Genomic DNA, 121896 nt, shown 5'->3' with positions numbered 1-121896 from the left:
CCGGCTGTCACCACCCCCAGCTCCTTCAAGGTCAATCCAGTCACTTCAAGGATGCCATCCATCCATCTTGCCCTTGGTTGGCCCCTCTTCCTTTTTCCTTCCATTTTCCCCAGCATCGTTGTCTTCTATCCATACTACAGCCCGGAAAACTTACAGCAACCCAATGAAAGCCTTCGACAACACATCACCATTATAATGCACACAATCTCTTTATTTTACAATATTATTGCTATTATTCTCATCCTCTCCTTTCTCATGCTTATACATTATAGCCCGCTACCCTCGTCTCTTTGCAAAAGGCGCGCGCCCCTTCCCACCCATGCCCGGGAACTGGGGCGCGCATGCGCACTTGAGCAGCTGCGGCCTCGCCTATACCTTTTGGCGCTACCCACTCTGTTTAGAAAGGGAGGGGCGGGGCCTAATCCCCGCAGCCACGTGACTCCAGGCGCCTGTCCAATATGGCGGCGCCCAGGGCTGCTGTTGACATGCTGCTGAAGGGTAAGTGCGAAGGGAGAGGGGGAGCCTGAAGAGTGTTTCTGCCAGAGACGCCTAGGGAACGGGCCACAGAGGAAGAGCGACTGCGCATGCGCTCCGCTTTGCCTTCCATTCTGAATTGTTCTCTACAGGTTGAGTAGAACTTACTCTTCTCCACTGAGATGTTTTGGGTGGCGGATTTTGGAGTCAGATTTTGGAATGCCTGTCATCTGCATTTATTTACACCATGGGAAATCTTGGAGAATGGAAACCACAAAACACAAAACGAGTTTCATTTGTTTCATTTCCTATCCCTTATGTGCATAGCCCAAAGGGAATCATATGCACAATATTTGAAAGCACTCTGTGCATGAAATGAAGTTTGTGTGTACTGAATTGCCAGAAAGCAGAAGTGTCACAGTTTCAGTCATCCATGTGAAAAAGTTTGATTGTATGGATAAGAATTTTGGGCCTATACTATATATTATTTTTAATAATGTGCACAAAGCTGGGGGATTTTTTGGTTGTGTCAGGAGCGACTTGAGAAACTGCAAGTGCCTTCTGGTGTGAGAGAATTGGCTGTCTGCAAGGATATTGCCCAGGGGACATCCAGATGTTTTGATGTTTTTATTATCCTTGTGGGAGGCTTCTCTCATGTCCCTGCATGAGGAGCTGGAGCTGATAGAGGGAGCTCATCTGCCTCTCCCTGGATTCGAACCTGCGACCTGTCGGTCTTCAGTCCTGCCGGCACAGGGGTTTAACCCACTGAACCACCAGGGGCTCCAAAGCTGGGGGTGGTGACAGCCGACAGGGAGCTCTGACATGGGCTGGTCCATGATGTCACGAAGAGTCGGAAACGGCTGAACAAATGAACAACAACAACAATGTGCAAAAAAAAAAAAAGATTTGTATTTTTTGTTCATTTATTTACCCTATTTATACCTCACCTTTATCAACCCTGAAGAGGATTCAAGGCAGCTTACATATGGCAATTATTCAGTTCCTTAAAACACATAAAACATCAATTCAGTTCAAAATTAATACATGTTAAACATTTAAAACATTACATTCAATGTATTGCCGAAGGCCTTCATGGCTGGAATCACTGGCTTGTTGTATGTTTTTCAGGCTATATGGCCATGTTCTAGAAGCATTCTCTCCTGACGTTTCGCCTGCATCTATGGCAAGCATCCTCTCTCTGAGGAGAGAATGCATCTAGAACATGGCCATATAGCCCAAAAAACCTACAACAACCCATTACATTCAATATTAAAATAATGCCATCCAGAAATCGTAGTCCAGGGCTGTACTGTCGTTATTGTACATATTCCAAGTCCATTATTGCACTGCACTATTCTCTGAAAGCTTGATCGCAGAGGCAGGTTTTTACTTTCCTTCTGAAGGCTAGGAGGGAGGGGGCTGATCTAATGTCACTAGGGAGGGAGTTCCACAGTTGAGGGGCCACCACTGAGAAGGCCCTGTCTCTTGTCACCACCAGTCGTGCTTCCGAAGCAGGCGGGACCAAGAGCAGGGCCTCCTCAACCGTTCTTAATCTCCAAAGTGGCTCATAGAGGAAGATACGTTTGGACAGGTAAGCTTGTATACTACCAGAAAGCAAGTATGTCACTGTCTCATCCACCTGTGTGGCCAATTTGGGAGTATTTTGAAAATTTGGAAAATGATGATAATTTATATATATAATTCATTATTTAAAATTGACTGAGTAGGTCTGCTCAATAAGGGATGCCCAACCTGTATGAGTAAAGCAAACACTGTGTGTTTCCCTTTCCCCTTTGGAAAGACACATCAGACACATTATATTAATGGATTCAAAGATAATTGGTTTCTTTATTAACAATCATGCTTTGTTGGTGAGGATGTATTTCTTCAAGTTATTTATGAGTTCTGTCGACCCTTTTGGCAAAGCTGTCATAGGGTTTTATTGGCAAGATTTATTCTTAGGTAGAGAGAGTGTGACTTCCCTAAGGTCAGCTGCTGGGTTTCTGTGGTTTATCAGGGATTCAAAGCCAGAATTGGATTTTCCAGAATCCAAACCCCCTACATCACACTGGATCATTGTTCTCACTGATTAAAAAAAAAATCCTTACTTGGTTCCCGGTTCTTTGAATGGCATGGAAGAGTAGACAAACTTTCCCAGAGCATGGCAACCAAAGATGAAGAAACAATAAGCAGTTCTCCAGAGCACCAAGGACCCAATTTCAACTCTAGCCATGTGAGAAAAATAAGGTTTAACATGTGGTTTAACCACATTTTTGGCACTCCCGTAAATTAACTGAATATATGGGACTGTCTTCTGAAACAGAGCATTGTTTTTTCTTTCCTTTTACCATTTCATGGAGTTTTATGCAACATTTCATTTTCCAGATGGGAAGTTGGCGAGAACTTTAGCCCAACTAGGAAAGGAATTAAGTTGGGAAATAAAAACAACAACAACTTTATTCTTATACCCCGCCACCATCTCCCCAAAGGGACTCCGGGCAGCTTACATATGGGACAAAACGACTACAAGACATAAAAGCAAAAACAATCCATAAAACAAAAGACATTAAAATAGCATCATAAAATACAACAACTGGGTACAAACACACTAAACATAAAAGTAAAAAACAGATTGCATTGAAGCTGACCAGGGCTTGGACTAGTTACTTTTTTAAAGGACATCTCCCAGTATCTCCTTCCCTACATTATGGGGGAATAAAGAGCTGGAGGAATACAGTGGACCCTTGATATCCACTGGGGTTGGATTCCAGGACCCATCCAGATACCAAAAGTTTTGGGTGCTCAATTCCTACTATATACAATCTCATATACAAAGGTGTCCCTTATCTCAAATGGTAAAATCAAAGTTTGGTTTGAGAAATTTTTAAAAAATACATTTTCAAAACATGTTTAGTTGGATACAGAATCAGCAATTACTTAGGGTTCGACCCTTTGCCAAAACCCAGCTCTGCCTTTCCATGCTGCTTCTGAGTTCTGCTGCCTAAAATCATGGCAAGCACCAGGATTGTTACCCAAGTATATGTAGATCTCTGTCATTTGACTGTTGTCCTGGTGGCAACTGTACTAATATAGATACAGCCAGGCATGTAGCCAGGGGGGGGGCTCGGGGGGCTTCAGCCCCCCCCGAAATTCTCATAGTGGTTCGCGAAAAGGCCTTACTGGTGCATTATTTAAACTGTTATGTTTATTAATATCATGATTTGATCACCATTCTCAATATATCCCATATGTATGGGGGTATTGGGGTAATGATACAAAAGGTTTGCTAGGCTAGACCCTCTTTCACTCAGACTCAGCCCCCCCCGAAACTCAGCCCCCCCCCCCCGAAACCCCCCCTGAAAATTTTTTAGCCCCCCCCAAAACGAAATCCTGGCTACGGGCCTGGATACAGCCATTAATTGGTTGAGATCTCATGGTTCTTTGTGTGTTCAGGCTTCTAATGTGCACAAATAACTTTATGTTCAATTGGTTGTAATATTATTGCTTGAATTGAAATAGCCTTTCCCAGTTTTAACTTATGTAATCAAGATAGCATTTATTCATTGTACATACAGGGTGGGCCAAAAGTCATCAAAGGGTTTCAATATTTAATAACTCCTTTATTTTTGTTTTTAATTTATAATGCCATAGCATCATATGCAATATACATAGAAAAATACATTATATTACATATAAAATATTCTAATTCCCCCCCCCCCCCCCCAAGTTATTAAAACACCAGACGCCTTTGTAACGTTTGGCCCATCCTGTATTACGTTAATTTGCACTTGGGGTGGGGGGTGGGTGGGTTAAACCTTTGTGCTGGCAGGACTGCTGACTGAAAGGTTAGCAGTTCAAATCTGGGGAGCAGGGTGAGCTCCTGTCTATCAGCTCCAGCTTCCCATGCAGAGACATGAGAGAAGCCTCTCACGGGATGGTAACACATCTGGGCATCCCTTGGGCAATGTCCTTGCAGATGGCCAATTCTCTCACACAAGAAGCAACTTGCAGTTTCTCAAATCACAAATAGGATACTGCCTCTTAAAATAAGCAAATAAAGTTTTGAAGAACATAGTATTTGGAAGTTCAAATTTTGTTGCTGTAAATAGAGAAGATATTTTGTGGAACTTGGACAAAATATGAATCTACTTCATTAAGAGGCTGGGAATGAGGAACTTGAACCAATGTGGGTATTATAGTGGTAGCATATGAAACAGGGAAAAAGAAAGGATGGCAGGAAATGTACTCATGAGATCATCTGTAGAAATAAAATTAGTACTTACTTCCTTACTGTCATCCTTAGGAAGTGCTGAGCAAACTGTGAGATATTATTATTATTATTATTATTATTATTATTATTCTTTTGAAATTAATGACAGGACCACATACTATTGAAATATCTCCATTTTATTTTTAGGTCCATTTTATACAGTATATGTTTACAAAGAAATGTGTCGCTTAAAGGGAGTTCATTCCCAGGGAAGTATCCATCAGGTTGTAATTTTCATTGCAACTAACTTACCCTATTGATGGCAGCTTTAAGAACTTTGTCTGCATTGAGTCCCAGGTTTCAGAGCTATTTTTGAAACAAGAAAAGTGTTTGCTGTACAGACATGTTTTTAATTTGAGCATTACTTTAAAGCAATATAGCTTTTGTCTGCCTGAGCTCTGGTAGAGTAGTTCTATGTAGATACAATTGATTATACTATTGTAGTAAATTGTAAATGTTCTAATTATTCATTGAAACCCTTTACAAGTATTAACAATAATTGCATAAGAGTGATACTCCCATTGCTAATAACAAAAATCAGGGTAATGCCCTTTGAAAACCATCTTAAAGGGCCATGAGAGACAGCAGTATCCTTATGCACGCTGATTTACTGATTTTGAAAAGCTGGATTATTATGGAGCAGGCACTCTTCGCGTCTTCTTTTAAGTGGCTCTCAATCTTCAGGAATATTCAGTTCCTGGATGCATGCTTGATTTTATATTTGAAATCTAAAAACAAATAAGAAGGCTATAATTTTTACCTTATTTGTAACTTCTGAAATGCAAAGGATCAGGATGTTGACCTATAAGAAAATAATCATGTTTACAAGTCACTTACCCTATTTCTTTGATTTTAAGACACACTTTTTCTCCAAATAAACATGTCTTAAAATGAGTACATGTGTGTGTGTGTGTGTGTGTGTAGAGAGAGAGAGGGAGGGAGGGAGGAAGAGGAGACAGATTTTTGTTGGTGGTACTGAACTTAGTGTGTGTCTTATAATCAATGGCAGCTTGATGAATTGAAGAAATATGGTATTTGATAGATCATTCCCTGTCTCTTTGCTCATTCTAGTAAAGCATGTTAAAAGTGGCAAAACTTTAATTTTGCTGCTGATAATATTAGGTTAAAGTTTATGTGGTATCAGTTTGCATTTTCCAACTTTATACCTGCACTGATTTATTATTTATCAGTTTATATCACAATATGAGAACAGATAGAGCAGACCTGTGTTACTAGTCTTTTTACTATTTTCTGCTAAGGGAATGGAGGATAGATTGTTCTATGAATCAATACCTGGTGAAAGAACAGAAATCAGGGAACAGGAATGAAGATTAATCTCTTGAAAAAAAGAGATGTAAATAGTAGGAGCTCGTGATGGCACAATGGCTTAAACCCTTGTGCTGGCAGGACTGCTGACTGATAGGTCAGTGGTTCAAATCCAGGGAGGGCGGGTTGAGCTCCCTCTGTCAGCTCCAGCTTACCCAAGATGGTAAAAACATCAAACATCTGGGCATCCCCTAGGCAATGTCCTTGCAGACGGCCAATTCTCTCACACCAGAAGCAACTTGCAGTTCCTCAAGTTGCTCCTGACACACACAAAAAATGTACAGGTACAGTACTGACACATTTTTAATATGTTAATAAAGGAGCAATGAAATAGTAAACCAAAAACAGGAAGGGCATTCCCATTGCCCAGTATCCCAATTATCAATCACTCATAATTCGTTAAAAATACAAATATTCTCAATATCAGAGGTGAAGGAATTGTGACATTTACAGAATTTAACCCTATTTGTGAAAATAAACCTTCAAGTAGGAAGGTGTTCACTGTTCCAGAGCCTTGCCACCAGCTAGTTTCAGTAAATCTTAAGTTTTTAACCAATGAGTTGGTGGTGGACTAGATTCTCCTATTGTTCTTGAAATACGTGTATTAAGCAGATCAATGCAATGAAGAGTCTAAGATAAAGGCTTACATTTTATTTGATCTTGAATTGGCTTGGGAAAGATATGTGAAAGCCTAAATTATATATTAATCCCACCACTAGTCCAAATGATTGTACACAATAAAGCAAATCTTCTCTTTCAGATGATTCAGAGATATGGGCCTCAAAGCCCATAACAAAACAATGTGCTTTTTAAAAAGCATGTGGCATCTTGCATCCCTCCTCCATATGTGGGTACATTGTTCCAAATGGGGTATACTCTTGAGAAAAGTCGTTTATTTCATTGCCTAAATGAGCCTCTAAAGGAGGAGGAGAAGTAGCTATTTATCTTCCTGTTTGGTAACCAGTGGTCACCATCACAAAATTTTGATTAAAATGCTGCTTGCAACAGCAAGAATGAAAATAGTTGCACTTTGGAAGGACGTGCTTTTGGGGAGTGGCATGATCAATTTTAGAAATTGCCTGTCTCTGAGAGGTTGATCAATAATGTGAATGACAGTGAAAGATCAACAATAACAATGCAAATACATTAGTCCAAGATCCTGTGCCCTGAATCTCATAGCTGCACAAACAATTGTGTAGTGGTTGCCAAGGGTCTGAGATCACGCCTCTGAGCACAGTACAAGGTGTTTGTGGTGTTTGTGTAGGTGGTGTTTTTGTGTGTTTTCAGATGTTTGGGGGGGGGGGGTAAAGGTGAGAATTATGGGTTGCAAGTTAACTTCACAGACTGTGTGACCTACAAGCCGTAATTGTGCCATCACTGATGTACATGATATATTATCCCTTGCTGAATCTTCCTTAACTAGAAGGATGTGGTGATTGTCTTCTCAGTTAGCAGGAAGCCATTGAGCAGCAGAATTTGGTGAAGCTATGGTAGTTTTGGACTATCGGTCCCAAAATACCACAGGCAGTGCCTATGCCAACTGAAGATCTTTGGAAGTGTCATTTTAACTCTGGGGAGTAGTTGAGTTCTTTATCGCTTCTTCTTAAACTGTGGATCCAGGCTCTAAATAGGGTCCCTTTAGCTCAGTGTTGGAGTCACAAAAAATTAACAGTAAAAGGTTTCTAGATGGCACCCATTTACACAAATCTGTTAGCAACAATGTTCTGGGTTTACATTGGGTCCTGCAGGGAATGCTTCAGCTGTACTCCACAAAAATGAAAACCAGGCTATTTAGTAAGCCTTGCAAATGCTCATTTCAGTAAGTGTTTTATTTTTATACTTATTTTATATAGCTATATACCTGCGGTCACATAAACATTTATTAGGAGGAAAGAGATCAGGAGTGGAAAAGGTTTAAGAAGCTTTGCTCTATATTGACTTAAACATGAATATCTGAACCGAGGTCCCCCTTTTCTTTACCATAATGTTACACTGATGCTGGGAATAAAAGTAAGCCATGAAAAAGTATAGTTTCTGGACCGAACCTTGCTGTGCTCCAGTTCTAACTCACTGCATGTTAGACTAGCCATAATGCCTCCTAATGCAATCTTCATGGATATGATATTCGTATCCTTGGGCTCTGCCAGGAGAATCTAGGGCTGAGCCTGATCTTTCCTGACAAGCAGGAAAAGAGTCATGTGGTAATCATACAATTTGACACCACAACCCTATGTGTACCAACTCTGGGTAAGACCTGTTGAATTAAATAGGACTTCCAGATAAGTGTGCACATGATTGCAGCCTCAATACATATACAGTTGTGTATGAATAAAACAGTAGTTTCTGATTTTCAGGATTTTAATTCACACCTTTTTTAGCAGCAGAATAAATTTGCCTTCTTAAATTTTTTCCTGCTGCAATATGGAAATGGGATATACACTGTGGACAAGAAGGTTGAGGAAACAGGTACACTGCATGATGCTAACTTGATTGCAATCAGTATTAAGGCCATAATTCTCAACACATTCACTTAAGTAAATGTGTTTAAGATGTGACAAAAGCACAATTCCATGAAAGGAAGACCTGCTGAATTCAGTAATGGGAGCGCAAATTCTTATATACCCAAGGTCCTAGCATGGTGTATGGTTTTCCTGGTTTGATTTTGTCCTATTTATTACATATTTTTGTTTGTATATGTCTTCTTTAACAATTGACGAGCGATTTTAAAATAGTTTAAATAAAGAATGATGGTCTCACTCCTCGTAGGATATACCTTGATGCTATCAGTCTAATTTTATCCCCTAACATCCTGCCAATTGTGGAAGAACTGTGATTCTCCTTTCTTGCAACAGCACAATAGAATCTCTCTATTATAAATACAGTAGTGGTGGCAGGTGACAATGCATCTGATGCACACAAAAAGTCCTGCTGAAATAAATAAGATAGCATTAAAGATGCTACAGGTTGAGCATCCCTAATCAAAAATCTTTTGCCGCCAGCTGTCCTCTTCTGACAGTGTTCCTGCTCATTTGCCCACAAACAGAAGCAGATGCTAGCAGGATCCCCAGAGATGCCCTCTAAAATACATACTGCATTTTTACCCTGAATACAGATATAAAGTCCTTATGTCATTAGTCTCTTAGGTCCACGGTCTCTCTCCGGACTTGCATCTCACCACAAAAGTAGTGAATGAACAAGACACGAGGCTGGAGAGAGATGTGAATATCAGTGAAATTGTAGGAGATATGAATTAATGCAAGGCACTATGCTTGGATTACCAACATTTCACAGCTTTGAAATCCACAAGCATGTGGACAATTTCAATAGAAAGGAGAACATGAACCAAATCTGGCTACCAGTATTAAAAAAAATTCTAAAATCAGGACAGTAAATAAAGAGCAACACTAAAAAAAACCAAAAAACCAGGGAATTTCAGACAGGAAACAACCAGGGCCAGTTAACACCTCCCAACAAAGGATTCCCCCAGGCAGGAAGCTGACAGGCTTTGAAGCTGCATGGCTATTCAATGCTGATCAAGCTGGCCATTTGCAACATTCACACTTGCCTCAAACAGACAACAGTTCTTTCTTCCACCCTGGAGATTATTCCACAAGTATATACACCTCACTTGCCTAGTTTCCAAGAGACCTCTCAACCTCTGAGGATGCCTGTCATATATGTAGGTGAAGTGTCGGGAGGTAATGCTTCTAGAACATAGACATACAGCCCGGAAAACTCACAGCAACCTAGTGATTCCAGCCATGAAAGCACTCGACAACACATTTCACATACAGTCTCCAGTCTCACAGATATAGTACATACTATGCCCATTGTTTGGCATATTGTTTAAATTTTCCTTCAGGTTATGTGTATAAGGTTTAAATGTAACATAAATTACATTTGTGTTTAGATTTGGGTGCCATCTCCAAGATTTCAAATATGTACATATATGTAAATACAGATATTCCAAAATCCAAAGCACTTCTGGTCCCAAGCATTTTGAATAAGGGACACTCAACCTGTTTGAGATTCCCCCCTCCCAGTTTGTGTTTATAAGTCTATTGGACTACAGTGTCCTAAATGTAATTCTGGTGACAAAGCCAGGGAACTGGAGACTGATTTAAATTAGCTCTCTGGTGACCTCCAGTCAATGCCAGGGTATGAAAGGTAATACAGACTTTATTGGTGTGTTTGTCTCACACCACAAGTTGGAAGTTCCTGGAAACCATGTCTTGCCAATAACGAGCAGTATGTTTGTACATGACGCTCAATCACGTCTTCTTGCAGAGGCAGATAATACTTTTTATTCTTGATAGGGATTGCTTGTGACTCCAGAATCCCATCCCATCCATATTGCATCACCTTATTTTGTTTATTTTTGGAATATATCTTTGAACCCAACCCATGCTACCAGGGCTAGGTGTATTGCATGGAGTGTAGGTATGATATTCAACAGTCAGGCTGGTTAGACTATCACGTAAGTATATTTTCTCATAGGAAGAGGCCCTCCTTTTAGTCCTACTACTCCGGGAGGCACATCTGGTAGAAACACAAGGCATGGCCATTTGATTATTTATTTATTTATTTACAGTATTTATACACTGCCTTTCTCACCCCTGGGGGACTCAAAGCGGTTTACACATAAATAATGGGAAGATTGAATGCCTTACATTGGGCACCGATACGATGCCAATACAAACAATTACAATAGTAAAACCACAATTAAACATACATCATAATTAAAACAATAAAACAGTCTCGTCAGTCGAATTGCCGTTCCAGTCAATGTCCCTCTAAAATGCTACATACATCTACTGTCCAAAGGGCTGATCCCAAAACCATGATTTATTTTTTTCTAAAAGCCAGGAAGGAGTGGATCTTACCTCATTTGGGAGTGTGTTCCATAGGCGGGGGGCCACAGCCGAGAAGGCCCTGTCTCTTGTCCCCGCCAACTGCATTTGTGGTGTTGACAGGAGCGAGAGCAGGGCCTCCCCGGATGATCTTAGATTACGAGGTGAGACATTGATAGCTTCTCTTAGCTTCTGGCCCTTTCTATGTTGAACATATAATGCCATTTCAAACTGCATTATATGGCAGTGTAGACAGGGCCGCTGAAATTCCCTTTGTAGGGAAGCTAGAATGGAGTTCTCTTTGCTTCCCTTCTGCCAGCAAGCAAAGACTTGTTCCAACATACTTTCACGAACTATTTTGTGGGGTTATTTTTCTAAAGCGGCTTTAATTGGGTACTGAATTTTTTTAACTATACTATTTAAAAGTTGTTTTTAAAATCATTTAAATTGTTTTTTTAAAAAAAATAGATGAATGATGATGATTTATTTCACAAAATCAAGAAGAAATACTTGTGTTCTTTAGTTTTTCTCTTTTCTGATGCATCCTGCTTTCCCAAAACACGAAGATGCTTATTTTTGTAGAGGACGCGAAGGAAGTTCACCGTTTAAAAGCAAGACCATATCATTGTGTGTTTTGAAATAATTCAACAATTACTTCTTATATGAGGATGTGTAAAGCTGAGTTGGTTTTGCTCTGCCTGGTCTGTATGTTGGAGTTATTGCCTCTTGTAGAAAGAAGCCCTTTGGCTAAAGTGGTGTGCTGCTTTCATTTCTCGGTCTTCAGTTACAAACCCCTGTCAGGCTTTCTGGCCACTCCTGTTACCTGGTGGTGCCAGTATCTCATCAAGGTTAGACGAGCAGACTACCTGGATGTTGGCCCAGCAGAACTGATGTAAATGGTGAACATGATCCCTTGTGTTAAGGAATTCAGCACAATAGCAGTGGGATTCCCAAGGGAGTTGAAAGAAAACTTTGTTCTGCTCTTGTTTTTGCATGCCTCTTTGTGCTTCATACATATAGCCTTACGAGTCTGGGCAATTGAACATCACTGCGATGAAATCTCTTTTCATTTGTCAGTAACTGCAGTAGACTGACTCCCTTTAAGTAACAAAAATACAAACCATTCTAGTTGTATAGACTTAATTGCTGTTTATAGATAATCTGACAACAAAGATGGAAGAAACTGATTTCTATTTCTTTATTTCTTTATTTATTTAATTTACAATATTTTAACCCCTCCCTTCACAACCCCCGAGGGGGGGGGGACTCAGAGCAGCTAACACTGGCAACAATTCGATGCCACAGTATCAATATAACAACAATATAAAAACATAAATATGCAATAGATTAAAACTGTGCTATGTGTTTAATTGTAACCATTTTGAGTGTCTCTTATTCCCTTTAAAATCTTTTTTTGGGGCAATGTCAAAATCTAGCTACTGTCATTGTTGTACATCTTTGAATCAAACTGTATTTATTTTATTTACAGTATTTATATTCCGCCGTTCTCACCCCGCAGGGGACTCTGGGTGGATTACAATGCACATATACATGGCAAACATTCAATGCCAGTTAGACACAACATATATAGACAGATGCAGAGGCAATTTCACATTCCAGCTATGCCCAGGATTTTCCGGCTTCATGAGGGTTTATCCGGATTCTGGCTCAATTCCGACCCCAAGGGGAGCTGCCACTTCACCATCCATTGTGACACCAAGTCCTTTGATGGAGTACTTCCTCATTCTTCTGCATGCTGCTGGAAGGTTTGTATGGCATCACAAATTAGTTAAATTAGCCCCCCTGCCTAAGCGGTACCTAAATTTCCTACTTGACAGAAGCAACTGTCTTTCAGGCTGCATAGGTCGACAGCAAGCTAGACGAATGGCTGGAAGTTCACTCCAACCTGGGCTGACTTTGAACTCATGACCTCTCAGTCAGTAGTGATTTAATGCAGCTAGCTCTCAGCTAACTGTGCCACAGCCCAGTATTGAATTTGCAGCAAAGGTGGCAAGTAAACTTCATCCCTAATGAAAGAGCAACCAAATTGCCATATAGAAATGCTGCTGTTCTCTTAATTACATATTTACTGGGTTTTTTTTATTATTCCACAGTGGCACAGTGGGTTAAACCCTTGTGCCAGCTGGACTGCTGACCTGAAGATTGCTAATTCGAATCCGCAAGACGGGGTGAGTTCCTGTCTGTCAGTTCTTGCTTGCGGGGACATGAGAGAAGCCTCCCAGCAGAATGGTAGCACATCTGGGCATCCCCTGGGCAGTGACTCTGTAGATGGCCAGTTCTCTCACACCAGAAGCTACTTGCAGGATGTTCTCAAGTCACTTCTGACATGATATTTACTGTTGTATTTACTTATTCCTGACCAAAGAAAGGTTCTGCAGTTTGACTTACAATAAAAGATGACTATTTTTTAAAATAAAAAGACAAGAGTAATGAAACAACCACAAATATAACCAGTTCATCAATAAACAGGGAACATAACTGTTCTTGTAACTGTTTTTTTTTTGTCCTGAGCCTCAGCCTGTTGTATACTTGTAGTGAACTATACTTGGAGTGTTTATTTATAAACTAAGGTTTATTGTATATTGTAACTGGCATTATATGTTGATACTGAGCAAAACAAATTAAGGAGCTGGATGAAATGACATTGAGATTTTCTATTTGCCATAGCCCAGAAAGACTGGAAGAGAAACTTATATGCAAAGGAGAACTTTTCAGTCTTTCTTTCCTACTATTTGCTGGTCTTTAAGCTTATTTTAAACAGTACCATCTCTGTATCTGCAAGACTGATACCTACAGTTTCATTTATCCACATTTGACAAAATACGCCCTTCAAGGCATTTTTAATGTCCCCCAGAGTGACTCTGTTATATTCTTGGGCCAGAAGTCCTTCATTTTAATACTATTAGCCATTATTTTGTGTATTCACACAAAGTCTTTGAATGTACCCCTTGCAGATATAGAAATGGGATTCACAAGTGCTTTCTGATACAAAACATGGACCTACCTTTAAAAAAAGAGTGAGCAAGGTGCAGGCATGGGCAAACTTTCTAACTTGGGGCCCGCACGCTAGCACTCCCTGCTGGGAGGACTGGCTGTCCGTGGATGGAAGGAAGGAAGGGAAGGAAGGATGAAAGGGAGGAAGGGAAGGATGGAAGGAGAAAAAGGGAAGGAAGGAAAGGCAAAAGGGAGGGAAGGAAGGGTGGAAGGGAAGGAAGGAACGAAGAAAGGGAGGGAGGGAAGGAGGAAGGAAAAAGAAGGAAGGAAAGATGAAAAGGAGGAAGGGAAGGATGGAAGAAAAGGGAGGGAAGGAGGGAGGAAAGAAGGAAGAAAGGAAAGACAAAAGGGAAGAAAGGAAGGATGAAAGTGAAGGAGGAAGGAAAAAGAGAAGAAAGGGAGGGAGGAGGTGAAGGAAGGAAGGGAAGGACAAAGGAAAGAAAAGGAAGGAAAGACAAAAGTGAAAGAGGGAAGGAAGGACGAAAGTGGAAGGGAAGGAGAAAGAGCGAGGGAAGGAGGAAGGAAAGAGAGAAGGAAGGAAGGTTAGGATGGTGAGAGAGAGGAGGGCCTGAGCAAAGAGCCCAAGGGGCCGCATCTGGCCCCCAGGCCTGGGTTTTTCCTGTACCTGGTGTAGTGGTTTGAGCATTGGCCTAGGACTCTTTAAACTAGAGTTCAAATCCCCACTCAGCTATGGAAACCCACTCAGTATTATCTTGGGTAAGTAATACTCTCTCAGCCTCCCACAAAGGCAATGACAAACCTGCTCTGAACAAGTCTTTCCAAGAAACCCCATGATGTTTGCCTTAGGGTCACCATAAGTAGGAAATGACTGGAACGCACGCCACAGCAACAATCAACAACCAAAGATGTTTGTATACATGTTTACCTTGTAACTAGAGGCTTCTGTATCATAGCCTGAGTTTGGCATGCTTATCACTACTTAAATCAGAAGCTGTAAACAAGACTAACACAGTCATAAGACTGGGCCATAACTTTCTGACTCATGGAATGAGGTTATCCTCACAATGACATATATGTTTTACATTCTGGATCAAAGAAGGAATGGAGTAGGCAAAGAAATAAAAGAAATATGGTAGGACTTTTAGAACTGTTTATTTTCAAATGGACTGTCGTGGATATAAATCTATTCGGATGCAGTGCAGGATGATAATGCTTGTGTGTGTTTTTGTACTCAACTTGGAGCTAATTTTAAAGCGAGAGCCTGCATGGTAGAGTGGTTTGAGTGTTGGATCTGTGTTCAAATTTCCACTTAGCCATGGAAACCCACTGGGCTATATGTTGAACAAGGCACACGCTCTCAACTGCAGAGGAAGGCAAGAGCAAGTGAAGGAGTTCAAGAATTCAGGAACCAGAGAGGTCTGAGGGACATCTGCTATGAAACATATGCAACAGACCAAAATGCTGAGCTTGCAGTTAGGAAAGTAAAGGTAAAGGTAAAAGTTTCCCCTTGACATTAAGTCTAGTCATGTCTGACTCTGAAGGGTGTTGCTTATCTCCGTTCTAAGTCAAAGAGCCTGTGTTGTCCATAGACGCCTCCAAGGTCATGTGGCTCGCAAGACTGCATGAAGCGCCATTACCTTTCCACAGAAAGGAGACCTATTGATCTACTTACATCTGCATGTTTTCGAACTGCTAAGTTGGCAGAAGCTGGAGCTAACAGCAGGAGCTCACTCTGCTCCCCGGATTCAAACAGTAAGTTCAGCAGCTCAGTGGTTTAACCAGCTGCGCCACTGGGGGCTCTAGAAGTTAGGAAGATATTACCTACTTATTTGGCAGGTTAATTAGTTTGCATTTGTAAAGCTCTTTGAGGATGAAAATGCTATACAAATATTAAATAGTATTTTATATCACACTCTCTCAGCCTCACGAGGAAGGCAAAACCAAACCACCTCTGAACAGATCTTGAAGGAAACTATCACAGGGTGATATGATAATAAAAGGGGATACATGCATAGATCTAGTTGGCAAAAGTCATTCAACATCTTCCTGTTGTCAAGGAAAGTCGTCTTAAATCCCTTGATATACATCCTAAACCTGTCTCAGACACGCATTCAGAGACCAAGCCAATGGAAGGAGAAAATTAGTTGTTCCCAGAGCCAGGAAAAATGAAATTTACCAAAGTAATAAACTAGGTTCTAGCCATAAATTGTATTAAGAATCTTTGCTTCGAAGATTATACTGCCTTGAGCCCATTCACTTGAGACTGCATTTAAGAAATACCAAAAGTTAAACAGAAGAAACCTATAGACTGTTGATATATCACCCTTCGTTCCTACCTTCTAAGATTTTCTGCTGCTAATCTCTTATCAGAACAATCACCAACATAGATCACTTTGAATCTAAATTAGATCATTCCTCTGTCTATGTAAGTTTAAATTCTTTCTTGCTGCAATACAGTTGAAAATATTGTTCCCTTTAAAAATCTAAACCACATGACAATACTTGAAGTTGGCTGCTAAGTACAATTTCATAAGAATCTGTCTGGAAAAATCTGTCTCTAAAAATAAAATTGTCTGTATAAATTACACAGATCTGAACATCCTCAAAATAAGTTTATGACAGTAATGATCCCTGATAATTCTGTCCCATGTAAGTTATTAAATGAGACATAGTTTCACTAAATTACTCTGTTCCAGACTCATCAGTCTTTTTCCACATAGCATATAGTAAAGGTAAAGGTTTCTCCTTGACATTAAGTCTAGTCATGTCCAACTCGGGGGATGGTGCTCATCTCAATTTCTAAGCCAAAGATCCGGCATTGTCCATAGACATCTGCAAGGTCATGTGGCCAGAGTTCAGTTACCGTTCCACTGAAGCAGTACCAATTAATCTACAGGGCTGTTATGTCCCCTCTCAGTCTTTTTCTCAAAGCTAAACATGCCCAGCTTCCTCAGTCACTCCTCATAGGACTAAGGGCCCTTCCAGACAGACCCTATATACCAGGATCTGATCCCAGGTTTTCTGCTTTAAACTGGATTATATGAGTGTACACTGTCAGATAATCTGGGATAAACAGAAAACCTGGGATCAGATCCTGGGATATAGGGCTTGTCTGGAAGGGCCCTTAGATTGCAGGCATTTGACCATTTTGGTTGCCTTGTCTCTGGACACATTCCAGCTTGTCAGTGTCCTTCTTGAAGCACATGGATGAACTTGAAGGAGGCATAAGCCTAAGAAATATTAAAAATTAAAAGCTTTAACCAAAATGTTGGTATAGAGGTCATACAAAGTTCAAGGTTTTGGCTTTTTGAAAAGTTGTTATAGTAGTGAGCTTACATAGGAAATTGGTTTGTGGTTAAGCGCAAAGTCTGCAGGTGCAAGAAGGTACTTTCCATCAAAAGGTCAAGGGAGGAGGGCTGGAAAGAGGGTACTTTCCATGACCAACCCCCCCCCCCCCCCCGTTTACCTGAGTATAAATGTTTGCAAAAAGCCAAGGAGGGGCGCGGCAGTCTGTGGGAGCACTTGCAGAAGTGCTGTCTGTTCGCCTCATGCTGATCAGCTTGAATAAATAGTGTCTTACCTGAACCTGTTGGATTCTGTGGAATTCTTCAAAAAGGGACCCCGCACCTTAAACCTGTGTTCCCTTTCAAACCAACATGTGAGTAACTGATGGGATTAGAAATCAGATATAATAAATAGGAAGTATAATGTACTGGGCTTTTTGCAAAAGGCAGAAATATTCTCAATGTACTTACTTGGCAAAATAACAACATACTCTTATTTAAAGGTTTAATAGTCTATAATCCAAAAATATTGCCAAACTTCAACGTTTCAGATATAGCAGAATTATGCCCTATGTTAAGAAAAAAATTCAGAGCTGGAGAAAACTAATCTTATAGTGGGAATGCATTGCTACAGTTAAAATGAAAACTGTGCCCAATCTGAACTTTACATTTTAAGTTCTCCCTATTATCAGAAAATTATCTACTTGTCTTACAAAAAGCATTCTAACAACTGACATCTTTAAAAGTAATGATGACTATGGTATCAATCAACTTAATGTACTGGAGAATAGTGGAGGGGAAGATTATTGTGCTGGAGAGTAACCGATATCATGATTATTTTCAGTGAAGGCAGCTTCTTCCAATTTTGGAAGGGAAAACCTTGGTTGAGAGAGAATTGTTAGGAGATCTCTGTTTTAAGTAGAACTCTTTACCAGAAGCCAAGCAAAGAATAGATGCAGTAGAAAATTCTCCCTTCAAATTGACCCTTATTGTTTGGAGCTTGTGGTATAGACATTGGGCATCCTGCGTTATTCCTTTGACTTACATCATTTTGCAGCATCTATTTTATCAACCAGTAAGGAGTTAAAATTTGCTGCCTGAGAAAATATCAGTGTTTACTGTTTGAGCTGTGTAGGAAACATTGTGAAACAAAAACCTCACAATGTCTGAGGATGCCTGCCATAGAGGCAGGTGAAACGTCAGGAGAGAATGCTTCTAGAACATGGCCATACAGCCCGAAAAACCTACAACAACCCAAATGAAGAAATACTACAAGAAGCTGAGGAGGACCATTGCTTGCTTCTGTGCTGCATTTCTTCTGTGCTACATTTCTAAGATGATGAAGAAGTGTGACCAAGAAACTTTGAATTTTTAGAATTGCGTTAAAGAAAACAGGAAAAACAAATATTTGTGATATTTTGCTAATTATTTCTAACATGGACTGACTATACTCTGCATGTCTGAAGAGTGCATAGGAACAGAGTTTGGGGCACACAAGGTTGAAATCCTTTACGGAGAATGAATCAAGGGAAGTGATTATCAGTCCATTAAAAGGAACGTTTAGTCAACTCAAGAGTTATGACCATGGATGGCCCAAGGGCTTGCAGGAATCAAAGAAAGATTCTCTAGCTGCTGCGAAAGCAGTGGATGAGTGGGGTGAGTGGGCGGGGCTACTGCCAAAATGTATAAGCTTTCTAGAAGATCCCAGGCTCAGGCAATATCATATGTGCAATTTCACAGAGACTACAATGAAGAAATCAAATTTCCACAAATGTGTCATTTTTAAAACTTGTCTAGTTTTGTAAGTGAATTTTTCAGATAACCCCCAGTCCTAAATTCCATTTTACCAATCATCTATTTACAATGTATTGTCAAAGGCTTTCATGGTCGGAATCACTGGGTTTTTGTAGGGTTTTTTTTTTTTTGGGGCTATATGGCTATGTTCTAGAGGCATTCTCTCCTGACGTTTCGCCTTCATCTATGGCAAGCATCCATGGATGCTTGCCATAGATGCAGGCGAAACGTCAGGAGAGAATGCCTCTAGAACATGGCTATATAGCCAAAAAAACCTACAACAACCCATCTCAGAGAAGGCTGAGAGGGGATATGATAGCCATGTATAAATATGTGAGAGGAAGCCACAGGGAGGAGGGAGCAAGCTTGTTTTCTGCTTCCCTGGAGACTAGGACGCGGAACAATGGCTTCAAACTACAAGAGAGGAGATTCCATCTGAACAATAGGAAGAACTTCCTGACTGTGAGAGCCGTTCAGCAGTGGAACTCTCTGCCCCGGAGTGTGGTGGAGGCTCCTTCTTTGGAAGCTTTTAAACAGAGGCTGGATGGCCATCTGTCAGGGGTGATTTGAATGCAATATTCCTGCTTCTTGGCAGGGGGTTGGACTGGATGGCCCATGAGGTCTCTTCCAACTCTTTGATTCTATGATTCTATGATCTATTAACAGTTCCAATCTCTTCTTCCATTTTGCTGATCTTGTCTAGCTGCATAGAAGAAAGTTTTCATGAGATCTTAAGGCAAAGTTTCAGAATTTATGTTAGTAAGAATATCTATCAGGGCAAAGTCTGGGTAGTTAAATGACATTATTTTTCATGTATGAAGCTTAGAGCTGGTGGGCAAGTGTATTTCAACTATATGTTGAAATACACTTGTCCAGGGGAATCACATTTATCATTCCTTCCTTCGAGTGCCTTTTTTTGCCTTGACTCAGATTGTTTAATTGATTATCCTGATTTGGACTGAATTTGACTACTCTCTCTGCCCATTGTTCTGGTAATATTATCTACAACTAGAAAAAAATGTACTTCGTATGGGGGGAAGTTGCCTGAGCAGGATGGGCTATGTATTTGCTGTGCCTGGGCAAATATCATCTGATGCACTCCTGCCCCATCTGCCTCTCATTCACCTCCCAGGCACACAAGAACTGTGGGTCCTTTTGTATGAACAGGCCCTCCTGTCCTGAGAAGAGGGCTGCATCCGAGCCTCCGGTTTTAGGTGGTGATGCTGTCGGAAAATGAAACAATTTACCATTTGCCTCGCATGCTTCCTTGGCTAACCAAATGGCCTGCTCAGGCCCAAGATTAAGAAGCTCAAGGCACGTGATCCACTACTCACTGGGCTGGGAAAGGCCCCTGAGTGGGCCAATTTGACAAGTTGACAGCACTCATTGCCATCTTATATTAATTTAGTCTTATTTAAATTTCTGGGTAAATTTAGATGGCGGCAATGACAAATGTGGCTTTTTGGTTCAGTGTCACTAGTGCTGCAGTGTTGCTGATATTTGCCAGAACATTGCTGCTTCCTCCATTTTCTCACAACCAATATGGAGAATAGTCGAGGAGCCCACGGAGACATCTTACTCAGACTCCTCTGCCCTGTTTTACCTTCCAACCCCACGTAGGTGATGATTCCTGATGAGTACAGTAATGGTCCACCAAGGAGCAGCAATTCTGTGGAACGACAGATGCCTGTTATACAGCAAACACTGAAATCTTTCCTGGTTATGAGCACTGGAAACAGGCCTGAAAGAGTCATGTGCATGCAAACGTGTGCACATACTAGATTAATATACTAGATATTAATGATAGCTAACCATAATCTTCAAATCCAAAAGCAGACTACTTCAGAATATCGGCTGATAAATAAAGCTTCTCAGAGGCATCTGAGCTGGCCAATTTTAAGAAGGGTGATATTTTCTAGGAAACTTTGGTGAGATCCAGCAGAAGCTCTTTTGGATTGCTGCCTGTCTATAGTTACCTTGAGAAGGGAGCAGGTTTGGTGCAAGAAAAATGTTTGCCCTTACTGGTTGTCCCTTTCTCTGCTGTCATCAGGGCATATTTCATCTTTGTCTTTTAGACTGCACCTCTTTGTATATAAGCATGGGAATGTGCTAAATCTTCTCATATGTTTAGTGCCATGGCAGATTGGCAAGGTTTTTTTTCTTCAGCCTATTAGTTGAGATACTGCTTCCTTAAGTTAATCAACAATAACTTTACAACTGTGGTGCTTCTTCTGAACTTTAGAAAAGCTCCTGACCTTGCTTGTAAAGTCCAGATGTGCTTAAACCAAATGTCAAATAGAGGTTGGGATAAGATTGGTTTTGAAGGCATTCTGAATTTTATATGTGGCCAGGAGATAATGGGTTTCTGTTTGGCTGAATGTATATTAGTTGTGAAGAAGGAGCACATCAGAAGGGAAATGGGACTGTGCAATCTGACCCCTTTCACTGATTAAATGCTCAGGACCAGCCCAAGACATTTTGCTGCCTGAGGCAGAACAGGAAATGGCAACATTTCCCGTCACACAGGTCAAGGTCCAACACGTACCCAAAGCCAGTCATGTTATTGTGACACATGAAGCAGAAAAACCCACAAGCTCTCTCCTTGGCCTTGCTACTTAACTACAGCATTAACAAATCAAATAATTACTTTTTTTTTGCTCCCTTTTCATGACACTTGCCTCTTATTCCTGAAGTGGTTCCTCTTACTAATGGAAGGGCCAGCCCTGAAATCATTATAACCATTGGCTGGAGAATGAAACTTTATAAGGCCTTCTAGCATTGAAATCATTGTTTGTTTTTTATTACACAGCTCAACCCAAACATTTTTTTCTTGTTTTTTTGGGCCCCTTCCACTCAGCTAAATAAAATCCCACATCTTCTCTTTTGAACTGTGTGGCGTAATGTAAAATAAACCACATGTAGTTCACGTTTGGTCAGCCCACACACTGCCTTGCCTGAGAAAGGAAAATATGCCACGCATGTAAACAATAAAGAACAAGTAGTTTACTCTTCTTAGTTCAGAACAACATATGTACAATGTGATCAGTTGCATTAACTCACATAATGCCTTTTTATGAGAGATTTGAAATGGTCTTTCTTCTGTTCGTGTGGATAAACTCCTTCAGCAGCCCATGAAGTGAGAGCACACTCCAAACTCTGTGTTTCTCTCTGCTTCTCTTTTCAACCTTTCTCTCTCTGAACTTGCATAGCTCAAGCCTGAACAAAAATGCAGCAGTATCCCAAATTCCCAGGCTTAGCCATCTCCCCAGGCATTGCCCAACCAATCAGCTTCATGCGTCTTATTTTACTGTTGACACAGACACATTAGATGATTCCTTGCATGCACCAAGAAACTGGACTGTATGGCAGTGTGGACTCAGATAACCCAGTTCAAAGCAGATATTGTGGGATTTTCTGCCTTGATATTCTGGGTTATGGGACTGTGTAGAAGGGCCCTTGATCTTTTTCCAGGTTGTTTGGACTGCTGATTCAGAAAATTGCATTGGATAGATTGCATCAGTTCTAGTTTCTTAGATACAGTAAGCACAAGATAGATTGATTCTGCCACCACCATGGTCCACAGATCAGTCTTCATTTGTTCTTGCTATGAAAAAAATTCTAGGCAACAAGAAGGCAGACAACTACACACAATTAGTAGAGGATATTCTCTTTCATTTCAATGGGCTTGGCTGAAAATGAGTATTAAAGTGCACTAAAATATCTTGATGTTTTTTGGACGAGCAGAGTGAAGAGTGGTATATGGCATATGTACTGATTCTCAAAATCTAGAGCTAATAGTATCATTTTTTTAATTAACAGGTCAGATATACTCAGAAACAGGTCTAACATTTGAGGCATCAAAATGTGTTTTGGCCAGTGATTTGTCAATAACATTTCTTAAAAATAGAGATATGGTGTTTCCTGCATATGACAACATTCAGAAGAGTTGTACTTCTTATGGTGTTTTAATGGTGATTATGCTTATGGAAGTTCAGTGGATGTAGCCTGAGTAGTAGAGTATTTGCAATACTTTTCCTATGATGCAATTAAGGTCTGCAAGGGAGAATGCAGACATCATTACATCTACTTTCTCTAGCATAGTTAGGCATGCAGTCTGTCAAATGGTTCATGTTTTTATTTGGTTTGGTTATGTGTCTGTTGAAGTTTTATATATTTTCTGCCAGTTTCTTCCTTTCTTTTAAGACTATGGGATGTTATTTGGGACGAGAGGCTGTTGGATTTGTTGTTGTTTTTGCAGGGGCATGTGTATTTACTTTTTTGTTTTGCAAGAAATCTTACAATAGTTTAGTCATACATGCAAAAGTAATTATGAATGAAAATGATAGTACTATGAATGAAAGGGACAGAAAGCTTTCCTGAGTTTCTGGAATAGCTTGGGTTGGTCATTATTAGAGGAACAGACACAGGAGAGTGGGGACCCTTCCAGGATCTGATTATATGATTGCGCTCTGCCAGATAATCTGGGACAAACAGAAAACCTGGGATATAGGGCTTGTCTGGAAGGACCCAGAGGGCTCTTCCACATAGCCCTATATCCCAGAATATCAAGGGAGAAAAATCCCACATTATCTGAGTGTGGACTCAGATAACCCAGTTCAAAGCAGATTTTGTGGGATTTTTTTTGCCTTGATATTCTGGGATATAGGGCTGTGTAGAAGGGCCCTGAGAGGAGAAAGACATTTACTATGAATTGATGGGAATATATAAATAGGTTGAAATATACATACCGCTGGCCTTTATATCCACAAGTTCCGTATGTATGGATTCAGCCAGCCATTATCTGATGGGGTGGGATCCCAAAAGCAAACCTTGTTTTTTGCCATCGTGTAGGAGTCTTCTGCTGGATCTCTCACCATTGTACTGATCCTCAGATTCTCTCTGGCACTATTTTGGGTTGTTTATCATTTTATGTAAGGCACACCACTGTATATATTGGGACTTGAGTTTCCATGAATATTGGTCTCTACAAGGGTCCAGGAATCAAATCCCAGTGGAAAAAGAGGGCTCGCTATATATCAGAAAAATTCCTTTTGTAAAATATAGGGTCCTCTTAGTCGAGTGCTCTGTTTCTGATCATTTATTCAAAGCAGCTCATTGAGTGGGTTATTTTCATATGTTGTCTCCACCACTATACACAGTTTCTTTTTAGCTGCCACAGCTGGTTACAGTTGTTGTTCTTAATTTAATTTATATATTGAGGTATATGCTACATACAGATCCAAGACACTTGGGTAAGTTTGTGCTAGTATTCAAAAACAGGGCTTGGGCGAGAGAAATTGTGTAGTTAGCTAGCTATGTAATTAATGCTCAAGTATATTTATGTTTATGCTTTGCTTGTGCTTTTCTACATGGTGGGGGGTTGGACTGGATGGCTCCTGTGGTCTCTTCCAACTCTATGAGATTCTATGTATGTATAGGCATTGTTTTACCTTTATTTGTGTTTTTCTGTCAAAAATCAAATTACTAATGTCAAACATAGGGCTTGTGAAAGTTACTTGTTTGGATTATAGCCCTTCAACCCCCCAAACAGAGTTGTATTTCACAAAAGTAACTTTCCCAAGCTCCAGTTAGAAGGAGAGATCCAACTGGGAGAAGAGGCTGGCCAATAAGCAATGGCACAAACTCTGTGTGCTGTATTCTGCTGCAAATTGTAGAAAACAGCAGGTGTAGGTCTACTGAGAGACTCTGTGAGCAACAACTGAAGACTAGAAACACACCCTCATTTGCAAAGCCCTTTCTTGTGGCAGCAGCAGCAGCCTGCCCCAGACTCTTTCCTTTTTGTTTCTGTGTGCCAAAATTAGTTTCACATTGTTGGAACTGAGTAGTAATGGATTCTCCCTTATGCAAGCCCCAGCCTCCTTCCAACAAAGAAGGGAGAGGCGTATTCTGCAAAGGAAAAGAGAACGGAGTAAAAAAGGGGAATGCAGGACCTTCATACCAAATGCATGTTGACGCTCACATACCTTCTCTCCAATTTTCACCCACCTGTTTGAACAGAAAAGGGTCACAGAACAGGGTACTATGAAAAGCATGTGGAAGGGATGATTAATTGCCTACCTGTTGATTACAAAGGCCCAAGTTGTTGAATTTAGGCAAGTAACTTTCCATACTTGTATCAATATGTTGTAGCTTAAATTTCTAATGGCTAAAAAAATAGAATATGGTATGGACACTTCTCCTTTCCAGGGATCCGAGTTCTTCAGCCACTTATGATCTGGTAACTGCATATGTCAACAAACCTGCTACTGGGGTTGGGAAAACAAATCGTATTTTAGTTGAAATAGTGATGGCCACCTTCATGTAGCCCAGAAAGCATTAATTTTTCGGACCTCTTGCTCAGTTGCCTGAACTCTCCATCCTTCCACAGCGTTCCTTTCTCTCCGAAGTGCATTCTTCACTCTAAAGTAAAATAACCTGAGCAACCATGTAGCCTTAGTGCTGCACCACCAATGTTCATCCACAGCTCAGTGTTAAGGGAATGTCTCTCCTGTCTCTCAGCACTGTTTTGTACTCTGAATCAAAGAAGACTGTGGTTGGGATATATTCTCTCTGTGTGTAAATAAGAGTGAAAGTGCAAGCTAAGCTTAGCTCTGGTGTAGAATTTAGAAAAGTTGTTAAATATAGTTAGCATCGCTTCTACTCCAGAGCTTGGGAACTATGTTGTCTTATAACTGTCCTCATTCTGTGCTCTCTCTGGGCCCTTCCAGACAGGCCCTATATCCCAGGGTGTGATCCCAGGTTTTCTGTTTATTCCAGATTATCTGGCAGTGCAGACTTGTATAATCCAGTTTAAAGCAGAAAACCTGGGATCAGCTCCTGGGGTATATATAAGGTCTGTCTCAAAGAGCCCTCTGTGTCTCAGAGAAGAGAGGTATGGAGAGAACAGAGGAAAACTATGACACTTTGGCCTCGGTGATAAGGTGACCTGAATATTTTTTCACAAGAGATTAGACAAGTGTTTTATTGATGCCTGCTATAGTTTTATTTGGTTGCCTTAGCTACTGTTTCTTTACCGTTCATGGGAGCTTCCTATGCTGTGTGCCTCACAAAAAGAATTATGAGTGCTGTCCTATTCTCCTTTTGTACAAACTTTTTATTACAGCTTTTATTCATAGAAGCTGCAGTTCTTTCCAATTGTCATCTTCTCAAAGGCTGAAATTTCTACTCTTGCCTTTTTACCCAACTGAACAACACAGAATGCCAATTATCAGATGTACATGTTGATTTTCTAACATCCTTCCTGGATAGGGCTAGCTTATGGAAAATGCTTCTGGTCATGAGCTGTATTTCTTATGGACCTTGAGCACCACACCAATACTTTTTAGGGGCCAATTTATGAGCAATACCTTGAATTAGCTTGTAGAGAGGATAATTTATCTGTGGTCTGAATTTCCTTGTTCTGAGAGGCATAGGTCCAACCATATCTTTTTCGCTTTAGACCAAGGTAAAGTAAAGGTTTCCCCTTGACATTAAGTCTTGTAGTGTCCGACTCTGGAGGGTGGTGCTCATCTCCATTTCTAAGCTGAAGAGACGGCATTGTCTGTAGACTCCTCCAAAGTCATGTGACCGGCATGGCTACATTGAGTGCCATTACCTTACCGCCGAAGCAGTTCTTATTAATCTACTCATAGTTGCATGTTTTAAACTGCTAGGCTGGCAGAAGCTGGGGCTAACAGTGGGAGCTCACCCCACTCCCCAGGCTTGAATCACCAATCTTTTGGTCAGCACGTTCAGCAGCTCAGTGGTTTAATCTGCTGTGCCATCGAGGGCTCCTGCTTTAGACTAAAGTAGCATTTTAATTTTGATTTTTTTTTTAGCGCGAGCTCAGACAAAATAGCTTTGTACTTCCAACTATGTGCTATTTCTATTTTGTCTTAATCTAGGCAAAGTACTGGTAAGGACAACATGCACTGACTTTGGGTTTTCATTCTATCTCTATAACTTTACATTAAAATAGATCCAGTTAATCATCATAATCATACATGCATATCTAAGAGGACTTCTAAGGGATTGGTCAGTCTCTATGGGTTAAAGTGGGTGATACCCCATCTTAATATTTATGGCAAGTGCATTTCCAGCGAAAAATGTTCCTAATTGTCTTGGAGCCATCTCTCCAATCATGGCTCTCAAACGCTTTCTATCACGGCAGTTTTTCTGTTTTAGTTGTGCAGCGAAATCCCATTTGAACCATTAGCGTCCCTTTAAAGCTAGGGCCTTTTATTTCTGTCTCATTTATACCTAGGTGAACCTACTTCATCACCAGTTAACCTAGCAGGGGTTGTGATCAAATGTGATCATTCCATACCATTGCACCCAGTGAATTCGACCCAATTACTTTTTATGACTCAATGTGGAGTTTCAGAGTTGTGTCCGCATAGGGAGCTAATTCTCCTGTCCCGCATATTTGTAGCAAAAGATGTGTGCCATGCTTCATAGGGCATAGTGTGCACATTTCTCTACCTTGCTGCCCCATTGTACATGTACTTCTGCAAAGAAGGCATGAAGTGATGGTTGCTTAGTGGGAGAGAACATGCTTTGTTTGCAAAAAGTCCTTACATTTGATCCCTGCCATCTCTAAGAGCCGTCGCAAACTAGGTTCCTGCGGGAGAAAACCTTGCTAGCAAGTCCCTGACGTCATGAGCCTGCGCCTCTTTCCCCGCCCCTTTCTCTTTGCCAGCGTGGTTTTTCCTTTGCTAGGGCAGCATTGCCCGCATTTTCTTTCAGTTGAATTCTGCCAACTGAGAAAGTACGCTGGCAATGCTGCCCTAGCAAAGGAAAAACCACTCTCGCACGGAGAAAGGGGTGGAGAAAGGGGCGGGGTGAGAGGCGGAGTCTCGTGACGTCAGGGACATGCTAGCAAGGTTTTCTCCCTCAGGAACCTAGTTTGCGACGGCTCTAAGAATGATCAAATAATAGATCAGTGGTTCTCAACCTTCCTAATGCCGCAATCCCTTAATACAGTTCCTCATGTTGTGGTAACCCCCAACCATAAAATTATTTTTGTTGCTACTTCATAACTGTAATTTTGCTACTGTTGTGAATTGTAATTCAATATATGATATGCTGGATGTATTTTCATTCACTGGACCAAATTTGGCACAAATACCCAACACTCCCAAATTTGAATGCTGGTGGAATTGGGTGGGGGAATTTATTTTGTCATTTGGGAGTCATAATTGCTAGGGTTTATAGTTTGCTTACAATCAAAGAGCATTCTGAACTCCACCAATCGTGGAAATGAACCAAACTTGGCACACAGAATTCCCATGAGTAACAGAAAATGCTGGAATTATTTGGTGGGCATTGGCCTTGAGTTTTGGAGTTGTAGTTAACCTACATCCAGAGATCATTGTGGACTCAAACAATGATGGCTCTGGACCAAACCTGGCACAAATACTCAATATGCCCAAATGTGAATACTGGTAGAGTTTAGAGAAAATAGACCTTGACACTTGGGAGTTGTAGTTGTTGGGATTTATAGTTCACCTACAATCAAAGAGCATTCTGAAAGCCACCCACGATAGAATGGCCAAACTTCCCACACAGAAACTCCATGACTAACAGAAAATACTATGTTTTCTGATGGTCTTTGGTGACCCCTCTGACACCCTCTCATGACCCCCCCAGGGGTCCCGACCCCCAGGTTGAGAAACACTGTAATAGATGATGGGGAAAACTCAAAGAGTTGTTGCTGTTGTACCTTCTAGTGTAGAAGATGCTAGATAAGTTGGACAAGCAGTCTAGGCTGACATAAGGCAGTTTTGCTGGATTGGAAATGTTCTGAAAAGTGTGTTAGCACCATTCCATTTGAACTGGAATATATGGCTGTGTGGACTCAGATAACCCAGTTCAAAGCAGATATTGTGGGGTTTTATTCAGCTGTCTGGAAGGAGCCTCAGTGTAATTTTCAAGACATTTTCTTTCTTATAGCTGCCTGAAAAAGAAAAAGTTTTTGGCCCATTGGAATTGGGTTGGACAACATGCACTGACTACTTATATAACGAAATATAAATGCACACAGAACATTATGTTTTAAATGCAACTATCAGTGAAGTGGATCTTACTAATTAAAATTATAAAATACGTAAAAGGGCATTTTTATTCAATATTGAACTGCCATGTACCTTGTGATATACAGTGGTATATTTAAAATATGATTATGTTTAATTTATAGATAATTTATAGGACAGGTACACACATAGTTAGATCCAATTCCCATTGAACGAAGAAAAACATGTAAGGTTCCGTATACCTCTTTTCAAAGGCATCCCTTACTCCCATGTAAATCAGTATCGGATTCCAGCTTTTTCCTGTTTCCTTCAATCTAGCAGTCCATCTGTCCATACCAACCTGAATCTTTTAAAAAAATATATGTGCTAAAATGAATGTGTTGGTTGATGGATCATTTTGTGTTTTAAGTCAGCAATAGTCATTTGCAAGGCTAAAACATTGATATATTTTTATAGCACATAGTTGTTGTTTTTTTGCTTGAATCAAAAATTTTAAAAGGCAAATGATCAGTGATTGAGATGGGAAAAAATCATTTTGAGCAGTGGTTAGGAAACAAAGGAAGCAATCTGGAGGTTTTAAATAACAACCAAGAATGTTATCAAATAGAGACATAATTTGCAGCATTTTAAAATAAATGCAAACTTTAAAATGCTGAACTTAGACTGCGGGGTTTCTATGGCGACTTACCTTCCAGCAGTTTTGCGAAATGTGTAAATAGGTCCAAGAATGATTTATAATTATTTGAGGGTTTTTTGTTTTGTTTGTTGTGTTGGAAACCTTGTGTTCAGTTTGCATCCAATACAGTTCACTCTGCATGCTTTCGTTATGTATATTTTTTGTGCACATGATTGACAGTGATTGAGCATTTCTTAGGGAGTGCTTGGGGTTTTTTGTATGTATGTTCCATAAATGATGCATAAGTCTTGAAAACATAAACAATTTTATTTGCATCACTGTTTTGATAAAAGGGACTCTCTTATGCTAAAAGGAAGAGTGGGGATGCATGCTTTAAACAAGAAAGCTCTTTCTTCTATGCCGGACTGCTTCAAACAGGATCTGTAATCCGGCCTGCTAAATGTATTCATCAAATCAAATATCTCACACTTGTGGGGATATAGGCTAGATATGTAAGGATGCTACACTTCAGTGGCTGTCTGGCATGAAAACGAGTACTGATGATAAAGCTACCAAACTTAGATGCAATTGGGTGATTCCATTACACAGTATGTGGCTTGTAATACAAAGAAAACATTTTCCATCTCCATATACCTCTTAAAATGCTTCCCTCCCCAACTCCCCTAGTTTACTAGGGGTGGAAACGGAGCCAACGTTGTTTCTCCAGTTTTGGAGAAATTAATATATAATCGTCTAAATATATATTTCCCCTCGCCATAGGCATGCTGAGGAATCTATATCTGTAACTTGGATTGGTAAATTCACAGTGGGATATGAAACCCCCTAACGTATAAAACTGTGTTTTCGGATGCCTGCAACTACTACTTATAAAACAAGATAATGCAAGTAATTAACCAAACCTGATATAATGGAAGAAATAAGCCCCTGCTAGATGTCATTTCCAAATGAACAAAAAATTTAGTAGAAGATTCCTCTTAGACGAAAAGGCTAACATACGCTTACATTTCCTCCTTGTTGAAGCAAGGCTGACTTATAACTCAAGCAGCTTTATCTGTCGCTCTTCAAAGGTATGACTGCATGCACATAGAACTGATGTTAAGGCATGGTATATATTTTGAATAGCAAAATATTTGTAGAATTTTCTCAAGCAAAAAGGCTACTATACGCTTAAATTTCCTCCTTGTTGAAGGAAGGCTGGCTTATAACTCAAGCAGCTTTAACCGTCGCCCCTCAAAGGTATGACTGCATCCACATAGAACTGATGTTAAGGCATGGTATCTATTTTGTTTGGATTCAAGGATGCTAAGAGGATTTTTTATATTGGAATGGAAAGAAATATTCCGAACTCTGTAGCAACTGTCTGCGGTCTGCATATTTGCCTTTTTAAAATGGTTTCCTATCAAAGAAGTCATTTCTTTGTTTATAGTAGCCCTCCAGCTGCTTTACACCATCGCTTCCTCCAGTCCTAGCCAACCTGAGCAATGGCCAACAGTATTTTTTTTTTCATGTCAGGAGTAACTTAAGAAACTGCAATTCGCTTCTGGTGTGAGAGAATTGGCCGTCTGCAAGGACGTTGCCCAGGGGATGCCCAGATGTTTTACCATCCTGTGAGAGGCTTCTCGCATGTTCCCAGATGAGAAGCTGGAGCCGACAGACAGGAGCTCACCCCGCTACCTGGATTTGAACCGCCGACCAGTCCTGCCAGCACAAGGGTTTAATCCATTGCACCACTGGGGCCTCCATGGCCAAGAGTGATGGGAATTAGAAGCAAAACCTCTGGCGGGCTCCAACTTGAGGAAGTTTCATGATAGCATTTTGACTAAGTTAATAGTTATGTATTTAGATTTTAAAAAGGACATTGACAAGATTCTATTTAAATAATTGTGCCAAATGGAGCATAGCTAGGAGTTGTGCTGTTTAAGATATAATTTACTTCAATGCAAATCTGTTAGCATACTTGCATATGTGTTTAAAAACCTAAATGCTAAATCTTTTGAATGCTTTGCTTCCTGTTAAAATCAAGAGGTGTTCCTTGGCTGTCACTTCAAATACATGGAAACTTGTTTAATCCGTACAAATTTGAGCAAATCTGTACGTTCTGTAGACATTTTCAAGCCACATGTTTGCCTCCTTCTAACCAGAACGCAGGCAAGTCAATAAGAACATTTCTTAAAAGTTGAAATTTGCCAGATGTCATAGAATAGTTTGACGCTTGTATTCCCTTGACATTAACCATGTGTGAAACTTGGGGCTTTTTTCTTTTTTTTGCGGAGTAGGTTTTTTGTTTTTGTTTTAATTGCTCTTTCCGGCTTTTAAATTTGCTATATCATTTAGCTGTGCTGCTACCCTACAGCATGTTTAGTTTCTGCTTTCTCTGTAGGTTGTGTTGAACAGAAGAAATGTTTACCAAAAAAGATGTAAATACTGCATTTTTGTTTTCTCGATAATCCTTTTTGCAATGCTGACTAGCTATCTTTCATCTCGTAAATGCCTGTGGTGTTTCTTGAAATGTTAGGAATCCTGGTTTTTAAAAATAGTGCATTACATCTAGTCACACTTTTATTAATCAACAATGAAAGCCTTTTGGAGTATGAATGAATAGGTTCATAATACTTCGCTGTGTTTGTGTTGTGTACATACATCCCAGCTGCTTCAGAACTTTGCCCAGTGAAGCGCTAAATCAACTGATCCTACTGTCTCATTTACAAAAAAAATTGGAGATGCAACTGCTATGGCAGGCATCACTGGAAGTTTCAGGGATTCATTTTTAAGGGTGTAAAATGAGACATCTTCCGCCTTTCTTTCTCTAGGCTTGTTAAAGCTGCACAGTATCAATTGCTATTGAGAAAGGGTGGCTCCAAGCCAACTTCCTGAAAGAGCTCTAGGGACAGGGTCAGGGTTTGTCATGACCCAGGCACTGTTACTTGAATGTTGTTATTATTGGACTAGAGTACCCTCAGGCAATCATCCTTCCTATACATAGTAGCGTTCTGATTCGCCACGGTTTTTCAGCTTACCTTCTTCTAGAAGCATCGTTGTCATCAGTATCATCACCACTACAAGCATCGCCATCTTGTCTTTTTGATTTGCGTTCCACAATGAATGATAAAATGGCATTGTTATCAGATATGTTGTGGTCTTGGTATACAAACTGAATTGGGTTTGAGGAAATTAAAATAATTTGTGTCAGGGGTTGTGGGAAATAATAGCTGAGATGGGTTGTTGTAGTTTTTTTGGGCTATATGGCCATGTTCTAGAGGCATTTTCTCCTGACGTTTCACCTGCATCTATGACAAGCATTCTCAGAGGTAGTGAGGTCTGTTGGAACTAGGAAAATGGGTTTATATATCTGTGAAATAGCTGAGATAATAATAATAATAATAATAATAATAATAATAATAATAATAATCTTTGTTTATACCCCGCCAGGGGACTCGGAGTGGCTTACATGAGGCCAAGCCCATCGATACATTACAGCAACATAAAATATGAACAACAAAATAACATCACAATAAAATAAATAAACCAAACAAGTAAAATAAACAGTACAAAATAACATAATGGAAAATAAAACACGGTGGGTGGGCCAAATGCATGACATAAAATGATAAGACACTGGATGAGATAGCAATGAAAAGGTACATTTGTGGGGGAGAAGCTCATAGGGGACTGAACAGTAGAATTAGACTTTCAATAAGGTGGGAGATGTGATAGAATTGTTGACTAGGTCACCGATATGTTTTATTTGCATGGTACTGATAAACAATGCTAAACTTGCTTCTAGAACATGGCCATACAGCCCAAAAAACCTACAGCAACCCAGTGATTACGGTCATGAAAGCCTTCAATAATACTATTTATTTATTTATTTTATTTAAAACTTTTTTATCCCAATCTTCTCTGCCTCTGCAGAGGGACAATGCTAAACTTAGCAGCAAAACTTGATATTCACAGAGAAGAGTGTCCAGATAGGTTCTGCTCAATATCAGACTCTCTGGGACCCCTAATAACATCCAAACTAAATTATCTTCCTGATACTTCCCTCAATGTGTGTGGTCATGAGAATATGCCCACTTGATGAGATCAATGGTCCATTTAACACCATGGGTGGTCAACTTGCCATGTGACTACCACATGTGGCATGGGAGCAGGGACTTGTTCCACCTTTGACAAGTACCAGAAGGTCAGGAGGTCTGATATATATTACTCTTGTTTTTGTTACAAAACTACAAAAATCACCTGGGTTAGCTAGTGGAACATGATATTCATTCACCTAGGGCACCAAAGGAACATGATGGCAGAGAATTACATCAAGAGAGAATACTCTTCCCATTGTAGCAGGCACCAAATAGGGAAGGTATAACCTATATAATGAGAGGTTTGTAATACTTGTCCTAAGTGCCCTGAATAATGTTTGACTTCTGTGAGGCTCTCATTTCAGTTTTTTAAAATAGCACACGCCCCGCATCTAACATCAACCAACCTGTAGATTTATTATGATGATCATGGTGGATTTTTGATTTGACATTGCCTTATCCTGGTTTTTGTGTTTTTATTGGGTGTGTAGGCTGTCTGGAGGGATTTATTTTGTTTCATTCATATTTCTATGACTGAGTTATATGAGAGAAAACAAAAGAGTGAAAGCTGAGTCAAGTGACTACAGTATGGGGTGAAGATCACTTTTCATCCTATCACATAGCCCCATATAGTGTATTTTGTCCCATAGAGCTCAAACAAAGACATTGAAGGCAATTTTCGGTTTTGTCTCAACTGTTCCACCTTTATGATATACAAATTCCTCATCATGGTTCTGCTTCTGGGTTTGACAGTAGTATGTGCTCTTTGATTTGCATGCGTCCTTGTCTTTGTCCGTGTCTGTGTATATTTCCATAACATGCATTGTGGTGTCATGCTAAGAAACAAAATCACCACTGGAAATTTATTTAGTAAGCACACACTTTACTGACTGAGACAATTTACTATTTCCCCTTCTCTAAGTGAGTGAGGAATTGAGGCTGTAGTCCTACGAGGGCTTAGTAGTAGATAACTTACAGTTTCCCCAATCAATATAGAATTGAACTGCCAAAGCTACTGACTGACTCAACACTCTGTCCATTGACTGATAGCAATCCAGGACTTCAGTGCAGGTCTGAGTGGAACCCACTATCCATTTTGTTTAATAAATGTTCAACATTTGACCACCCTCCTCTACTCTTATGATACAACAAATGTAGTCTCATATAGAATCTGTGACAGATGAACATTTACTGTAATTTTGTTATGTGTCACACAGAGATGTTGGTTTACTAAAGCCCACACCTTTGCAGGTGGCCTACTGTTGGTGGTTCCTTTGGCTCTCCTCAAATTAGTGAAAAGTGAGAACATTGAGATGCACCAATATCCATCAATTGCCTGGCATTTTTCCTCTGGGCAGTTGCTTGGAATGAAAACTGAGCCACACAACAAGTTACTGTCACACAGGCAGCTGTGAATGACAGTGACATGGTGGCCCCACTCAGAGAAAGTGCCGCCACTGGGACTATATCCTCCATCATTACTACCAATACCCCAAACATAGAATTGGCAAAGCAGATACAGTGTTCCCTTGCTACTTCGCGGTTTGCTTTTAGCGGAATTGCTGTTTCATGGGTTTTTGAAAATATTAATAAAATATTAAATATTTACATCCAGTGGAGGCCGGGAAGTACAGTGGCTTAAGGTGTGGTGGGGAAGGCCTTCCTCCCTGGCCTGCTGCTGCCTTTGTGGCTCCGGAGGCTCTGCAGAGGCCAGGGAGACAGGCAGGTGCCCTTGGGATGGGCCAGGAAGTGGGTAAGGAAGCACTGGTAAGAATATATAAAATATATAAAATAATGTATAAATATTAAAATTAATATGGTGTCCCTACTTTGCGGATTTTCACTTATCATGGGTGGTCTTGGAGCGGAACCCCCCGCAATAAGTGAGGGAACACTGTATTGCCAATTTGGGGTTGGACCATTTCCTTTGGAGGTTTCGAGTCACAGAGGAAGCAAACAGAAAGAGGAGGCAGTTCTTGCTTGTTGGCCCAAGCCTTCAGGTCTGTCTAGGTAGGGCTTTCAAAGATAAGTGTATTTGTGAAGGGTTGTGATGGAGACAGAGTGAGAAGGGAAGGAACATGTGAGAATTGTCTTCCTTGAGGCTAAGATTTTCTTCTGAGGGCCCTGTCCCTTGGCCATGATTTCCGGACATGGAGGAGAAAGGTGGAAGCCATCTGGAGAGAAGGAGACTGGCTTGTTTCCTGTAAGTTAAATTGGAAGACCTTGTCTGTGCAAATAGATTTCAGAATAGAGTCTGGCCTTTGACTATATCTGTAATTGCTTGGATCCCACAGTGTTTTATTTGGCTGCCAGAATGGTTAACCCCTGGAAGTAAAAAGGCAGAGGCCGACATAACCAGCATGTGGGTGTAGAGATATGACCATGTAAAATCCCGTGTTGTTTCATAAAGCCTTCTCATCTTAAGGTCCTCTTCTCACCACATTTATGCTGATTTTTAAAGAAAGATGATATTCAAAACATTGCTTAAAGTTATAGTCATTTCCAGGAGAGGTGACATTAGCTAGTGGCTAAGAAGAAGGAAAAGTTGTGTGGTTGCTTTGATGTAACCAACATTTGTCAACAGGGTGGTTTTGCTTTTGTTTAATTTTAAGAGCCCTTGTCTTCCTTTTTTGCCCAATCAGTTTAAGCTTCTGCCCAAGGCACTTCTTGTGTTGTTCTTTTCTTCTGTCAATATACAGGTTACTGTGTGTGAAATGTGAGCCCCTCTTCTTTTGCACAGGTTACACAGACTTGTAAAAAAAACTTCAATCATATAATGGTGAAGTTTTCGAGGACATGTGCATTTTCTTTCTCCCCATGCCCCCCCCCTTTGCCAACATCTGCATATCACATGTTTTGCATTTTCCCTTTATTAAAATCTGTATTTTATGTTAATCTTCTGTTTGCAGAATTTGCTGTCTTGATCTTGATCATTGAAATACCTTTGAAAAATCTGAAATTAAGAATTAACACTTCAACACTCTGATTTGACTTGATACAGTTCATAGTTTGCTTTAACCCTCCCACACAAGTTGGTTAGAAATTTAAAAACTTCAAACTTGTTTTGAGAGAGAAACAATTTAGTAGTTAACATTTCTGTATCTATTTATATATTTGCCTATAAATTCACGTGAGTATGCAAGCTTTCAACTTGCCTGTCAATTCCTAGAGCAGTATTTCTCAACCTGGGGGTCAGGACCCCTGGAGGGGTCAAGAGGGGGTATCAGAGGGGTCACCAAAGACCATAAAAAACACAGTAGTTTCTGTTGTTCATGGAGTTCTGTGAGGAAAGTTTGGCCCAATTCTCTTGTTGGTGGGGTTCAGAATGCTCTTTGATTGTAGGTGAACTATAAATCCCAGCACCTCCCCAATGCCAGAGTCTATTTTCCCCAAACTCCATCTGTGTTCACATTTGGGCATATTGAGTATTCGTGCCAAGTTTGGTCCAGATCCATCATTGTTTGAGTCCACAGTACTCTCTGGATATAGGTGAACTACAACTCAAAAACTCAAGGTCAATGCCCACCAAACCCTTCCAGTATTTCTGTTGGTCATGGAAGTTCTGTGTCACATTTGGTTCAATTCCATCATTGGTGGAGTTCAGAATGGTCTTTGATTGTAGGCTAACTATAAATCCCAGTAACTACAACTCCCCAATGACAAAATCAATCACCTCCCCCCCATCCCAGCAGTATTCAAATTTGAGCGTATGGGGTATTTGTGCCAAATTTGGTCCAGTGAATATACAACCTGCATATCAGATACTTACATTATGATTCATAACAGCAGCAAAATTACAGTTATGAAGTAGCAATGAAAATAATTTTATGGTTGGGGTCACCACCACATTGAGGAACTGTATGGAGGGATCGTGGCATTAGGAAGGTTGAGAAACACTACCATAGAGCAACAAAATCTTAGAGGTTGGAAATATTGTAATAAGCTGAAGAACATTGCTGCCCCTTTCTTTCTGTCCAGTCCTAAATGTGCTAAACAAATACAACTATTAAAATAGGAATTCAAAAACGAGCAATTTTTCTTAATTACTAAACGATTTTGAAATCGGAACAAATACAATTGGACAATATTTGCTGTAAGTCAGCCCAGCAATCTTGGAAATAGCTAATCATTTTATGCTTGATTAAGCAAAATGCCGTTCAGCCAGCAATCAGTTGCTTATATATGATAGCTTAATGGGCCTTTGTACTAGATATTAATTCAATCTTTTATTATAAACAGTTTGGTATTTTGTATATAATTGGTATTTGGAACTTGTATTACAAATGCAATTAGTATTTCACAAATCCCCCCTCCTCTCTCTCTCTCTCTCTTTCTCTCTATAGATATATAAAATACATATTATTTCATTAGTTGCTCCCTTTATTTACACTGTGAATTCTGCTGTGGCAAATTTTCCGCAGCTTCATTTAAAGGTTAACTAAACATGATTTAATAGCTTGACGAAACATGAGAGCACTTGCACTAATGTGTGTTGAAAATAACGTGGACTTGTGTTATGGATGGACTATGTTGCAGCTCTCTGGAACGTAGCGCAATTATTCTTGCTTCTGTTCAATAAGAAACACTTTAAAAGGAATCACTGCCAACCTTTCTCTTGGGGCGGAGGAGGTGTGCGGATCTTGTTGACCGGAAGAAAAGTCACATTTGAATTACTAAAATCAGCTTAATTAAGGGTCATTATGGATGTACACATAAAAATCCTTACTACTCATTGAGTGAAATGGGAGCATTTCATTATATAATGCTGCATGCGTGAGCAGATAACAATTAAAATAGACCTGCAATAAGGAGGCTAATAAATGTGGGGCATGCTGCCTGCTAGAAAATTAAAATAATCTTCCCACCCCGTCATCATTAGTCCAGTCTCAACTCAGCCCCTATGTTAAAGGAAAATCAAGGGCTATTTCCAGCAAAGATAGGGGAGAAGCCTTTACTGAATACTAGTTAATATAGTGAAAGGATATATTGATAAGACCCAGCACTTATAAAAACCATGTACACATTACATTTGGATTCATTATGCTTGAAAATCATTCTATTCAAGCAGCAAACCAGCCATGTGAGGGTGAGTCTTTTTGTTTGCTGGATTTTAATGTTGCTATCTTTTATTACAGAGTATTGTAAATGTCTGATTTAGTCATTGAAATTTGCACCATAGATCTATTATCTCTTAGAAAAAAGTGGTCAACATTAAGAAAGGTGTCTATCTTAGACCATGCTAGATTTCCCCCACCCAGTTAAGCTTATCGTATGGCAGTATTTCTGAACTGTAAGTGTGCCCAGTAGCAGGCAGTCAGTTTGGTTGAGAAATTAGTAAGGAAGTATATATCATACGCTGTTCAATTTCGAAACCGGTATTTCATCCCGTTTAAAAGGTATATTTAGGACACTAAATGGTTTCTTGCGTGGGGAACTGTCAGCAGTAGAATAAACAGAAGTAAACAGAATTTGACACCGACTTAGATGTGTGTAGAAGTGTGGGGGGCATGGCTTGTGTGAACTGACTTTGGGAACGCAGCCAGTGGTTCCTTGTCTCTAGTGATTGATGATGTTAGTGTATTAAATTGGCTGTGAATGTTAGGTTAGAAACAGAGGGTCGATTTGGAGGTTTTTGTTTTCAATGAACATTAAAAATATATGTTAAGAAAACAGGATAATGCAGATTAAGCTTTCAGTTGTACTGAAAATTCAGTCTTGATTTCCTTTGCATGGTTTTTCTTAGTCATGTTTTCTTTGGCCATATTTTATATTTGCATGGGGGAAATTAGTTAAGGTGTTATTTCACATACGTTTAAGTTAGACTGGGCTGCCGGATCCAATCATGATCTCTAGCCCTTGTCGCGAAAGTTTTTGTTTTGTGCCATGCAGCAGTTGCCGCAGCATCCTCGAAGAAACAAATGAACTCGCTTTGCAAGCCATCTCCGCTTTCCATTCAGAGAAGGGGAGGAGGGCAAACCCTTGCTACAACTTCCAACAGTCGCAAGAGGGAGCTGAGGGCTTGATAGGATGGAGCGCTTGCAGAGATTTGAACAGTTCCTTTCGTGGACTAAAGCTCCCAGAATCCCCCTAGTCTTCCTTATGCAGCTTTCCCTTTTTGTGCTTAGAATAGTAATAGTGATACATTGCTGCTTTACAACAGGGAAATGATTCCAACCTTCTGTGTTTCTAAGCTCCCTGTACCATCCTTGAAGTCATCTGCACAGTCCAGCACGTTGTCCTCAGTCTGCAGAAGAGCATGGGGTAGGTTCTTACGAAATGTATTTCTACTTAATTGTGGTATAGTTTGAACCATTAGGTTGTTATCTATAGTATCCCATTAGTTTCTTGCTCAGTTTTCACAGTAAGGTCTTATGATGGAAGGCAAAGCCGTTGAAAATGTAAGAGACGTCTGAATGCTGAGTTTGTGCTCACCACCAAAAGTCATTGCCTTTCATTTCTGCAGGGGTACTTAGTAATTGGACTTACATAAACTCTTTGGCCGTCCTTTCCTATCAGCTGAGCCAGCAGTATGATTTGAGAAAAACAAGATCAGAAGTGGACAAGGTGTCAAACTTTGGACAACCACCACCAAAATCCTTGATGAACTGCAAAGAAGCCTTATTGCTTTTGTGATTAAAGAATTGGTGCAGCCCAATTCACAAGACTCCCACGAGTGTTTACACAAAGATCCAGATCAGTGGTTCTCAACCTGTGGGTCCCCAGTTATTTTGGCCTACAACTCCCAGAAATCCCAGCCAATTTACCAGCTGTTAGGATTTCTGGGAGTTGAAGACCAAAATATATGGGGAACCACAGGTTGAGAACCACTGATCCAGATCCATGGTACTCCGTAGTGTAGCATATATAGAACCATGGCCTTGGATTCAATGGACTTGCGTAAGTTCTTTGAGGGAGCTTTTGTTTCAAAAGATTACCAGGTTGTGGGGTTCTAGCAAGTGTAAGACTGCAACTCTCATTGTTCTATCCAGATATACTGCATGATACTAATAGAAACTGTAACATTTGGAGGGCTACAACAACAACAACAAAACTTTATATACCGCTCTATCTCAGAGAGGTTTCCAATACATAATCAATACATACAAAGAAAACAGCATAAACATAAAATTAATAAGACAATATAAGCATTAAAACCACAATAGCACATGTATTTAAAAGAATCCTGCCTGTTCAAAGCAGTTTAAAAGGTCGGGCTGGGCTAGTGTGATTTTAGAGGACCTGGGAAATTAGGTAGAGTCTATGGCTGTACATTTCCAGGGGCTAATAGGAGAAAGTGACCTGGGTAGAAAAAGATACGGCCAATTTCAACAGTATCTGGGGCAGAGCTAGAAGTAGTCATTCCCAAAGGTTTGTTTAAACCACCAGGTCTTCAGGCTCTTACGAAAGGAGGGGAGGGATGGGGCCTGTCTTATTTCTCCAGAAAGAGCGTTCCAGAGGCGGGGGGCCACCATCGAGAAGGCCCTCTCTCTCGTCCCCACCAACCGTGCTTGTGACCGTGGCAGGAGAAAAAGGAGGGCCTCCCCGGAAGATCTTAAAGTTCGCGCCGGTTCATAGAGGGAGATGCGATCGCAAAGAGAGGCGGGGCCTGAAATTTGAAAGATGGCAAGTTGCTCATTCCTGTTAGATATTAACACCTACTGGCATCCCATCACTTTATCAAAAGACTGTGGGGTCATTTCCCATTCAAGTACAGTAGTTCCCATCCAAACCATTTGGGTGATGTTGGAGGCTATTGGTCTGCACTCCATTCCTCAGTGTTCGCACAGTTCTTGTATGATCCCAGTTTCAACAAACCTTTTATTTAGAACTAACGTTATACAAATGTGAAATGAAACAACCAGGTCAACTAAACCTTGCATTAAGTACACAAAAACATTTTGAATCTTCTAGATATCCCTAACGTTGCTCCATGCAGTCATGCTGGCCACATAATCTAGGAGGTATCTATGGACATCGCTGGCTCTTCGGCCTAGAAATGGAGATGAGCACCACCCTCCAGAGTCGAACACAACTAGACTTAATGTCAGGGGAAACTTTTACCTTTACCTTTAGATATCCGTTGAAAGCTTCTTCCAAACCAAAACTGGGATTATATTTGCTTTTCATCAATCCCCACTTTTTTATAATTTCCATTTTGGTGGCAAAATGTATACTTCTATGCTTTTTGAACATGCAATGGCAACTTGTGAAGCAGGCTAACCTATTCCCCCCCCCCCCCCCATTTTGCTGTTCACGCATGCTCAATGAAGTGATTTTGGAGACAGATGTTACTTTGCCTGTTGTTCATAAGCACACAGCTGTAGTAAGATTTATTTCCAGGTCAAGCCTTATTGCAGTGTTTATTGCCGACACTCTGCTGCAACCCAGCTTTCCTTCACCATTTTCCCAATGCCAGGGCAAGAGGGGAAAGCCTTCCAGTGAGACAGAAGACAAGAAAAAGGAGCTAGCCTTGGCTCCTCTAAAAATACTTGTTAAGAAGAGGTTTCTTTGTCTGAGGTTTTATTAAGTGATGTATGCTGATGTATTTTATTTCATATAGGTTGAGCATTCCTTATCTTGAATTCCGAAATCCAAAATATTCCCAAATCCACTGGGGTGGCTGGAATAGTGACACCTTTGTTTTCTTATGGTTCAATGTGCAGAAAGTTTGTTTCACGCTCATAATTATTTATAATATTACATACAATTACTTTCAGGCTATGTATGTAGAATGTATATGAAACATAAATGAATTCTGTTTTTGGATGTTGAACCCATCTCCAAGATACCTAATTATGTACTACATACACGCAAATAGAGGTATTCACAAATCAAAGAAAAAACATTTTAGATAAGTTAAATTCTGCCGTTCTATGTTGAATCTTGGGTTTGCCCCCATGTAAGCTGACCTGAGTCTCTTCGGGGAGATGGAGGTGGAACACAAAAATAAAGTTGTTGTTGTTGTTGTTGTTTTGTTGTTGTTATACACTATACAGGATAGCTGAATAGGTAAAGGCACAGCATATAAAACATTGTGTCAAACATATAAAACAGTGAATAAATCTCACAAAACAAATGCTGGTTTAAATAAGTAACTCTCTGCCAAAGAAGGTGCCAGCATAGCCTCCTATCCCCTTAACGCTCTTGTTACATCCCGAATAGATTACTGCAATGTGCTTTACGTGGGGTTGCCTTTGAAGACTGTTCAGAAACTTCAATTAGTCCAATGGGCGGTGGCTAGATTACTCACCGGAGCGTCATACAGGGAGCATACCACCCCCCTGCTATGTCAGCTCCACTGGCTGCCGATCCAGTTCCGAGCACAGTTCAAAGTGCTGGTTTTGACCTACAAAACCCTTTACGGCTCCGGCCCAGTGTACCTGTCTGAACGTATCTCCTTCTACGTCCTACCTCGGAGTTTAAGATCTGCTGGGAGGCCCTGCTCTTGGCCCCATCTTTATCACAAGCGAGACTGGTGGACGAGGGACAGGGCCTTCTCGGTGGTGGCCCCTTGCCTGTGGAATGCACTCCCGGGGGAGATTAGGTCATCAACATCCCTCCTTGCTTTCAGAAGGAAGCTAAAAACCTGGATGTGGGACCAGGCCTTCGGGTAAGCTGGCAGATGGACAAAGACAACCAATTATGACCAGAGTAGGAAAGGATAATGACAATGCTAGATGGATTACGGACTATGAATTGGCGAACATTGACCACAAGATGATTTTTTTGCTGCTAGTATACTGTTTGATTGTTTTAATTAGTTATAACTATTGACATTATATGGTAAATTTGTGTATTGTATATTGTATATTGTACTGTATTTTGTGAATTGTTAGGCATCAAATTGTGCCTTTTGTAAGCCGCCCTGAGTCTCCCCTAGGGGGTTGAGAAGGGCGGGGTAGAAGCACTCCAAATAAATAAATAAATTCACTACCACTCTGTTGCTTCTTAGTTGCTGCACAAATGTGTTCAGCTTTAAGATCACTCATAAACTGTAAGTTAAATCGGAAGGCTGAGTAACATACTCTCCCTGCACTGTTCCACTTTTCATAGGGAAACTAATATTGACTCTTTCAAATGGGTGATGTCTACAATTAAAATTTGTCGTGTTGGCTAGCTGTTGGGGTGCACCAAGCATGTATTTCTCAATATATGGCTCGGGAAGCTCTGTCTAGAACCCAACATCCCAACACTTGGAACTTCACACTCGGCATTCTTTTGTGCATGTAGCCCCTGCTTCCCTGTACTCACAAACTCACTTTGGGTTGTGATGGTCATTGAAGGATAAGTAAGACATTGAGAAATAATTTGAAGAGATGATGTAAAACAGGGATAGGGAAGTTTAATCTCACAGTTGGAGATAAGAAGGGATTTAAAGGTATTTACACTTTAAATCCCCTGCATGAAACCCAGCGGGAGGCCTGCTAGCAGGGAAGCCATTTTCCTTGCACTTTCTCCTGAGGAGACATGCATTTGTTGTGTTTATTTATGCTTGATTGGAAGATTCCTCAGTGGTAAGAATTTTGGTCCTGCTCATTTTGTTTTGACACAGCCTACCCTGGCCTTAGCCTTTGCCTGTTGCTGACATGCAGCCTCCCTACCCCCTTTCACCTCCTAATTAATATTTAAGTCACGGGACTGAAAATAGTTACCCATCCTTTGTTAGTGGTGTGGTTAAACTCCCTAAGTTATTGATCATCCTGTTCACCTTTTTTTGGACATATTCAAGTTTGTCAGAGTTGTCTTTGAAATGAGGTGTTCAGAGCTGGACACAGCATTCTAGGTGAGGTCTACCCAAAGCAAATTAGAATGGCACTACTGCTTCCTTTGATATGGACACTATTCCTATTAATGGAGTCTAGAATTACTTTGACTCTTTTGGCCATCTCCGTACACTGTAGACGCCCATTGAGTTTGTGGTCTACCAAGATTCCAATATCACTTTCGCATGCATTGTTTTCAAGTGAGGTGTCAGCCATCCTGCATCCATGCACTTCATTTTTCTTGCCTAGTTGTTGAAAATAATTTTGTTGGTTTTATCCAGTTCTTCAGTATCTCAAGATAATTTTAAAATAGGATGCTTTCTTCTGAGGTATTCATTACCCTCATTTAATTTGATGTCATTTACTAAGTTGATAAGGCTGGTGAGGAATTTGTTAGACCTCATGTTCTTGGCTGAATTTGATTTCCAACAAATATGTGGGTGATTAAAATCCATCATGACTATATGTCATTTTTTAAATATTTTATCATATGTTTGGGCTTCACTAAAATCATCAGTCTGACTTGGGGGGACCTATAGTAAAACTTCAGAATGATGTCACTATCATTTGTCTCTCCTGTAAGCTTTACCAAAATGCTGTCAACATTCCCATGTTTCCAAGCTTTAAGTCATTGATCTCCTCACAGACATGCACATCCTTGGTATAAAATGTTACTCTTCGTTCTTTTTGGAATAGGTTATATAATTTCATTATTATGTTCTAATCATGACTCATCTTATTAGGATTCCATTGTGCCTGTTAAATCATACAAGACCTTCCCTGTTTTCAGGTTCATTTTATTTATTTTCCATGCTCTCTTCATGGGTGTAGAGCAGATCTGCACAAAATGTGGCCCGTGGGCAACTTGAAAAAAGTGTAGAGGGTGTCAAAGAAAAACAAGGCCCAGCCCCATCTTTGGCTTTAGCTCTTGTTTATTCTTTAGTTTCTACAGCCAAAAGTTCACACCACATCAGCCCAACAACCTCCAAAAGACAACCCACGGAGTTTCCTTGTAACTTGCTTCAATTTCCTTATTTCACCCAAAGTCTATTCCTCTCTTTCCTTCGACTACAGTGTCAGGATTGCAAATCTCTGAATCGCAAATTTGAGATCATAGTTTGAAAAGCAAAGAAGGAGATTGGCAAATGAGGGATTGAGCATTGCAGAGAAGGCGGTGGTAGAGGCAGAGCCTTCATTGCAGAGGATGCGGTGGTAGGGGCAGAGGCAACTACTCTTACTGAAGCAGTAACCAATATTGGCTGCTTCTTTCCTCCTCTTTGTTCTCCTTCTCCTTCTTTGAATGAATTGAGAGCTTCCATCCATGTCTTATCTTTCAAGGACCACCTGCTCCACATATTTCCAAAAAAAGCTTTTCCCTTCCTGATAAGTCAAAATGTAGATACATAGACCCCAAGCTGCACCTTTTCTTCCATGAAAGCAACCTGTTTCCACCTGTTACAGGCACAGCTGGTAGCAAGAAAGCAAACATAGCACAAATATTGCATACTTCTACAGCACCTCTGTTACCATAAAGGTTTATTATCCTGTGCTGACAACAGCACAGCTTTTCAGGCCTCTCCCTTAAATCCAAATGATCATGCTTATTTCCTCCCAACTCTCAAAAAACACATTCACCTTCTTTTGTCACCTCAGAGACTTAATAATGACTTTCATTTTGAAAGTAAGATAAACTTGTACTGAAGATTTAAGTTTCTGGGATAGGGGATACATTCTTATCTCTTGACAATGACAGCACTTTGGCGAAAAATAGAAGTTAAGAATATCTGTATCCTGCGTTTGACATACTGAAGTTTGGACAAAGGAAGAAGAAGAAGAGGGAGGAGGAGGAGGAGGAGGAGAATTACAACATCGACAATAAAAATGATAGCAATCTTTAAAGGCAGAAATGGACAGATCTTGAAAATCTGCAATATGTTTATATGGGTGTGTGTAGTGGACTGTGATCCACTGTATATAGCTAATCTCCTTCTGTAAACTGGCGTAGGCTTTGAGATCTGCCAGGGATGTCCTTCTCTCAATCCGTCTCAAGCACAGCTGGTGAGGACAAGAGAGAGGGCCTTCTCAGTGGTGGCCCCCCAGCTCTAGAATACCCTTCCTAGAGATATTAGGTTAGCCCCCACTCTCCAAACCCTTCAGGCTAGTTTAAAAACATGGCTTTGAGACGAGCCTTTGACCTTGTGCAATATGTGGTCAGATTTGAGGATTCAGCTATCGCCTCACTCCAGCACTTTGCTTTGTTAATTGTAGCTAGCCAGCTTTGTTCGCAGATTCTACTGCGTTTTAGGAATTTTATAATTTTATCAGATGGGGTGTTTATTGATTTTGATTTATGCTTTTGTTTATATGCTTACATATTGTTTGTTTTACATGCAGCACTTCAAAGTGCTTCTGTGAGCCGCCCCGAATCCCTTTGGGGCGATGGAGGCAGGGTATAAATACTTTTTTTAGGTTTCAAGGCTCATTAGGAAGCATTGGGGACCTCAATTCCCTGCCAAATTTACAGGTTGGTTGTGGGAAAATTAAATTAAGGAGGCACTAGAGCTCTCTTATAGAGAATTCTAAGTACCTAATAGAACAACAAATCCCAAGATTCCATAAGCTGCTGCTATGGTAGTTAAAGTGGAATCATATGTTATAACTGTGTAGCGATGCATGAAGACAGAAAAAGAGTGTGTTTGGTTTTTAAAAATAAGATAGCTAGATAGTATCAAGAGACTTGAGAAAGACATGCTGCATTGAAAGCAATAAAACAGAGCTTTTGCTCTTGAAAAACATTATAGTGCTAGTTAATTGGTTTTTATTGGTCTCTTTAAGGGCTACATTTTATAAATTATATTTTTTTGTCATTTAGCTAATCAGTCCGTAATCTGAAAAACCAATACAGTAGCACCCTATCACAATTTTGACTCTTATTAGCACAAAATAATAAGAGAAACTGTCTTTGCGAATGTGCTTACTTTTGACTTGTTTGGGGTAGGGGTCATGCTTTTTGCCTCAGAACATAGCAGCTGCTCTGATATCTGGACAATGAAGTAAAGACCATATCTCCAATTACGTAAATAGCATATTGAAAATTTTGGAACTATCTAGCCCGCATGGCCATCATGTTTGTACTTCCCCAGCACTCTCTCATATTTCCCTGGGTTTGAGATCCTCTCGAATGCTTCCGCCTGAGCCTTTTGTCCTGCAATCCTTACACCTTAGACATGTAGTTCTATAGTGTAGAGACTGAGTCAACAATGTGTTTCCTCTCTAACCCTTTCATGTTTCACCAGTGCTTGTTATGCAATGCACTTTACTTTGGACTACCTTTGTACCAAGTTCAGAAACTCCAGCTGGTTCAAAATATGGTAGCCAGACTGGTTACAGGAACATCTAGGAGTGAGTATATTACACCTAACTCCACTACCTGCAAATTAGTTTCTGGGCAAAGTATAAGGTGTTAGCGTTGACCTTTAAAGCCCTACATAGTTTGGGTCCCAGTTACCTACAGGATTGCCTTCTCCTATACAATCTGCCCTGAACACTGAGGTCCTCTGAGGGACATCTGCTCCAGACAACCAGAACCTGACTGGCAAACGTCACCCAGAGGATGTTTTCATCAGCCACCCCATGACTGTGGAACAACCTGCCAGTAGAGCTCTGACAGCGAGATCAGCTGTCAGAATTTAAGATACAAGTAAAGACCCATCCCTTCTGGCACACCTACGCAGACAGTTTTAATGACGAATTTAAAACTTCCATTCTATGTCTAACTTTTGTTTTGTGTATTTTAATATGTATTTTATGGAAATATGTTTTACTATATGTATTGCACAGAGTGTTTTTAAATGATTATGTGTTTTGATTATGTGTTTTGGCAATGTTGTAACCCGCCTTGGGTCGTAAGGAGAGGCGGGTAAGAAATAAATTTGTTATTGTTATTATTTGAAACACAACAAGATGAGTCCACAGCAGACACTCTGCCGGCTGTTGTATTGAATCACATGTCGGACACTTCCCAAGTGTCTGGGACTGTGTGAAGTGTCCGAAGTGTGATCCCATACAACAGCCAGCAGAATAATAATAATAATGTTTCTGTTTTGTTGTTGTTTCTTAATACCAGAAGGAGAAATCAATTACAGACAGTTCCAGAGTTACAGACATCTGACTTATATATGACTTCTAGTCATAGGGGTGAGACAAAGGAAGTGAGAGAAATCTACCCTTAGGAATAGAAATTCACTCCTGGAAGAATTATCACAGGGAAAAGATGTCTCCACTGAAGCTTTATTACCAATCCTTGTTTTCACTGCAAGCCAAAATTTTCGTAATCCAATTGTCACGGGGACAGAAAGTGAGGAGAAATCTTTTGAACAGGGGCACAGACAGCAAAATAAATGTTACAGGGACCTTAACTGTTCCCTATGCTATCCAAGATGTTTTTTAAAAATGGCTGGAATTACACTTAAACATTCCTTTTCTGGCTTACATACAACTTAAGAACAAACTTACAGAACTTATCTTGTCTATAACCTAGGGACTGCCTTTATAGAGGAAACATTGGCAAGGACATCCAGTGCCTATTGAGTGGTGATACTTAGGTGCCTATCATATGAAGCGACTTTGTGCCGCATTTCAAATTGGTTGTTGTCCAGGCATGGGCTGACATGAGTCTCTTCCATGGTTGTCCAGGTTGTAGGTATCTATGAGAGATGATACCTATATATACTACTGTCTCCCTCAAAGACCTGTGATTTATTTGCCCCAAAGTTACATTATCATGTGTTTGTTGGACTGTCTGACACTTCCATCCATTTCGCACATGCTCCCATATAAGATATTTTTACACACATGAAGTCATCCTAAAATCTGTCAAAATAACATAAGAAGCAGGCCTCTTTTCCTTCATTACCAGAGTGTGCCCTCTGTATATTGCAGGCTTGCCTGTGGGGAGCTGGATTTAAGCGCTCGTGGTCCATTCCTAGCCCATTAGTCCATATACTATACTTCTGGGATAATGGGGAGAAGAAAGTTGCTGGTAATATGTTGGGCCTCTGCCTTCCCTTGAGGTGCTATACAAATCTAAGCAATTTTCGCTTACTTTCCACTTGTCAAAATCTAGGAAGGACATTATGAACCCTGCAGAAATTCTTGAAATGGCAGTTCCTATTCAGCCAGGGCTTTTGTTCTGTACTTTTTGGGCTCCTGAAAGGAGTGGTCCCACTGTTCTAATTAAAATAAATGGGTGAAGCCGGGCTTCTGCGTTTCCTACATCCTGTGGAATACAGGGCAGCTTGGGCGGGAGGGAGGGAGGGAGCACAAAAGAAGCCAGATAATGAATAAAAGTGGAGGAGGAAATGTCTCTACCACAGTTACAGAAAGTATATTTTGTAGGAGGAAAACAGCTATAGCCAAAAAGCTGGTGTCCCTGAAGAAAACAAACAAAACTAAGTCACCTCCAGATTTTCAAAAACTGAAAATTTAAAAACATTGGCAATGAATCCTTGAACTGGACAGAAGTAAATAAGATAGGCTCTAGAATGAGCAGGAAGATAACACACAATGGGTCATGTCTTTTTAAATTATTTGTTATCACTAAATTTGTTCCCAAGAGCAGGGTGTTCTTATAAACTGAAAAACAACTGTTTATGAGGTCTTCAGGAAACAAGCCGTTCAATGGGAATTCATTCCAATCCAAGTATCTTGTCCTCATGTGGGGACATGAGAGAAGGCTCCCACAAGGATGGTAAAACATCGAACATCTGGACATCCCTTGGCCAACATCCTTGCACACTGCCAATTCTCTCACATCAGAAGCGACTTGCACTATATCCACCTTCCTCCTTCTTGTTCTGCTTTCTGACTTTTGGAAAGTTGAACCTATTTATTGCTTCCAGTACACACAAATTCTGGTTGTTCTGCCCAGCATTTTCTGTTACCATAATAGTATCATCCATTCACACCTATCTTATTATCCTTTTACTATTATCTCTCCTATTTTCTAATTCTTCTCCCTTCCCCTTTGTAGTGTCTTTACAATAGAAAAGGTGAAAAGCCTCGCTTGGGATCTCATCACACTAGAGCATGGATCCACTTGAAATCCAGTTTCTGCCTCCTGCAGAATTCTGGGGCTTGTAGTTTCAGTAGGGGCCTTTAAACTACTCAGTCAGAGAAGTTCTGGGCCTCACTAAACTACAAACCTCAGAATTTTGCAGGAGCAGAAACTGGATTTAATCTGAATCCATGCTCTAGTGGTTCTTAATCTGTGAGCCACGGACCACCAGTGGGCTGTGAGGATGAAAATCCGGTCCACGGACCTCCTCCTCCTTTATTTTATTTTATTTTATTTCCACTCCTTTCAACTAGAGAAACTAGAGCTGATGTGGTCTATCTAATGCAATTTTCTGAATCAGCACCCCAAACTGAATCTAAAGTTGATCAAAAACTAATTTGTAATCCTTTTGGTACTAATGTTGGAGAGTGATCCATGGTCACAGTGGTCTCTAATAAAGTGGTCCCTGGACAAATTGGTCCCTGATCAAAGTGATCTCTAATCAAGTGGTCCCTTGTCAAAGTGGTCTCTAATCAAGTGGTACCTGGTCAAATTGGTCCCTGATCAAAGTGGTCTCTAATCAAGTGGTCCCTGGTCAAAGTGGTCCCTGGTCAAAGTGGTATCTAATCAAGTGGTCCCTGGTCAGATTGGTCCCTGATCAAAGTGGTCCCTGGGCAAATGGTCCTTGATCAAAGTGGTCTCTAATCAAGCGGTCCCTGGTCAAAGTGGTATCTAATCAAGTGGTCCCTGGTCAGATTGGTCCCTGATCAAAGTGGTCTCTAATCAAGTGGTCCCTGGTCAAAGTGGTCTCTGGTTAAATGGTCCCTGGTCAAAAAAGTTTGGAAACCACAGCTCTAGTGTGATGCTCTAGTACTCCTTGTTTATCCTGCTCATAGGGAAATACACTTCCATACATTTGCTTTGGTTAATTATGGTAAAGTGAAGGAAGGGAGAGGGAGAGGCATATTGTCTTCTTTGTCAGGAGGTGCTTCGTTTCCCTTCTTAGGTAAGATGACATTTCAATTCCAGAAAAGTTTGGTTGGCACCTTTTGTTAATCTTTTATAGCATAATGAAAAAAGCTGAATTCTTTGAACTTCTTAGATATGGCATACTGAACTATGACAAATTACAGTACCTTGGTTTCTTCTGATCCCATATCGTAGGATTGTATAATATTTCTGGTGGTAATTCCTGATCCTCTTTTCTGTGGTTGTGTTTGCTAAAACTGTTTGGATAAATCATCTCTTGAGGTTATTTGAAAATCTCAGTGTAACTTCCAGTGGTACTATTCTATAATTGCACACATGCTGCACCCAAAGATGCAGTAAAGCAGAACTTTCTAGAGGACTTTTTAAACTCATATTTTAAAGATGATTGTAACTCAGTAACATGGTAATGAAAGGTTACTTAACTAGGCCCTTAATGTAGACCTACCCACTCATATGTATCTGTCTCAATCCACAGGTTGTGTGACTGGCCGTCAGCGACTCTTCTTTTCATCAGTTGATCATATCTACTTACACAGCCACTCAAGCATCCATCAAAGAAGATATCTCTTTTTCTATAGACAAAGCAATGCTGCTTATAGCGTAGTCTGGCCAGCTATAGTTTCTCCAGCTCATCCAGTTCCTAAGGTACTGTAATTTCTATTATCTAATCTTTTCTCCAGTCAATATAAAGGTTGACTGCACAGTGATCAAGTGCATTCATCCCCGACAGCTGAGAGTTTGAATCATGGTTTTGTTACAGGACTGGGATTTGATATTGCAACCAGTGCACAAAGTTTTCTACTCCCTGCTATGCTAAAGAGAGCACCAAATCAATTTTTCCAGCCAGTTTAAATCTGATACATCTTCAGCTGCCATGAACAAAATGTGATGTGGGGAGTAGTCTCTATTTTTTTAAAATAAATAAATAGAGTGGTATTGTGCAGTTGGTAATAAATCAAATCAATTGACCACATCTGGGAGGAAGGCCATATTTCTTTCACTGCATGAGGATTGATGCAGTGTGTTATTTGTGTATTGCATTTATCATGCTTAATATGTTAATGGTTTTAAATTGTATTTTATGCCTACCATTTTAATGATTAATGTTATGTTTTAACCGTTTGCATAATTGAGGCATTGAATGTTTGCCTAAATACATGATGTATGCTGCCCTGAGTCCCCTGCGGGGTGAGAAGAGCAGGATATAAATAAAGTAAATAAATAAATAAATGTTCTGTCACGCGCTGGGCCTGTAACAGCTGTAGTTTTCTATAGGACATATACTTTAAGCCCAGCGGGAAGCCAGGGGCACCTCAAATAGAGGTTCTCAGGGATTTTTCTGAAGTGATGGTCTTTTTTATGATACAACAAAGTCTTTATTATGGAAGAAACAACAAATCTTCAATGGTTCAAACAACACTTCAAGGCTTTCTTAGTCTAGTCCTCAATGGGCTGGCACCTGACTTTGATTAACTAAACTTTTTCTGTAGGAAAAAACCTTTTTAACCTCTCCCAGGCTGCTTTCTATATATGCCTCATCGGTGTGGGTGCTATTACCGATTCCAAATGCGTCTGGGTATCGAGTAGACCTACCAGCCGAGGCTTGAAGATATTTCAGCTGGAGTTCCATGGATCTGTATTGCTGTCCTCCTTCCAAGAATTCTTTGAAACTTCAGAGCTGTTTTCCCTCTGATTGTTGTGAGGCTGAGAGGCTGTGAGGCTGTGAGCTCTCAGACAGAGCTTTTGGGACCTTTCCCCTGGAAATTCTGTTTCTGTATCCCCGGATGTTATTGAGAAAGGAAGCTTTTTTACGGGACGAGTTGGTCTACGTCCTATAGCTTAGCTACCTTGTATGAGACTGACCAAAAAATGGCTCCTTTCCCTCCCAAAGACCTGAACAAGGGGCGGAACCAAAGCTTAATTGTGATGGAAAAGAGGCCTGCCCTATGACTGCAAACTGATTAACAGAAAGAAAATAAAGTTGGAGCTCCTGGTACAGCTGTACCAGCACAATAAATATTTTAACATGGCATGCCTAAAACATTCTGAATAATAATAATAATAATAATAATAATAATAATAATAATAGGTGATCGGCACACTGGGTGCAGTGCCTAAAGACCTTGGTCTGCACTTAAACATAATCGGCGCTGACAAAATTACCATCTGCCAGCTGCAAAAGGCCATTTTACTGGGATCTGCACGCATTATTCGCCGATACATCACACAGTCCTAGACACTTGGGAAGTGTCCAACGTGTGATCCAATACAACAGCCAGTGGAGTGTCTGCTGTGGACTCATCTTGTTGTGTTTCTAATAATAATAATAATAATAATAATAATAATAATAATAATAAATTATTTGTTGCCCTCTTCTCCTCATGGCTTGAAATGGGGTACAACACAACCAAAACACATATGCCAAATTATATACAGTAGAGTCTCACTTATCCAACATAAATGGGCCGGCAGAACATTGGATAATTGAAAATGGTGGATAATAAGGAGGGATTAAGGAAAAACCTATTAAACGTCAAATTAAGCACCAAAACATCATGTTTTACAACAAATCAACAAAAAGCAGTTCAATACACAGTAACATTATGTAGTAATTACTGTATTTACAAATTTAGCACCAAAACATCACAATGCATTGAAACAGCTGTGGATCTGAGCGGAAGGCAGACTACATTGGATAATACAGAATATTGGATGAGCGAAGCTTGGATAAGTGAGACTCTGCTGTAGTACAAAGCCTATCTCGGTCTTTCTTAGTTTACTTGCAACTAAAATTAAATGATTTTTATAATCATTTGGTTATTTTACTCTTATATTAAATCAAATAAACTTCCCTGTAAATGGTTAAGACTAGCTAAACTAAATAGCAATCACGTAACCCATTATTTAATTTCAGGGTGAAAAAATAACCTAGAAAGTATCTGTTTTGATGCTGATTTTTTCTGACTACATTGAAAGTATACGTTCAGTTGTTTAGTTACTTTGATTTACCAGATTTTTTAACAACTTTGAGTGGGGGGAAAATGAGGAAAAGGATGACAAGACTAAGGTCATGTTGGGTGGCTGTATGAGCATGATAACTATGTGTGTATAGGAATAGGGGAGAAGGCCATGGGTGTAGTAGCAGCAAAGGAAGGGGGATGAAGCCATTGCCCAGAGCGGAAGGCTGCTGAATCTGAACATCCTCTTTGGTTCTATGTGTGGCTTCTGGCAAGGTTCTTTTGGGCAAAGTGGTTCTGGAAAGGCTCCCGTAGAGAATGCCTGTTCCAGCCTTAGAGGAGCACCTGGCTCTAACAACCCCGTTTCTGGAAACCAGGTTTTTGGAGAAATAGGCTACTTGGAACCAGCAACCATTCCCTTCGAAATGATGAGGGCCACTTCATATTGTGCTATTGGATTCTGGTCTTAATAGAAGCCACTGTAACCTAAATCGTGGTGTTGATAATATTTGTAACACTCTGGCTGGCAAATACATACCTGATCTTCTTTTCAAACCATTCTGTGATGTAGAAGATTCTCATTCTGACCTCCGTATATGTATGTACTTTAAACTAGGCAAATGACGTACTAATGACTTCTATTAATTGGCATGACTGATAATTCTACAGCAGTAGTTTGCTCCCCATTTTAGTGGAGATTCTACGTGCTAAATGTTTCTTACTCAAATAGTTTCTGTTAATCAGGTGCTGTTGGAAGTTGTCCTGAGTTTAGGTGAATGCCAACTTGACATACTTTCTTACTAGCTTTCTTTAGGATGGCTTTGAAATTCAAAGTGTTGGTTTCTAATATATGTAATTTCTTTATGCTTGTGGGTAAACAGTATTTCTCGCTATTTCTTTGTCAGTGTTGATGTGGAGATTGTCTGGTTTGCCTACTCTGGAACTTGCAACATATCATTGTCCTTCTTTAGGGGTCCCTTTCAAATCTATGATACTATATCTGTGTGTGTGTGAATCATATCTATCTATATATCTATGGCTGGATGGCTCTGTGTCAGGAGGCCTTTGATTACGTTTTCTTGCCCTGGTGAAGGGAGTTGGACTGGATGGCCTTATGTATGGGGGTTTTGTGTGGGAACTTTGTCCCAGTTCTGTTGTTCGTGGGGTTCAGCATGCTCTTTGATTGTAGGTCAACTTTAAATCCCAGTAACTACAACTCCCAAATGTCAAGGTTTAGTTCCCCAAATTCCATCTGTGTTCATATTTGGCCATATGGAATATTCGTGCCAAGTTTGGTCCAGATCCATCATTGTTTGAGTCCACAGTGCTCTCTGGATGTAGGTGAACTACAACTCCCAGACTCAAGGTCAATGCCCCCCAAACCCTTCTAGTGTTTTGTGTTGGTCATGGGAGTCCAGTGTGCCATGTTTGGTTCAATTCCATCACTGGTGGAGTTCAGAATGCTCTTTGATTGTAAGTAAACTATAAATCTCAGCAACTACAACTCCCAAATGACAAAATCAATTTTTTTAGTTATAGTCACTCCTTGGGATAGTAGGTGTCTTGTGGCCAAATTTGGCAGCAATTCATCCAGTGGTTTTTGAGTTATGTTAATCCCACAAATGAACATTACATTTTTATTTATATAGATAAAAAACAGCGTCCAACAGGCAACCAGCAGAAGTAGCTTTGTGTCGTGTGATCGCAACCACGGAACTTCATTTTTAAAATACGTAGAAATGAAGAAATTTTTACATGTGATAAGGTCCATAATCTGTTTACCTATGTTGTGCCATGCCTCAAGCCATGAGGAGAGGCAGATAATAAATAAAATGTATTATTATTCTTTATTATAGTGAGGGTCTTCACAAAAGGGGAGGGAACTGAAGTCTTCTGGCACTTGTGTAACTGGAACACTTTTCATAGAAAGTGTGAGGCCTTCCTGAAGCTGATTGTGAGTCACTTGAATTTGTGTGTATATATCTAAACCAGGGGTCCTCAAACTTTTTAAACAGAGGGCTAGGTCACAGTCCTCAAACTGTTGGAGGGCAGGATTATAATTTTAAAAAACCATGAATGAATTTCTATGCACACTGCACATATCTTATTTGTAGTGCAAAAAAACCCCACTTAAAAACAATACAATAATTAAAATGAAGAAGAATTTTAACAAATATAAATGTATTAGTATTTCAATGGGAAGTGTGGGCCAGCGTTTGGCTGATGAGATAGGATTGTTGTTGTTGTTCTTGTTGTTGTATGCTTTCAGACTTAGGTTGACCCTGAACAAGGGCCGGGTAAATGTCCTTGGAGGGCCGTATGTGGCCCTTGGGCCTTAGTTCGAGGACCGCTGATCTAAACAGACAGAAGGTGTGTGTATTAATGGGGAATATGAAAATAACAGCATTGCATAGTGATTTGAGCATTATAATCTGATTCTGGAGACCAGGGTTCAGATTTCCGCTTGGCCATAGGAACCCATTGGCAAGTCATCCTCTTTCAGCTTCAGAAGAAGGCAAAGGCAAGCCTCCTCTGAATACATCTTGCCCAAAAAACCTCGTGATAGGCTCACCATAGGTCAGAAGTGACTTGAAGCTACACTACAACAAGAACTTAAATTTGGAACTACAACCCTTCTTCATTGCAACCAAATTGTTTTCCATTTCCGTGGGATTAAATATGTCTCTTGAGCTATATATATATCCATTGAGACCCCAATTAACCTAACTGGGTTGTGTCCAAAATTTAAATAAAATAGCATAAAAACGAGGAGGCAGAAGAGAAACAAGCAGTGGTTTTGAGGAGACTTTGGGTAGTTGTAAGCCTCAGAGCGGAAAGCGGTGTCGGCAGCAGCGTCTTGGATTTCAGTGCTGTAAGGTTAGCAGACGACCAGAGTTGCTGGCAGCCAGCAATGTGAAGTTCAAAAGGGCAACGGGAGGAACACTGAGGCAGCCTTGAGGGTTTGCCCTGACGGCTTAGGAAGGTCGCTACCACGACTGAAAGGGCAAGCTGCCATGAAGCAGGAGGCTCTATCTGAGAAAATGATCCCATTGTCATGCTCCGTTTTCTGATCTTCACTCTCATTCCTTTTTCTCCAAGCATATAAAGAAGCCAGACTATGTGACGACAGGCATTGTACCAGACTGGGGAGACTACATAGAAATTAAGAACGAGGATCAGATTCAAGGGCTTCGTCAGGCTTGTCATCTGGCCCGTCACATCCTGCTTCTGGCTGCAAAGAGTTTAAAGGTAAACATGACACAGAGGTCTTTGAGACCATGGGCACCTCTTGTCTTTCGGCTGCAGTTTGGATTTTTATTGAGGCCAATGAAAATAGCGTTTCAAGTGTGTGTTTTCCATTGATTTTTGCATCTAGGATGATCAAAGAAGGCGTTCTCATCTTTACATGTTGGGCTACATGCACAGTGATCCTCCTTGACCCTTTCACAGCAAAGAACCCTAAATTCAGGCTTAAAAATAAATCAAACCGACTAAATGTAGATGCCTTAGGTATGAGCCCTCTGTTTCTTCTGGAGCATGGCCATACAGCAAGGAAAACTCACAGCAACCCAGTGATTCCAGCCATGAAAGCCTTCGACAACACAGCCCTCTGTTTGTTTTAATATAGACGTATGTGGAAAGCATTTGGACTATTTTCCTTCCCACAAGCGCTTTGTGGAAAGGCCAGAAAAGTAGACGAAGATTGTTGTCTGTATTGATAAAAAAGAAACTCTGTTTTCTCATTAGCTGACAAAATAGGAAGGAGGAACTTGACTTCACAAACCAATTTATTATTTGTAAATATATATTTTTATATTTAGCTCCAGATCCCATTTCTGGTTTACAATTGTGTACACTTGATCACATATCTGAAGCTTTGCAAGCCAGGAACTGCTGTGTTTTTATGTAGATTAATAGATTTTGGTTATAACTAATATTTTTAATATTTCTATGTTTAATTCTATTCTAATGTTTATATCTGTTAGGTTTTAATTCACACATTGTTATGGTTTTTAATGTTACTCACTTTGAGTCTTCTTTGGCAGAGAGAAAGTGTGGCATAAATACGATTACTACTAGTAATAATAATAATAATTTGTAGCTGCTTACATTGGCCTAATAATATTTAATCAATCAGGATTTGATATCATTCCCAATGTATATTTAAATAGGCCATCTTGCAAATGTTTATCCTAAGGGACATGAGAATCTATTGTTTAATCACAAAGCAAATCTTTGTTCACACTTGCTAATTTTCGACTGCATTTATGTAAATTGGACTAGGGGGCTGTTCACTCTTTTTCTAGTGATTTTATTGCTCTGCCTTGCCTCCCCCCCCCCCTCCCCCCAAATAGGCATATTATAAGCTTCAAAACCATTCATAATGCATGTCACAGAATAATGTCAGGAACACTAGCTCTTCTGCATTGTCTCTTCAGAATATTTTGTATTGCTTATTGCCTTGTTTATAAGGGAAAACAGCCATAAAGATTTTTTTACATGATTTTGGATAATGGGGGATTTTAAAAAATCTCTAAAAATAGCAAAGAGAATTTCGGTCACATGGAGTCTTTCTATATATTACCGAAAAGTGGTGCTAATGTTTGGGCTTGAATGCCATTGTTAGTTCCAACAAGGGTAGATCCATTAAATCAATGGGATTTTTATAAGTTTACTTATCATTGAGCAATTCATCACTTGATCTACTCTAGCTGAATCTATTGGCAAATTATGTGCTTCCCTGGGAATAAGTCCTATTGAACTCAGTGAGGCATAATTCTGAAGAGACAAACAGAATATTGCACACTGCAAGTTTCACTTTGGACAATTGGTCCCTAGGAAGCAACACCGGGATTTTTCTTGCTCCACATATTTGTTCCAATAGGTTGGATCTAAAGGGTATTCTGTATATACCATTTATTTATTTATTGTGTCAGAAGCAAATAGAGAATACAGTTATAATGTATAAAAAACCAAAAACAAAGTTCGAAACTTGGCATTACACTAAATTTCCTTTAACCAGAAGCTGGCCACATGGAGTGCCTCTGGTGTCACTGTAAGGAGGTCCTCCATTGTGCTGGTGGCAGGGGTCAGACTGCATTGTAGTAAGTGGTCTGTGGTTTGTTCTTCTCCACACTCGCATTTCATGGACTTCACTTTGTAGCCCGTTTCTTAAGATTAGCTCTGCATCTCCTGGTGCCAGAGCTCAGTCTGTTCAGCACCTTCCAAGTCGCCCAGATTTCTATGTGCGCAGGAGGAGGTTTCTCATCCAGTCTCAGCCACTGATTGAGGTTCCGGGTTTTAGCCTGCCACTTTTGGACTTTTGCTTGCTGAGGTGTTCCAGTGAGTATCTCTGTAGATCAGTGGTTCTCAACCTATGGGTCCCCAGATGTTTTGGCCTTCAACTTCCAGAAATCCTAACAGCTGGTAAACTGGCTAGGATTTCTGGGAGTTGTAAGCCAAAACACCTGGGGACCCACAGGTTGAGAACCACTGCTGTAGATCTTAGAAAGCCATTTCTTGATTTAGGGCATTGCCGTGCTGACATGTATATATCATTATATACACTTACCTGGGAATATATCCCATTGAATTCAAAAGGAGTTGCTTCCCAGTGGAATGGCAAAAGTTTGGGCTGTTACTCCAGATATTAGGCAGAACATCCTGACTTTTCTTGAAAGTAAGATCCACTAAAAAAAATTTGACAATTGCTTCTTTGTAAACATTGGGCTGAGGATGCTCTTTCAAGATAACAGACTGAATCAGATAGTGCAAGGTGATCCCAGTTTGTAAGTATTTGAGTGACCAAAACTTTATCTAATCCAGTCCCCAACACTATAATTCATATTTCAAAATCAGCAGGCCTCTTGTAATAGATTTGATTTTCTAGCTTCCCTTTGGATGGTACTTAAAGTAATGAGGCCACATGGAAGAAGATGCCATCCCTGAGCCTGATCAATCAGTTTCCGAGGTCCCTTGATGCCAATAAAAATGGCCTAGAAGGCTGTATTTGGGCAGACTTCGCGGAATTGTCCTTTGTGCAGAAAGTGTTACCAACAGATTCGGGGGAGGCCTGCTGATAATGTTGCATCAAGAGAAAAGGGATGGCGAATAAAAGTGGCAAGATGACAGGAGCAGAGAACAAAGAATAGTGGGGAAATAGTGAAGAGCAAGAGCATGCAGAGATGTAAATGCAAGCTAAAGAAGTTTCCAATGAAGATGAAAGGGAAATTAGAGCAGTACGGAGAACAAAAAATGAGGGGTGGGGAGAGGGGGGGAATCATATGGTTGAAAAGACAAGCACTTGAATATGTGGAGCAGCTGGATTAAGGACTGCAACAAAAAATAATAATAATAAGTAAGCCCAAAATGAAGACTATTTAAACAATAGAACAACACATAGTGAAAAAATAAAACAAGGATTTAGTAACATCACAGGAAAGGTAAGGATCAATTTTGTTCAAAGGTGAAAACAGCACAACAGGCTGAAATAGGTAGAAAAATAAGACAAGAATTGAAAACAGCATACTGTTTTCTGGCCTCAGTAAGTTAAGAAATATTAGCTAAAGATGAAAATATTAGCTAGGAATGAAAGAAAACTGAACAGAAAGCAGAGGCGATGTAGGAGGCAAAAACAGTTAAGGAAAGTTTGGACTTCAGGTGTTGTGATAATAAACAGAGCATATAACATGCGTCATAACTGAGAAAGACCGAGCGGGAGGTGGCTGATGTGTACATTATAACCCAAGTCAAATGGGAAGAAAAAACAGTCGGGCCAAAAGAAGAAAATGTGAGGATGAACCATGGAGACTGATAGAAGGAGGAGGCAATACAAATTAGAAGAGAAAAGGGAAAAGAGGTGTTTGAAGTCAAACCAAGGGGAGGAAACACCTGAAGAAGGAAAGAGGGCATTAGGGATAAAGGTAGAAGAAAGGGAAGTGGGAAGATAGCAAAGGGGGAAATAGAATAGAAGAAAGAGCTATGTCCTTAATTTTGAGAATATGCGGGAAACTCAAAAAGAGACCCAAAAAATGAGTTCAAGAGTTTTGTCGCTGTCTGGGATAGAAAACACCAAGCAAAATCAACAATTTCAGCAGATAGAATTCTACATTTAGGAATTGACCAAAAAAATCATATTATGAAAAATTTGCCAATAGTAAAAAATGAAAAAAAGAAGATGCTGGTCATATCTTTCTGCAAGAGACAGGACGTTTCGGGATACACAATCCCTAGCTCTCCTGTTTTGGGCTATGTTGTTATTGTGGACCTTGAAGTCATTTCCTACTTGGGACAACCCTAAGGTGAACCTATCATGGTGTTTTCTTAACAAGAGTTTTCCGGAGAAGCTTTGTCTTTGGCTTCCTATGAGGCTGAGAGAGTATGACTTGCCCAGTGTGTTTCCATGGCTGAGTGGGGATTCGAACCCTGGTCTCCAGAGACATCATCCAATACTCAAAACTCTACACCATGCAGAACTATACTTCCCATCATTTATAGTCATTGCCTGTGGTGACTGAGGCAGATGACTCGAGCTAATTTGACATAAGCACTGAGAAGTGTGAAAAGGAGAGCCTAACCTTTCCCCTCAAATTTCATTTTCTCAGTAATGAATTGCTCATCATTTCAAAGGTGCTTCTTGCCAGAATAGAAAATGTGTGCTGCCAAATACCGCATTTAGTTGAGTTTAATGCGCCATCAAATGTAATGCGCACCTCAATTTTCAAAACCCTGAAAACAAAAAAAGGATTTGCTGATTAATGTAATGCACAGTAGCGAAAGGTGCACTCTTTCTAATATGGCCATTTCTCTTGCTGCCTGCTTAGAATTCTTTCTTTAAAAACAAAAGTGTTAGAGCACCAAAGCTTCCAACAACAGAAGTAAAACCTTGGGGTGCATCTATGTCAGTGGTTCCCAAACTTTTTTGACCAGGGACCACTTTGACCAGGTTGAAAAAAATTACAAAAAGTGGAGCACGAAACCCAAGAAACTGTCACTAACAACAACAACAACAACAACTACAATTTTGGGGGACTAAACAGGGTCTTGCTAAGATTACTGTATTTCACAAATCCAATGTGCACCCTCATTTTGTCCAAAAAAGGTGAGCATTCGATTTGAGTAAATACGGTAATGAGAGGGGATTGGAGTAGGTTGGCGTCATCAGAAAAATGCATTGAAAGAGTTAAAAATGTTATAGTTGCAAACCAGCTTTAAAGAGATCATAATGCATTCACACATACCAGTCACAACGGCTAATTTAACATACGGGACATACATTTATGACTTGACCTGACCTGACCTGGCTGATTTCTATTTCGATCTTAAAATGTCACACTGCCACCCAGAAATCCAAGTGTGTCACTGTCATGAATAACTTTTCAATAACTTTAAAGCATAGGTACTTTTTATTGCAGTTTCCAGTGTGAGAGGGTATATCAGATTGGATATACAACAACTTACAGTTACATCGGACTAACACACAAACAAAAGGGAAATTACATTTTCACTCAACATTCACACACATGCACCCAAATATTATGATATCCTTTTCTCCCTCTTTGGAGAAGCACCTGTTAGACGAGACCCTTTTTAAATTATTATTAATTATTATTAAACTTTATTTGTACCCTACTAGCATCTCCCAAAGGATTCGATGCGGCTTACACAGGCCGAGGCCTCAACAACACAACATAACAATACAATCAAGCAAATCAAGCAAGTCTTTCCTGCAGCCTGCCAACGCATAGTTCCAAACCTTCCATAACTTCAAAACTTCAAAACTCCTCTTTCCCTAAGAACAGTGCCAAGGACCAGATCTCTGTTTTCCATACAGCAGAACCTGACTCCCTGCACAAAATCCAAGACTCCAAAAGCGCACTTCTTCCTCTTCCCTTGAGAAAAAAGCCCCAAAGTGACCAGACTGCTCCCTTGCAAATCTGCCACTCTCTGAATACACCATATCACTCCTTCCCATGGAGCAGAGCATGGCGGGTGAACCAGACTCCTCAGGTTTGTCACAGTTTGAGCATAATTAAACTGAGTCTTTTATAGGAATATTCTGCTGATGTAGTCTCAAAGTTGTAAATGAATGATAGACGTCTTCCATCCTGGCTCCATCTCAGTTTCCTGGCCAGATGTTGTCTCTTCTTGATTGGTGTTGATCTTATGTTGACTTCCTTCTTAACATAAGGAATGTTGCAAACATTTCTCTTAACTTGAAAGAACCATTGTCACAGTCCTTATCAGAGTTTACTTTTCAGTTCTCATTAGCAACTTTGAATTACAGTCCAGCAAGCTGGTAGTTAGTCATTGCAGGCCTTAATGTATTTTACTGATGTTTCCAAAATTATTAACTACATCCATACATCCTTCCATTGAACTCATTCATTCCCACACATATATTAAACTCACATTTGTCAAATCTTCACATTGAATTTCTTATTACATCACTACAAGAAGCTGTAGTTTCCCTGTGTCAAAATCTAAAACAATCTGTTCATCTCCGTGGATGAAACAGTACCTGTTGAATTGCCTATCCGAAAGTCAATCACGAGTTAGCAGCCCTCTGCATGAGTGAAGACAAAGACAATTTGTCTTCCTTATTTATAGCTCATGTCTCTGCCCAAAGGCACTGAGGTCATTGACCATCATTTGCAATAGTGGAATTCTTTAAAGTATGAAGGAAAAGATGTGGGCTTGTTGAATCTCACAAAGCCAATCCAATATCCTTTACCTGTGTGGCCTCACATCCAACTTCATTATTCCCCAAACTTCAGCTAGAAAGTCTGTTTTACATGAAAGGAAGTATTTTGCATTACTTTCTGTGTGACCTAATTCTTAAATCTTCTGCTATGTTGCCGAAAAGCAGAATATAGTTACCTTCTAAGGGAAGGTACTGAAAGTTTATACCCATCCTATTGCCTGTAGCCGAGTGTCATATTCATAGGCTTATAGCTCATTCAAATCACAGCCAATTTCCCCAGGAACACTCAAAGGCACTTCTTGACAATGAAGGAGGTTTTCCTACCAAATTTCAACTTTCAACCCTCGCCATTTCACAGCTTGGTTCTGTTCCGGGGAAAAGAGTTGTAATGATAATATTTAAAGTCTATATTTTCCCCCACTTTACTTATATTCAAAAATGGCCTGGACCTTTTTTGCAAAATTCTTACTAGAAATAATCGGTTCCGGTATAAAATAGAATCTAGAAAATCTGAGCTGGAAAAAAATTGGAAAGTTTCTGGAAATGATAGGTATCTGAAATTGAGGTGTTAGATTGAAAATGCTAATGCCGGTTTAACTGCATTGGCGTCTCAGCCACATATGTTTCTGTACAAGCTGTTTCCAGCCATGAATTGAAGCATTAAAGTGGGCTGGCAAATCTATATGCAGTGCTAGTATATACGAAGAGAAGTCATGTTGATAGTGGAGAAAAGTTTGAAAGAAGGAAATTTGTTGGCTCCTTGAGAGAATGCAAATGTTGGGGGTTTTTTTGTAGTGTCGATTGCTATCCTTTGTTTATATAGCGCTATCAATGCACACACCATTTTTTCAATTTAAGTATACATAAACAGGACAGGAGCCTGCATCAAATAATCTACACTGACTAGTACATAAAATTGGATGGAAGAAAGCTAAATTTGTAATAAGAACACAATCCAGACTTTTGTGAGAGCCATCTTGAGTGGTTTGCAAGGGTGAATATCTACTGCAGCTCCAAGAGTCGCTTTTGGTCAGTTGCTTTTGGTCACTTCTGGTGTGATACTTACAGGAACACCTCAGCAAGCAAGAGTCCAAAAGTGGCAGGCTAAAACCCAGAACCTCAATCCATGGCTGATATCAAATGAGAGATTCCCTCCTGGGCACACAGAAGACTGGGGACTTGGAAGGTGCTAAACAGACTGCGCTCTAGCACCACGAGATGCAGAGCCAACCTTAATAAATGGGAACACAAAGTGGAGTCCATGACATGAGAGTATGGAGAAGAGCAAACCACAGACCATCTACTACAATGCATTTTGAGCCCTGCCAAATGCACAATGGAGGACCTTCTTATAGCAACACCAGAGACACTCTAAGTGGCCAGCTACTGGTCAAAGGACATCTAATATAATGCCAAGTTTTTAAACTTTGTGGTTTTTAAATACATTACAACTGTACCCTTGGTTCACTCCTGAAATGATCAATTAAAAAAAGATGAGAGGAAAGCTTCTAACAGTGATTCCTTTGCCCCCTTGGTCTCAAGTGATATTGCATCAAATCCAGTCTAATCTTGGAATCAATGCAGGGTCAGTCCTAGTTAATGCTGCAATGGATGACCACCAGGTGCTGTAGACTATATTTCAGATGATGGAACTTGTAAAATCACCTCTGAGTATTCCATGCTTAAGAAACTCAATGGCATTTATGGGGTCAGCATAAGTCAACTGGTAACTTGAAAATACATGCATGGTCACAGTACAGAGGCAGTATAAGAGACTCTTCAATCTGCATGTTCCATTTCTTCCAGATTGAGAGTGCATCTACATGATAGAATTAATGCAGTTTGATGCCACTTTAATTGCCATGGTTCAGTGCTATGGAGTCCTGGGAGTTGTGGTTTTGTAAGGTCTTTCACCTTCTGTACCAAAAAGTGCTGGTGGCTCACCAAACTACAACTTAAGGGCCATACATTTTGTTGGCAGGTAGAGCTAAAAGGGGAGGAGGGTGTTAGTTGAAATATGTAAAAGTATCTGTAAAATACATTTAGAAATAGTTGAAATCAATTAAAATTCTTCACTAAATATGATCAAATAAGTTTTAAAATTATCCACCTATGATTCGCAAATTAAATCCTTCACTTTTTGAGGCTGAGAGAGAGAATGACTTATCTAAAATCATCCCTGGATTTCTAAAGTATTCGAACCTGGAAACTGTAGTCTCCAGAGCCATGCTTCAACACTCAAACCATTACACCAGTCTGGTTCTCATAAGTAATCCTAAATGGGCTTTGGTTGCTAACTAACTATGATACTGCCTATTAAATATGAAATTGGCTATACTCATAGTCATTATAAATCCCTTTCACTGTTGATTAATTTAGAAATTTGCTGCTAAATTTTAAGAGCAAATTGCAGTATCAGTATATTTTAATTTCCCCTCCCCAGATAGCCAGCTCCCTGCAAGCAACAAGGCTGAAAAGAACTTGAATTCAATCCCAGTTTCTCCCTACCATATTAGCTTTCTACTTGCAAGGAAGTCTTTCTTTGAAAAGACATTGAAAAATGTGATCTTCTATCTTCTGTATTGAGTGCTCTAGTCCATTGAAAACTGGGTCACTGTACTCTATTCTGTTTGTAGACCGGGGCAAAGAGTTCCCACTTCTCTTTTGTTTGAATTGCTTCTATATATGTATGTATGTATGTGCTTTCCAGAAATGTCCACGCATATCCCATTATAGTTGTCTATTATTGAACATTTTGTATAGGTGAGCATATTCCTTTTTGTCAGAAACAAGATGTTTTGTAACTTTAGACCCTTTGTTTTGTTTATCATATTCATTGTCCAAGATCCACTAATCACTTCATTCATAGATTTTAAATTGTCATATTTTAGGTTGGCATGACTACAGAAGAAATAGACTGCCTGGTTCACCATGAAATAATCAGCCACAATGCCTATCCATCACCTCTGGGATATGGGAAATTTCCAAAATCTGTTTGTACCTCTGTAAACAATGTGGTTTGTCATGGGATTCCTGACAGGTACTTTTATGTTTGTCCCCCACTCAAAGAACAAAATGTTCTGTTTATTCAGATTTCTTTTCTCCTTTAATACAAATGACAATATAATGTATTAAATTGACCCAGTATCAATGCTGCATGCCCGTTCTTGCCTCACTGGAGTTCATGGTTTACACAGCAGCTTTTCTTGGTGATTTGCACCCATTGTAGTTTTATCGAAAGCTACCCAAAAATATCGAGTACACCTGGTTGTCATGCTGAAAGAAAATGATGTTGGCACATGTGGAAAGCGTGTAGCAATCTAAACAGTGATTAGTATTTTGTCTTGTCTCTTTCCAGCAGTCTACAGCATCCCAGTCCAGGTTGCATTGTCCAATAGAAAAGTCACTCATGAGAAAATATATATATATTAATTTTTCCAGGTGCCTAAAGATGCTGTGTTTTATTTAATTGTGAGCTAATACGGTGCTAACAATGAATGAATATTGCTTGTTCACAAAGTAAAACAGTGCCAGCTGTCAGTCTATTAATTGTGATAAGGTAACCATGGCTATAATTATCATTCCTTACTTTTATATTATGGGTTCCTTCTCTTATTTAAATAATTTGTTTGTGATTCCTGTAAACTAGCCTGGAGATTACAAGAGGTTTTTCCATTGGCCTCCTCCCTGTTCTGCTCAAACAATTCTAATTTTTCTGTTAATTTTGTTTAGAGGCATATGTGATTATGTGCATGTTGTTGTTGTTGTTGTTTTTACATTTCCTTATGGAGAACTGCTTGTCACCATTATGCACTGTGTTTCTCTCCTTGGCACCTCTCCTGATTATATTGAAGCCGCCCTCTCCAGGATGGAGATATTATCAACATTGATGTCACTGTGAGTAATTTGTAATATTATTTTTAAATACATGTGTGCGTGTGCAAAAAGAGGCTTTGATCAATTCTGAAATTCCTAGAAACAACAGGAGGAATAGTATATTGCAAATGTAGCGTGCACAGATGAGCGTGTTGATTTTATTTCTAAGCCAAGGCACCAGCAGCTGGTTTCCTCCTTTGTTGTTTTGGGTTTTTTTCCTCCCTCCACTCTGTGTTTATTCCAACTAGACCCAGGCCTGACTTGAATTTGGGGCTGGAATCAGATGCACGGAGATCAATGTTGGCCTAAGTGAAATGTCAACCCAATCCTGCTATGTGTCATGTTTTTGAGAAGGTGTAATTGTTATTGATCCACTGTGTAGTTAATGCAGAGCACCACAGTACTGGGCAGCAGCTGAAGACAGATATGTATGAGATGAGCTAACATGAAGAAAGCCAGCATTTTTCCTTCACTCTGCCAAGATTGATCTTCCTCTTCCTGCTGATTTTGAGTGGGGCCTGTCATTATCTTACTCTGTCATTAGAGGCTACATTGGCCTGTGTGTGTCAGTCTATTTGGACAGCAACTCTTTTGCTAGCAGTGTTCCCTACATTTATTAAAATCCCCAAAGGTAGTATTGTGTTCCATTTGTGGCATAAGAGCCTTGAACCCTTTACTCACAAATGCACAACTTGATCCACAGCTCAGTTAATCCAAAAGACTTGGATTTACTCTGGGGTTTAAAATCCAATTGTTCAGCTTAACTGGGTTGTGGATCCCAGTTATAAGGCATAACCATTGGGAAATAAACAGGAATGTAAACATTTATACACACACACACACACACACATATACACACACACCCCTAGTCTTACTTAGAAGATTAACTGCTTAACAACTAGTGGTTAAAGCTGAACACATACATTACACTTAAGAGTGTTGCTATATTTTTCTTTAAAATTTAACATCGAAAGGTAAATATGTCTTTCCTCCCTTAATTATATATGTGTATCCTGAAATCTTAAAGGGTTTTTTTGTGTGTATCAGAAGCAACTTGAGAAACTGCAAGTTGCTTCTGGTGTGAGAGAATTGGCTGTCTGCAAGGATGTTGCCCAGGGGACACCCGGATGTTTTACCATCCTGTGAGAGGCTTCTCTCATGTCCCCGCATGGGAAGCTGGAGCTGACAGATGGGAGCTCACCCCTGCTCTCTGGATTCAAAACGTCGACCCTCAGCTCAACAGTTCAGCCGGCACAGCCATTGTGCCACCGTGGCTCCTAATTAATCTTAAAGTAATTTTGTGCTATATGAATTGTTATCCTAATTGTTAATTTTGAGGTTGGACGTTTTCTGTACATGTAATTATCTGTTTTGGGATTCCAAATGCTTCCTTGGCACTAAAGGAGATTTTGCTTTTATTCCTTCCACAGTGTCTGTATTTTCAAATATTTTTTTTTATTCTATTTGATGACTTCTGAACATTTTGCTGGATTTTAGCATTGGCTACAGAGCACTAACTAATTAAGAAAGATTTTAGAACATTGATTTACAATGACATTTCATATATTGTGAACTGTATAATTAAAAAAATCCTTCTCTCACTCGGAGAGTCTCTTAATGCCATAGTAATAACTCCTTAATGTTCTGCCTCCTGTCTTTTTATCTAATTTAACACTGTCAAAAGTAATGCAGACTTCACATGCCATTGCCGTAACCACCTGAATTCTCGCACCTTTGTTTGTGGTATATACAGTTAGTTATTTAGCTATTTTTAAGTTTCTCTGCTGAACTAACTCAAGCTGTGGGGGGAAAATAACTTTCCCCCTAATTTTAATTTGTGAAATCCTTGATGTATGTATGTGTGTATATATATATATAGAGAGAGAGAGAGAGAGAGAGAGAGAGAGGGAGTCTAGAAGCATTATTTTCACAGAAAGCAAAGCCCATGAGCACATAGACCATCTTTACAAGGTTGTTCTGGGAGGTTTCCAGGACTGCTCTTAGGTTCTAGGACAGGGGTTCTCAAACTTTTTAAGCAGAGGGCCAGTTCACAGTCCTTCAGACTGTTTGGGGGGGAGGGGGGTGACTACCATTCGAATAAAACGTGAATTCCTATGCACACTGCTCATATCTTAGGCAAAACATTTGAAAAAACAATATAATATTTAAAATGAAGAACAATTTCAGCCAATATAAACTTGTACAGTAGTCAAATTAATTAGGATTGTTGTTGTTGTTGTTGTTGTGTGCCTTCAAGTCATTTCGGACTTAGGGTGGCCAGAAGTTTAAAGTTCATGGCAGAGGCCAGGTAAATGACCTTGGAGGGCTGCATCCGACTCACTGGCCTTGGTTTGGGGACCCCTGTGCTATAAAAAAAGGTCTATCTGTTTTGTTTTTCAATTAAAATAATGGGGATATTCGTTCTTGCTATTGCCAAAAATTCAGCAGCGGGGGTGCAGGGAGGCACTGCTAGGAGGTTCCAAGGGTATAGAGTTGACCCCTAGCCAAAAAAGTAGCCCAGACCTCCAGATTCAGGGAAATGTTGAAAGATCCCACCACGTTCAATTGCTCTTTTCAGCATAGCTCTATTCCAACCTATTTTTCCAACTCCCCCTCCCACACACAAAAAATCCATTGGAATATCTGTACAGTAATCTCTCGCTACTTTGCGGTTCGTTTTTCGTGGACTCGCTGTTTTGTGGATTTTCAATAAATATGAATGTAAAATATTTATTGGGGTATTTTCATTGTTTCATGGGTTTTGTGGTACTCAGTAAAGCAATGATCTCATGCACAGCTACCCCTCTCCACTCTTCCATTTCACGTTAGCATCGGACTGTCACGTGTGCATAGTAGGACTAAGACCAAGCAACTTTACGATTGCACGGCAAAGAAAATGGAGGACCAAGATAGCGGTGAACAAAAAGAGGACTGGTTTGATCAATTTTAGAAGCACTATGGACTTAAGAGCGTTTGTCTGTATGGAGAAGTTGCCTCTGCGGATAAAGCCGGAGCTGAGGATTATGTGAGCAACACATTCAAGGAGGGTTATGTAGTGTATGTAGGGAGGGTTTATAAAGACTTAAAATAGTGTATAACCACTAAAATAATGTATAAATATAGTGTTCCTACTTCGCGGATTTTCTCTTTTCGCGGGTGGTCCTGGAACGTAACATCCGCGATAAGTGAGGGAACACTCTATTTGGATTATTGCCTTGTGTATATAGCCTGTCTCTAAAAATAGCTCTATTTCTAAATGCTCCAATTCCATATCTTAAGGGTGAAATCGAAAAAGCTAGTAGATTGGCCTATAGGGGCTTTAGACCTACCACCCATGATTGTATTAATGCTATTGGTGGCTACTGATTCTATACTCTGGTATCATGGGCTTTCTGAATACCAGCTCCTAGAGTACAACAGTAATGGACATCGCCATCACATGGTTCTGCTAATGGGCTTCCCATTGGATTATTTAGCAGAAGGAACAGATGGGCCCTTGGGTCTGAGCCCGCCGAGCTGCTCGGATGTTTGTTAAATCGCATAACCAAAACTCTTCTGCAGTGGAGAGGAATTTGAAAAGTAGTTTTTGATCTGACATCACAACCTTTAGCTATTCAAAAGAGGGAAATCAAAAGTCTCTTCCAGGATGAGAACTCACAACCCCTCAGAAGCTGTTGAACTGCAGCTCCTACTCTCCTTCCCATTGACTAAGCTGCCAAAGGCTTCTGGGAGTTGCAATCCAACAACATCTGGAGGGCCACATATTCCCATTTCTATAGTGGTGTTTTGATAGTGCTTCTAAGGAAGGAAAATATTCACATTGTCCCTTCATTAGAACTTTTAGAACAAAATGCTGCATATGGAACTAATAGATTCCTTTGATAAATGCCCCTCGTCCCTTTTCTAGGAGCACATAAAGGTCCTTGCAGGCGCCTTTTTGAGGGGAAGGGATAACCTGCAATATATCACAGTTTTATTTGAATCTGTATTTGATTGACAGGTCAAATATCCCACCAAATACCCATGAAATCCTTGCCATTTGCTGCAATTCACAGAAAGCATTATGTATGGCCTGTAGTTGCATATATCCCATGGAATATTTGACCTTTCTTGTAGCAGCAGAAAAGTCCCTTCATTTTCAAAAGTAGTTGAAAATGAATAATAATAATGTATAATGTTTAATGTGTTGTCGAAGGGTTTCATAGCCAGAATCACTGGGTTGCTGTGAGCTTGCCAGACTGTATGGCCATGTTGCAGAAGCATTCTCTCCGGTTTCGCATACATCTGTGGCAGGGATTCTCCCACCCTGGACTTTCCACAGATATATAAATCCCACTTGCCTAGTTTCCAACAGACCTACAACCGCAGAGTATGTCTGCCATAGATGTGGGCAAAATGTCAGGAGAGAATGCTTCTGGAACATGACCATACAGTCTGGAAAACTCACAGGAACTTAATAATGTTTATTTACCGTTTTTCAATTGCGTTGGATCCAATCCAGTTCACAACAAAGCATGAACAGAATACAGACGCTTTGGGAAGGTAGAACGGTATATAAATAATAATAATAATTATTATTATTATTATTATATTTTATTACAGACAATTAAGACAAAAACTTGGTTGAGTGAAGTATCGTTGCCTTTACTCAACCCACACTGAAGTATTCCCCAAGTGTGTTTCCAAGTAACATCAGATGCAACTTTCTCAAAATCATGACCTGTTTTTATCCTCAGAATGTGATGGGAAGGGACCCTATCTTTTTTGAAAATGTTTAGCACCCCTCTTGATTATGGAACCAGTCTCAGATATCTTTGGATATTACTGTTGAATTTTCCCAGTAAACCTTGAGCATCTCAGTCTTCTACATTTCCTTTAGCTACTATGCAAAGAGGGATCATTCTGGTAAGGAGAGAAGCCAGTTTAGATACCACCACTACCTAAACCTGCTGCTGACTCACTGTAATTATTATGGCTTGGAACTGACTGGAAATTCATTTCCCATTTGGGAATGAAAACCCAGGGGGAAAAACACTATTTTAGGGGTTAGATGCCATACGTAGCCCTATCCCAATTATAATTAAACAAATAATGGTTTGGGGTCACCCTAGTATCCTAGGAGCCCCCGGTGGCACAATGGGTTAAACCCTTGTGCTGGCAGGACTGAAGACAGGTCAGGGGTTTGAATCCGGGGAGAGCACAGATGAGCTCCCTCTGTCAGTTCCAGCTTCCCATGCAGGGACATAAGAGAAGCTTCCCACAAGGAGGATAAAATATCTAAAACATCCAGGCGTCTCCTGGGCAATGTCCTTGAAGATGGCTTATTCTCTCACACCACAAGCGACTTGCAGTTTCTCAAATCGCTCTTGACACGGAAAAAAAAAACAACAGTATCCTGAGCCAAGCAAATCGTGTTGGTTCAGGGTTTTGTTAGTGCCACAGTTCATGTCTCTCTCTAATTTTTCTTCTCTTTGAATCAGATAATAGTTACCACCAACACTTTAAGGCTGGCTTTAGATTACCATTGTGCTGATATGTCTTATGCACACAAAAATTAGAAGGGGCTACTTTACAAGGACACCAGCCAACTCTTTGCTCAGTGCACACATGTAGCTATACATACATAGTGTTGCTCCTGCCATTTTTCCCCATGACAGCTGGTCCAAAGGACTCCAGCATTGTTTCAGAAAACCAAAATGTGGATTTCTCAAGCTACACTTCCAAGCATAGATTCCACTGGACCATGGGGGCCCTTACTTCTGAGGAAAAGTCATTAGAATCTGCTCCATGTAGGGGTCAAACTATGTGAAATAGGTAACTTACAACTCTGTTTCTGTTTTCGTTTACCCTGGATGATGAACACAAGAAGCTCACCATGTGTCGCCCCACAGTCCACTTCTTTCCTGCCTGGCTAGTACAGTCATAGAATCATAGAATCATAGAATCAAAGAGTTGGAAGAGACCTCATGGGCCATCCAGTCCAACCCCCTGCCAAGAAGCAGGAATATTGCATTCAAATCACCCCTGACAGATGGCCATCCAGCCTCTGTTTAAAAGCTTCCAAAGAAGGAGCCTCCACCACACTCCGGGGCAGAGAGTTCCACTGCTGAACGGCTCTCACAGTCAGGAAGTTCTTCCTCATGTTCAGATGGAATCTCCTCTCTTGTAGTTTGAAGCCATTGTTCCGCGTCCTAGTCTCCAAGGAAGCAGAAAACAAGCTTGCTCCCTCCTCCCTGTGGCTTCCTCTCACATATTTATACATGGCTATCATATCTCCTCTCAGCCTTCTCTTCTTCAGGCTAAACATGCCCAGTTCCCTAAGCCGCTCCTCATAGGGCTTGTTCTCCAGACCCTTGATCATTTTAGTCGCCCTCCTCTGGACACATTCCAGCTTGTCAATATCTCTCTTGAATTGTGGCGCCCAGAATTGGACACAATATTCCAGGTGTGGTCTAACCAAAGCAGAATAGAGGGGTAGCATTACTTCCTTAGATCTAGACACTATGCTCCTCTTGATGCAGGCCAAAATCCCATTGGCTTTTTTTGCCGCCACGTCACATTGTTGGCTCATGTTTAACTTGTTGTCCACAAGGACTCCAAGATCTTTTTCACACGTACTGCTCTCGAGCCAGGCGTCACCCATTCTGTATCTTTGCATTTCGTTTTTTCTGCCAAAGTGGAGTATCTTGCATTTGTCACTGTTGAACTTCATTTTGTTAGTTTTGGCCCATCTCTCTAATCTGTCAAGATCATTTTGAATTCTGCTCCTGTCCTCTGGACTATTGGCTATCCCTCCCAATTTGGTGTCGTCTGCAAACTTGATGATCATGCCTTCTAGCCCTTCATCTAAGTCATTAATAAAGATGTTGAACAGGACCGGGCCCAGGACGGAACCCTGCGGCACTCCACTTGTCACTTCTTTCCAAGATGAAGAGGAAGCATTAGTGAGCACTCTCTGTGTTCGTCCACTTAACCAATTCCAGATCCACCTCACCGTAGTTTTGCCTAGCCCACATTGGACTAGTTTCCTTGCCAGAAGGTCATGGGGGACCTTGTCGAAGGCCTTACTGAAATCCAGGTACGCTACATCCACGGCATTCCCTGCATCTACCCAGCTTGTAGCTCTATCGAAGAAAGAGATCAGATTAGTCTGACATGACTTGTTTTTGATAAATCCATGTTGACTATTAGCGATGACTGCATTTGTTTCTAAGTGTTTGCAGACCACTTCCTTAACAATCTTTTCCAGAATCTTGCCCGGTATCGACGTGAGGCTGACCGGACGGTAGTTGTTTGGGTCATCCTTTTTTCCCTTCTTGAAGATTGGGACCACATTGGCCCTCCTCCAATCTGCTGGAACTTCTCCCGTTCTCCAAGAACTCTCAAAGATGGTTGCCAATGGTTCCGAAATGACTTCCGCTAGTTCCTTCAATACTCTGGGGTGTAGTTGATCTGGCCCTGGGGACTTGAACTCATTAAGAGCGGCCAGGTATTCCTGAACGACTTCTTTCCCAATTTGGGGTTGGATGTCCTCCAAACCCTCATCCACTCCATCTTGCTGAGGTTGAAGACTCTCTTTTTGTGAGAAGACCGAGGCAAAGAAGGCATTAAGTAGTTCTGCCTTTTCCCTATCCCCTGTCAGCATTGCCCCATCTTCTCCTCGAAGAGGTCCTATCGCCTCCTTGTTTTTCCTTTTTCTACTGACATAAGAATAGAAGCCCTTTTTATTGTTTTTAATGTCCCTGGCAAGTCTGAGCTCGTTTTTTGCTTTAGCCTTGCGGACCTTTTCCCTACAGGTGTTGGCTATTTGTTTGAATTCTTCTTTGGTGATTTCTCCCTTTTTCCACTTCTTGTGCATGTCTCTTTTGTGTCTTAGCACAGTTAGAAGTTCTTTGGACATCCATTCTGGCTTCTTTGCACTTGTCCTATTTTTTCTCTTTGTTGGCACAGTTTGCAATTGCGCCTTGAGTATTTCACTCTTGAGAAATTCCCATCCATCCGTAACTCCCTTGTCTTTTAGTATCTGTGTCCACGGAATGCTGCTCAGCGTTTCCTTCATTTTTTGGAAATCAGCTCTCCTAAAGTCCAAAATGCGGGTTTGACTTGTCTTAGTTTCGGCCTTCCTTTGTACCTCAAATTGCAGGAGCACATGGTCACTTGCCCCTAAGGATCCTACCACTTCGACCGCATCGATCAGGTCCTCCGCATTTGTTAAGATGAGATCAAGAGTAGTCAATCCCCTTGTTGCTTCTTCTACCTTCTGGACCATGAAATTGTCTGCAAGGCAAGCGAGGAATTTGTTGGACCTTGTACTCTTGGCCGAGTTTGTTTTCCAGCAAATATCGGGATAGTTGAAATCGCCCATGACTACTACATCTCTTCTCTGTGCCTGTTTGGTCAACTGTTGGCAGAAGACTTCATCAAGTTCTTCCTCCTGGCTTGGGGGTCTGTAGTAGACGCCTACAACGACATCTTTTTGAGTCCCAGTTCCCTTGATTCTTATCCAGATGATTTCAAGCTGGTTTCCCAGATTGCTGTCTTGAATCTCTTCTGTAGCATAAGAGTTTTTGACATATAAGGCTACTCCGCCTCCTCTCCCCTTTGTTCGGTTTCTGTGAAAGAGGTTATACCCCTCGATATCTACATTCCAGCGATAGGAGTCATCCCACCAGGTTTCAGTGATCCCTATGATATCATATTTGTGGTGTTGTGCTAAAAGTTGGAGTTCGTCTTGTTTATTTCCCATGCTCTGTGCATTAGTGTAAAGACATGTGAGCCCCTGAGATCTTCCCCTGAGCTGTTTAATTGGGATTATTGTGCTTTGGGTACTTGGTCCTTGTTGTGTTTGTGCAGCCCTCCGTTTAGCCTTCTGGCGATTCCCAGATATTGTGGGTAAAGTAGTGTTCGCAAGGCTGTTGTCCCCCTCCCCCGGTGGACCTAGTTTAAAGTGCGTCTAATGAGGTTTGCGAGTCTGTGAGCAAAAAGGTGTTTTCCTACTTGTGTGAGATGCACCCCATCCCTTGCCAGTAGGCCATCCTCCTGGAAAAGCAGGCCATGGTCGAGGAAGCCAAAGCGTTCCTCCTGACACCATTTTCTAAGCCAGTCATTGACTTGTACTATTTTTCTGGCTCTTGTGGGTCCGTGTCTTACAACAGGGAGGAGGGATGAAAAGACCACCTGTACATTACATTCTTTTAGCTTTGCTCCTAGAGCTCGAAAATCATTTGTGATCTTTTGAAACGTATGCCTTGCAGTATCATTGGTTCCTACATGAATCAAGATGAGGGGAGGACGGTGATAGGGCTTGAGGAGCCTGGTGAGCCTCTGAGTGATATGGTGTATTTTTGCCCCCGGTAGGCAGCATATTTCTCGAGCCATCCCATCTGGTCTGGAAATGACAGCTTCCGTTCCTCTAAGGAGGGAGTCGCCTACTACCAAGACCTGTTTACTTTTGGGAATGACAGGGCCCCTTTTGTGCATTGTAGTGTGTAGGTCTCCAGAAAAGTGATCCTGTTGGTGTGAATTGTGTAGGTGAAAAGTGTTGTCCTCCTCCTCGACATCCCCGGTGCATTCGTCAAGGACAATCCATTGAGATTCGTCCAAGAGCCTATGGTTCTCCTGTATGTGTTCCTGTTGCACCTGGTCTACGGTTGGGGATGGTACACCTGCATGATTGCTCAAGTGTGAATGTTGTGAAGTGTTGTCCCAGTCAGGGCTATCCCCTGCACACTGATCAAGGATGAGCCACTGATCAGTATCTAAGCCATTCTGGTCTTCCCCAATATGTTGTGTTTCTTGGTCAGGTGATAGTTGTGTGAGAATTTGGAATCTATTGTGTAACTGCAGCTGAGCGGAAGTATTCTGAGGAGGCTTCCGGGTCCTATGTGTCCTTCTAAGGGTGACATTTCTCCAAGCCTGAGGGTTGTCCACAACTGAGGTGCTGTTCTGTTGAGCCTCCCCGTAATGTTGGTGTGATATGGGCTGCGTGTCTAGGACAGTGTGGTGTGTGGTGTCTAAGAACAGCTCAAGTTCCTGAATGTCCTTAAGGGTGTTAATACGGTCCTCGAGTTGTCGGATCCTGTGTTCCATGCGAGTGATTTGTTTACACTTGGGGCAGATGTAATTGAGTAATTGTAGTGTGAAAAAGCTGAACATGCCACAGCTCGTGCATGAGACGGGAAGTTTTCGTGTTTGTTCCATCTAGAGGTTGCTAATGACCCCCTCTTGGTGTGTGTTTGATGTTGTTGTCTGTATGCAGGGGTGAAAGTATAGGTTACTGAGTGTACGACACTGGTTTATATAGGATAACCAGGAAGCCCCGCCTCTCAAACAAAGCCGTCAATTTTTAAACTCAGGAAGCCCCTCCTTCAAACAAAGGAGTCAGTTTTTAAACTCAGGAAGCCCCTCCTTCAAACAAAGGAGTCAGTTTTTAAACTCAGGAAGCCCCTCCTTCAAACAAAGGAGTCAGTTTTTAAACACAGGAAGCCCCTCCTTCAAACAAAGGAGTCAGTTTTTAAACTCAGGAAGCCCCTCCTTCAAACAAAGCAGTCAATTTTTAAACTCAGGAAGCCCCTCCTTCAAACAAAGGAGTCAGTTTTTAAACTCAGGAAGCCCCTCCTTCAAACAAAGGAGTCAGTTTTTAAACTCAGGAAGCCCCTCCTTCAAACAAAGGAGTCAGTTTTTAAACACAGGAAGCCCCTCCTTCAAACAAAGGAGTCAGTTTTTAAACTCAGGAAGCCCCTCCTTCAAACAAAGCAGTCAATTTTTAAACTCAGGAAGCCCCTCCTTCAAACAAAGGAGTCAGTTTTTAAACTCAGGAAGCCCCTCCTTCAAACAAAGGAGTCAGTTTTTAAACTCAGGAAGCCCCTCCTTCAAACAAAGGAGTCAGTTTTTAAACTCAGGAAGCCCCTCCTTCAAACAAAGGAGTCAGTTTTTAAACTCAGGAAGCCCCTCCTTCAAACAAAGGAGTCAGTTTTTAAACACAGGAAGCCCCTCCTTCAAACAAAGGAGTCAGTTTTTAAACTCAGGAAGCCCCTCCTTCAAACAAAGGAGTCAGTTTTTAAACTCAGGAAGCCCCTCCTTCAAACAAAGGAGTCAGTTTTTAAACACAGGAAGCCCCTCCTCTCAAACAAAGGAGTCAGTTTTTAAACACAGGAAGCCCCTCCTTCAAACAAAGGAGTCAGTTTTTAAACACAGGAAGCCCCTCCTTCAAACAAAGGAGTCAGTTTTTAAACACAGGAAGCCCCTCCTCTCAAACAAAGGAGTCAGTTTTTAAACACAGGAAGCCCCTCCTCTCAAACTAAGGAGTCAGTTTTTAAACATCACGCTACATTTTTAATACTTTTGCGGATTTCATTATTCATACTTTGATTAAAATGTTCTTTCTGGGAATCCCTAGGTCCTTCAGAATGACTAGAGGACCTAGACATTTCTACAAAAAAACAAAAACAAAACCCTCTCTAGTAATCTCTAGGTCCTCCAGTATGGTCCTGTGATCAGCTTCCAGTGGATGTTGACCATAGAGCTATGCTAGAAGACCTACACATTCTTAGAGGTGTTCTCTAAGGTTAAAAAAGTAATGCTGTTCTTCACAGATCTTTACTTTCAGTTTGCCCATAACTCCAGCCAATGTGAGGGCTGACTCTACTACATGATAAGAATAAGGACACAAAACAAACCCTACCTCCCATTACTTCACTCTGTTTGAAGCAAGGAGCAATAGGAAAATAGCCACATGATGGGGAGAGTTTTGCAGTGGAGGAGGCGGAGGAGGAGGAAAGATTTTTTTTTCATAGCAGGAGCGACTTGAGAAATTGCAAGTCGCTTCTGGTGTGAAAGAATTTGCTGTCTACAAGGACATTGTCCAGGGGACACCCGGATGTTCTACCATCTTGTGGAAGGCTTCTCTCATGTCCCCACATGAGACACTGGAAATGACAGACGGGATCTCAACCCACTCCCCGGATTCGAACCGCCAACCTTTCAGTCACCAGTCCTGCTGGCACACGGGTTTAACCCATTGCGCCACCGGGGGCAAAGAAAGATGAAATATCCATTTGCAATGTATTATTTGCTTTGGACTCTTGAGTAAAACTGAAATGTAATCCTGTTCATTTCAGGATTTATTTGCGTAAAGCCAAAGATCTAAGAATTGTACACAGATCTCTGTAACTCCCAGTATCGCTACCATTTTAACTAACATTTCAATATAGGTATTTCATGAAATTATTTTTGTCATAAAATCCTTTTGATCACAAAGTTTCTGCTTCTGCTATGAAATTAAATTAACAACTAAAATGTCCACAACTGTCTATTCCCGGCAGTTAGGGATTATCTTCTTTTTTGATATGATGAATAGTGCTTTAGTCAGTATCATTGGTCTATAAGAATTAATACCTGCTTCTGAAGAAACCTATTTTAGCCACCTTTCTAATAAGCACAACCATGGCATTTTATAGGTGGAAACAATAGTTATGGACCAAAAAGAAGGATAATTTCATGAGGGGACACTCTACAATACTTTGTTTATGCTTGTATATAAGATCTATATTTTTTTCATATCAGGAGCAACTTGAGAAACTGCAAGTCGCTTGTGGTGTGAGAGAATTGGCCGTCTGCAAGGACGTTGCCCAGGAGATGCGAGGATGTGTTACCACCCTGTGGGAGGCTTCTCTTATGTCCCTGCATGAGAAGCTGGAGCTGACAGATGGGAGCTCACCCTGCTCTCCGGATTTGAACCGCTGACCTTTTGGTCAGCAGTCCTGCTGGCATAAGGGTTTAACCCATTGTACCACCGGGGGCTCTGACATGATGTATAGTGCTTTAGTAAGTATCTGCTTCTGAAGAAACCTTAGTTATATTCCTAATAAGCATAATCATGCCATTTTATAGGTGGAAACAATAGTTGTGGACCAAAAAAGCCGATAATTTCAGTATATGACATTCTACAATACTTTGTTTATGCTTCTGTATAAGATCTGTAAAACAATTGAACAATCTCTCAAATCTAAATACTTTTCTGTGAGCACATATTTTCTAGAAATAACAAACTAAACGGCTTTCACTCAATTAATTGTGGAGTGATATAGAAACTACAGCAGAAAGCTTTATTTACTGCAATCACATGTTGCCTGAGGAATTATAGGAACCAATTCTTTGTACTTCACTGACCACCAACACATTACAGCTCCTTAACCAGTAATTATCACGTAGATCCAGCCCATCCATATCTTAACAGACAGTCTTACTATTAGTATTGACACTTTGAAAATTGCTGTATTCTACTTAGCACAGCTTTTGTTTATGAACGTTGCAAATATAAATTATACAACATGAATGGTACCTCTAGTTAAGGAAGCATTACCGGCATAAGAAAAAGTAATTCTAATCTGCTTTTCCAAGTGCTCGAACTGTTAAGGCTTATATAATTTATTTCTAAATGATAGAGTTCTTGTTGGGTTTTTAAGCACAATATTGTTTGCAGGATTGTATACCTTTATGTTCAAGAAACTAACAGATGTTATAATAAATAAAAATGCTGAAGATTAATTCTGAAAGGAAAACTGCAGAAGCTGGAAGTTATAGGTGAAAGGTAAAAAAAAATGCCTGAAACACTTTAATTGTGGAGGTAACAAAAAGAACTGATGACATTGTTTTAAAGAAGGAACACAGTCATTAGTAAAGGCTGTAATACATTTAAATATAATGAATCATCTTTAACCATTACTCCTGACACATTGCTTTGGGGAAGGCTGTGGATGTGGATTTCTGCCATTTTTGCATGTTTAAAGTGGAACAGCAACTATGTCATAATAAAATGTTGTTCTTTAAATAAATGAGAAATAACTGTCACGGTAATCTGAAAATGTTATGTGGATCAAATATTTGCTCACTTTGAAAAAATAATGTTCTATTGTCTGGGAATTAGTAAAGAGATGTTTTACAGAGAAGGAAAAAAATAACAGAGACTCTATTACATGAGTGAAAGTTCCTTTTCACTCACGTAATAGCTTACCTGTTCTAATGTATCTCTCTCTATAAACCATCTCGGAGATTAAGGTCATCTGAGGAGGCCCCATTCTCCGTTCCACCTCCCTCGCAAGTGCGATGGTTGGGAATGAGAGACAGGGCCTTCTCAGTGGTGGCTCCTCAGCTATGGAGCTCCCTCCCCAACAATATTAGATCAGGGCCTTCCCTCCTGGCCTTCAGAAGAAAAGTAAAAACTTGGCTATGGGACCAAGCCTTTGGGCAATAAGCAGTACAAGGAATGATCAGGGATGGTGTGCGATAGATAAGATATTTGGCCTGGACTATGATTGTTGGATTGTGTGATTTTAATGTTTGTATTGATATGTTTTTAATTTCATATTTTAATGTTAAATGATGTCATGTTTTCTGATTTAATTGATAATTGTATGTTATTATCTTTACGTTAGGTTTCTGTGTGTGAGACATTAAATTTTGCCATAATTATGCTGGAGACTGCTGGGGTGAAAATTCAGTGACTGTATGGAAATTACTACTGAATAAATAGGTACTGTGATAAAATGTTTAACTTGGAAGTCTTTTACCTTATACATATACCTTTATATATAAAGTAAAAGACTTCTAGGTTAAACATTTTATCTCATTTTACTCAACTGGGATGAACAATATTGAACTCAAAGATGTTATTGGACTCCACCTGCAGTTAGCTCAAGCCAGTCAGATAGGATTAGAGTTTGAGTACTATAAAACTGTGGGACCATGGGTTGCCCATCCCTGCTTGGATAGAACTCTTTAAAATTTAGCAGAACTTCCCATGCAGTGATCAGTGAAAATAATATAATATACTAGTGGGCTGTAGCAAGCTGAGTGTTGGGATAGGAATCTGGAAGACCTAGGTTCAAAAGTCATCTCAGCCATGAAAAGCTGTTGTGAGACCTTAGGCAAGTCACAGTCTCTCAGAAGGCAATAACAATCCCCCTTTGGATGAATCTTGGTAAGAAAATCCCATGATAGGATCATCATACGTTGAGTTGATTTGGGGATGCATAACAAAAACAAATGCATGTTTATCTAGGAGTAAACAGTGCATTTGTTTTTGTTATGTATATGTAGGAGTAAGCAGTGATGGAGAGCCAACATGATGTGGTGGCTTGAGAACTGGACTAAGAGTCAAGGAGATCGGTGGTGGAAATATGTTGGGCACCCTTGGGCAAGTCAACTTTCTCAGCCTTATTCAGTAACTAAATCTTCTGAATAAGTCTTGGCAAGAAAGCCCTATGAGAGGAATGCCTTTAAGTCAAAATTGGGGTAAAGATACACAATAACAACAACAAGAAAACCAAAGCTGCTGTGACTAGTAGATCTATCCAATCAGGGATAGCAAATCCATTTCTGGAATTTATTGCCATTCTTCCAATTGAGGAGAAACTTTTCTGGTCCTGGGTCAGTGGTTTAGCACAACAGAGCTCTCTTGTGGAGAAGTGCTGCTTAAGTGTAGAATAGATTTGCCACTCCTGTGGTGGTGGATCCACCTACACAAAGAAAAAAATATTAAAAGGCCAGTATTGTATTAAATAGAAGAGAGGCTGAGGCTGGTGGCCATGGCCAAGTGAGCAGCCTCGCAGGCCACATTCAGCATTTATGCTACTAGCTCCCCAACCCATGTCCTGCAGCAGTGGTTCTCAACCAGTGGGTCCCCAGATGTTTTGGCTTTCAACTCCCAGAAATCCTAACAGATGTTAAAATGGCTGGGATTTCTGGGAGTTGTAGGCCAAAACACATGGGGGCCCACAGGTTGAGAACCACTGTCCTACAATATTTAGTGGGCCTTCCTTACTAGTAAGTGCACATAGGATTAAAGCTGCAGGCTACAATCCTGTGCACATCTTCCTGGGACCGTGTCCTATTGAAAAGAGTGTTGTTTACTTCAAGTAAACCGAAGTATACAGTTGGGTTGTGTTCTAAAATCTGGGGGTTAAGTGTCATTATGTATCCTTTGTACAATGGTACTGGCTACTATAGGCTTTGTACAGGTTTGGTTTCAGAAGACTAGATTCCTCTTAAACAGAAAGTTCTGGCCAATTAAAGTACTGCCCCTCATATTTCTTTTGTAGGCTATTTGGTAACTTTTTGTGCTGGGATCTTTAATAGCTGATATGGGAACTAGTTATAAACTGCTTTCATTTTTTCTGATCATGGATTAATAATCCTTGCATGCTTCACACAGTCTAATTCAGGGGAAAGCGACATAATGTCATCAAAATTTGGTTGGATTCCCAACTCAGTCAGACTAACCATCTGGGCCATTGGTCATAGATTATGGAGGCTGTATTCCAACACCATTTGAAAGTCTCCACATAAAGCAGAGAGAAAACTTTCAGTGCAAGTGTCACATAATTAAATATAGATTCAGTAAATACCTTTGAATTAAAGCAGTGAGAGACTTGAAGCAGGAAGCCCAACCAAAGACTAGTGTAGAGTAAAACAGAGGGGATTGTCCTATCCCCTGACTTTCTGGGTCCCATGTTTGCTCTTCTTTTTTATATTCATGAAAAGTTTTGCATGTTTATTCCCCATGAATAACTGTCCCCATTGACTTGCTAGATTTAGATTTGCCTAATTGTCATTTGAAGCCTTGACGTTTGTGGCCTGCACTTCCAGTTTGTTTGACCCACATTATCATGAATTAACATAGACAAGAACTCAGTTTCTTGCCCCTCTTTGCTCCATTTTCTGTTCTCCTTCATACATGTTTATTGATATTGTTCTCCAGGTTCATCTTAAATACACACTAAAGAAAAGCCAATAACTGACTTCATTTTTGGTGCCATCTGTAAGTGACTCTTTTTTTTTCTTTTTCTTTTTTTTTTTGCATTTCTGCATGTGTTTAGGTGTATTTCAACGGCTACCATGGTGACACCTCCGAAACACTTTTAGTGGGCAATGTGGATGAGCCTGGTCAAAAGTTAGTGGAGGTTGCCAGGAAATGTAGAGATGAAGCAATTGCAGCTTGCAGACCTGGGGCTCCTTTCTCTGTAATTGGAAACACAATCAGGTAAGCCTTATACTGACAAGTAAAGGAAAGGCTGGCAAGTGGGACAAAGGTTATTGGTGGTTTGGTATAAAACTGATGACATGTTTTATGATTCAGAACCATCATTTCAGCCTGATATCACTATGTGAACTGCCAGGCTGTAATGTTGTTCCCCGAAGTAAGAAAAGGGATTTAAAAAGTAAATTACACTAGGCAGGGTCAGCGGCAATGCCTATAGAAAAAGCTAAAGACATTTCGTAAACTAGATGGAGGTATGATTGAGTGGCTATGACTATCTTAATAAAATCATATTAGGAATATTGAAGATGTGTGTTCATCTGCTTGTTGCATGATGCTTACAATCCACAAGAAATATATGACTGCTATGAAGAATGTTAAAGATCTTATACATTATCTTCCAAATACATGCCAGAAATACATACCAATATACCGTATGTGTGTGTTTTTTTGTTGTGTGTTGCTATAATGTTGTTTTATGTTGTTTGTTTGTTTGTTTGTTTGTTTAAAACATTTATATTCCGCCCTTCTCACCCCGAAGGGGACTCAGGGTAGAGCACAGCATATACATGGCAAACATTCAATGCCGGGACACAAATTCACATACACATACATAAGCATTAAAAAACATTTATCAAAATATTAAAATACACCATTTAAAACCGTCCTAGTCATCCGCATCAAATCTAATTGGCCTGTTCATTTTTCCTATTGCCGCTTTATTGCCCTGTCCTGAAAGCTTGGTCCCACAGCCAAGTTTTTACCATCCTTCTGAAGGACAGAGGGAGGGGCCAACCTGATCTCACCAGGAAGGGAGTTCCATAGCCGGGAAGCAATCACCGAGAAGGCCCTGTCTCGTCCCCACCAATTGCGGCTGTGACAATGGCGGGACGGAAAGCAGGGCCTCCCCGGAGGATCTTAATCTCCGTGATGGTATATATACTCATATTATGTATTTTGTATATGTTATGTTTTAACTTTGTTAATTGGGCTTGACCCTATGTAAGCTGCCCCGAGTCCCCTTGAGGAGATGGAGGTGGGGTAAAAAATAAAGTTGTTATTGTTTATTATTATTATTATTATTATTATTATTATTGAGTATAAGCTGACCCGAATATAAACTGAGGCACCTAATTTTACTTCAGAACACTGGAGAAACGTATTGACCCAAGTATAAGCCGAGAGTGGGAAATGCAGCAGCTACTGGTAAATTTCAACATAAAAATAGATACCAATAAAATTACATTAATTGAGACATCAGTAGGTTAAATGTTTTTGAATATTTACATAAAACTGTCATTTAAGATAGGACTGCCATACTCTGATTAAACCATTACTCTAACCTTCTTCAGTGTAAATGTGCTTACATATTCTTACAATAATAAGAAAGAATAATAATAATAATAATAATAATAGAGACAATTATGGAAATAAAAAAAGAACAGTAATAATGGAGAATAATAAATTTTAAAATAACAATAATAGAATAAAATAATAAATGTAATCATAATAATAAATATAGTAAAATAATAATAATAATAATAATAATAATAATAATAATAATAAAGTAAAATAAGAAATAACCTTGACTTGAGTATAAGCCGAGGGGGGCTTTTTCAGCCTTAACAAAAGGCTGAATAACTAGGCTTATACTCGAGTATATCCAGTAATGACAGAAGAGTGAGCTCTTTTTTTGGAGATATCCTGATGCAACATGATAAAACTGTAGCAGCCAGTCATGTTCTTCTTGATTAAGTCCTATTGCTCAGTTCCTTTAGTATTTCTCCATAATTTTATTGCATAGCTGTAGCCTTTATCCTTCCATTAATATATTGACTAAGCCTGTCAGAGGGGGAAACCTAATATGAATCTTGATGGCGACAAGACATGTGCTGCCGAGAACCGTAGAAGTTGCTGCCTTCCCTCCCCCACTTCATCTTCAAATACTTTAAGAGAAATAAGGAAAGAGAGCAGCAAAATATCAGTTTGATGTTATTTATAGCTTTAAAAATATTGTAACAGAGTCTGCCTCAAACTTTAGTAAAACCACTTTGGGTTATATCCGAGAAGCTTTTATTGAAGACTTTGTATAAAATTGTGTTTTTGACAGTTTTAAATTATAGGCTAACTAGCCTGGGGAAAAAGGATAGTGTCTTTCTGTTCTTTCATAGGAAATGTTGAATCAGACCCCTACTGGGAAAAGAAATTTAATGCATATCTCACTATCTTACTGTCCATGAATATAATAGAAGTGAATTCGAAATGTAGTTTTATTTTTGCAAATGGGATGAGTCGATGGAGGCACCTCCGTATTTTTGAACACCTAAGGTTCAACAAATTTACTGGTGGTGCTCTTGCATTTTAACAAAATTTATTCCGGAGTCGGAAGGGGCACCGAAGACGAGATTCTTATTCAAGCATTCTCCTGAGCACTGCATTCATGGCTGTGTCTAAAGGGCATGTCAGCCTTTGATTCTCTCTGAGAGGTAATTATCCTTTTCCTGTCACGGAACAACAAATGATAGCTAACTACAGAGGCACATTTGCAGTAGTCACATTCATCAACTGCAGGGGAAAAAAATTCAATTTAATTGTACAACACAGCTGCACATAGGCTTTTTGAGCATTTCTGTTGTTCTCCCTGTCTTGCTATTCCTCCCTACCAGATCTATTTTTTAAACTTTTTTTTCCTTCCTGCTTATTTTTTTCCCCTCTCCCCCTCCCCCCTCTTTTTTGTCTCTTCTTCCATTTTTACTCTCTGTACTTTCTTGTTAAAGTAATTTTCCTTTGTGGCTCTCATTCTTCTCGCCCCCCCTCCCCCATTGAAGGCTATGAATGTAGAAAATTATCACAATTACTCATATAATTGAGCCTCTTTGTAGCAAGTGCAACTCCAGTAGCCTTTCTCCATCATGAAAATGGTTTCATTATAGGGTTTTTCATATTCTCTGACACCATCTACACAGAGGAACAGGCGTGCAGATGAGATGTACTAGGAATAGGGTAGATCAGGAAGGTCACAGTGGGAATAATTAGCTCTGCTATGGAAAGAGCATCTAGGCCTTTTACTGCTACATAAATGTACTGTCCGTGGCTTTTAGTCACAAAAAAAACCCTCACTAACAAATGGAGCTCCCGCCTACTACTTTGAAAAAAAGATTTGTATCAACACTACAATTTTCCATCATTAAGACTAATAACACAGAGCCTAGTATACATCAAGGGGAATAAAAAGAAAAATCTCACATTCAAGTGGCGGACTGGGTGCTGACCTTTGTTCCCCCTTTTTTGTGTACGACTTAACTCTGCACAAAAAGGAGCCACACGCCACACCAACATGCAGGTGAACTCCAGCCAGGGCTAGCAGAGTGTGTGCAGCACTCGCTCGGAAAATCTGATAAATCTCCATGTAGGATAATGCATTTCATTAGATTCACTGCATTAATTCTAGCAGCATTTTTAAGGTGGGGGGAGACAACAGAATTGAAAGTGACATTAGTCTCTCTCTCTCTTTCTCTCTCTCTCTCTCTTTCCCGCTTCCCTCTCTTCCCTCTCTCCCCCTCCCTTTCTTTTACTGTGTGGATGCGAGGTCAGTATTTTCACAGCATGTAAATGTGTATGCAAAGCTCTGTCGAAAAGCAAATTAATCTGGATTGGTCCATAGTCACAATTGCCTGCAGAATAAAACTACAAACCCCCTCCTATAATATTTTATTCTGTGTTTCAGTGTGCTCGTTTTGTTTAAATCTTCATGCAACAGCTAAGGATTTTCCCGGCCTGTTTCAAAGCTTTATATGTGTCTACATTTTGTCCTTTGGTTCATATGTAGAATCTGTTGACGAAATGTATAGATTCCTTGCTTATTTTCTAGTCTTAGCGGACAGACTTGCCAAGCTTGAAATGCGTTTCTTCTCCCAGCAAATATGCTTCGTTTGTTTGTGGAGTATATTTTAAGACGCCATAGGAAACACATTGCGTCGACATTTAGAATAGCTCTGAGTGGATTCTGTAATCCGACATGTTATTTAAATTCTTGCGACAGATAAAGAACCACCCTTTTTTTTAATAGGCAGTCTGATCAAACGAATGGATAAATTCGCAAAAATTGCAGGGCGGATGAATAATTGCCTGAGCGAAGGAAACCAATCTATTTTTGTTCAGTCCATTTGTGTTGATCACCTAAATTCAGATGAAGTGTAATAGGAATGTAATTGGATGTGTGTTTTCTATATATATACCTTATGAAAATATGCTTCTACATTTGTTAATACTATGTACAAATTACAGCTTCGGAAACCGTGACTCAGGATCCCGAAAATGAATTGCGTAGGGAAAAAAAAATGGAAACATAGCTACGGTTAAATAAAGCCAATTTCAAACTTGTAGTTAAAATTACTAAGATAAGAGTATCAATAAATGGTTTCTCCACGTTTTAACTTATAAATATATGTTTTGATATTAACTTAGAACAATACAAAAGCAGACTTTTAGAATAGAAATCTGTTTCTATCCGATTATGCACATTTAAACAATAAGTGGCTCAGGCAAAATAAGTCATTTTAATGTCATCTGTGATAGATTTTCTTTGACAGCTACTGTAAATTACAATTACACTGCTTCTCCCTGTGTTTGAAAGTAAGCATTGCAATAAATTATCTTTTATTTCAATCCATCATGTCTGCCTTTCAGAAACGGCACACCTCAAAAGTTCAGCACTATTGTAAGAAAAATACAGTGATTTTAGCTTGAAACTAAAAATCCACCTTTCTTTAAGGAGAAAGCTCACAGTTGTGCGCTTTCAAGGATATTACTAATTGCAATTCATCATTCCTTGTCGTGAAAGGGAATCCCTGAATGTGCGCATTCCCTTAACTTTGGGCTACCTCTGAAGGACAAGATCTTAAGCTTACCCAAGAGCAAGGTACAATTAACCCGGGGAGCTGATGCTTTTGAATTTAAAATATATGTTCACCTTGGTATTAACAGCTACACGTTTTCTATCCTGGCAGATTAAAGGGTCTGCCAGTAGTATTTGCAGACATGTTAAATAATGGGATGATATAATAAACAAGCAAACAAACATTCAAGTAAGTCTACATTACAAATGAAATCATCGGCATCCATTTGACCATCTAAGGATATGTAACTTGACATGGTTTCCCGACAGCTTTCGCTCCCCTTGTATTAAATCTCTAATGGATTGTATTATTTTACCATTTCTGGCTGAGAACATCTTTGCTCCTGAATAACCATCACTCCCTACTGCCTCCCCTTTTTAACCTGTCTTTGTTCAGTACACTCATCTAGCCAATCTGCAGAGATGTGTAATTATTCAAAATATAAGAAGGGAGGAAAGGCTTTGCCAGTTTTGGCCAAGATGACAGCAGAACTGATTTTTTTTTCTTATTCCCTTCCTATAACTCTCTGTGGCACCAAAACATGTTTGGGGAATGCATTTTAAGGTACACAGGGCTACAAGAGGCAGACAGGACTGCCAATTACAAAGTAACTGGGGCATCCGGAGAAAGTCCCTCTTTGGACGCTAAACTTCTAATGGATCAGAAAGTCTAAGAAGGGACCACAGCAGATGGATAGCCTATATGCAACAAAAAAAAAAACACACCTAAAAACTTCCAGGCCATCAAATGCTAATCAAGGTGGCCAATTGAAACATTCACATCTAGCTCCAACAGACAAGAGCTCTTTCTCCCACCCTGGACTTTCCACAGATATATTAACCCAATTTTCCTAGTTTTCAACAGACCTCACTACCTCTGAGGATGCCTGCCATAGATGCAGGCGAAACATCAGGAGAGAATGCTTATAGAACATGGCCATACAGCCTGAAAAATCTACAACAACCCAGTGATTCTGGCCATGAAAGCCTTTTACAATACATTAAAACAAAACAAAACCCTAACAAAAACATAGTTAAGCTGAAATGGTAATACATTCCCCTTCTATTTCAGTGTAGATCCACTCCTCCAGATGATTTGTTATTTGTTTGTTTATACACTGCCTTTTTCAACTCCGAAGGGGACTCAAGGCGGCTTACATATTGGCAATTATTCAGTGCCTTAGAGCAACATATAATTCCAATGAACATTAAATTAAAATCAATACATATTAAACATTTAAAAACACTACATTCAGTATTAAAACCACACCATCCATACTCATAGTCCAGGAGCGCTCCAATAGTCCTATGAACCAGCTAGGACGTTAAGATCGTCCGGGGAGGCCCTGCTCTCAGTCCTGTCTGCATCACCAGTACATCTGGTGGGGACGAGAGACAGGGCCTTCTCAGTGGTGGCCCCTCGGCTGTAGAACACCCTTCCTACAGAAATTAGATTGGCCCCCTCCCTGTTAGCATTTCGGAGGAAAGTGAAGACCTGGTTGTTCGAGCAAGCATTTGAATAGGCAGTGTAATGAATATAGGAATATGGAACAATGGATGATGAGACTGGATCTTGATTCTAACTATGAGGCGCTAATGAAATGTTATATTGATGTTTAATTGATTGTTTATTATGTTATTGTTTTAATTGTTTTAAACTGTTTTATGATGTTTTGAGCATTGAATTTTGTTATTGTTAACTGCTTTGAGTCACCCAAGGGCTGAGAAAAGCAGTATATAAATATAGTAAATAAATAAATGGTCATTGTACACATTCCATATTCTTGCACTGTTGGTGCTTGGATTGGGGGTGAGTACATGTGAAAAGTCTTGTCTTCTCCTAAGTGTGGGCACCGGGGCCAAAATGTGATGTGTGAAATAAGACTTCATGGCCTTAATCAGCTTCATGACCATAGTCCCTTTTCCTACAAAAAGTTGCTTCTATTAACTCCATGGTCACAGATTTAGAATGCATTGCCATCTACACTGTAGAAATTAATGCAGTTTGATACCACTTTAATGGCCATGCCTCAGTTCTGTGGAATCAGGAGAGCTGTAGTTTTACAAGATCTTTAGGCTTCTCTGCCTAAAGAGTGCTGGTGCCTTAGCAAATCTGAAATCCCAGAACTTGGCTCCATGTTGAGGCTAGGTAAAAAATAGATTTTAAAATAGTATGCATTCTGATCTGCCTGTGTATGAGTTCCCATTTTCAAAGGCTATTTAAATGTGCTAGAAGTGACATTGTAGTGTGCCATCACAGAAGGGGAAGCATTGCCAGGAGAGTGTCAAATGTCCAAATCCTCCCTCCCCACGTATGTAGAACAAATACATTAGTAAGAAGACTTCTAGCTAAACTTTCTCTCTGATACATGTTAACATGCAATGCAATTTGCTACAGAAGTGCTTTCCAAAGATGATGATATGGTTACATGGGAGAATGGTACTGTGTGCATAATTGAATTGCCCTTTAGAATTTCTTACTTCAGAAGAAAAGTCATCTACACCCAAATGGGACTAATCAGTTTCTTAAATATTCTCTCTTTGCCCTTTCTCTGTGTCTGCTCTTTCTGTATCTGCTGCAGTTGGAAAGACATTGAGTGGGCCCCTAATGTACTGATGTAAGGCTAGATCTATCTGTATTCAATAACTGCACAACTAAAACACTTCTAAGCCAGATTAATTGACTTGCACTTTGACATTTCACCTATTGTTTGTTTTGAGTTGAAATCTGAAAAAAATATGATGAAATTGTGAATCTACATCACTGACTATTTCAGGTTAAATGTGTTTGACTCAGTTCATCACGGAGGGATTATAAACTCATATTTTTACTTTTATAAACCTTGTGATTCAGTAGAACAGAGTTTGGAACACTGCTTAATTTTTTAAAAAAAATGTATCCCTACATATTGATACTTGTGGGTTTTTTTAAGTACACCATTCTAGTTTGTATGGATCTTTTTAAAGCAATGTGTTAGGTAAAGGTAAAGGTTTCCCCTGACATTAAGTCTAGTCGTGTCCGACTCTGGGGGGTCGTGCTCATCTCAATTTCTAAGCCAAAGAGACGGCGTTGTCCATAGATGCCTCCAAGGTTATGTGACCGGCATGACTGCATGAAGCACTGTTTCCTTCCCCCTGAATCTATTGATCTACTCACATTTGCATGTTTTCGAACTGCTAGGTTGGCAGAAGCTGGGGCTAACTGTGGGAGCTCACCCCGGTCAGCAAGTTCAGCTCTTCGATATAGAATTAATTGCCCCCTCCCAAAAAGGCCCCCCAAAATTTGTAGAAAAACAACTCCCAATTAAAATTTTATGTTAAGGTTACAGTTTATTCATTTAACACTGCATGTTGTTCCATGACTTTATAAAAACAACATCATTTGAGGTGACGCTTTTTATTATTGCAAAAATACAGGCTGTTATAGTGTTATTCATGACACATGAGAGACTACATCAGATTTGCTTTAAAATGAGCAAGACTTTCTGGTGGTATGTCTTTATATCAATTGAACCTGAAACCAAATGCTGATCTCCCTGTCATTATTCAAGTAAAAAAATACAACCAAAAAACTCATCCATCTTCTTTTGTTCAGTATCTATCTGAATATCTGTGAGTATTAAATTTGCTGCCACTTTTATTTCCCTAGATCCTAAATGGGGGGAAGGAATTGCATCTGACTTTCATGTACATGCCTTTCTCCTGTCAGTTCTGTGTAGAATATAGAATATTGCCAGATGTGTAGCAAGAGAAGGATTTCCTGAGTTAGCTGTACAGTCGAGATCAGGGGTCCTCAAACTTTGTAAACAGAGGACCAGGTCACAGTCCCTCAAACTTCTGGAGGGCCAGATTATAATTTGAAAAAAACATGAATGAATTCCTATGCACATTATACATACTTTATTTGTAGTGCAAAAATGCTTAAAAACAATACAATAACTGGGTTGTTGTAGTTTTTTGAGGGCTATGTGGCCATGTTCTAGAAGCATTTCTCCTGACGTTTCGCCTGCATCTATGGCAAGCATCCTCAGAGGTAGTTCACTACCTCTGAGGATGCTTGCCATAGATGCAAGCAAAACGTCAGGAGAAATGCCTCTAGAACATGGCCACATAGCCCGAAAAAACCTACAACAACCCAGTGATTCCGGCCATGAAAACCTTCGACAATACAATAATTAAAATGAACAATTTTAACAAATATAAATTTATTAGTATTTCAATGGGCAGTGTGGGCCTGCTTTTGGCTGATGACATAGGATTTTTGTTGTTGTTGTTGCATGCTTTCAAGTCATTTCCGACTTAGGTTGACCCTGAGCGAGGGCCGGGTAAATGACCTTGGAGGGCCTTATCCGGCCCCTGGGCCTTAGTTTGAGGACCCCTGGTCTAGATTATGGTGAGCATTAAATCCTGGCCTTTCTGTCTTTAATAACAGATGCAGGTCCTTGTGGTCAGGTTATGTTTGAAAATGTTGAGTTTTAGACTACGAAATTTGGGTTCTGATTCTCCTTCCACAAATACCACAGCCTTAGCAACTGGTCAGTAGAGGCAAATAAATGCTGGGATTTCTGGGAGTTTTCAAGTTCTGGGATCTTTCAAGTTTCTGCAAATATTTTGAGTGTGAGCTGCATCAGGTATTTACACTGGCTGAACGCAAACACAAGGACTGGTGTCGTTGGAGAAGAAGACTGGAGATAGGGGCTGCTTCAAGGTGGCCTAGTGCAGTGGTTCTCAACCTGTGGGTCCCCAGGTGTTTTGGTCTACAACTCCCAGAAATCCCAGTCCATTCACCAGCTGTTAGGATTTCTGGGACTTGAAGGCCAAAATGTCTGGAGACCCACAGGTTGAGAATCACTGACTTAGTGGGTGGGATGGAGGGTGAAGCTTCAGTCAACCTCAGTGGACAAGAAGGATTACGTATTCCCATTACTGCTTGCGAGGATGAGTATTTCACAATTATAATGGGGGGAGTAGTGGCTTTATTTGGTTTCCCTTCCTACCATCCTGTTAAAGTAAAAATGTCAATCTGGCTGGAAGAGGGCCTGGATGTGGCAGAGCTCCTTCTGTGGCATCTGGGGACAATGTTGCAAAGCCACAAAACACATGTCCAGGGACTACATGTGGTTTATAATTCTCACACTTCCATCTTTCAGGATTAAGGTTGCCAAGGGCTTTTTATTACACGGCCACACATTAAGGCCAAAATCATTTATTTAAAAAATGTAAGGAATTTGTCAGGCTATGACATCCTGAATGGAGGAAAATGCAGCAGAAGCCTAGTTTGTGCCAGCTTGTTAAAATAAATGTTAAATTCAGTTAACTTTTCTAATTTTTATTTACTTTTTCTAATTTCTAAAATGAATAATAAAGTGGCTAAAGCCTGCCTATGTTTTGATACATTTTTCTTTCACATAGGGATGTGTATTTTTTCCAAGGGAGAGGAGATTAGGTAAAGGTAAAGGTTTTCCCCTGACATTAAGTCCAGTCATGTCTGACTTGGGGGGGGGGGGGGGGAGTGGAGTTCATCTCCATTTCTAAGTTAAAGAGCCAGTGTTGTCCATAGACATCTCCAAAGTCATGTAGTCGGCATGACTGCATGGAGCGCTGTTACCTTCCTGCCAGAACAGTACTTATTGATCTACTCACATTTGCATGTTTTCAAGCAGCTAGGTGGGCAGAAGCTGGGCCTAACAGCAGGCTCTCACCCCGCTCCCCGGATTTGAACCGACAACCTTTCGGTCATAATAGGTTAGCTATTGTTAATCTAGATCAGGACTTTCCACTTGCAACCCTTTTCAGCAAAGATATTTTTACGTGACCCTGGGTTTTTAGGTATATAAAATAGATATAAAAATCAAACATTTGTTGATAATAAATCGGCATTTGCAGGCTTGCTGAATAGGCAGATTTTCCTTTTTTTTTTATGAAGCACAACTGAAGCATTTTCTGCAGAGTCCTCTGTAAACACTGCACAACAGATGTGTGTAAATGCCTAAAACAGCCACTTGGTGGCCTTCAAAACCTTTTTCTGTTGCTGCATTTTTCAGGACCCCAACATTGAGTCAAGGGGATTCAATTTGGGGTCAGACCCACAGTTTAAGAAGCAGGACTCTAGATATACTCAAATATGCTTTCTGCCCTTAATAATCGTAGAGAGTTCCCGGACTCATCCCTAACATTGAAAACAAGGTTCCATGAGCTATTATCTCTACCTACTATATTATATATATCCTTTATTTATTGTGATAATTAATTATTGATCGTCTTAACATACAAGTAAATTCTCATGATGATTAATTGAGCATTTCCCCCTTCCTTTTTCCCCCATCCCACATATATACACATCACAGCATCACAGCAAATGAGAGTAGCCCATGTAAATGTCTCTTATATTAGGACTTCTTAAACTTTTTCCACTCTGATCTCTTTCCACTCAATACATTTTTACATGACCCAGGTATTTAGGTACACAGTGTAAGAAGCAATGTCTTATATCCTCAATACATCTGTTTTCTTCCTCCTGGAAGTTGCTCAGAAGTAGAATCCAATAGGTACAGTTGATCGTCCATATCAGACTTGGGCAAATTTCAGCCTTCCAGGTATTTTGGATTTATTTATTTATTTATTTATTTATTTACAGTATTTATACCTCTCCCTTCTCACCCCGAAGGGAACTCAGAGCGGCTTACAGAACATACATACGGCAAACATTCAATGCCGATTATACAATTAACAAGGACAGAAAACAGAGGTAAAGGCAGTTTTTCCGATCTTATCTCCGGCATCTTGGAAGCTGTTCTCAACTGTGGCTATGGGGGGGGGGGGGGGGTGCTGTCGCTCTATCTTCCATACCGAGAAGCTTTCCTCCAATCTATGTCCTTAAGGGCACCTTTTTATTACTTTCCCACTAAAAGCAGTTCCTATTTTATCTATATGCATTTCTGCTTTCAACCTGCTAGGTGGGCAGGTTTTTTGTTTTGTTTTTTTGTGTCAGGAGCGATTTGAGAAACTGCAAGTCGCTTCTGGTGTGAGAGAATTTGCTGTCTGCAAGGACGTTGCCCAGGGGATGTCCTTGTGGGATGCTTCTCTCATTTCCCCACATGGGGAGCTGGAGCTGACAGAAGAAGCTCATCCATGCTCTCCCTGGATTTGAACCTCTGACCTGTTGGTCTTTCTGGCTGGCACAAAGGTTTAACCCATTGCACTATTGGGGGCTCCTGAGCAGGTGGGCAGGTGAGCTGGAGCTAATGGCGGGTGCTCACCCCAACCCAGGTTTGAACTGCCGATCTTCTGATTGGCAGGATTTTTCTGCAGCACAGTGGTTTAGCCTGCTATGTTAAGCCCAGCCCCTCATAGTTCCTAACAGCTGGTAAACTGGCTGGGATTTCTGGGAGTTGAAATCCAAAACACCTGGAGGGCTGAAATTTGCCTATGCATGTTTCATATCCACAGATTCTGTATCCATGGATTCAACCATCCATGGCTTGAAAATATTACCAAAAAGATCCAAAAATCAAACCTCAGTTTTACCATTTTAGATAAGAGACACCATTTTGCTGTGCTATTGTAAAATAATGGGACCTGAGCATCCACAGATTTTGATATCCAACATGTACCAAGGGCCCATTGTATTACAACTGAGTGTCATGTGGCCGACTAGTTTGAAAAAAAGAAATATTATATAGTCTAAAATACATTAAGATTCAAATGCATTGGTCATAAGTGAACAAGGATTCTCCTGCACACTTACATTTGTTAACATTTGCATTTTGTTTCAGTATCATTGCTCCCTCTTTAGGCAACATTGTTGTCTAGGTTACAAGTTCAGCAGAAATGAAGGTGTTTGGGGGAAAAAAAACAATGAACAGCATTATAAAAGCAGTTCTGTATGCTGTTCCAGCTCCAAAGGGATTTTGCTATTTAAGGCAGAGTAACACATGGCAATCCTTACCCACAAATGTCAAGCTACCTTGATGCATGGCGTCAGTCAAACTATTTTGTCCTCTGAGCAAAAAATCTCACTGGCAATACAAGTTAGAGGTTTGCTGGCCTTTCTTGACACTTCACATCTGCTTGAGGAAGCCATCTCTGTCTGCCTAATTGAAAGGCCAGCTTTGGCCAGGGTTGAGCACAAGGAGCGGATTTCTCTGTTTTAGCTGACCAGAACTGAACATGAACACGCTGCAGCAGTAGAAAACAACAACGCCAATCTTACATTTCAAACTGGGGAAAAAGCTGACAAGGCCGTTACTCTGAATTCCAGTTGCTGGAATTTCTGACCATACAACAGTTTTTTGAGTGGTACGTCAAAAGAGGAGGAAATTTGTCCCTCTTCAATCAGCCGTAATTTCCAGTACAGTAACACAGCAGGAGACTTCGCTTAGGCAGATACCCATCTATTGTCAGTCTAGATGTTCAATGAGATCTGCAGCTCAGAAGTGCACTACATAACTGGCCTTGATTATTTACAGATTTACTTCTGCTCACTGCTGACCCACAATACACTTCTGAAGTGGGCAAGCCCCTCGGTGGCAATTGTGTGGCCCAGCAGATGGCTGTGTTGATGCTCTTGGGCTTTGGAGAATCCGCATCCATATCTTTGCTGAGCCATACACACAGGTTACTCTTTAAGGGAATATGCGTAATGCATATGCACCTGAATCTATTGTAGCTCCATGGGAACTTGGTAAGTCATCACTTACGTTAGTTTCATTGATTCAGTTTATCTACTGTAGTCAGGACTAGTAATTGCATCTAAACATTAAACTATTTGGAAAGACATCAGTGGTAAAAGATATCTTTATGAAAGTATCAATTGGGAACAATTTTGAAAATTAGTAGACTCTTTGCCAAATGCCAATGTAATGATAAATAAAAAAAATTTATTGTGGTGGAAATTTATTTGGTGGATTTTTATGGTTCCCATTATCCACTCATAAAGACTAATCTAGAGGAGGAGTATTTACTTAAAAGATTTGGGGACTGGGCCTATTGAACAAAATCTGCATATTATTTGCATATGTTAAATGATGACTATGTTATACGTGTAAGATTACATCTAGCATTCTTGAGAAATAGATTCAGGGACAGAGCCCTAGGCCTAGCAATATCCTTGTCTTGACCATAGCACCATTTATCAGGGCCTTCTCAGTGGTGGCCCCTCGGCTATAGAACTCCCTCCCTAGTGAGATTAGACCAGCACCCTCCCTCCTGACCTTCAGGAAAAGGTTAAAGACATGGATGTGGGACCAAGCATTCAGATAGTAACCCACTAAAGAATATGAAATAGTGCAATGACAATTTGGAACGGTCATGGACCACAGTTTTGAATAATGTGATTTTAATAAGTGGATTTAAAGTTTAGTATGTTTTAATGATTGTTTTATGTTATTTTATTTTGTTGTTCACATGGCATCTAATTGCTGCCAATATATGTAAACTGCCTTGAGTCCCCTACGAGGTTGAGAAAGGCAGGATATAAATATCTATATGAACAAAAATGTAATGTTTGTTTGTGGGATTAACATAACTCAAAAACCACAGGACAAATTGACACCAAATTTGGACAGCATACACCTAACAACCCAATGTATGTCCTTCACTCAAAAATTTTGATTTTGTCATTTGGGAGTTGTAGTTGCTGGGATTTATAGTTCACCTACAATCAAAGAACATTCTGAGCTCCGCCAATGATAGAATTGAACCAAACTTGACACACAGAACTCCAATGACCACCAGAAAACACTTGAAGGGTTTGGTGGGCATTGACCTTGAGTTTGGGAGTTGTAATTCACCTACATCCCGAGAGCACTGTAGACTCAAATAATGATGGATCTGGACCAAACTTGGCACAAATATTCCATATGCCCAAATATGAACACAGATGGAGTTTGGGAGAAATAGACCTTGACATTTGGGAGTTGTAGTTACTGGGATTTATGGTTCACCTACAAACAAAGAGCCTTCTGAACCTCATGAACGACAGAATTGGGGCAAACCTTCCACACAGAACCCTCATGAGCAACAGAAAATACTTAAGTCCATCCAATCCAACTCCCTTAACCAGGGCAAGAAAACGTAATCAAAGCCCTCCTGACAAAGAGCCATCCAGCCATAGATAAAGATAGATATTATTCACACACACACAGATATAGTATCATGGATTTGAAAGGGACCCCTGAAGAAGGACAATTATATGTTGCATGTTCCAGAGTAGGCAAACTAGACAATCTCCACATCAATACTGACAAAGAAACAGCAAGAAATACTGTTTATCCACAAGCATAAAGACATTACATATATTAGAAACCAACACTTTCTCGTTACTTTATTTTCCAGATCACCAGACTGGGCCACAGCAATGCATGGCAGGGGATGGCTAGTGATAAATAAAAATATTTACTCGAGTCTAATGCTCACCCTTTTTGGCTAAATTGCATCGCTAAAATTGAGGCGCACATTAGATTTGGTGGTGCATTAGAATTGTGAACCTAAACTCACTTGTTCTACATGCTTTACCCATCCACTCATGATTGTTTTTTTAATTGCAGCATTTTAATTCCTTTTCTCTGTTCAGCTGTTAAAATGCTGATCCAAAAGGCTGATTCCACCAGCCTTTTCATGGCCACCATCACCTCGCATTACATTTGATAGCAAATTCTTTTTTGTAATGCACATTTTCAAGAGATCCCAGCTAAGGATGGAGAGACAACGGTGGCTATGACAAGGCTGGTGGGAAGACCAGATGGAGGGGCTTGGCTTCCCACTAGACTTTTTGTGGCTACTACCCACTTCCTACCTGGCCTGACAGAAGGGCATGGCTTTCCACCAGCCTTTTCATGGCCACCATCACCTCGCATTACATTTGATAGCAAATTCTTTTTTGTAATGCACATTTTCAAAATGAAGGTGTGCATTATCAATCAGACTTTATTTATATACCTCTCCATCTCCCTTTGGGGACCCAGGATGGCTTATAACATAAAAGGCAACCATTCAATGCCAAATGTAATCTCTGTTTTGCATGTTGCCATTATACAATAGGGATGTGGAAAAATTATACAATAGGGATGTGGAAAAATTCTCATTCACAATTTGGTTGCCTTTCTTGAAACCCACCCTGCATTTTCAATGCATTTTTCCTAATGTGTGCCTTTATTTATTCATTTTACAGCATGTACACGTGTCCCTCAAGATGGAAGCACAATTGTGTGTATTTGTTTCACTTCTATACAATTTAAAATATATCGTCTGTGTGCATTTGTTTCCTCTGAAACACCCTTTAGGCTTTGAGGTGTTTTGATGCAAGTTACATTTCATCTTGCAGTCAACCTCAGAAGCTAGAAAATGGCTACTTTTCCTGACACTAAAAGAGATTCTTTTACATCCCTACCGTAGCACTGTTCGCACACTTAGCGTGGCAGCTGATCACTTATGCATTAGTAATACCACTCTATCTGTATCTGGTCCCATCAACACAATGGGTCCCCATTTGTAGGACTTTTACACTGACAGTTTAATTTATTTGCAGACAGAATTGCCAAAAACATTCTATGACACTGCAGAAGTCTAGCCAATGACAAGGCATTTCTACCGCTGGTTACTTTAAACCAATTCATAAATTGCAATGTTATTTGCCTTTGGCACTTCTTAACCCTTGTTGGCCCATTAGGGTTGCAAAGCCGCAATGTTTGAGTGACAAACTCTCAATTTGTCAAAGTCCCCTTTAGCATTGCTATTAAAAGGTATGCTGGCCAAATGTTCAACCTAACGCAAAGAGGCCTTCTAATTTGGTGGTTTTTGTGGGAGTTACAAACATGTTTGGGTACTTTATGCTTACTCTGATTTGGCTTTGTAAGAGCCCACCAAATGTGACATCACTAAACATTCTGTTTCAAGAGAGAATAAATGCTGACAAGAATTTGTGTTATTTTAATGGTACAGAAACTGGAATTAAAAGAAGAATACATTAGAGCAAAAAGTGAATGTGTAAAAAAGTATCGGAAGATTCTGCAGATTGCTTTTTGCTCCAAAAATACCCCCCCCCCCCCACACACACACACACACATTCAGTCCATCTTTGCCCTAGGCCCTAAACCAGGTATGGGTAAACCCAGATGTGGCTCCTGGGCTCTATTCTCAGGCCCTTCTCTCTCACACCATCCTATCCTTCCTTCTCTCTTTCTTTCCTCCTTCCCTTCCTCTTTTCTCCCTCCTCTCTTTCTCCTTTATTTGTTCTTTCCATCTATCCATCCTTCCTTCCCTCCCTCCCTCCTTCCTTCCTTAATTCCTTCTTCCCTTCTCTTTTTCTTTCCTCCTGGGGGATGTTTAGCTGGGAGAAGAGAAAGAGAGAGAACATGAGAACCATGTTTCAAGATTTAAAAGGATGTCCCATTGAGGATGAGGGAGGGGGGAAACTGACTTTCTGCTGCCCTAGAGACCAGGGCACAAGAGAGCAATGTTTCAAATGGCAGATTAGGAAGAACTTTCTGGAGAGTGGCATAGACCGCCTTGAAGTGTGATGGAGTCCCCTTCTTTGGAGGCTTTTCCACAGAGGCTATGGGAGTGCTTTGATTATGCGTTCTTCATGGCAGAGGGTTGGACTGGATGGCCCTTGAGGGTCTCTTCCAGCTCTAGGATTCTATATCAGGAGTAGGCAATACGGGGTTTAATAGATACACTTTTTCTTTCCCATCCCCCATCTCATCCTGACCAAGGCCAACCCTTTTGGGATTCAAACATTTTCTGTCTTTCCTTCAATTTCTGCCTCCAAAAGAGAAGAGGAAGGGGAGGAAAGGGCAAGGAGGAGGCTTGGGGAGAACCCCTGGCTCGGCCCACCCGCCCTGCTCCACCCTACCATGTGGCCCCCAAGTTTACCCCCGCCTGCTCTAAACCAAAGATATTAATCACTGTAATAATGACAGCAGAATAACAAATCACAGTTGGTACACTGAGAATCATCAGATTGTAACTGCATTGCTGGGAACATTTAGGGGCTCACTCAGGTAGTTGTATGACTCAACAGTCCCTATGGTTCAGAAAGCATTTAGCCAAAACTTAGCCATATGTAGTGGCAGTTTAAATGGGGAAGTGTTCTTGTTAGCAAAGCAATAAAAGAATATCAAGTTTCAATGAAGTTGTTCTCATGACTGGATAACATTTTCAAATTGCAAGTCAGTTTTTCACACAAGGCTGTTTAGCACACTCTCTCCAGCCATTTGTGGCTGATCGTTCCTTTAAGTGCCTCTATTGTTAAGTGATTTCTATCCTTGCTGCTCCTAGTAGGAAAATTATCAGAGTTTTTCTTCTTTTGAGTCCTTGTTGTTTCCTCAAAATATGGATAACAACAGTGCTTCCCACAAGTGAGATATCTACTTAGACACTTAAGAAATAAAATCCGGAGTTTATATCACAAAAGTTTTGACCTTTGGGCATATGACTCAAGTGTGTAAAGCTGTTCCTATATCTTTGTAACCATCTTTTCCTAGATCTTGACCTGCCACATAATGTTATTCATGTTCCCAAAGGCAGCGTGAAGTCTGAATCCCAACTTAACCAATAGCTTTCCATTCCTTCTCTCTCTGAGTAGTGGGAACATTTATAAACTACATGCCATTCCATATTACTATCTCAGCCAAAGTCACTGGGAAAACAATGTAGGGAGGAGAGCAATGACCAATCTCGATAAAACAGTCAAGAGTAAAGACATCACACTGGCAATGAAGATCCGCATAGTTAAAGCAATGATATTCCTCGTAGTAACCTATGAATGCAAGAAGTGGACCATAGGGAAGGTTGATCGAAGAAAGACAGATGTTTTTGAACTGTAATGTTGGAGGAAAATCCTGAGAGTGCTTTGGACCACAAGAAGATCAAACCAGTCCATACTCCAGGAAATAACTGCTCACTAGAGGGAAGGATATTAGAGGCAAAGATGAAGTAGTTTGGCCACATAATGAGAAGACAGGAAAGCCTGGAGAAGAGAATGGTGCTGGGGGAAAGGAAGGAAAAAGGAAGAGGGGCCGACCAAGAGCAAGATGGATGAGTAGTATCCTTGAAGTGACTGGCTTGACCTTTAAGGAGAAGGGGGTTGCGATGGCCAGTGTGGGCTGGCCCATGAGGTCACAAAGAGTTGGAAGCGACTGAACGAATAATGACAACAACAACAACAAAATTGCAGTGTCGTTTCAAGTGAACAGATGCCTCGGGCTTTACAGTTTTCACTTTGTGTCACCAGGCTGTTTCACAATATCACATCCCAATTGCAATGTTAAGTCAGCATAAAATCCCTACTGAGCTAAAGAGACATTAGATATCACATGTACTTGTCGTAAAGGTTTACCCAAATGGATGGCATTGCTGTTTACATGTTTAAGGCATGCAAAGAGTCGCAATCATTTCTGTAAGTCCAGGTTGTATCTTCACACTTTTCGTGTCCATTTATGTATGCTATGTAAAGCATATGGTTGATGCTTAACTATTTACATACTGAATGTTTTAAGTTTGCCTGCATACATAGAGGAAAAATGTATGCTGTTGCTTTAGGATAACTTTAGGTTTGCAAGGTCTGTTTTGTTCTGTATTAGAACTCCAAGATGCAGTAACTTTAGCCAGGTATGAAAGGCATATACTTCGAATTAAATAATCTGAACCCAAATTTTGAGTAACGTAGAAATGGAAAACCTAGAAGCTACATTTATATACACATCAAGATTAAAATTAATTATTATTTATACACTGTTAAATTCATTAAAAATTCTCCTGCTCATAATTTACTGAGAAGATTCCCCACTATTAAATTCATATTTACATATGATTGAGCCTTAAGTCTATTTGGAATTCGCATGATATTGATTATTGGTGTTGGACTAAACAGAGCTATATGGACTAGTGTAGTTACTAATACATTGCACATAGCCATTTCCTAGCAAATTACAGTTGCAACCCATTTTTTAAAATCGGGTTCACACCAGTTTTACAAACAAAATTAGGGAATGTGAGGTGGCTACAAAAACAGCTTAGAGAGGGTATACAGTCATGGGCTGCTCTTTGCTCAAAGCTGGTGCATCAAAAGTGGACTGAGCTTAGAGTCCTTCCACCCTCATCCTCTCCTCCTTTAACCTTTTCCCTTTAAGCCAGTGGTTCTCAACCTTCCTAATGCCGCAACCCCTTAATACAGTTCCTCATGTTGAGATGACCCCCAAACCATAAAATTATGTTTGTTGCTACTTTATAACGTAAATTTGCGGTTGTTTGCTGGGATTTATAGTTCACCAACAATCAAAGAGCATTCTGAACTCCACCAAAGATGGAATCGAGCCAAACTTAGCACACAGAACCCCCATGACCAAGAGAATATACTGGAAGGATTTAGTGGGCCTTGAGTTTTGGAGTTGTAGTTCACCTACATCCAGAGAGCACTGTGGAGTCAAACAATGATGGATCTGGACCAAATTTGGCACAGATACTCAATGTGCCCAAATGTGAACACTGGTGGAGTTTGGGGAAAATAGACCTTGACATTTGGGAGTTGTAATTGCAGGGATTGATAGTTCACTTTCAATCAAAGAGCATTCTGAATCCCACCAAGGATAGAATTGGGCCAAACTTCCCACACAGAACCCGCCGTGACCAACAGAAAATACGGTGATTTCCAATTGTCTTTGGCAATCCCCCTGACACCTCTTCACGACCCTCCCCCTCCCAGGGGTCCTGATAAATGCTGTTTTGAGCACTCCAATTTTCTTGAGGGGACCATCTTCCTGTTGTCATTGTCAAGCATCTGGTGGTACAAAACTGTTGTAAAACTCCTGCAGAGTTATCAGATATCTACAAGTGAGTTTTGGTCTACCATCCTTCCTTTCTGTTTAAACCAGAGGGACTTTGGGATGTACACTATTTTTGTTGTTTTTCCTGAGCCTTGATATTCAGTATCTTTAGCCTAGTATAGGAAACATTTGCAGAATCAAAGAATCTTGAGTTTGCTTTAAATCCTGCTCCTAAATGAATGTTACAGTCCTACACAAAAATCTATCCCTTGTTATCCAAGCTTTCTTCATTTCAGCAAGATAATTGAGAGTGGGTTGAGAGCCCTTTTGTTACTGCTATCACTGTCGTATTAAAATTGGGACTCAGAATCAGATGTGTGCCAGTGGAGACTAAGCCCAAAAATGCAAACTGTATTAACGTCTCAAGACAGGCAAACCCAAATAGAGAACTGATTAGATTATGTTTGTAGCAGAAGACGCTAAAAAAAAATAGGGAGATACAAAAGGAGCAGAAGGGAGTAATTAGATGTTTGTTCTTGCCTTTTCTCTCTGTTCACATTTGTGTGTTTGTGAGAAAACTGTTGACTTCCTGTCTACTCCTCATTTTTACTTCTCTCCTGGGAGTTTCTGGCAAAACAGTGTGTTTTTAAAAAAAACCCCTCTCCAATCCCATCAGGACTTTTTAAAAAATCTTTTAACTTTCATGTTCCTGCTTCTTTGTGTCATTACTTAACTCCCTGTGAGTAGTTAGGAGATCCATAAAGACATTTCAGCTATCATACATTTGAGATCTATACTCTGCGGTACTCCAGAATCAAACAAAATACTGTAATAGCTAAAGATTTTTGTTGGTGTGGTAGGCGAGCAGTAGCTAATCTATAGGACCTGTTCAAAAAAATCCATTCAAGGTGTTATCTGTGAGTGTCATTAAAAGTTATTGACCTAGTTCTCCACTCTTCCACTTTTCAGCACTGGGGTGCCATTCATTGTGGCAAAGGCACTATTGTAGTGGCAAATACATTCTTGAGCAATGGGGCAAGTACACGGATGTCCCTGACAAAGCCCTGTGTAAATAAACCCTCGGGAAGGAGTCAAACCCTCACTTCCAGGCACAAATAGGCTAGTATATTTGACATCACAATAGCAAGATTTTCCCTCTCTCTCCAAGTCAAATGCCCCAAAACCTTGGGCTTCTGTTGAATCAATCAGTCTCATGCCAGCTGAATCTTCACACGAAGACAACTCAGGAGAAGCCAGAACTCCAACATTTCATTACTGGCATAACAAAAATATTTATACTGTAATACAAATAATGTAAAAGCTTTGTGTGGTTAATTTCCCATATATATATTCAGGTGGGCAGATAATCACTGTTCTTATTTTGAGAATAAGAAATTATACCAGTCACTGCTGCCCTTTATTGATGCCATCCCCCATTTTACCCGAAGAGTATGATTACACAAATGCAATCATTTAACACTATTTATTTATTTATCGTATCAGGAACAAACCAATGTATTTGAGAAAACACAAAGTTTAAGAACTTGGCATTATATTAAATGTACTTTGACCAGTAGCTGGCTACTTGGAGTTCCTCTGGTGTTGTTATAAGAAGGTCCTCCATTGTGCATGTGGCAGGACTCAGGTTGCATTGTAGTAAGTGGTCTGTGGTTTGCTCTCCTCCACACTCGCATGTTGTGGACTCCACTTTGTAGCCTCATTCCTTCAGGTTGGCTCAGGATCTCATGGTGTCAGAGCACAGTCTGTTCAATGCCTTCCAATTCACCCAGTTTTCTGTGTGCCTGGGAGGGAGTCTCTCATTTGGTATCAGCCATGGATTGAGGTGCTGGGTTTTAATCTGCCACTTTTGGACTCTCACTTGCTGAGGGGTTCCTGCAAGTATCTCTTTAGAACTTGGAAAACGATTTCTTGATTTAAGGCATTGGTTGATATTCGAACATGGGTGGGCCAGAGATATCACTGCCTTGGTCCTTTCGTTATTGGCTGCTACTTCCCGGTGGATGTCAGGTGGTGCAATACTGGCTAGACCTGTGGTTCTCAACCTGTGGGTCCCCAGATATTTTGGCCTTCAACTCCCAGAAATCCTAACAGCTGGTAAACTGGTTGGGATTTCTGGGAGTTGTAGGCCAAAACACCTGGGGACCCACAGGTTGAGAACCACTGGGCTAGACAGTGTCATTTCTCCAGTAGTGTAGGGTGCAGACAGCTGTGATAATGCAGCATGTCTCATTAAGAGCTACATCAACTGTTTTACCATGGTGAGATGTGTTCCACACTGGGCACGCGTACTCAGCAGCAGAGTAGCAAAGCGCAAGGGCAGATGTCTTCATTGTATCTGGTTGCAATCCCCAGGTTGTGCCAGTCACCTTTCGTATGATATTGTTTCTACCACCCACTTTTTGCTTGGTATTCAGGCAGTGCTTCTTATAAGTCAGAGAAAGGTATTTAACACTAAGTCACCCTTGTTCCCTTATGGAGCCCGGTGGTGCAACAAGTTAAACTTTTGTGCTGGTAGGACTGTTGAGCTCCTTCTGTCAGCGGCCACCTGAGATAGTATCCTTGTTCTACCTAATGGTAGGACCAGGCCCAAAATAAACCCAATTCCATATAAACTGCCACAAAAGAAGACTATCAATAGCACTCAAGCTGTAAAAGAGAACTCAGTGGCAGCCAATTAATGCACTTGAGTGGTTGTTATAAACCTAGGCCATGTTTTCCTAAGATCAATGATTTTGTTCATAATATTTCATTTTATATTCCTCCTTCCTGGAACTGCCAGCTTGATAGTGTTGTCTTTTCCCTGACACATACAATTTCCTATCCACATCCAAGAAATGTTTATGTGATTTTTAAATGTCAAAAGTGTTTCTGGGCTTGTTGTTGTTATGTGCCTTCAAGTTGTTTCCTAAGTTATGGCAATTGTAAGACATACCTTGGCAGGGTTTGTTTACAGAGGGTTTGCCTTTGTCTTCTTCTGAGCCTGGGTGAATGTGACTTAGCCAAGGTTTCCATGGGTTTCATGCTGGAATCAGGATACAAGCTGTGGAGTGAATCTACACTGTAGAATTAATACATTGACACCACTTTAAGGTTCATGGCCCAGTAGTGTGGAATTGTAGTTTTACAAAATCTTTAGCCTTCTGTGCCAAAGAGTGCTGGTGCCTCACCAAACTACAACTCCCACGAGTCCATACCATAAAGCTCTGGCAGTTAAAATTGTGTCAAGATGCATTAATTGTATAGTTTAGATGCATCCCTGGTCTCCAGAGTCATAGTCCAGTAATGAAACTACTACGCCATGCTGTCTCTCATGTCTGGAATAGTTCTCTGAAACTGGTCAGGGAGAGTCTAAACTCCCTGACCAACTAAAGAAAAACAAAGCTATCACGGGTTGTTGTAGGTTTTTTTGGGCTATATGGACATGTAAACCTACAACAACCTACAAAAAACCTACAACACCCAGTGATTCCGGCCCTGAAAGCCTTCGACAATACAAAGCTATCACTTCCCTTATCTTTCTGAAATAAAGTTCTCTAGATGTGGCAGTGATCTTTCAGAAGCAATATGTTCATTTTTTTTTCATAGACAAACAGTTGAGGGGTATCCAGCTACTTTGGAACAGTGGCAGCAGCTCTATTTTTGAAATAATTTCTCTGGGGTGCCAAAATATTGGCAATAAGCCTATTCTCAACAATGTTCTTACTTGCTATAATTTACTTTACATGAAAATATACAATATCCTTAATATTGAAAAGTGTGTGTGTGTATATATAAAGAGATTGGGACAGATCCAAGTGTTAGTCCTAGGTGACCTAATGGTACCTAGTCAGCTCTGAGCATGTTAACACTTACATAAGTGTTAACACTTACATAAGTGTTAACACTTACATACCTCTAGTTCAGTGGTTCCTAACCTGTGATCCATGGACCACCAGTGGTCCGCAAGAACAAAAATATAGTCCGCGGCCTCACCATTACTACAACGTTGTCTTGAAACCATGCAGCAATGGGAGTGACTGGTCTGGCAAAACCCTCTTATAGTGCTGAGACAATGGGGATGTCAAGAGGGGAGAGGCTGACAATCCATGAAAGATTACTACTACCACATCAGCTCTATATTAAATATGGTTTTGGTGTGGGCAAGCAGATAGCAACTCCTAGATGGCATATGTTCTGTATCAGAAACTAGAGCTGATGTGGTATTTCCAATGCAATTTTCTGAATCAGCACCCCAAATAACCAAACTGAATCTAAAGTTGAGCAAAAACTGATTTGTAACCCTTTCCATACTAATATTGGAGAGTGGTCACTGGTCAAAAAAAAAAGATTGGGAACCACTGCTCTAGTTGGATTTTTTGAGTCTGCCTCTAGTTGGAACTAGCAACTCGATACAGGCCTTGAAATATAATTCCTTTTCCAAATACTTTGTGTGTCTTTCTCTCCAAAATGTTCTCTCTTTTGCTTTTCTTTAAAGCCACATTGCCCATCAGAACAATTTTCGTGTCTGCCCCTATTTTGTCGGTCATGGGATAGGATCTTACTTTCATGGGCATCCTGAAGTTTGGCATCATGGTAAGAAAGCCCCTCTGTGATCTGTTCCTCATGCTTGTGTCTTAGTAACTACACCATCAGGGGATGATGTGAAAGCTGAAATAGCTATCACATCCGAAATGCAGAATCCTGCTCTCAGCTTTTCTGTTGCTTGCTTGATTTCACTATTAAGCTCTGGCAGGATAGCACATCAAATGGAGCACGTGGATGCGTAAACTAGCCTCACTTTCTCCATATAAAACTGTTGAATGCTAAGGCCGGAAAACATTGGTTTTCTTCCTGCTGTGTCAGCTGAAGTATTTCAACTCTTACTGCTACATCTACTTGAGTAAACTATTGCCTTCATAACAACTCTTGCCACCACAAACACTCTGAACTTAGGATGGCAGAGCCCGCATTACAGGATTGCTGGCTGTTTCCAGCTTAGCATCAATCTCTCTAAAATCCCAAGTGGGGTCAGGTGAATTTGAACATTCCCTTAGTATGTCAGAATGGCTTTATAAATAGGGTGCAATTTAGGAATCTTGCCTCCTCTCCAAGAAAACCTCTGTGTGGACAGTTCTTGCTTTTGGGGAGGACTGTAGAGAGCATATAGGACTCATTCACCCTCAGTGGAAAAGTAGCAGGGGTCTTATACCATGTTTTATTTGACAGGCTTTCATGGACTGTAGTTTGCAGATCTTAAATTGGGCATGTGATATTGTAGGCTGCACTTCATGAAAACAGATGCCAAATAGAATTTGCCCTAAAAGCACTAGATCCCATCTTATCTTGGAGGCTAAGCAAGACCAGCCCTGATTTGTATTTAGATGGGAGATCACCCACCAAAAATTAACAAGTGCCGTAGACTAAGGGCCCTTCCAGACAAGCCCTACATCCCAGGATCTGATCCCAGATTTTCTGCTTTAAGGTGGATTAAATGAGTCCACACTGCCCGATAATCTGGGATAAATAGAGAACCTGGGGTTAGTTCCTGGGATATAGGACCTGTCTAGAAGGGCCCTACATTTCAGAGGAAGGAAATGGCAAACCACCCCTGAGGATTCCTTTCCTAGGAAAACCCTATGATACGACCATAGAGTTGCCATGGTCGTATAAGTGACTTGAGGGCACGTATAGACTTCTTCTGTCCCCTCTCCCCAAAGAAACTTTGTCAGCTGTGAAAGAGTGTATTGATAAGCCTTTGATAGTAGCTTCCTGCCACAAGGTTATTCAGAAGCTCCTTTTCTCATAGGACATTAAATAGCACCCAACCTCTTTGTTATCTTGTTACCTTTTCATGTGGGATTTGTGAAAGGACTGAAGCAACAGTAGTGCCTCTGACCCCTATTACTTTTTTTTTTAAGTGTCAGGACCGACTTGAGAAACTGCAAGTCACTTCTGGTGTGAGAGAATTGGCTATCTGCAAAGATGTTGCTCAGGGGACATCCGGATGTTTTGATGTTTTACCATCCTCCAGCATGGGGAGCTGGAGCTAATAGAAGGAGGTCATCCATGCTGTCCCCTGATTTGAACCTTTGAGACCTGTCAGTTTTCACTCATGCTGTCACAAGGGTTTAACCCATTGTGCCACCGGGGGCTCCTGCCCCTTTTAATAATACAGAAAGACACACTGCACACTGCACTTACTTTACAATCCTACATTCCTCCCGCCACATCAGCACTTTTAATCCTGTACCCACTACTCTGGCCGGCCCAGTTTTAATAGTGTCTTGTTGTATTGTTACTGTTATTGTTTTTTCTGCTTAACTGTTTTGAATTTGCTTTAGGTATTGTATTGTTGTATTGTGTTTTGGGGCTTCGGCCTGTGTAAGCCACATTGAATCCCTTGGGAGATGCTAGCGGGGTACAAATATAATAATAATAATAATAATAATAATAATAATAATAATAATAATATGACCTTACACATTTTGAGGGGGATTTCATGCAAGGAGCTAAGACAAAAAGGAGCATGAATAGCGAAGAACCCAAAGTAGTTCCTAGTAATTTGACTGTACCACTCTCCCCACCTCCTAAAAAAGATAGCATTTTAGCTTCTTTGTTTTGCTCTGAAGTCAATCCCGTTTATTACTTCTGTCTAAGGGGAAATGCTGAGCAAGAATTGGGGGTACACATTTGTTCCGCTCCCTAGAACTGGCATGTCTAGTTTTAGTTTTGCTTTTGTGTGTTTTTGAATAAAACACTTTTTATATTAAAATTAAAACCCATTGTCTCCACCCTTCTCCCTTTAAATTATCACATAATTTGATTTGTAAATGGTGTATTTCCTGTCTTTTGCTCACTCCCATAAAAACATTGGGGTGTTGTCTGCATTGTTTGCTGGTATTTTAATATTTATTTTTTTCCTGGATGTTTTGTTAGTTCATGTACAGGTGTAATACTACATTAAATGTTTACAGCATTCATGTTCTTAACACTAGCAATCCAGCAAATAACCAGGAAAGGGAACAAACAACAAACGAAGGAAAAGTAAAGATTAACAGTAAACATTGGGCTAGGAGGAGGGAATGTTTCATGGTAAAAAAAACAACCCTTATTTTGAACAGAGTGTGTTCTCTTATAAGAGACTTTTAGCATGCTTTTGTTGGTCTAAAAGAGCCATATCCCAAGCCTGAAGCAGGGGCTTTTGAGCTGCTGCTTTGAGGCTTTGGAAACCCTCAGCCGCGCATGTGGATGGGAGTTGTTCTTCATCCCACAAAAATGCAAAAGAGCAACAGTTTGGATGTGACACTATAAATTATTGTGTTCTTTTTGTTATTGATAAAATATTTTGCTTTGTTTTGCAGAAAACAGAAGTGATTTGTTAATGCAAGAAGGCATGGCGTTCACAATAGGTTAGTTCACATTTGATCCTGAAGTTGAAGGAATCTGGAAATACTTTTCTTAGGACCTTTGCTGAAGTTAAGAGTTTATACAACATTTTTGTTCAACTATTTTGATAATTTTAACAGACTGATAGGACTGTATGCCTTTATTTCTTGGAAGGGATTATTTCATCTGAGGCTCTTACCATTTCCCAGTCCCATTATTAAACACTAATCCAGCTGAAGTTTGTGGGGTTTTTTTAACAAGATCAGAAATGTTGAAGCCTATTAAGGACCTCTGATAGTTAGCATTTTTGTTACTCAGACATGAAGGACTGAAACACCATAGCTTTTTTAAAAAGCACAGTTGCATTGTTTAGGCCTGAATCCTTCCAGTGAGTTAAACTGCTGAGCTGCTGAAATTGCTGACCAAAAGGTCAGCAGTTCAAATCCAGGGAGTGGCGTGAGCTTGCACTGTCAGCCCCAGCTTCTGCCAACCTAGCAGTTTGAAAACATGCAAATGCGAGTAGATCAATAGGTAGTGCTCCATTGGGAAGGTAACAGCATTCCATGCAGTCATGTTGGCAACATGATCTAGGAGGTGTCTATGGACAACACTGGCTCTTTGACTTAGAAATGGAGATGAGCACCACCTTCCAGAGTCAGACACAACTAGACTTAATGTCAAGGGAAAACTTTTACACAATAGCCCTATGGAGTCAACCACTTGAAAGTAAAATAATTAGGAATAAAGAAATGAAAATATCTCAGGCTGCATCGATCGACACCATAGAAATAATGCAGTTTGACACTACTTGAACTGCCAAGACTCGATTCTATAGAATCCTTGGATTTGTAGTTTGGTGAGGCACCACTGCTAAAAGCTAAAGACTTGGAAAACTACAACTCTTACGACTCCATAGCATAGAGCCACTGCAGTTAAAGCAGTGTCAAACTGCATTTGTTGTACAATGTAGATGCACCCCCAATCCTTGAAGTTTGATGAGGGATTTGAGGAGAGCTCCCTTTCCAAGAAAGATGCCATTTTGCATTCCCAGATTCATCTCCCACCCTTCCCTCCAACACAGTGGTGTCAAACTGGTGGCCCTCCAGGCATTTTGGACTTCATCCCCCAGAATTCCTGGCCATTGGATAAGCTGGATAGGACTTCTGGGAGTTGGAGGCCCAAACACCCGGAAAACCACAAATTTGACACCTCTACGTCCAACACAACATCTCCAAAAATAAAGGCCTTCTTTGGCCTAGCAGAGCCTAAAAGTCTCACTCTGTGAGAAGTAGCCAATCAGCTATCTCCTTCTGGAAGATTAATCAGATCAAAGCACCAATCACATAAGGTTTGAAAGGGGGTGAGTAAAAACGTATTCCTCACTCAGGGGTGCCTAAATAGCTGGGCAATTAGAAGGAAATAAGAAAATTGTTGTTTTGCTGACTTAATGAACATTTTAAAGCATGTTATACAAAATATACACAACAACATTCAAATATTTTCATTCCCCCTTGCTCTTTGGAGGGAAGTAGCTGATATTTGGGTCATTATTGTGATCCATTGGGATATTAATTACAGCTTGATTGGAATGCCCTTTTTCCATTTCTTAACCCTCAGTTTTGATCCTGGGAGGTGTGTTGCGTTTCCACCTCAGCAAAGTAGCTCAAAAGAGAGAAAGAAGGGTACAGATGAAGACAAATTTCCCTTGGGGTACAGTCTAAAAGCAGTGCAGCCTGACACCACTTGAACTGCCATGGCTCAAAGCTACAGACTCATGGGAGTTGTAGTTTGGTGAGGCATCAACATTCTTTTGGCAGAGAAGGCTAAAGAAAGATGTCATAACATTACAACTCGTGTGATTTCATAGCCCCCGGTGGTGCAGTGGGTTAAACTGCTGAGCTCCTGAACTTGCTGATCAAAAGGTTCAGAACTGGGGGGCGGGGTGAGCTCCCACTATTATCCCCAGCTTTTGTCAACCTAGCAGTTCGAAAACATGCAAATGTGAGTAGATCAATAGGTACTGCTCCAGCGGGAAGGTAACAGCGCTCCATGAAGTCATGCCGGCCACATGACCTTGGAGGTGTCTATGGACAATGCCGCCTCTTCGGCTTAGAAATGGAGATGAGCACCAACTTCCAGAGTTGGACTCAATTGGATTTAAGTCAGAGGAAAACCTTTACCTTTACCTACGATTTCATAGCATTGAACCAGGGCAGGTAAAGTGATATCAAACTGAGTTAATTCTACAGTGTAGATTCACCCCTGAACAACCTGAAATTTTGAAGATGGGAAAGAGGAGCATTTCAGGCCCTGAACCAATCCTTGTTTTGTGTTCTGACAGAACCCATCATCATGGAAGGAACATCTGAGTTCAAAATCTTGAGGGACAAATGGACGGCCGTCTCCTTGGACAATAAAAGGTACGGTTGTTGGATTTAAGCAATTTGTATTGAAGGAGGGAAGACTTGAGGTGGTTTTGTGAGAAGGGAGAGGCTGGGAGGTCTTTTCCCCCTCCGTCTCTTTTTTCTTTGCTTCCCTCAAATTAACAAACAGGCCTCCTCTTGGGTGCCATCTTTATCCCTGGTTGATATAGCTGCCCTTTTTCCCCTTGTCTTTTAGGTCAGCCCAGTTTGAGCATACTCTTGTCGTTACGCCCGGTGGAGCCGAAATCTTGACCCGTCTGCCCGAAGAGGAGGCTTGAGAGATCCATTTCCACCCAGAAGTGCACCTTCTGCTGATCTCAAAACTCAAGAACAAGGGGAGGAAAATGACCTTGTGTGGGTGAAATCTTAGTAATAGCTTTGAAGGACGTTTCTTAATGGATGGAGCCCACATCTGAGGAGGAAGGCACCATCTTTTTTCCTGGCAGTGACTCTACCTCAGGGGGAAAAAACTTGCAGGGGGTCATATTCTTCAATGCACTGAATCACCTCAGAATGGGTGGCACCCTTCTTGGCTCTTAAAGGACTGTGGGGTATATATAAACCCTCCTCCTCCATTTTGTTGTACTTCACAAGGCAAATTTTGTATGCGTCTCCTATTTCCTCCTCCACCCCATGGTGGGCAAGAAGAAATTTCCCTATATTTGGAGGAGAGAGAGAGAGGTTAAAGTGAAAGCCGGGGTCTCAAAGCCCCTTTCCAGGCCAAATAAAGCCAGGCCAACACCTTGTGCGTGTTTTTCTTCCTTTCTGTCTTTCTCAAGGATATGTGAGGGTCTAGTTGGGAAAAAAAGGTCTGGTTCACCAAACTACAGCTCCCAGGACCTCTTAGCCTTGAGTCATAGTGTCAAATTTCATCATAGATACACCCTTAGGTTTACAGTGAGGTTTTGTGTGTGTGTGTCAGGAACAACTTGAGAAACTGCAAGTTGCTTCTGGTGTGAAAGAATTGGCCATCTGCAAGGATGTTGCCCAGAAGGTGCCTGGATATTTTACCATCCTGTGGGAGGCTTCTCTCATGTCCCCACATGGGAAGCTGGAGATGACAGATGGGAGCTCACCCTCCTCCCAGAATCGAACTGCTGACCTTTTGGTCTTGCACCACCAGGAGTGCCTACAGTGAGGTGCTACCCAGCACTTTGGGGATACAAGACCATGTAGCTTACCTGTCCAAATATATCTCCTCCTATGAACCTACTAGGAGCTTAAGATCGTCTGGGGAGGCCCTGCTCCCGCCTGCCTCGCAAGTGCAATTGGCAGAGACGAAGGACAGGGTCTTCTCAGTGGTGGCCCCCCAACTATGGAACTCCCTCTCCAGGGATATTAGATCGACCCCCTCCCTCCTGACTTTCAGAAAAAAAGTAGAGACCTTGCTCTTTGAGCAAGCTTTTGAGAATGCAGCAGAATAGATAACACGGAACTATGAATGATGAACATGGAATGGCCAGACGATATTACTGGATAACGTTTTTAACAAGATGACACCGATGATTATATGCTTTAACGGTTTTTATTTATGTTTTATATTGTAATGTTGATTGTTTTTAATGGCACTTTTATGAATGCCTGACATCGAATTGTACCAATCTGTAACCCGCCTGGAGTTGCCATATGGCTGAGAAAGGCAGGCTATAAATATCGTAAATAAATAAATATAGCTGGCTTAATAGTAAACCCCATTGAGTTCAGGGGAGAGGAATGGAAATGGGATTCGTGGGTCTGTAACCTGAAAGCCCAGCAGCCTTTGAAGTCCCTATACATCCCAATTAGAGGGTGGGGGATCCAAACGCCTTAAATCTGCACTAACTGTGGATGGGGACTCCCAGGCTATGGGAGTCCTGGGAGTTGTAGTTTGATCTGATCCCTACAGCATTTTGCCATCTTAGTTGTATGGAATAGAAAGTAAATCCTACTCTAATGACAACATCATGAAAACTGAAATCCAGGTAGTTGTTGCAAAGTGACATTATATTGCCATGTTCCTCGTCCTTGTCTCTTCACACGCCAATCCTAGCAAGCAGCCAGGAGCACTAGTTGGGATGGAATCCAGGATTTCTCTAAGGTACCTGAGAAAAATGGAAGGATACTTCACACTCCCTTCACCCAAAAAAAATGATCATGGGCTGAACTGATAACATTCTGATTTATGTTGACCCTACAGCATTGGTTCCCAACCTTTGGTCCTCCAGTTCTTTTGGACTTCAACTCCCAGATATCCCAGCCATCTTACCAGCTGCTAGGAATTGTGGGAGATGAAGCCCAAAACACCTAGAGGACCAAAAGTTGGGAACTGCTGCCCTACATCTACCCTATCAAGGAATCATAGGACCCTATCAGGACTTTCAAAGGAGATTATGCAGTCGAGTTTCCCACATTTGGGGAAATTGCAGGGGTCAGCTGAGAGAGTGTGACTTGCAGGTTTCTATGACTGAGCAGGGGTTCAAACCGTAGTCTCAAAGTCATACATCATCCAAAACTCCAGGCACTACACCGTGGAAGACTATATCTCCCAACATTTCTGGTCATTGGCTATATTGATTGAGGCAGAGGAGCATTGTCTAAAACATATGGGACTTAAGTCAGTTTGATCTAAGCACTGAAAAGAGAAGAAAGGGAAATGCAAGGCTTCATTTTCTCAGTAAAAACATTGCCTCTCACTCCAAAGGCGCATTAAACCAGGTTGGCACTCATTCTCCTTATACTTAGGAATTATTATCTTCCTTGGATACAAGTTGACTTAATGTGACCTATGGGGACCCATTCACCAAACTTTCGGATCAGTTCAATCAGGCATCTGTTTCTGTTTCTGGTTTCCATCCTCAGTGGCCTGGAACCTCAAACATGCCAGGATCCCAAGGGGCCTAAGGCTTGTCTCAGAGGAGGCCCAGCACCTGAACTTTGGTGGTTTCCCTCTCTCCCCTCCCAACTCAAGTTAATTTCATTAGGACTGCAGGATTTTTACCAACTGCTGTGGTAACAAGCTGTTTGCTTAGCAATTAGACATGAGGAGGTAGCATTTATGGTACACATTTATAATCCTCATTAGAAAGGTGATTGCAGAAAGGTGGAAAAACAGAGAGAGAAAGTCTACTGGGTTGCTGTGAATTTTCCGGGCTGGATGGCCATGTTCCAAAAGCATTCTCTCCTGATGTTTCACCCACATCTATGGCAGGCACCCTAAGAGGTTGTGAGGTCTGTTGGAAACTTTGTGTGTGTGTGTCAGGAGCAACTTGAGAAACTGCAAGTTGCTTCTGGTGTGAGAGAATTGGCTGTCCACAAGGACGTTGCCCAGGGGGTGCCCGGATGTTTTGATGTTTTACCACCCTTGTGGGAGGCTATTAGGCAAGTGGGGTTTATAGTTCTGTGGGATGTTCTACAGTTAGGATGCTCTTAGAGCAGTGGTTCTCAACCTGTGGATCCTCAGAAGTTTTTTCCTCCATCTCCCAGAAATCCTAACAGCTGGTAAACTGGTTGGGATTTCTGGGAGTTGTAGGCCAAAACACCTGTGGACCCACTGCTTAAGAACCACTGTCTGAGAGAGAGAGAGAGAGAGAGAATTGCTAAGGCTTCCAGATTTGTCCATCCTGAGGGAGGCCTGGGGTCTGCACACATTTGCACCCTTTTCCCCAATGATGATCTCCAAATACCCTGAAAGCACCAGATCCATCTGATTATGGAAGCTAAACAATCAGTCCTGGCTGGTACTTGGATGGGAGACAATCAACAGATACCATGTCCTGTAGACTCCATTTCAGAGGAAGGAATTGGCCAAACAAGCTCTGAGTATTCCTAGCCTAAAGAAATCCTTTGGAAAACCAAGGCCTCTGTGTCCCCAACCTCCCTGCAACATTTTTGGGTACCCTTGGTTGCCAAAAGGGACCCATTTCAGCAACTAAACGATAATTGCACCACATAGTGGAGGTCAAAGAGGTCATGAGACCACCATAAAGTGACAAGAGACTCCAAGGCACATCACACACACATACAGTGCGAGTGTAATCAGACACTAAATAGGTGCCAGCAATAAATCTTGCGGTATTTAGCAAATTTATATTTTAGATCATTAAATCAGTACAAGAGTTGAATTAGATCCCATCGCTAAGCTGGCTCAGATTTTTGAAGTTCGGACCTAAATAAGACAGAAGGGATTTGAACTCAAGACACCTTGAGGCTCACAAAGGGTACCAGAAGGGAGGGGATAAGGCCTCTGTGTCCCCAACCTCCCTGCAACATTTTTGCATGGCCTTGGTTGCTCAAAGGGACCCATTTCAGAAACTAAATGATAACTGCACCACATAGTGGAAGTCAAAGAGGTCATGCTGTGAACGCCAACTACCAGGTTGCGTTGAAGGGGTTTGTCTTTGCAGGAAAGTGGAGATGGGGGTGCAGTCCTAAATATGCTTAACTGGAGCCTCACTAGGGCACATAAAGAAGGGGGGTGTTTCCTTAAGGAGTGTGACTGAGACCCCACCCACCCTGACTCTTTGATATAGTTTGAATCCAGCTTGAAACTGCAGCAGCCAGACTACAAACAACCCACAAAATTGCACAAAAGGAAGTCTTTAATGTGCATCACTGCTTTGTGGTTTGTAGCATCACCATCTAGGCCTCAAACTGATTCCTACATAAAAAGACTTCAGTGCTTAGTGTAGATGTGCCCAAAGAAACACTTGATAAGGTCTCTGCCAGCAGAGTAGGTGGCAAGGCCAAACTTTTAAGGCACCCCCCCCTTTTAATCCGTTATATATAATTCAGTTCAAAGCATATAATCTGGGTTGTATATGGCAGTATAGAAGGGACCAGAGATTCCCCTGGAATCCTATTTTCATGGGAGAGAAGGAAAAAAGCTCAAAGATTGAATCTAGACTGCAGTTTTATACCATTTGAACTGTATTACATGACAGTGTAGATGCAGTCTAGGTTGGCATGGAGACTGAGAGGCATCATACCCCCAACCCAGCCTAACCGCCACAAATCCATTGTGACACTGCTTTTTAGCATCACCTCAAAAACCAATGGAGAACTAACAACCGTCTAACAAAATGTATTGTAGAAGGCTTTCATGGCCAGAATCAGGTGCTGTATGGCCATGTTCCAAAAAATATTTTAAAACTCTCAAATTGAAACATTAAATAAACGAATAACACTCAAAAACAGGGGAATCCCAGACAAGAAACAATCAGGACCAGATAATCACCTCCCAACAAAGGATTCCCCCAGGCAGGAAGCAGCCAAGGCTTGAAACTGCAAGGTCATTCAATGCTAATCAAGGTGGCCAATTGCAACATTCACACCTGCCTCCAACAGATGAGTTCTTCCTCCCACCCTGGACATTATTCCACAGTTATAAAAAACCCCACTTGCCTAGTTTCCAACAGACCTCACAATGTCTGGGGATGCCTGCCATAGATGTGGGAGAAACGTCAGGAGAGAATGCTGCATTGTTATTATTATTATTACTATTATTATTGTGTTGTTGTGAGATAGATAGATAGATGATAGATGATAGATAGATAGATAGATAGATAGATAGGCAAGTGGGGTTTATATATCTGTGGAATATTGTCCAGGGTGGGAGAAAGATATGCGAGTTTTCCGGGCTGCATGTTCATATTCCAAAAGCATTCTCTCCTGCCGTTTCGCCCACATCTATGGCAGGCATCCTCGGAGGTTGTGAGGTCTCTTGGAAATATATTCAATGTTAATCAGGGTTTCCAATTGCAACATTCACACCTGCCTCCAACAGACAAGAGTTCTTCCTCCCACCCTGGACATCCCATAGGTATATAAACCCCACTTGCCTAGTTTCCAACAGACCTCACAACCTCTGAGGATGCCTGCCATAGATGTGGGCGAAACGTCAGAAGAGAATGCTTCTGGAACATCACCACACAGCTTGGAAAACTCACAGCAACCCGTCTAACAAAAGTCACAGTAACTTCTGCCGGTGTGCTTCCTTCCTCTCCGTCAAATCCCTCTCCCTCGACCCTCCAGGAGTTACCGGACTTTCCTCCTAGAGCTGGGGCTGGATGTACTGTATATCCCAGGATCTGATCCCGGATATTCTAGCAGTGTAGGTTCAAAAATAATCTGGGATCAGATCCTGGCCATATAGGGAAATGTAGATCCAGCCAGGATCTCTCCAGATGTTGAAGCGCATTGGGGAGGCTAGAGAAACCCCTTCCAAAGGCTGCCCACCCCCAAAAAGAAAGCCCACGGATGACTTACACTCTGCGTCCCCGCGGAAAGTCTCTCTGTGGAGCGGAGAAGGCGCTGCCAACCCCTCGGAAGAGGATCTGGGGACTGAAGGG

The 121896-nt window shown here is 40.6% G+C and overlaps 1 protein-coding gene across 2 annotated transcripts; it reads left to right on the top strand.

Annotated features, from left to right (window-relative positions):
- The first annotated feature begins 426 nt into the window (after nucleotides 1-426).
- Nucleotides 427-116316, top strand: METAP1D (methionyl aminopeptidase type 1D, mitochondrial). Of its 2 annotated transcripts, XM_067471533.1 has the most exons (11): nucleotides 445-498; nucleotides 39879-39979; nucleotides 52002-52171; nucleotides 57583-57732; nucleotides 67078-67226; nucleotides 68041-68083; nucleotides 84940-85103; nucleotides 110257-110354; nucleotides 113123-113170; nucleotides 115489-115567; nucleotides 115767-116316. In XM_067471533.1, exons 2-11 carry the CDS (start codon nucleotides 39883-39885, stop codon nucleotides 115846-115848), a joined length of 1080 nt encoding a protein of 359 aa, XP_067327634.1. In that variant the 5' UTR covers nucleotides 445-498; nucleotides 39879-39882; the 3' UTR covers nucleotides 115849-116316. The 2 variants fall into 2 exon arrangements, with proteins under 2 accessions (XP_060635062.2, XP_067327634.1); XM_060779079.2 differs by lacking the exon at nucleotides 39879-39979 and having other exon boundaries at nucleotides 427-498.
- Nucleotides 116317-121896: the final 5580 nt, after the last annotated feature.

The sequence above is a fragment of the Anolis sagrei genome, chromosome 1 (assembly GCF_037176765.1).
Source record: "Anolis sagrei isolate rAnoSag1 chromosome 1, rAnoSag1.mat, whole genome shotgun sequence".
Taxonomy (NCBI): Eukaryota; Metazoa; Chordata; class Lepidosauria; order Squamata; family Dactyloidae; genus Anolis; species Anolis sagrei.
This window is presented reverse-complemented; position numbering and strand designations above follow the sequence as displayed.

Excerpts from the sequence above, each read along its gene's own strand:
- METAP1D (XM_067471533.1), top strand. The coding sequence starts at position 39,883 with ATGATTCCAACCTTCTGTGTTTCTAAGCTCCCTGTACCATCCTTGAAG. Across the intron at positions 57,733-67,077 it reads TGGCTGCAAAGAGTTTAAAG|GTTGGCATGACTACAGAAGA; the intron begins GTAAACATGACA and ends GTCATATTTTAG. Across the intron at positions 115,568-115,766 it reads GTCTCCTTGGACAATAAAAG|GTCAGCCCAGTTTGAGCATA; the intron begins GTACGGTTGTTG and ends CTTGTCTTTTAG.